Source organism: Saccostrea echinata, unplaced genomic scaffold, assembly GCF_033153115.1.
Source record: "Saccostrea echinata isolate AGI-Se365-2 ecotype Australia unplaced genomic scaffold, CSIRO_AGI_Sech_v1 ptg000010l, whole genome shotgun sequence".
Classification (NCBI taxonomy): domain Eukaryota; kingdom Metazoa; phylum Mollusca; class Bivalvia; order Ostreida; family Ostreidae; genus Saccostrea; species Saccostrea echinata.
In genome coordinates, this window is record NW_026889759.1 from 9,284,176 (window position 1) to 9,406,071 (window position 121,896).

Genomic DNA, 121,896 nt, shown 5'->3' on the forward strand with positions numbered 1-121,896 from the left:
CACAGTTACGTGTTGCTGTTTTCTTTATCGAATGACTAGATTGGGTATGCGCAAGTAGAATTGCACCATACTGCACACTGCTGCAATACAATGCGATACATTGTGAAGCCTGCCAAATTGTCCAATCAAAATTAACTTAGTCAATTTTTTTTCTTAATTGAATTTAAAAACTGATTGAATACACACACTTTTTTTCATTTCATGCTTTGAAAAAAAAAGTTTCAAAAAAAAAGAGCTAGACTTAAGAGAGCATTTCTTTTATTCTCGTATTCTTAAATATTTTGTTTTCTTTGATATGAATCAAAATTAACAATCAGTAATTAAGTCGAAGGACTTTCGTAAAGTTACTTGTTGCTGTTTCTTTTTTTTATCGAATGATTAGATTGGGTATGCGCAAAAGATCCAAAAGAAATGAACACTCCTTTTTGACTGATGAGTGGATTTTTTTTGTTTGCAAGAGAATTTATACTGTTTATCATAATAAGAATTTAACTGCATTTTATTGCACTGCACTGCAATGCAATGTCAATCAATCAAATGAAGTCCATTTTTGTTTTACATTATGGTATTGAAACTAAAGTGTAAATCAACATATTTTCTAATAAATTTTTATTTTGAAAAAAGTTTTGAAAAAAGGACTGGATGGAATATTTTCATTCACATTTTCTTATATGATTCTTCTCTTTCATATGAATCTAAATTAACAATGCAGTAATAATGTCGAAGGATTGTTGGACAAATTTTTTCATTGCTGTTTATTATTTTATGCATGCAACGCCTAGTTTGGGTATATGAAAGATTGAAAATGAGAGAAATCTCATGTTTAACTGATGAGTGTAAATTTTGAGAGTGGTGCAGATAAGCACCAGGAAGGATAAACAGAATATATTCTGATAACAGTACTTAGAGCTAAGTTCTCATCAAAGAACAGTTACTTTTGCTGATTTTTTTTTTGATTGAAAGACTGATATGGATATATGCGAAACATCCCGAGGAAAATTGGTGTGTCGAGTGATGTTCTTTAATTGCAAGCTAATTAATTTTGCTTTTAAATAAAAATATAACTGTCCTACAATACATTGCATTGTAATGCTTGGTGTACTGTCTAATTAAAACATACTTGGTCAATTTTTATTATTAGGCAAAACAGTGGAAAAATATAACCTTTACTGTTTGACTGATGAGTGAATATTTTGAGACTCCAACAAAGCGCCGATGACTTTGTAGAACAATCAAAGACGCTTTTCAATACTGCTTAGCAGTACTTGTTTAGTGAGATAAGCTCACACTAAGTCCTTTACACGCGACATTACCGTTATTACTCAGATTTTAACACATGGTCATTTGTGAATGCCTGCCTAACGTCTTATATATAGTATACAAGCCTGTTACTCGTTAGATTGCTTAAACATTTACATAAGATAAAGCAGAAATCAATGACCGTTTTGTCTACGTTGTTCAAAGGGACATAATTTGAGTTATCGAACTTTGAAACAAAACTTACATTATGCAAATTTCCAAAGAAACATTCAATCACAAGGACAAATTGTATATAAAAGCTGTCTTTGGAGGGTGGATGGTGGGGAATATTTCTAATACATTGACAAGTAAAATAATTGTACTTGTTTAAATACAAGTAGAATTGCACCATACTGCACTCTGCTGCAATGCGGTATATTGTGATGCCTGCCAAATTGTGCAATCAAAATTAACTTAGTCAATTTTTTTTCTTAATTGAATTTAAAAACTGATTGAATACACACACTTTTTTTTAAATTCATTTTATGCTTTGAAAAAAAAAACGGTTTCAAAAATAGACGAGAGAACATTTCTTTTATTCTCACATTCTTAAATATTTGTTTTCTCTGATATGAATCAAAATTTACAATCAGTAATTAAGTGGAAGGACTTTCGCAAAGTTACGTGTTGCTGTTTTCTTTATCGAATGACTAGTTTGGGAATGCGCAAGTAGAATTGCACCATACTGCACACTGCTGCAATACAATGCGATACATTGTGAAGCCTGCCAAATTGTCCAATCAAAATTAACTTAGTCAATTTTTTTTCTTAATTGAATTAGTCAATTTTTTTTCTTAATTGAATTTAAAAACTGATTGAATACACACACTTTTTTTCATTTCATGCTTTGAAAAAAAAAAAAAACGGTTTCAAAAATAGACGAGAGAACATTTCTTATATTCTCACATTCTTAAATATTTGTTTTCTTTGATATGAATCAAAATTAACAATCAGTAATTAAGTCGAAGGACTTTCGCAGTTACGTGTTGCTGTTTTCTGTATCGAATGACTAGATTGGGTATGCGCAAGTAGAATTGCACCATACTGCACACTGCTGCAATACAATGCGATACATTGTGAAGCCTGCCAAATTGTCCAATCAAAATTAACTAAGTCAATTTTTTTTTCTTAATTGAATTTAAAAACTGATTGAATACACACACTTTTTTTTCATTTCATGCTTTGAAAAAAAAAGTTTCAAAAAAAAAGAGCTAGACTTAAGAGAGCATTTCTTTTATTCTCATATTCTTAAATATTTTGTTTTCTTTGATATGAATCAAAATTAACAATCAGTAATTAAGTCGAAGGACTTTCGTAAAGTTACTTGTTGCTGTTTCTTTTTTTTATCGAATGATTAGATTGGGTATGCGCAAAAGATCCAAAAGAAATGAACACTCCTTTTTGACTGATGAGTGGATTTTTTTTGTTTGCAAGAGAATTTATACTGTTTATCATAATAAGAATTTAACTGCATTTTATTGCACTGCACTGCAATGCAATGTCAATCAATCAAATGAAGTCCATTTTTGTTTTACATTATGGTATTGAAACTAAAGTGTAAATCAACATATTTTCTAATAAATTTTTATTTTGAAAAAAGTTTTGAAAAAAGGACTGGATGGAATATTTTCATTCACATTTTCTTATATGATTCTTCTCTTTCATATGAATCTAAATTAACAATGCAGTAATAATGTCGAAGGATTGTTGGACAAATTTTTTCATTGCTGTTTATTATTTTATGCATGCAACGCCTAGTTTGGGTATATGAAAGATTGAAAATGAGAGAAATCTCATGTTTAACTGATGAGTGTAAATTTTGAGAGTGGTGCAGATAAGCACCAGGAAGGATAAACAGAATATATTCTGATAACAGTACTTAGAGCTAAGTTCTCATCAAAGAACAGTTACTTTTGCTGATTTTTTTTTGATTGAAAGACTGATATGGATATATGCGAAACATCCCGAGGAAAATTGGTGTGTCGAGTGATGTTCTTTAACTGCAAGCTAATTAATTTTGCTTTTAAATAAAAATATAACTGTCCTACAATACATTGCATTGTAATGCTTGGTGTACTGTCTAATTAAAACATACTTGGTCAATTTTTATTATTAGGCAAAACAGTGGAAAAATATAACCTTTACTGTTTGACTGATGAGTGAATATTTTGAGACTCCAACAAAGCGCCGATGACTTTGTAGAACAATCAAAGACGCTTTTCAATACTGCTTAGCAGTACTTGTTTAGTGAGATAAGCTCACACTAAGTCCTTTACACGCGACATTACCGTTATTACTCAGACTTTAACACATGGTCATTTGTGAATGCCTGCCTAACGTCTTATATATAGTATACAAGCCTGTTACTCGTTAGATTGCTTAAACATTTACATAAGATAAAGCAGAAATCAATGACCGTTTTGTCTACGTTGTTCAAAGGGACATAATTTGAGTTATCGAACTTTGAAACAAAACTTACATTATGCAAATTTCCAAAGAAACATTCAATCACAAGGACAAATTGTATATAAAAGCTGTCTTTGGAGGGTGGATGGTGGGGAATATTTCTAATACATTGACAAGTAAAATAATTGTACTTGTTTAAATACAAGTAGAATTGCACCATACTGCACTCTGCTGCAATGCGGTATATTGTGATGCCTGCCAAATTGTGCAATCAAAATTAACTTAGTCAATTTTTTTTCTTAATTGAATTTAAAAACTGATTGAATACACACACTTTTTTTTCATTTCATGCTTTGAAAAAAAAAAAACGGTTTCAAAAATAGACGAGAGAACATTTCTTTTATTCTCACATTCTTAAATATTTGTTTTCTTTGATATGAATCAAAATTAACAATCAGTAATTAAGTGGAAGGACTTTCACAGTTACGTGTTGCTGTTTTCTTTATCGAATGACTAGATTGGGTATGCGCAAGTAGAATTGCACCATACTGCACACTGCTGCAATACAATGCAATACATTGTGAAGCCTGCCAAATTGTCCAATCAAAATTAACTTAGTCAATTTTTTTTCTTAATTGAATTTAAAAACTGATTGAATACACACACTTTTTTTTCATTTCATGCTTTGAAAAAAAAAGTTTCAAAAAAAAAGAGCTAGACTTAAGAGAGCATTTCTTTTATTCTCATATTCTTAAATATTTTGTTTTCTTTGATATGAATCAAAATTAACAATCAGTAATTAAGTCGAAGGACTTTCGTAAAGTTACTTGTTGCTGTTTCTTTTTTTTATCGAATGATTAGATTGGGTATGCGCAAAAGATCCAAAAGAAATGAACACTCCTTTTTGACTGATGAGTGGATTTTTTTTGTTTGCAAGAGAATTTATACTGTTTATCATAATAAGAATTTAACTGCATTTTATTGCACTGCACTGCAATGCAATGTCAATCAATCAAATGAAGTCCATTTTTGTTTTACATTATGGTATTGAAACTAAAGTGTAAATCAACATATTTTCTAATAAATTTTTATTTTGAAAAAAGTTTTGAAAAAAGGACTGGATGGAATATTTTCATTCACATTTTCTTATATGATTCTTCTCTTTCATATGAATCTAAATTAACAATGCAGTAATAATGTCGAAGGATTGTTGGACAAATTTTTTCATTGCTGTTTATTATTTTATGCATGCAACGCCTAGTTTGGGTATATGAAAGATTGAAAATGAGAGAAATCTCATGTTTAACTGATGAGTGTAAATTTTGAGAGTGGTGCAGATAAGCACCAGGAAGGATAAACAGAATATATTCTGATAACAGTACTTAGAGCTAAGTTCTCATCAAAGAACAGTTACTTTTGCTGATTTTTTTTTTGATTGAAAGACTGATATGGATATATGCGAAACATCCAGAGGAAAATTGGTGTGTCGAGTGATGTTCTTTAATTGCAAGCTAATTAATTTTGCTTTTAAATAAAAATATAACTGTCCTACAATACATTGCATTGTAATGCTTGGTGTACTGTCTAATTAAAACATACTTGGTCAATTTTTATTATTAGGCAAAACAGTGGAAAAATATAACCTTTACTGTTTGACTGATGAGTGAATATTTTGAGACTCCAACAAAGCGCCGATTACTTTGTAGAACAATCAAAGACGCTTTTCAATACTGCTTAGCAGTACTTGTTTAGTGAGATAAGCTCACACTAAGTCCTTTACACGCGACATTACCGTTATTACTCAGACTTTAACACATGGTCATTTGTGAATGCCTGCCTAACGTCTTATATATAGTATACAAGCCTGTTACTCGTTAGATTGCTTAAACATTTACATAAGATAAAGCAGAAATCAATGACCGTTTTGTCTACGTTGTTCAAAGGGACATAATTTGAGTTATCGAACTTTGAAACAAAACTTACATTATGCAAATTTCCAAAGAAACATTCAATCACAAGGACAAATTGTATATAAAAGCTGTCTTTGGAGGGTGGATGGTGGGGAATATTTCTAATACATTGACAAGTAAAATAATTGTACTTGTTTAAATACAAGTAGAATTGCACCATACTGCACTCTGCTGCAATGCGGTATATTGTGATGCCTGCCAAATTGTGCAATCAAAATTAACTTAGTCAATTTTTTTTCTTAATTGAATTTAAAAACTGATTGAATACACACACTTTTTTTTCATTTCATGCTTTGAAAAAAAAAAAAAACGGTTTCAAAAATAGACGAGAGAACATTTCTTTTATTCTCACATTCTTAAATATTTGTTTTCTTTGATATGAATCAAAATTAACAATCAGTAATTAAGTGGAAGGACTTTCACAGTTACGTGTTGCTGTTTTCTTTATCGAATGACTAGATTGGGTATGCGCAAGTAGAATTGCACCATACTGCACACTGCTGCAATACAATGCAATACATTGTGAAGCCTGCCAAATTGTCCAATCAAAATTAACTTAGTCAATTTTTTTTCTTAATTGAATTTAAAAACTGATTGAATACACACACTTTTTTTTCATTTCATGCTTTGAAAAAAAAAAAAACGGTTTCAAAAATAGACGAGAGAACATTTCTTTTATTCTCACATTCTTAAATATTTGTTTTCTTTGATATGAATCAAAATTAACAATCAGTAATTAAGTGGAAGGACTTTCGCAGTTACGTGTTGCTGTTTTCTGTATCGAATGACTAGATTGGGTATGCGCAAGTAGAATTGCACCATACTGCACACTGCTGCAATACAATGCGATACATTGTGAAGCCTGCCAAATTGTCCAATCAAAATTAACTTAGTCAATTTTTTTTCTTAATTGAATTTAAAAACTGATTGAATACACACACTTTTTTTTCATTTCATGCTTTGAAAAAAAAAAAAAACGGTTTCAAAAATAGACGAGAGAACATTTCTTTTATTCTCACATTCTTAAATATTTGTTTTCTTTGATATGAATCAAAATTAACAATCAGTAATTAAGTGGAAGGACTTTCACAGTTACGTGTTGCTGTTTTCTTTATCGAATGACTAGATTGGGTATGCGCAAGTAGAATTGCACCATACTGCACACTGCTGCAATACAATGCGATACATTGTGAAGCCTGCCAAATTGTCCAATCAAAATTAACTTAGTCAATTTTTTTTCTTAATTGAATTTAAAAACTGATTGAATACACACACTTTTTTTTCATTTCATGCTTTGAAAAAAAAAAAAAACGGTTTCAAAAATAGACGAGAGAACATTTCTTTTATTCTCACATTCTTAAATATTTGTTTTCTTTGATATGAATCAAAATTAACAATCAGTAATTAAGTCGAAGGACTTTCGTAAAGTTACTTGTTGCTGTTTCTTTTTTTTATCGAATGATTAGATTGGGTATGCGCAAAAGATCCAAAAGAAATGAACACTCCTTTTTGACTGATGAGTGGATTTTTTTTGTTTGCAAGAGAATTTATACTGTTTATCATAATAAGAATTTAACTGCATTTTATTGCACTGCACTGCAATGCAATGTCAATCAATCAAATGAAGTCCATTTTTGTTTTACATTATGGTATTGAAACTAAAGTGTAAATCAACATATTTTCTAATAAATTTTTATTTTGAAAAAAGTTTTGAAAAAAGGACTGGATGGAATATTTTCATTCACATTTTCTTATATGATTCTTCTCTTTCATATGAATCTAAATTAACAATGCAGTAATAATGTCGAAGGATTGTTGGACAAATTTTTTCATTGCTGTTTATTATTTTATGCATGCAACGCCTAGTTTGGGTATATGAAAGATTGAAAATGAGAGAAATCTCATGTTTAACTGATGAGTGTAAATTTTGAGAGTGGTGCAGATAAGCACCAGGAAGGATAAACAGAATATATTCTGATAACAGTACTTAGAGCTAAGTTCTCATCAAAGAACAGTTACTTTTGCTGATTTTTTTTTGATTGAAAGACTGATATGGATATATGCGAAACATCCCGAGGAAAATTGGTGTGTCGAGTGATGTTCTTTAACTGCAAGCTAATTAATTTTGCTTTTAAATAAAAATATAACTGTCCTACAATACATTGCATTGTAATGCTTGGTGTACTGTCTAATTAAAACATACTTGGTCAATTTTTATTATTAGGCAAAACAGTGGAAAAATATAACCTTTACTGTTTGACTGATGAGTGAATATTTTGAGACTCCAACAAAGCGCCGATTACTTTGTAGAACAATCAAAGACGCTTTTCAATACTGCTTAGCAGTACTTGTTTAGTGAGATAAGCTCACACTAAGTCCTTTACACGCGACATTACCGTTATTACTCAGACTTTAACACATGGTCATTTGTGAATGCCTGCCTAACGTCTTATATATAGTATACAAGCCTGTTACTCGTTAGATTGCTTAAACATTTACATAAGATAAAGCAGAAATCAATGACCGTTTTGTCTACGTTGTTCAAAGGGACATAATTTGAGTTATCGAACTTTGAAACAAAACTTACATTATGCAAATTTCCAAAGAAACATTCAATCACAAGGACAAATTGTATATAAAAGCTGTCTTTGGAGGGTGGATGGTGGGGAATATTTCTAATACATTGACAAGTAAAATAATTGTACTTGTTTAAATACAAGTAGAATTGCACCATACTGCACTCTGCTGCAATGCGGTATATTGTGATGCCTGCCAAATTGTGCAATCAAAATTAACTTAGTCAATTTTTTTTCTTAATTGAATTTAAAAACTGATTGAATACACACACTTTTTTTTCATTTCATGCTTTGAAAAAAAAAAAAACGGTTTCAAAAATAGACGAGAGAACATTTCTTTTATTCTCACATTCTTAAATATTTGTTTTCTTTGATATGAATCAAAATTAACAATCAGTAATTAAGTGGAAGGACTTTCACAGTTACGTGTTGCTGTTTTCTTTATCGAATGACTAGATTGGGTATGCGCAAGTAGAATTGCACCATACTGCACACTGCTGCAATACAATGCGATACATTGTGAAGCCTGCCAAATTGTCCAATCAAAATTAACTTAGTCAATTTTTTTTCTTAATTGAATTTAAAAACTGATTGAATACACACACTTTTTTTTCATTTCATGCTTTGAAAAAAAAAAAAAAACGGTTTCAAAAATAGACGAGAGAACATTTCTTTTATTCTCACATTCTTAAATATTTGTTTTCTTTGATATGAATCAAAATTAACAATCAGTAATTAAGTGGAAGGACTTTCGCAGTTACGTGTTGCTGTTTTCTGTATCGAATGACTAGATTGGGTATGCGCAAGTAGAATTGCACCATACTGCACACTGCTGCAATACAATGCGATACATTGTGAAGCCTGCCAAATTGTCCAATCAAAATTAACTTAGTCAATTTTTTTTCTTAATTGAATTTAAAAACTGATTGAATACACACACTTTTTTTTCATTTCATGCTTTGAAAAAAAAAAAAACGGTTTCAAAAATAGACGAGAGAACATTTCTTTTATTCTCACATTCTTAAATATTTGTTTTCTTTGATATGAATCAAAATTAACAATCAGTAATTAAGTGGAAGGACTTTCACAGTTACGTGTTGCTGTTTTCTTTATCGAATGACTAGATTGGGTATGCGCAAGTAGAATTGCACCATACTGCACACTGCTGCAATACAATGCGATACATTGTGAAGCCTGCCAAATTGTCCAATCAAAATTAACTTAGTCAATTTTTTTTCTTAATTGAATTTAAAAACTGATTGAATACACACACTTTTTTTTCATTTCATGCTTTGAAAAAAAAAAAAAAACGGTTTCAAAAATAGACGAGAGAACATTTCTTTTATTCTCACATTCTTAAATATTTGTTTTCTTTGATATGAATCAAAATTAACAATCAGTAATTAAGTCGAAGGACTTTCGTAAAGTTACTTGTTGCTGTTTCTTTTTTTTATCGAATGATTAGATTGGGTATGCGCAAAAGATCCAAAAGAAATGAACACTCCTTTTTGACTGATGAGTGGATTTTTTTTGTTTGCAAGAGAATTTATACTGTTTATCATAATAAGAATTTAACTGCATTTTATTGCACTGCACTGCAATGCAATGTCAATCAATCAAATGAAGTCCATTTTTGTTTTACATTATGGTATTGAAACTAAAGTGTAAATCAACATATTTTCTAATAAATTTTTATTTTGAAAAAAGTTTTGAAAAAAGGACTGGATGGAATATTTTCATTCACATTTTCTTATATGATTCTTCTCTTTCATATGAATCTAAATTAACAATGCAGTAATAATGTCGAAGGATTGTTGGACAAATTTTTTCATTGCTGTTTATTATTTTATGCATGCAACGCCTAGTTTGGGTATATGAAAGATTGAAAATGAGAGAAATCTCATGTTTAACTGATGAGTGTAAATTTTGAGAGTGGTGCAGATAAGCACCAGGAAGGATAAACAGAATATATTCTGATAACAGTACTTAGAGCTAAGTTCTCATCAAAGAACAGTTACTTTTGCTGATTTTTTTTTGATTGAAAGACTGATATGGATATATGCGAAACATCCCGAGGAAAATTGGTGTGTCGAGTGATGTTCTTTAACTGCAAGCTAATTAATTTTGCTTTTAAATAAAAATATAACTGTCCTACAATACATTGCATTGTAATGCTTGGTGTACTGTCTAATTAAAACATACTTGGTCAATTTTTATTATTAGGCAAAACAGTGGAAAAATATAACCTTTACTGTTTGACTGATGAGTGAATATTTTGAGACTCCAACAAAGCGCCGATGACTTTGTAGAACAATCAAAGACGCTTTTCAATACTGCTTAGCAGTACTTGTTTAGTGAGATAAGCTCACACTAAGTCCTTTACACGCGACATTACCGTTATTACTCAGACTTTAACACATGGTCATTTGTGAATGCCTGCCTAACGTCTTATATATAGTATACAAGCCTGTTACTCGTTAGATTGCTTAAACATTTACATAAGATAAAGCAGAAATCAATGACCGTTTTGTCTACGTTGTTCAAAGGGACATAATTTGAGTTATCAAACTTTGAAACAAATCTTACATTATGCAAATTTCCAAAGAAACATTCAATCACAAGGACAAATTGTATATAAAAGCTGTCTTTGGAGGGTGGATGGTGGGGAATATTTCTAATACATTGACAAGTAAAATAATTGTACTTGTTTAAATACAAGTAGAATTGCACCATACTGCACTCTGCTGCAATGCGGTATATTGTGATGCCTGCCAAATTGTGCAATCAAAATTAACTTAGTCAATTTTTTTTCTTAATTGAATTTAAAAACTGATTGAATACACACACTTTTTTTTCATTTCATGCTTTGAAAAAAAAAAACGGTTTCAAAAATAGACGAGAGAACATTTCTTTTATTCTCACATTCTTAAATATTTGTTTTCTTTGATATGAATCAAAATTAACAATCAGTAATTAAGTGGAAGGACTTTCACAGTTACGTGTTGCTGTTTTCTTTATCGAATGACTAGATTGGGTATGCGCAAGTAGAATTGCACCATACTGCACACTGCTGCAATACAATGCAATACATTGTGAAGCCTGCCAAATTGTCCAATCAAAATTAACTTAGTCAATTTTTTTTCTTAATTGAATTTAAAAACTGATTGAATACACACACTTTTTTTTCATTTCATGCTTTGAAAAAAAAAAAAACGGTTTCAAAAATAGACGAGAGAACATTTCTTTTATTCTCACATTCTTAAATATTTGTTTTCTTTGATATGAATCAAAATTAACAATCAGTAATTAAGTGGAAGGACTTTCGCAGTTACGTGTTGCTGTTTTCTGTATCGAATGACTAGATTGGGTATGCGCAAGTAGAATTGCACCATACTGCACACTGCTGCAATACAATGCGATACATTGTGAAGCCTGCCAAATTGTCCAATCAAAATTAACTTAGTCAATTTTTTTTCTTAATTGAATTTAAAAACTGATTGAATACACACACTTTTTTTTCATTTCATGCTTTGAAAAAAAAAAAAACGGTTTCAAAAATAGACGAGAGAACATTTCTTTTATTCTCACATTCTTAAATATTTGTTTTCTTTGATATGAATCAAAATTAACAATCAGTAATTAAGTGGAAGGACTTTCACAGTTACGTGTTGCTGTTTTCTTTATCGAATGACTAGATTGGGTATGCGCAAGTAGAATTGCACCATACTGCACACTGCTGCAATACAATGCGATACATTGTGAAGCCTGCCAAATTGTCCAATCAAAATTAACTTAGTCAATTTTTTTTCTTAATTGAATTTAAAAACTGATTGAATACACACACTTTTTTTTCATTTCATGCTTTGAAAAAAAAAAAAAACGGTTTCAAAAATAGACGAGAGAACATTTCTTTTATTCTCACATTCTTAAATATTTGTTTTCTTTGATATGAATCAAAATTAACAATCAGTAATTAAGTCGAAGGACTTTCGTAAAGTTACTTGTTGCTGTTTCTTTTTTTTATCGAATGATTAGATTGGGTATGCGCAAAAGATCCAAAAGAAATGAACACTCCTTTTTGACTGATGAGTGGATTTTTTTTGTTTGCAAGAGAATTTATACTGTTTATCATAATAAGAATTTAACTGCATTTTATTGCACTGCACTGCAATGCAATGTCAATCAATCAAATGAAGTCCATTTTTGTTTTACATTATGGTATTGAAACTAAAGTGTAAATCAACATATTTTCTAATAAATTTTTATTTTGAAAAAAGTTTTGAAAAAAGGACTGGATGGAATATTTTCATTCACATTTTCTTATATGATTCTTCTCTTTCATATGAATCTAAATTAACAATGCAGTAATAATGTCGAAGGATTGTTGGACAAATTTTTTCATTGCTGTTTATTATTTTATGCATGCAACGCCTAGTTTGGGTATATGAAAGATTGAAAATGAGAGAAATCTCATGTTTAACTGATGAGTGTAAATTTTGAGAGTGGTGCAGATAAGCACCAGGAAGGATAAACAGAATATATTCTGATAACAGTACTTAGAGCTAAGTTCTCATCAAAGAACAGTTACTTTTGCTGATTTTTTTTTGATTGAAAGACTGATATGGATATATGCGAAACATCCCGAGGAAAATTGGTGTGTCGAGTGATGTTCTTTAACTGCAAGCTAATTAATTTTGCTTTTAAATAAAAATATAACTGTCCTACAATACATTGCATTGTAATGCTTGGTGTACTGTCTAATTAAAACATACTTGGTCAATTTTTATTATTAGGCAAAACAGTGGAAAAATATAACCTTTACTGTTTGACTGATGAGTGAATATTTTGAGACTCCAACAAAGCGCCGATGACTTTGTAGAACAATCAAAGACGCTTTTCAATACTGCTTAGCAGTACTTGTTTAGTGAGATAAGCTCACACTAAGTCCTTTACACGCGACATTACCGTTATTACTCAGACTTTAACACATGGTCATTTGTGAATGCCTGCCTAACGTCTTATATATAGTATACAAGCCTGTTACTCGTTAGATTGCTTAAACATTTACATAAGATAAAGCAGAAATCAATGACCGTTTTGTCTACGTTGTTCAAAGGGACATAATTTGAGTTATCAAACTTTGAAACAAATCTTACATTATGCAAATTTCCAAAGAAACATTCAATCACAAGGACAAATTGTATATAAAAGCTGTCTTTGGAGGGTGGATGGTGGGGAATATTTCTAATACATTGACAAGTAAAATAATTGTACTTGTTTAAATACAAGTAGAATTGCACCATACTGCACTCTGCTGCAATGCGGTATATTGTGATGCCTGCCAAATTGTGCAATCAAAATTAACTTAGTCAATTTTTTTTCTTAATTGAATTTAAAAACTGATTGAATACACACACTTTTTTTTCATTTCATGCTTTGAAAAAAAAAAAACGGTTTCAAAAATAGACGAGAGAACATTTCTTTTATTCTCACATTCTTAAATATTTGTTTTCTTTGATATGAATCAAAATTAACAATCAGTAATTAAGTGGAAGGACTTTCACAGTTACGTGTTGCTGTTTTCTTTATCGAATGACTAGATTGGGTATGCGCAAGTAGAATTGCACCATACTGCACACTGCTGCAATACAATGCAATACATTGTGAAGCCTGCCAAATTGTCCAATCAAAATTAACTTAGTCAATTTTTTTTCTTAATTGAATTTAAAAACTGATTGAATACACACACTTTTTTTTCATTTCATGCTTTGAAAAAAAAAAAAACGGTTTCAAAAATAGACGAGAGAACATTTCTTTTATTCTCACATTCTTAAATATTTGTTTTCTTTGATATGAATCAAAATTAACAATCAGTAATTAAGTGGAAGGACTTTCGCAGTTACGTGTTGCTGTTTTCTGTATCGAATGACTAGATTGGGTATGCGCAAGTAGAATTGCACCATACTGCACACTGCTGCAATACAATGCGATACATTGTGAAGCCTGCCAAATTGTCCAATCAAAATTAACTTAGTCAATTTTTTTTCTTAATTGAATTTAAAAACTGATTGAATACACACACTTTTTTTTCATTTCATGCTTTGAAAAAAAAAGTTTCAAAAAAAAAGAGCTAGACTTAAGAGAGCATTTCTTTTATTCTCATATTCTTAAATATTTTGTTTTCTTTGATATGAATCAAAATTAACAATCAGTAATTAAGTCGAAGGACTTTCGTAAAGTTACTTGTTGCTGTTTCTTTTTTTTATCGAATGATTAGATTGGGTATGCGCAAAAGATCCAAAAGAAATGAACACTCCTTTTTGACTGATGAGTGGATTTTTTTTGTTTGCAAGAGAATTTATACTGTTTATCATAATAAGAATTTAACTGCATTTTATTGCACTGCACTGCAATGCAATGTCAATCAATCAAATGAAGTCCATTTTTGTTTTACATTATGGTATTGAAACTAAAGTGTAAATCAACATATTTTCTAATAAATTTTTATTTTGAAAAAAGTTTTGAAAAAAGGACTGGATGGAATATTTTCATTCACATTTTCTTATATGATTCTTCTCTTTCATATGAATCTAAATTAACAATGCAGTAATAATGTCGAAGGATTGTTGGACAAATTTTTTCATTGCTGTTTATTATTTTATGCATGCAACGCCTAGTTTGGGTATATGAAAGATTGAAAATGAGAGAAATCTCATGTTTAACTGATGAGTGTAAATTTTGAGAGTGGTGCAGATAAGCACCAGGAAGGATAAACAGAATATATTCTGATAACAGTACTTAGAGCTAAGTTCTCATCAAAGAACAGTTACTTTTGCTGATTTTTTTTTTGATTGAAAGACTGATATGGATATATGCGAAACATCCCGAGGAAAATTGGTGTGTCGAGTGATGTTCTTTAATTGCAAGCTAATTAATTTTGCTTTTAAATAAAAATATAACTGTCCTACAATACATTGCATTGTAATGCTTGGTGTACTGTCTAATTAAAACATACTTGGTCAATGTTTATTATTAGGCAAAACAGTGGAAAAATATAACCTTTACTGTTTGACTGATGAGTGAATATTTTGAGACTCAAACAAAGTGCCGATGACTTTGTAGAACAATCAAAGACGCTTTTCAATACTGCTTAGCAGTACTTGTTTAGTGAGATAAGCTCACACTAAGTCCTTTACAAGCGACATTACCGTTATTACTCAGACTTTAACACATGGTCATTTATGAAGTCTTATATATAGTATACAAGCCTGTTACTCGTTAGATTGCTTAAACATTTACATAAGATAAAGCAGAAATCAATGACCGTTTTGTCTACGTTGTTCAAAGGGACATAATTTGAGTTATCGAACTTTGAAACAAAACTTACATTATGCAAATTTCCAAAGAAACATTCAATCACAAGGACAAATTGTATATAAAAGCTGTCTTTGGAGGGTGGATGGTGGGGAATATTTCTAATACATTGACAAGTAAAATAATTGTACTTGTTTAAATACAAGTAGAATTGCACCATACTGCACTCTGCTGCAATGCGGTATATTGTGATGCCTGCCAAATTGTCCAATCAAAATTAACTTAGTCAATTTTTTTTCTTAATTGAATTTAAAAACTGATTGAATACACACACATTTTTTTAAATTCATTTTATGCTTTGAAAAAAAAAAAACGGTTTCAAAAATAGACGAGAGAACATTTCTTTTATTCTCACATTCTTAAATATTTGTTTTCTCTGATATGAATCAAAATTTACAATCAGTAATTAAGTGGAAGGACTTTCGCAAAGTTACGTGTTACTGTTTTCTTTATCGAATGACTAGTTTGGGAATGCGCAAGTAGAATTGCACCATACTGCACACTGCTGCAATACAATGCGATACATTGTGATGCCTGCCAAGTTGTCCAATCAAAATTAACTTAGTCAAATTTTTTTCTTAATTGAATTTAAAAACTGATTGAATACACACACTTTTTTTCATTTCATGCTTTGAACAAAAAAAAAACGGTTTCAAAAATAGACGAGAGAACATTTCTTTTATTCTCACATTCTTAAATATTTGTTTTCTTTGATATGAATCAAAATTAACAATCAGTAATTAAGTGGAAGGACTTTCGCAGTTACGTGTTGCTGTTTTCTTTATCGAATGACTAGATTGGGTATGCGCAAGTAGAATTGCACCATACTGCACACTGCTGCAATACAATGCGATACATTGTGAAGCCTGCCAAATTGTCCAATCAAAATTAACTTAGTCAATTTTTTTTCTTAATTGAATTTAAAAACTGATTGAATACACACACTTTTTTTTCATTTCATGCTTTGAAAAAAAAAGTTTCAAAAAAAAAGAGCTAGACTTAAGAGAGCATTTCTTTTATTCTCATATTCTTAAATATTTTGTTTTCTTTGATATGAATCAAAATTAACAATCAGTAATTAAGTCGAAGGACTTTCGTAAAGTTACTTGTTGCTGTTTCTTTTTTTTATCGAATGATTAGATTGGGTATGCGCAAAAGATCCAAAAGAAATGAACACTCCTTTTTGACTGATGAGTGGATTTTTTTTGTTTGCAAGAGAATTTATACTGTTTATCATAATAAGAATTTAACTGCATTTTATTGCACTGCACTGCAATGCAATGTCAATCAATCAAATGAAGTCCATTTTTGTTTTACATTATGGTATTGAAACTAAAGTGTAAATCAACATATTTTCTAATAAATTTTTATTTTGAAAAAAGTTTTGAAGAAAGGACTGGATGGAATATTTTCATTCACATTTTCTTATATGATTCTTCTCTTTCATATGAATCTAAATTAACAATGCAGTAATAATGTCGAAGGATTGTTGGACAAATTTTTTCATTGCTGTTTATTATTTTATGCATGCAACGCCTATTTTGGGTATATGAAAGATTGAAAATGAGAGAAATCTCATGTTTAACTGATGAGTGTAAATTTTGAGAGTGGTGCAGATAAGCACCAGGAAGGATAAACAGAATATATTCTGATAACAGTACTTAGAGCTAAGTTCTCATCAAAGAACAGTTACTTTTGCTGATTTTTTTTTGATTGAAAGACTGATATGGATATATGCGAAACATCCCGAGGAAAATTGGTGTGTCGAGTGATGTTCTTTAATTGCAAGCTAATTAATTTTGCTTTTAAATAAAAATATAACTGTCCTACAATACATTGCATTGTAATGCTTGGCGTACTGTCTAATTAAAACATACTTGGTCAATGTTTATTATTAGGCAAAACAGTGGAAAAATATAACCTTTACTGTTTGACTGATGAGTGAATATTTTGAGACTCCAACAAAGCGCCGATGACTTTGTAGAACAATCAAAGACGCTTTTCAATACTGCTTAGCAGTACTTGTTTAGTGAGATAAGCTCACACTAAGTCCTTTACACGCGACATTACCGTTATTACTCAGACTTTAACACATGGTCATTTGTGAATTCCTGCCTAACGTCTTATATATAGTATACAAGCCTGTTACTCGTTAGATTGCTTAAACATTTACATAAGATAAAGCAGAAATCAATGACCGTTTTGTCTACGTTGTTCAAAGGGACATAATTTGAGTTATCAAACTTTGAAACAAATCTTACATTATGCAAATTTCCAAAGAAACATTCAATCACAAGGACAAATTGTATATAAAAGCTGTCTTTGGAGGGTGGATGGTGGGGAATATTTCTAATACATTGACAAGTAAAATAATTGTACTTGTTTAAATACAAGTAGAATTGCACCATACTGCACTCTGCTGCAATGCGGTATATTGTGATGCCTGCCAAATTGTCCAATCAAAATTAACTTAGTCAATTTTTTTTCTTAATTGAATTTAAAAACTGATTGAATACACACACTTTTTTTTCATTTCATGCTTTGAAAAAAAAAAAAAACGGTTTCAAAAATAGACGAGAGAACATTTCTTTTATTCTCACATTCTTAAATATTTGTTTTCTTTGATATGAATCAAAATTAACAATCAGTAATTAAGTGGAAGGACTTTCACAGTTACGTGTTGCTGTTTTCTTTATCGAATGACTAGTTTGGGAATGCGCAAGTAGAATTGCACCATACTGCACACTGCTGCAATACAATGCGATACATTGTGAAGCCTGCCAAGTTGTCCAATCAAAATTAACTTAGTCAATTTTTTTTCTTAATTGAATTTAAAAACTGATTGAATACACACACTTTTTTTCATTTCATGCTTTGAAAAAAAAAACGGTTTCAAAAATAGACGAGAGAACATTTCTTTTATTCTCACATTCTTAAATATTTGTTTTCTTTGATATGAATCAAAATTAACAATCAGTAATTAAGTGGAAGGACTTTCGCAGTTACGTGTTGCTGTTTTCTTTATCGAATGACTAGATTGGGTATGCGCAAGTAGAATTGCACCATACTGCACACTGCTGCAATACAATGCGATACATTGTGAAGCCTGCCAAATTGTCCAATCAAAATTAACTTAGTCAATTTTTTTTCTTAATTGAATTTAAAAACTGATTGAATACACACACTTTTTTTTCATTTCATGCTTTGAAAAAAAAAGTTTCAAAAAAAAAAGAGCTAGACTTAAGAGAGCATTTCTTTTATTCTCATATTCTTAAATATTTTGTTTTCTTTGATATGAATCAAAATTAACAATCAGTAATTAAGTCGAAGGACTTTCGTAAAGTTACTTGTTGCTGTTTCTTTTTTTTATCGAATGATTAGATTGGGTATGCGCAAAAGATCCAAAAGAAATGAACACTCCTTTTTGACTGATGAGTGGATTTTTTTTGTTTGCAAGAGAATTTATACTGTTTATCATAATAAGAATTTAACTGCATTTTATTGCACTGCACTGCAATGCAATGTCAATCAATCAAATGAAGTCCATTTTTGTTTTACATTATGGTATTGAAACTAAAGTGTAAATCAACATATTTTCTAATAAATTTTTATTTTGAAAAAAGTTTTGAAAAAAGGACTGGATGGAATATTTTCATTCACATTTTCTTATATGATTCTTCTCTTTCATATGAATCTAAATTAACAATGCAGTAATAATGTCGAAGGATTGTTGGACAATTTTTTTCATTGCTGTTTATTATTTTATGCATGCAACGCCTAGTTTGGGTATATGAAAGATTGAAAATGAGAGAAATCTCATGTTTAACTGATGAGTGTAAATTTTGAGAGTGGTGCAGATAAGCACCAGGAAGGATAAACAGAATATATTCTGATAACAGTACTTAGAGCTAAGTTCTCATCAAAGAACAGTTACTTTTGCTGATTTTTTTTTTGATTGAAAGACTGATATGGATATATGCGAAACATCCCGAGGAAAATTGGTGTGTCGAGTGATGTTCTTTAATTGCAAGCTAATTAATTTTGCTTTTAAATAAAAATATAACTGTCCTACAATACATTGCATTGTAATGCTTGGTGTACTGTCTAATTAAAACATACTTGGTCAATTTTTATTATTAGGCAAAACAGTGGAAAAATATAACCTTTACTGTTTGACTGATGAGTGAATATTTTGAGACTCCAACAAAGCGCCGATGACTTTGTAGAACAATCAAAGACGCTTTTCAATACTGCTTAGCAGTACTTGTTTAGTGAGATAAGCTCACACTAAGTCCTTTACACGCGACATTACCGTTATTACTCAGACTTTAACACATGGTCATTTGTGAATGCCTGCCTAACGTCTTATATATAGTATACAAGCCTGTTACTCGTTAGATTGCTTAAACATTTACATAAGATAAAGCAGAAATCAATGACCGTTTTGTCTACGTTGTTCAAAGGGACATAATTTGAGTTATCGAACTTTGAAACAAAACTTACATTATGCAAATTTCCAAAGAAACATTCAATCACAAGGACAAATTGTATATAAAAGCTGTCTTTGGAGGGTGGATGGTGGGGAATATTTCTAATACATTGACAAGTAAAATAATTGTACTTGTTTAAATACAAGTAGAATTGCACCATACTGCACTCTGCTGCAATGCGGTATATTGTGATGCCTGCCAAATTGTCCAATCAAAATTAACTTAGTCAATTTTTTTTCTTAATTGAATTTAAAAACTGATTGAATACACACACTTTTTTTTAAATTCATTTTATGCTTTGAAAAAAAAAAAACGGTTTCAAAAATAGACGAGAGAACATTTCTTTTATTCTCACATTCTTAAATATTTGTTTTCTCTGATATGAATCAAAATTTACAATCAGTAATTAAGTGGAAGGACTTTTGCAAAGTTACGTGTTGCTGTTTTCTTTATCGAATGACTAGTTTGGGAATGCGCAAGTAGAATTGCACCATACTGCACACTGCTGCAATACAATGCGATACATTGTGAAGCCTGCCAAATTGTCCAATCAAAATTAACTTAGTCAATTTTTTTTCTTAATTGAATTAGTCAATTTTTTTTCTTAATTGAATTTAAAAACTGATTGAATACACACACTTTTTTTCATTTCATGCTTTGAACAAAAAAAAAACGGTTTCAAAAATAGACGAGAGAACATTTCTTTTATTCTCACATTCTTAAATATTTGTTTTCTTTGATATGAATCAAAATTTACAATCAGTAATTAAGTGGAAGGACTTTCGCAGTTACGTGTTGCTGTTTTCTGTATCGAATGACTAGATTGGGTATGCGCAAGTAGAATTGCACCATACTGCACACTGCTGCAATACAATGCGATACATTGTGAAGCCTGCCAAATTGTCCAATCAAAATTAACTAAGTCAATTTTTTTTTCTTAATTGAATTTAAAAACTGATTGAATACACACACTTTTTTTTCATTTCATGCTTTGAAAAAAAAAGTTTCAAAAAAAAAGAGCTAGACTTAAGAGAGCATTTCTTTTATTCTCATATTCTTAAATATTTTGTTTTCTTTGATATGAACCAAAATTAACAATCAGTAATTAAGTCGAAGGACTTTCGTAAAGTTACTTGTTGCTGTTTCTTTTTTTTATCGAATGATTAGATTGGGTATGCGCAAAAGATCCAAAAGAAATGAACACTCCTTTTTGACTGATGAGTGGATTTTTTTTGTTTGCAAGAGAATTTATACTGTTTATCATAATAAGAATTTAACTGCATTTTATTGCACTGCACTGCAATGCAATGTCAATCAATCAAATGAAGTCCATTTTTGTTTTACATTATGGTATTGAAACTAAAGTGTAAATCAACATATTTTCTAATAAATTTTTATTTTGAAAAAAGTTTTGAAAAAAGGACTGGATGGAATATTTTCATTCACATTTTCTTATATGATTCTTCTCTTTCATATGAATCTAAATTAACAATGCAGTAATAATGTCGAAGGATTGTTGGACAAATTTTTTCATTGCTGTTTATTATTTTATGCATGCAACGCCTAGTTTGGGTATATGAAAGATTGAAAATGAGAGAAATCTCATGTTTAACTGATGAGTGTAAATTTTGAGAGTGGTGCAGATAAGCACCAGGAAGGATAAACAGAATATATTCTGATAACAGTACTTAGAGCTAAGTTCTCATCAAAGAACAGTTACTTTTGCTGATTTTTTTTTTGATTGAAAGACTGATATGGATATATGCGAAACATCCCGAGGAAAATTGGTGTGTCGAGTGATGTTCTTTAATTGCAAGCTAATTAATTTTGCTTTTAAATAAAAATATAACTGTCCTACAATACATTGCATTGTAATGCTTGGTGTACTGTCTAATTAAAACATACTTGGTCAATTTTTATTATTAGGCAAAACAGTGGAAAAATATAACCTTTACTGTTTGACTGATGAGTGAATATTTTGAGACTCAAACAAAGTGCCGATGACTTTGTAGAACAATCAAAGACGCTTTTCAATACTGCTTAGCAGTACTTGGTTAGTGAGATAAGCTCACACTAAGTCCTTTACAAGCGACATTACCGTTATTACTCAGACTTTAACACATTGTCATTTGTGAATGCCTGCCTAACGTCTTATATATAGTATACAAGCCTGTTACTCGTTAGATTGCTTAAACATTTACATAAGATAAAGCAGAAATCAATGACCGTTTTGTCTATGTTGTTCAAAGGGACATAATTTGAGTTATCGAACTTTGAAACAAAACTTACATTATGCAAATTTCCAAAGAAACATTCAATCACAAGGACAAATTGTATATAAAAGCTGTCTTTGGAGGGTGGATGGTGGGGAATATTTCTAATACATTGACAAGTAAAATAATTGTACTTGTTTAAATACAAGTAGAATTGCACCATACTGCATTCTGCTGCAATGCGGTATATTGTGATGCCTGCCAAATTGTGCAATCAAAATTAACTTAGTCAATTTTTTTTCTTAATTGAATTTAAAAACTGATTGAATACACACACTTTTTTTTAAATTCATTTTATGCTTTGAAAAAAAAAACGGTTTCAAAAATAGACGAGAGAACATTTCTTTTATTCTCACATTCTTAAATATTTGTTTTCTCTGATATGAATCAAAATTTACAATCAGTAATTAAGTGGAAGGACTTTTGCAAAGTTACGTGTTGCTGTTTTCTTTATCGAATGACTAGTTTGGGAATGCGCAAGTAGAATTGCACCATACTGCACACTGCTGCAATACAGTGCGATACATTGTGAAGCCTGCCAAATTGTCCAATCAAAATTAACTTAGTCAATTTTTTTTCTTAATTGAATTTAAAAACTGATTGAATACACACACTTTTTTTTCATTTCATGCTTTGAAAAAAAAAGTTTCAAAAAAAAAAGAGCTAGACTTAAGAGAGCATTTCTTTTATTCTCATATTCTTAAATATTTTGTTTTCTTTGATATGAATCAAAATTAACAATCAGTAATTAAGTCGAAGGACTTTCGTAAAGTTACTTGTTGCTGTTTCTTTTTTTTATCGAATGATTAGATTGGGTATGCGCAAAAGATCCAAAAGAAATGAACACTCCTTTTTGACTGATGAGTGGATTTTTTTTGTTTGCAAGAGAATTTATACTGTTTATCATAATAAGAATTTAACTGCATTTTATTGCACTGCACTGCAATGCAATGTCAATCAATCAAATGAAGTCCATTTTTGTTTTACATTATGGTATTGAAACTAAAGTGTAAATCAACATATTTTCTAATAAATTTTTATTTTGAAAAAAGTTTTGAAAAAAGGACTGGATGGAATATTTTCATTCACATTTTCTTATATGATTCTTCTCTTTCATATGAATCTAAATTAACAATGCAGTAATAATGTCGAAGGATTGTTGGACAAATTTTTTCATTGCTGTTTATTATTTTATGCATGCAACGCCTAGTTTGGGTATATGAAAGATTGAAAATGAGAGAAATCTCATGTTTAACTGATGAGTGTAAATTTTGAGAGTGGTGCAGATAAGCACCAGGAAGGATAAACAGAATATATTCTGATAACAGTACTTAGAGCTAAGTTCTCATCAAAGAACAGTTACTTTTGCTGATTTTTTTTTTGATTGAAAGACTGATATGGATATATGCGAAACATCCCGAGGAAAATTGGTGTGTCGAGTGATGTTCTTTAATTGCAAGCTAATTAATTTTGCTTTTAAATAAAAATATAACTGTCCTACAATACATTGCATTGTAATGCTTGGTGTACTGTCTAATTAAAACATACTTGGTCAATTTTTATTATTAGGCAAAACAGTGGAAAAATATAACCTTTACTGTTTGACTGATGAGTGAATATTTTGAGACTCCAACAAAGCGCCGATGACTTTGTAGAACAATCAAAGACGCTTTTCAATACTGCTTAGCAGTACTTGGTTAGTGAGATAAGCTCACACTAAATCCTTTAAACGCGACATTACCTGTAAAGTTCCAATTTTCGCCGTAAATTGTCACAAAAGCGATGATTAATTATTATAAGTAGACTGTGATTTTTTAAATCCCACTCATTTCTGTTTAAAATCTTAAAAAAATTTTCAGAAAATTCTGGAGACACATTTTTATAGGACATTTTTTTTTTTAAAAGAAACAGATTATAGCAATTTCCTGTTTACTGCTAATTTTATTTATAACACTGGTTCTACCCTATTACCTTAGAATGGGACAACCTACACCACATGTCTTGAATTTAAATCACAATAACATTAGTAGGGGTGTTTGAGGAAAAACTTTCAAAAATATGGAGCGAAGCATCGGCGGATACAGGATTTGTGATTTGGGGGAGGGGGGGGGGGCATGGATGACTTCGTTCAGGCAGGGGGTCTGGGTTTTCGTGAATTTTTAGAGTAAAACCAAGCACAAAAGTAGTGGTATTGATTAGTTATGTACATTATGATATTTCACTTTTTAAAAGAAAACACACACACACACACACAAAAACAAACCAAAAAACAACGAACAAACAAGATCAAATTTTTAAAAATAGCATTTTACCTAGATATACACCAAGTCACAAAAATCAGAATGTTTTTCAAAGTACATTTCACTTAAGAGGGTTGGGTGGTTGTGGCCATTTTCAGACTATATTGATCTCCTTTAGAAGAAGAGCTCCATGTAAAGATATACAAAAATGATCAATTTTTAAAACTAAAATGTATAAAATTTTTGTTTGCCAAGTGATAGTTGACAGCTTAAGATATATCTTTAAATGAAGTTATATCTCATGGTTAATTTGTTGACCCCCCCCCCCCAGCCTTCTTAAGGTATCCGCCCATATTAGCCTCAGATTCAATGGAAATGAGTGCATAACAGATATGTATGGGCTGAGTACTCAGTATATTTAAACATAATTTTCATGTTTTAGAATCAGTATGAAAGGGCGGAACGTGCACTAATTTTTGACAACCTGTCCTTGAAGAGTTATCTCCCTTTGATTTTATTCAATAAAATCAATTCTAAAAAATCTATCCAGTGAAAAAATAATTTTTAATTGTTTTTCATTCCTTATGATGAAATACATCTTTCCATCACAGCATTTATTGATATTCTAAGTATTTAATTTTTAAATTTTAAAAATTTGCTTTTTTTTCCATAGAATTCAATGCAATCAAGTATGTCACTGCCTATTACATATATTACGCTCAACTTTTACTGGATCCTTTTTCCTTCGGAATACCTTTTATTGGTCAGATTACATTGTATTATATGTATTATTCGTCTTGATATAAAATAAATGTGTTCGATTTACAAGATATGTGTGTTGGGTAACTTCGACCGCACACGGTGTATTTTCGATCGATGTGCAAATATAAACGAAATTATTCGAGTCATCTCTAATTTAATATATATATATATATTAATTTAAATTATTCTGTTGTAAAACATAAAAGATTGTGAAAAAATGCTCATAAAAAAGTAATTTTCAAAATGTACCTAATTTGAAGACATTAAGTGCACCAGGTGCCTAGAGACTGATTTACCGAGTTGTCAAGGCATACTACAAATGTATATATATGCGCAAGGATCTAAACCGCATGTAAACTAAACAGATGATTTTTTCACTGTAATAGAACTAGTTTCTACGGAGTATTCTTGTACATAATACCTATCCTAATAATTTTTTTTATACGGACGGTGGTCATGATCTTTTTCTGGTAACAAATAGCATTGCGTCATTTTCATTGGTCGAACTGAGTTACCCACTGACGCCGTATTCATGCATGGGTAACTTCGGCCGATTTCTGTTCAGCTGATTTGCATTTTATTTTTAAAAACTAAATACTATAAATTAAAAAGGTATGAATTTAAGTTGCAAAATTAAACATAGTTGATAAATTTCACGCCAGAAATATCCACTGTGTCTTACTATATATACAAGATATTTTCAGAGGTGATAAACTGATAATTCCCCACAATGGTTTAAAAATACTCGTCCGTCATTTTTGGGGCGATAAAGTTTCTTCTTGGATGTAATTTTCCAGTGAAGAAATAAATTTCGCCTATTATTATCGACATTGATTTGTATATGAAAAATGCATTTTCTTTCTGCATAAAATAGATGTGTGTACACTATAATTAAGGAATGTTTTTAAGTTTTGTGTGAGTTATTGGTGTGTAAATCACACAGACTTGTCACGTAGGCATATTTCATGAAGCGCGCTAACGTAGACCGTCTGATTTTAAATTTATTTACTTACCTTCGACCAGCCTTTAAATATTGCAGTATTTTTCCTTGCATCATGATAGGAAATTGACAAGTGCAGTCTACCCTTCAAACGAAATCGGGAGACGTTTTCCGGTTTGAATAATTATGAGATAATATTCATAGCCTAGGGAATGCAAGATTTTTAAGAAAACCGATACTTGGTCATTAAATAAAATTACCATTTTTTAATGGACCATCAATTATAAAACCAAAGTATGGCATTATTAATATTAGTCATGTCATACTTTGAAAATTTTAAGGGGGGGAGTGCGCCCCCCACGCCCCCTTAAATCCGCCAGTGCGAAGACCACTCATATCGAAAATGTGTTTTAAAGTATGAGAAATTGATACGTTTTGCCCTCTTTAGTGTGTGCATGCTATTTCATAAGCAAATAATTTTAAGATTTGTATAGATTTTTGCAAATTGTGGATATTTTACATAAAATGTACTTTAATGTTAGATGAAATGTCAAAGAAAATTTTGCTATAATTGAGATTTAATTTTTACCTTCATGTTTGTCGCACTGTTCACGGTAGCCTAGTGGTAGGGCGCTCGCTTCGTGATCGGGAGGCCCGGGTTCGTAAACATAACGTAAATATAGATAGTGACTGTTCCTTCGCCAAACGCCCCGAACTATAAGTGAAAGTCACAGGTCTTTCGGATGAGACCTTAAAAACCTAGGATCCGTGTCATGGTAGGCGTTGGTACGATAAAGAACCCTCACTACTCAATGGCCCTGAGTGTCGAGTATAGGTCTAAATTTGAAGCTTTTCACCGACATACGGTGACGTCTCTATTTGAGAGAAAAATTCTCGAATGGGACGTAAAACAACATACAATCAATCAATCATGTTTGTCGCACTATGGGCATTGCGCTCGCCTTGTTCGCCCTTCTTCTTATTGTCTGCATATTATGATTGACATTGTCTTTCATCCACGGAGGAGAGAAACTGATTTGGCCTTAATTATCTGTATTCTGTGAACAAAAATGTGTCTGAATGACTGTAGTTTGGCCCTTTTCCCTGTGTTTTTCACGATCATAAATTGAGGTCATATAGGTATATAATGTCTGAAAACTGGTTATAACTTGGGAACATTTGAATGGCATGAAAAGAAATAAGTATATGTGCATTTCTGCCCATAACTATAAGTGTTTTATGATCTTGACTCAAAGTCGAAGGTCTTATTAAAAAAGGTCAATTCCCCTGGCACTGATGTTGACATCATGACAAAACTCACATCCATGTAATTTTGAAACCCTTGGTTTCAATGCATGAAAAGTTTAGGGTATTGCAATCATTCTCAAGGATCAAGGTCACAGTATTAGAAGAGACTGAAATTATGCAACTTAGCTGCAATAATGTAGCCTTTTCCATTTTTAGCTCACCTTGATGAAGTCGAGATGAGCTTATACTTTACCCCCGGCGTTGGCATCCCGGTTAAAGTTTCAGGAGCAAGTCCATTCCACAGTAATTATAAGCCCTACTTGGATCAAACTTGCATGGATGAATTATCTGGGGATGGACACTACCAGACTTGTTTCGGAAGCTGGATCTGACCTACATTTTCAAGACGAGTGACCAAGTTAAAGTTTTTGGAGCAGGTCCATTCCCAAGTTACTATAAGTCCTGCCTAAACCAAACTTGTATGGATGATGCATTTAAGGATGGACACTAGCAGATTTTCTGAAATGATGCTAGATATAAGCGTCGGAACCGGGGGCTGGGGCCCCCTCACTTTTTTTGCAAAGATAGACATAATATAGGCATTGAAAATTAGGATTTAGCCCCCCAAATGTTTTTGTTGGTTTGCCCCCCCCCCTTTCAATTTGCTATCGAAGCCTATGTTTGAACTGACCTACATCTTCTGAATGAGTGAACAGATTAAAGATTATGGAGCCTACATCTTTTGAATGAGTGAACAGGTTAAAGATTATGGGGCAGGTCCATTCCCAAGTAACTGTAAATCCTACTTAAACCAAACTAGCATGGATATTGATCTCAGGATGCACATTAACTACAAAAAAAGTGATGTGAAATTTGCCTTACTTATAGATAACATTCATCGAGGTGTGTTTTGTATTCATTTATTACCTCTGTGTGTGTGTTTTTTTTTTTTTGGGGGGGGGGGGATCAGGTTAAAAATATTGGAGAGGGCTACATGTAACTGTCTTCTAAAGTTGTATTGTCTGCCATTACAATTATTTAACGGAACATGTCTTGGTGAACATTTGATTGATAAATATGGTACCAAAATTTAGGGATATGTAACAGCATGTGTAAAACAATGATTTCTTAAATCTTTATATATCTTCCACACCCAACCCCTTTTGCATTCTTCACAAATCCTATTGTGAGACTCATGTGATCAGCTATATTTTATGTGACCAGTCAACAGAAAGTGAGTAGAACTGTCTACACGCTATTGAAAGGGTGCTCCTCTGGCAGCTTATTGTGCAAGGACAATAATACACAAATTCAGTCATCTGTGTGGTGTTACCAATGACATATGTGTCATAATGCTAAAGGCCATGCATAAGATGAAAGCTAGAGAAGAAGTTACTGGGGAAAGAGAAATATTCCATTTATTACTATGAAAATCCAAAAAACTAAAAAAACTGACCAGTCAGCAAGGGCCCCACTGAGGGGAAGAAATATAAGGGTGCAGCTTACAGGATGAGAATTTTACCTGATTACAAAAAATTAAAAATATATGAAGAAGAATATGCAACAATAACTGTATTTATAAATTTTCAAGACAATTCCTAAATACCCAACAACATGTAAATAGTATCCTTGTATTTACATAAGGCAGTAAAAAAATCACATCTACAATAACTAAATTATTAAATGTATATTTAAACAAGAATAAAACATGCAGTGTTTTATAAAATGTCAGTCTTCAATGAATGCAAATAACACCCAGACTTGACTTTAACTTCAAAACAAACATCAGCTGTAGAAAAAGGTGTTAATTTATCTTAAAGTGACAAATAAAGATAAGTCTCTAAAATTTTCTGCACCAGACAAGATAATTAATCCCAGGGGATTAATTGTACTGCTCTCTCAAACTTTTCTTCTAAGTTTACAATAAGAACTTTTCTAGCAATAATAGAATGAGTTCGAGATTATTATCAGACTACCTGTTAAAATAAATAGTATTCTTGAATTTACGCAAGGCAGCAAAAAAAAAAAAAAAAAAAAAAAAAAAAAAAAAAAAAAAAAAAAAAAAAAAAAAAAAAACAATAAAAAGAAAATAAAGAAGATATCTTTATGTATATCTGGTTTTTTTTAATTCAATAAAATCATAACTCATTGTGTATTCTACCAAAATAAAGTAAGAACATTATTTAAATCCACATTTCAGAGAATGTGAACATCATTCAGAATTGACCTTAACTGAGGTGACAGAAACAGATAATGTTTTGAATTTTCTTCAAGAGGAAAGTTAATTAATCCCATGGGACTAGTTGCAGCTTTCACATAGTTTACAATAGGAACATTCTCAGCAATTATCTCTCTTCGCCCTGGCATTCATTCTAATGTACCCCACCATCAAACTGGATGTCACAGAGAACCAAACTTTAGCATCAAAATATGTCTTACTGCCTATTTAACCAACATACCAAATTTGAAATTAATTGGTCAACTATAAAAAAAAGTTATTAGAAACCCCCCCCCCCCCAGAAAATTTGTGGATGGAAGAATGACAGGCAGACAGACAGTGATTACTATAGGGCACCCGAAAATCCTTGCGGGGCCCTATCAGTAAAATACTGGTATGGGTTGATAAAACAGTGATTCTCTCCCCTAAAAAGATATTTGTTGTTCTGATTATTAGTTTATGCCCATTTGTATTAATTAACATAAATAAGAAAAGAAAGGAAACTTAAAATATATATAATTTATTTATTTTGCATTATAACTGGCAATACATTGTACATGTCAATAGAAAAACTAAAATAAGTAATACATAACAATGAAGGAATTATGAATATTATGCATTCTGAATATATAATTTCTACCATTTATAACTATCAAATTTCACACAAGAACTGAAATGTTTGATTATGAAAATTATATACTTTCAAATTAACACACACCTCATTTCAGTGAGAATTCAAAGATGAAGGACCTTCAGCATCACTAACACATGTGAACATTACTTCTAGAAATTGTGATTTTTTGAAGTCTTTCAGAATTTTTCATGCAGAATTTTGCACATTTCCAACCATCTGATTTTGAGGTTTTCAATTCATACATTAAACTCTGAACATTAACATAATATATTAAATATGTTTTGTTTATGAATTTGATTGAAAACATTGCTTTTGATTAAGATATTGCACAAGAAACAAACTATTGATTGCTATGCTAATTTAAAAAATGCATTTTCAAACGAAAAATGTACATTCTGGTGCACTTGTACAGGCAAGAAATAAGTCATTTTTACTTCATTCAAGAATATTTCATGCACTCATAAAGTACAAAAAGCCCCAGTGGAGTAAAAATCAGAGAAAAATTTCTGTAAAAGGATTGTCTACTTTAAAAACAATCACACATTTAAAACACACACACACGTGTACTATGGAGTAATGATGAAACCATGTTTAGACTTTCAAGAGCAAAATAATAATTGTAAAATTTTGATATATAATGTTTTAACTACTTGATTAATATACAGTTGTAGATGAGAGAATGTTAAAGATCATAATCCCCTTGAGCCTCCTGCCATCGATATGCACTGTTATTATCTTCTTGTGCATACATCCTATTACGAGTATCATAGAAGCTGCCGTCGTCATAGTTAAAGGTTGGGTTCATTCGGGCATATGACATAACTCCTTTTTTGGACCTGTTATCATATAGAGGATCATGGTAATCATAACCATAATCCATTGGATCTTTTGGTGGATATTTGGATTCCTTAGATCTACAATCAGAGCAAAAGGTTTGGTTGATATATAAAAGACAATCTCAAAGGAGAAAGAGTTAGGTTCACTTTATGCTTAAAATGGCCTTGTAGATGTACCATTTTATTGACTACCACTCTATGTTCTACTTCAAACATCAAAATAAAGACTTAGTGTTTTCATTTCCTATTAAAAATTTTCCTCTGTAAGCACAATTTTGGAAAACAGGCCTTTTTGAAATTGCAATGTTATTGAATTTTAAAGAAAACAGGTTTATTTGATTACTTTCAGCGAAGAATAAAAATCAGAGTGCACTCCTCGATCCAAAAAATAAAACATGTTTAATTTGTAATCTTCAGAAACAGTTCTCTCATTAAATAATTGCATATTTTAGATCAGAGCTCTATACAAAATATTGAAAAATAGCTTGGAAAAAATGGCCATTTTATAGAATTTTTCAGGATATGGGGAAAATGAAACAATTCCTGTCATCATAATGCATTGACTAGCCAAAAGATTTCGTCATTTTTGATAGACACACAGTCACAAACAGTCTAAAAGATATTTCATGCAATTGTCAACTAACACAAAGCACTTTTTGCCATTATCATAGCTCAGTTGCTGGAGCGCTTGCTCGGTGATCAGAGGGTCATGTGTTCAAACCACGGCTGCAACTGACCTAAGTCGCTAAAAAAGGTAGCAACTGTTCCTTTGCCAAACACTTGGCACTTTAAAGTGAAAGTTATGGGTCCTTCAGATGAGACCTTAAAAACCAAGGCCCCATGTTATGGTAGGCATTGGCATGATAAAGAACCTTCACTGCTCAATGACCCCGAGTTCCGAGTAAAGGTCTAAATTTGAAGCCCTTCACCAGTATATGGTGACATCTCTATACAAGTGAAAAATTCTCAAGCACGACGTAAAACAACTTACAATCAATCAATCAAAGCAGTTTCATTTTTTCAGGAAATCACAGGGCCAAAAAAGGCCCCAAGTGAACCTTGTTCTTTAAACACTATATCACACTGTCTTACTGCACTACTCGACAACAATGCTGTTACTAGAAAACTAAAAACTTTCAGTTATATAGCCCCTCCCCTTCCCCCACACATCTCAAGTGTGCATAGATAAATATATAAATATTTACATCCACTTAATATTATCGCTTTATTTCCTAAAAAAAAAAAAAACACTCTCAATTATCAAAACTTTGTCGCTCAAGCCACCTGTATAGATTTTTTGAGCAGTGGCTCTTCCATCAATGAAATGTACAAAAATGACATTGTATGGGAATTATAAAGTTGCAGCTATTTAAAAAAAAATTATAACCTACAAGAGTTGATTTTGTACTTTTTCTGTAATAGCTGCAACATCAATTCTCATACTTAGAATGAAGAAGACAATATTTTATTGTTTAAATAATCTTAACTATTCACCTAGAACTTTTAGCAAGTATGAAGACAATCTACTTTGAAATATAATTCTGAAATTTTTATCTGATCAGTTGGACTTCTGACTGAATGCATGATTTCATAATAAATTGTTGTACAACCTAAGTGTTTATTATTTCGCTGAATGGATCTGCTCAACTTCAACTATGTTAAACACACAATCCTGTCCTGAGACACAGAGTCTAATTACGGTTTTCTACCTATGTGAATTAGACATATCAATAATATGGAACTTTGATAAAGTGACATCAAAATTCAAACCACTCTTTATCTGTGTAGTAAAAACAAAGAACAGAGGTTACATTAAAAATTCCCAAGTAACTGCATCAAAATGGTTAGTTATATCATTCACTGGTCTTTGTGACCTTGATCAAGTGACTGTAGTATTAATTGGTGCTTGTCTGGTGAAGCACTCACAGCATGTGTAATATTTAGTTTTCATGAATATCAACCATATTTATAATGAGCTTACCTTCGGAGACACCTAATCAAGCATACAATGACAAGAGCTATAACCATTATTGCAGCTAATCCACCAACAGCTCCTCCTATTATGTATGGTGTGTTTGAAGTGAATTCTAGAAAGAAAACAACATTTTTTGTACAATCAACTGTAAAATCTTCTTAACTACAAACATAATATGACAATATTTTTGATAACTTAAAATATAAATCATGAATGTTATCTCATTTATCAGCAAAGGCCCATGGGCCAAATCACCCACCTGAGCACTCTCTGGCTTGGAAAAACAGTGCTCCAAGTTGCGACTAAAATGGTCGCATTTGCAATCAAAAAATTAACTTTGCGACTAATTATTAAAACTTTCATTTTTGCGAGTGAGAAAATTTGAGCTGGCGATTTTCAATTTTTATGATCTGGACTGAGATTACTTTTTTCCTAGTTTCTCTATCAAGAAAATATTTGAAGCCAATTCTAAAACTTTGTAAAGTGTCACAAAGACTGAGATTACTCAATGTTATGCCAGCATGCTGTGTAGAATGGCTGTCAAATGTCAAAGACTTTTTAAAACCTGACCTTGTTAATGGAAGCATTTGGTCAATATTGCTTGCATTTCATCATGTTTGGCGATATTGACAGCAACTGTTTAATAAGTTAGATTCATAAAGTGAAATTAACAAACAACTGACAAAGTCCTTTCTCAATAGTTTCCACCTTATGCATTCATCAGTCAAACTTGTTGCAATTTCATTGGATTTAATGATAATTCTGGGATAAAACACTAAGTCTTGTGTTCTTCTTTGTACAATCATATGGGTGGTTCTATGTACTAACACTATTACATAAGTTGTTTCTTCAGCCTAGCAAATTGTTTAGTCACAGTAATAAGTAATCTTTGATTTAAACAAGAGGCCCAAGGGCCTTAACAGTCACCTGAGTATAATACAACAATTTAGAGGATCTATAGAGTATAGTGAATCTTTGTTGCTCAAAAGCTAGAAAATAAGATGATCAGGATCAACGAAATAATTACTAAAAGTAGTCTAGCATTCATTAACAGTTCATAGATTAGGTACTAATCTGTTCCCCATTTATCACAATCACCACACAGTCTATTAAAAAACTATCCGTACTTCTGCACTTCAGTTTGCACCAAAATACAACCATACAACAGCAACCTTATTGTTTGGCAAGATTGAAAGCGTTTCTGGCATCTTGAATTTCATATTTTACTTTAGAAATCCCAAGCCTAAGCATTTCATTGATATACCAGTACTCGAAAAACGTATCGCAATACGATATTTTTTGTTAACGAATTGCAGTATACTGGAATATTGATATTAATGCGCAGTCCTAGTGGAAATGCATTATTTTATTATTTTTTTGAAAATCTTCTTCTCTGCCCCTGGGTATTATTACTTATGATGAGCAAGGATGTCTTTTCAAAAATTTTGAAATTCATAATCCAGGGTCAGGGGTTTTGGTTTTAGGGTGAGGCACTCTTGAATATATACTAGTAATGCATCGTTTCTTTGAAAATCTTCTATGCCCATTGTTATTAAGGAAACATACTAAGTGCATTGTTATGATGAGCAAGAGTGCTTCTTCCAAAATTGTGAATATCTTGGTCCTTGGTCATTAGCAAAAAATATCGTATTGCGATACGTTTTTAGAGTACTAGTATTTCGATAAAATGCTTGGGATTTCTAAAGTAAAATATGAAAATCAAGATGCCAGAAACGCTTTCAATCTTGCCAAACAATAAGGTTGCTGTTGTATGGTTGTATTTCCTTGCAAACTTAAGTGAAATCCACAAGAACTTTTTATATATACAACATATTTATAATACACATGTAGTTTTAATCACTTTGATTATAAATAGAGGTTAATAATATAGGAAAAGAGCATTTTAACAGTTATTAAAAATATTGCAATACATATTGCAATACAGTATAAAATATTATACAATTATGGACTCTTTCGGTGGTGAATATGGTTTGTTATTTACCAGAAAAATATCAATATTGACCTCGGCTTCGCCTCGGTCAATATTGATATTTTTCTGGTGAATAACAAACCATATTCACCACCGGAAGAGTCCATAATTGTTTTATTATATAGTCCGGATTTGAATAAATAAGACATTGAAGGCTGCATGATGATATCACTTTCATTTACGAACCTCTGTCATGGAAAAATAAAAATAAAATGTCCAGATTACAAGTTATAGCTTCCGTGTTTTTCTTTTGCTGTTTGTAAGTCATCGAAATGTTTAGAAAATAATCCTGCGATAGGCTTGGCTAATGTTTTTCCTGCTCAGATACACAGCTTGCTCCGGCCGTTGCAACCATTGTTTACAACGTTGTTTGAGATGTTGATTGTGACGTCACAATGCCGCTGCACGCGCACCGACCCTCCGGTGAATATGGCTTCAAAACCAGTGAATATGTAGTGTTATGAACTGTTTGTGTTTATATAGATTATATAGGGACTATAAATAGACTATATAATAATGCAATATATCGCAATACGAAATTCCCAGCCGATACCAGCCCTGGCCTCAAAACCATAAACTGAGAACAGACTTAAGTCAAAATTTCAAATGAAAATAACCTCTGAAATAATTTTGATAATCCAGGGTTTGACACTAAGGCATGTCCGACCGACTCAGTCTAGTAAATGAGTTGTCCGGTTGTATAAAATGTACTTGAACTAGACCAATTGGTCGTGTTAATAAGATAACTGTTAAAACCCATTTCAGTGTTTCAAATAAATATTCAAAAACTTTTAAAGAATTTTTCTTAATTTTTCCGATTGTAAACACCCATCACTCTGTGAAAAAATCCCCGTATGACACAATTGCTATTTTTAGAAATGGTTAAATAGACGAGTCGTTGTAGATCTGTATCAATATGGTATAAATACTGTTTAATTCATGAATACCTCAAAGAAATCATTTATAAACACAATATAAGACACGGACATGTGTAGCGCTAATTCATGATTTCGCCAATAACTCCATACCCAGTAATTGCGCTAAATTTTGAATACGCCAATTTATGTACATGTACAGTAGTTACTGAAAAATATATATATATTCTGCTATTAATTTATTACTACTTAGGACAAAAAAATAAGTTCATTGAATGATCTTTACAGCTTACAATATGTCTTGATGAACCCGACTCAAATGGGTAGTAGGGTCAAATTCTTGACACGCGCGAGAAACGATTTCAAGATTACCTCATTAAAATTAGCGATTATAAGAAATAAATTTGCAGGTTTGGTCAGGGCTTGTGATTTTAAGGTCAGGGCTACTAAAAATTTTGGGAAGTAGCCCGACTGGTCTAGTACTTGAAAAAGTTAATGTCAAACCCTGTAATCAAGCAAAATTTTCATCATGTGTCTGTATTTAAATGTGTTATATGAACATGGAATTTTTTATACACATATGAAAAATAAAACTCAGGATATTCAGAATTAAAAATTTGACTAAAGACTATTCTCAGTTTATGGTCTTGGGCCCTAATTTCCACAATATATTCAATAGCCCCCCCCCCCCTCCCCCCAAGAACACCTGGCTCTGGAGCCACAAATTTCACAATTTCAGAAGAGGCATTCTTGACCATTAAAACCATGCACTTAGTTTATCTGCTAAATACCCAGGAGCAGAGAAGATTTTTAAAGAATTTATGCATTTCACTATATAATCAATAGAACCCCTTCCCTGAGGCCCCCTTGATCATCATAACCATGCAACTAAATCATCGGCTTTATATACAGGGGAAGAGAAGATTTTTAAAGAATTTATGAATTTTCACTATGTGATCAATAGAGCCCCACCCTAGCACAAGAACCCCTGACCCAGGGGCCATGAATTTCTCAATTTTGATACAGTGCTTAATGCTTATTACAATCATGCCAATAGTAAGACTTCTTGTTGTTCAGGAGTAAAGAAGATTTTTAAAGATTGCATTAATTTTTATGGTTTAAGCCCCACCTCATAGGCCCCAGGGGGGCAGGGGCCACGAATTTCACAATATTTGTTTCTGTTCACCCATAGATGCTGTATGCCAAAATTGGTTGAATTGGTAAAGTGGTTCCCGAGTAGAAACTGAAAATGTTAAAAAGTTTACGACTGACGGACGAAATGTGATGAACAACGACAGACAAAAACAGATAGCAATAGGTCACCTGCGTGACTCAGGTGACCTAAATACTTATGTAACTTATCATACCTCTGTTGTTCTTGAGAAAAGATTTTTCTTATGTATTTCTATGTTTAACTTTGGCCCCACCCTACACCGGGGGTCCTGATATGAACTAATTTGAATCTACACTACCTGAGCATGTTTCCACTAAGTTTTATCTTTCCTGGCCCAGTGGTTCTTGAGAAGAAAATTTTTAAAAGATGTCATTTATTTTCACTAATTTGTTTTTTATCTCCCCTTCATTTGAACAAACTTGAATTCCCTTTATCCAAGGATACTTTGTGGCAAGTTTGATAAAATTGGCCCAGTGGTTCTTGAGAAGAAGTCGAAAATGTGAAAAGTTTACAGACAGATGGACGCTGGACAAAATGTGATCAGAAAAGCTCTCTTAAGCATTCGGCTCAGGTGAGCTAATAAGTCTGTAATTATGATGATTATTGATCAAAGTTAAAAAAAACAAAAACATTCTTATTCTAGGAAAAGTATTAATTTTTTTGAGATTGCGACTCCTCACAGACAAATTGTCATGATAGTAATGTGTATATCTAGCTAGCTATCATCCACTAAAAGTGACAGAAACTTGTAAACTGATGAGACTATTAAGTACAACATACCAGCTTTATCTTCACATCTGGGTCCTGTGTATCGCTCCTTACATGTGCACCATATTGTCACATCATTGGAATTACATGTTCCTCCATTCTTACAATAATTTGGATTAGTATTACACTCAGCTGAAATTAAAATCCTTAACTTTATTGTTTTAATATACTCCTTTATTGTTTTAATATTGTCAGACTGAGTTTATGTTTCAATCTACTACATATTCTTATAAACTGTTGATACTTGTAGTTATTCACCAAGTTTTAACGATACATAAAAAGCCTACCAAAATAAAAGTATTCTTATACTAAGTTGTGCATATAACATTTTGTTGCCTGCATTCACTAAAGGATGTTAAAAGTACATGTGGCAACACTTGTATTCCAATGTAAAACTTTTGATACCCTAATATTTGGTCATAACTGTCTTGCTGATTGTTGTGAAAAATTTGAAAAATTAATGAACAGACAGTTGGAAGCATTAGGCTTTGGTGACTTCAAAAGATCCTGACTGGATACTTACACACACACTGACTCTGTGTTATTGAACCCTCTGATAGAGTAAACATTTTCACCGAGCCTGGACATGATTTACAACTTGTCTGTCCAACTTGATCCTGATAAAAATTCCTGGAACAGTTTTTACAGGTGCCCATTGCAGTGTCATGGTATGATCCTGCCACACATATTACTGAAAGACAGCATAAAAAAATTTAATTTTACATTTAAAAATTTCTTTGAAAACAATGAACAACAGGTCCACTGGCCTGAACAGATACTTGAGTATCAATACGTGAAAGTTTTCCTGATCCAGCCACATTCATTGGTTTGTTTTCTCATCTATTTCTTTGTAAAATGGGAGAGCCCTAAGAAGTTTCTTGGTCCAAATGGTAATAATGTAAAAATATTTAAATCTATGCTGCATGGAGAAACTCTCATAATAAACTGAAAATTTGTAGTCTTTCCTTTTTCAATTTTCATTAAAAACAAAACAAGCAAATTCAGAGAATTTTGTGTCCCCTGCTTAAGGAAAAGAGAAGAGCATGTGCAGATCTAGAGGGGATTTGCAGAGTTATTAAATGTACATACATGTACTGAAGCAAATAAAAAAAATGACTTTGGACACCTCCTCCCCCCTCTCTAGAAAACATGGACACCCGTTAAGAAATAGGTTTTTCAGGATTGGGAAAAAGGAGTTTAGGGTTATTATTATTATTATTATTTTGCACTTTTGGCCTTAAGACCACATAAATTTAAAGTTAGATTTTCGTCCTAATTTGCTTAAAAATTGGGGCGGGTGGGGGGATTTTATTTTTTATTTTCTATTACTGTATACATTTACATAATGATCTTCTTATACAAAATTCTCACATGGTAAATATCAATATGGATACATAGATTTGATTCCTTATTCTTTAAAATGTGTACCAAGATTCTTTTTATATAAAATATTTATCACACTGTAATAATGATTTTATGAGAATGTTTGTACACACCACACATCATAACTGCTCATATGAAATTGGGTGCGGATCCAAATACTTTGTGCATATTGGCATGTGTTAGTCACCAATTCTCATTGGCCTTTTTCTAAATAATATATATTTTTTGTTTGACCAACAAATATTATCTTGTGCTTTGTCATCAATAAAAAATCACAGATTTCCACTATTCTTATAACATCCAATTTTTCATTCTTGACAAGTTGGATATTGTCAAAATTTTATCCAACACATTTTGTTTAATTTAGTCTTTACTAAATGAAATATGAAGATAATGAACAGTATTCAATCTCGAAAGTCCAGTGAAACGATACAAATTTGGAGCAAGCAAACATTTAGAGGTGAGATCAGGTGCCATGGAGGAGTGAGCATCCCCTGCCAACCGGTCACACCTGCCGTGTGCTCCTTGTCATGATCGGGAAAAAAAGGAATAATCCATAGACACTTCAGTGTATAAATAATGGCCCAACAGTTAGTATGAAAAACATAAGTCAGCATTTGATTCAATGATAGGTTGTATGTGCTGACAAGGTCATTGTATCAACCGTAAAACTTGCGAAAAGATGACTTCAAATGAGACTGTTGATATCCTTGTTTCATCAACTTGTTTGTCAATAGCTTTTCTTGTTTTAGAAATTGTTCATACGTATAGCATGCTCTTGCGTACTGAATCAACTGAGAGACATAAACCCCATATGCAGGTGATAAGGGTATATTGCTACATAAGTAAGGGAAGTTGACGATTGAAAAGTTGAAGCCATCACGTTTATTATAAAGCTTTGTTGTTAGGTTATCATTAACATCTTTTTCTAGTAAAATATCTAAATATGAAACATGTGTCAGAATCTGTGGTATCCTTTATTTCAAGCTCACTGGGATATATCGAGTTGACATATGAATGAAAGTAACTATTGTTAATTGATAATATGTCATCGATATATCGAAATGTCAAGTTGAAGGCCACAGCAAGTGTTTTCTTCTTCTCATGTAGAAGTTTTTGAATAAATTCTGCTTCATATGAATACAAAAATAGGTCTGCTAATAAGGGGGTACAATTGGTACCCATGGGAATTCCAACAGATTGTTGGAAGACTTGATCTCCAAAAACTACACAGATATTGTCAATCAGAAGCTCAAGCATCTTTTTTAATATCAACTTCAGAGTACTTGTGTGTACAATCAGAATGCTTTTTAACAAAATGATTTTGTAAATGACCAATGGCAAGGTAAGTATATTTACAAGTTCCATTTTTATTGAAAAAAGCAACTGTCTATTATGTTAAAAAGCCTAGACTTCAATTTATCGTGGGGAATGGTTGTATTAAGTGTTGAAAAGTCGTATGTTTTGATGCTACTGATTTTAGTACAATTCTGTGATTTCAAATTTTCCAAAAGTTCTTCAGAGTTTTTAAGTATCCACATCTGATTTACACTACTTCTCAAATATACTGTTGTACAGTACTCCTGAAGTTTCTCCTTCATGACAGTAAATATTTTTGTGAGGAGTAAAGAAAGAGGCTTGGTAGAACATTTACTGGAACCCCCTATGTATCTTTATTTGTTTCTAAACAATTTTTTTTATTATGAAACACACAAATTTTATTCATTTATTATTGTAAATGAGGTGTGAAAAAACCCAGTTCTAATAGATGTAATCATATAAAGTCTTCCAAGAACCAATATTATATGTAATACCTCTCCATATGCTCCTATGCTAAAAATAGTGCCACGCGACTTTTAATACAAATGGGGAGTAACTCTAAAACTTTGAGTGTGATTGATGCCAACAAAATTCCAATTGACATTTGATTAAACAAAAAATTTACCAAATAAAACAAGAGGCCCAAGGGCCTTGAATCGCTCTTCTGATAAACTGTACAACCTATCACTTCTATTTGAAGCCTCTAAGTATCCTGTATATTTAGATAAACCCTTGAAATTCCAATTCACACTCTGAGAACCCAAGATGATTCTAAGCCAATTAGTACCTAGAGTTGGTCATGGTGACCTACTTATCACATGTCATTCTCTGAGGACCCATCAACTAAGTTTGATGATTCTAAGCCAATTAATACCTAGAATATTTTTTAAAATTATAACCATAAAATTTTATAAGTAGGTCAAAGTGACCTACTTTTCAGTTGTTGTACTCCAAGGACCCAAGATGCATCAACTGACAAAGTTTGATGATTCTAAGCCAATTAGTACCTGAAATATTTAATTAAAGCCATAAATTTTCAAAAGTAGGTCACGGTGACCTTCTTTTCAGTTGTTTTACTCCAAGGACCCAAAATACATCGACTAGCTGACAAAGTTTGATGATTCTAAGCCAATTAGTACCAGAAAATATTAAATACAGCCATGAAATTTCAAAAGTAGGTCAAAGTGACCTACTTTCAGTTGTCGTACTCCAAGGACCAAAGATGCATCAACTGAGAAAGTTTGATGATTCTAAGCCTATAAGTACCCAAAATATTTAATTAAAGCCATAAATTTTCAAAAGTAGGTCACAGTGACCTATTTTTTAGTCGACCTACTCCGAAGACCCAAGATGCATCAACTGACAAAGATTGATGATTCTAAGCCAATTAGTACCCGAAATATTTAATTAAAGCCATAAATTTTAAAAGTAGGTCACGTTGACCTACTTTTTAGTTGACCTACTCCGAAGACCCAAGATGCATCAACTGACAAAGTTTGATGATTCTAAGCCAATTATAGTACCTGAAATATTTAATTAAAGCCATAAATTTTCAAAAGTAGGTCACAATGACCTACTTTTCAGTTGACCTACTCCGAAGATCCAAGATGCATCAACTAACAAAGTTTGATGATTCTAAGCAAATTAGTACCTGAAATATTTAATTATAGTCATATAAATTGAAAAGTAGGTCACAGTGACCTACTCTTCAGTTGACCTTTTTAGAGGACCCAAGATGCATCAACTTACAAAGTTTTATGACCATAGGCCTTAAAATGTCCAAATTATGCCTCTAAAACACTTTGAAATCGAATGCCTGCAAAGTTCAAAAAAAAGGTCACTGTGACCTACTTTTTAATAAATATGTTTTATGACCCAAAGATGCATCATCTTACAAGATTTAATGTTTCTAAACCTCTTGGTATTCAAATTTAAGACCTGAATTGTTTTGAAAAAGATTAGCCATAAAGTTCAAAAAGTAGGTCAAGGTGACCTACATTTAGTTGACATACTTTGAGGACCCAAGATACATCAACTGACAAAGTTTGATGATCATAGGCCTTAAATTCTTCAAAATATGCCTCTAAATCATTTTGAAAAAGAATGGCCGCAAAATTTAAAAAGTAGGTCACCGTAACCTACTTTTGAGTCAACATGATATGAGGTCCTTAGATGCATCAACTGACAAGATTTAATGATCCTAGTCCCTATTGTAAGCAAAAAATCAACATTTTAATAAAATGTAATTTTTGGTCAACTTTGAAGTGACCTTGAAACCACTCCCTTTGCCCCAGGGTAAATCCCCATGCAAATTTTAATCTACAACATATCCTCATCCTTTTGTGTAAGTTTGGTGATAATCTGCCCAGTGGTTCTTGTGAAGAAGATTTTTCAGCAACCAGTACTTTTGTTTCTATTTTCCTAATTATCTCCCCTTGTTTAAGGGTCACAACCCTAGTTTTAGTATAAAAGGGAGCCCTTGGGCCAAGGATACCCTGAGACAAATTTGATAATAATTGGCCAAGGGGTTCTTAAGTTATGGGCCATATTCTAAAAAGTTTACGCACACTGCACAAATGGCCATAACATTAGCTCTTTGAGCCTTTGGCTCAGAAGAGCTAAAAAAAAAAAACAATGGGGCAGGACACTTTGAGAGAGGCAGGCAGGACCATAGGGAAATATGGTATAAAATTTCATTGCAAAAGCTCAAAAGCCTCTTGAGATATCACCATGAAACAAATTTTTTTAATTTACATTACATAAGGGAACTTGCATATAATTTTATAATTTGTAGCCTTATAATAGACATTGAATTTTTTGTTATTCTTCTCTCATCTACTTCTTAGTATAAAGATTCCCTTTCCTACTTCTTTGTCCACTCTAATAATATGGCCTCATTGTTCTTGAGATTTTTCTTTTTATTTATATATTCATATATTATGCAAAATATTACCCGAGGTATGTAAAATTTGATTCCTCGTTTTATCCTCACCCTTACCCCCAATTTGTAAAATCTTGAATCCACACAATTTTGGAATGGTTGTAAATTAACAGGCCACCCTTTGATCAAGCCTGTGACTGAGGTGAGATAAAATGGATGTAATCTTAGTTACTCAAGTATGTACAAACAAGTGACCTCATTCATTATATACCAGAAAATCAAGTCCAAACATAAATTGATTAAACTGTTAACACGATAACACAGTAAAACTTGACTTATCAGGACACCATAGAAAATGGCCAGATTAGAAAACAAACTGGACTAAACATTCTAATCAACTGAATTTACTGAAAAGAACTTAAAGTTTATTCATATTAGGCAAGATTTCCAAATACACAACATCTGAATTAGACATGTTTCACTGTAATACAAAATGAAACAATTATGTATTAATTTATATACTTACCACAGGTTTTATTGTTGCTTGCAGGAATGGAACCAACCTCACATGTTACCACTTTGCCTTCAAACTTGGAATTTGATAATACTGCTCCCTGTAAATGGAAACAAGAAGCCTGTAGGCCACAGCGCTCACTTGAGTCACTATGGCCCAGTTGATAGCCTACTGAGGCCCATCCTAAAAAGGGGATCTTGATTTGAACAAACTTGAATCTATACTACCTGAGGATGCTTATATATCATTACCGGTATGATTAATCATAACTTTGCTGTTCTTGAGAAGATTTTTCCTTGCATACTCCTATGTATAAACTTTGATCACCTATCGCAGCCCAATCCTATCCAGGGGTCATAATTTGAACAAATTTGAATCTACACTGCTTGAGGATACTTTCATATCAGTATGATTAATCATGCCTTTACTGTTCTTGAAAAGATTTTTCCCTATATATTACTATTTAAAACTTTGATCATCCATTGTGTTCCCACCCTATCACGGGAGTGGAACAAATTTCAATCTACACCACTTGTGGATGCTTTCATATAATTATGACATGATGCCTTTCCTGTTCTTGAGAAGATTTTCTCCCTTTATATCCCTATGTTTAAACTCTAATCACCTTTGGGTTGTTCAGGGGTCATGTTCTGAACAAACCATTTTACCTGAGAATGCTCCCATATCAATATGACTATTCAAGCCTTTGCTATTCTTGATGAGATTTTTTCCTATATATTCCCATGTACAACTATAATGATTGTCCCTTGTGGCTCCACCATAATTTGAACAAACTTGAATGTACACATCTGAAAATGCTTTCAGGTAAAAATGCTGATCATGCCTTTGCTATTCTTGAAAAGATGATTTTAAAGATTTTTTTCCCCTATATGTTCCCATGTAAAACTTTGCCTATTGTGACCTTACACTATCTCCAGGGGTCATGATTTGAACAAATTACATGTACATAATGTAGCTTTCATATAAGTTTCAACTTTTCTGGCCCAGTGGTTCCTGAGAGAATTTTTTAAAGCTTCTGAAAGATGCCTTTTAATTTTCCCTAATTCTTCATTATCTCCCTTTGGAAGAGGGCATGGTTTCTTCGTATAAATAAACTTAAATCCCCTTCACCCGTGAGTGCTTTGTGGCACTATTTATTTGAATAAACCCAGTGTTTTTTGAGAAGTTGAAAATGTGAAAAGTTTACAGATGGATGGACAGAAGAATGCCAGACAAAATGTGACCAGAAAAGCTTACATAAGCTTTAAGCTCAGATGAGCTTAAACAAAAGGCCATTTTGTCAGGTTATAAACAAACTTAAACAGTAAATAACATTCATTTGTGAGAACATTTACCAGATTTCCCCCTTGTAATACCTAATGTGGCCCTGCCCTACCCCTGGGGTCATGATTTGAACAATTTAGAATCTACACTACTTGAGGATGCTTCCACATAAATTTTAGCTTTTCTGGCCCAGTGGTTCTTGAGAAGAAGATTTTTAAAGATTTTTTCTATATATTTCAATGTAAAACTTGGATTCCCTATTGTGGCCCCGCCCTACCCCTGAGGGTCCTGATTTGAACAATTTAGAATCTACACTACTTGAGGATGCTTCCACATAAGTTTCAGCTTTTCTGGCCCAGTGGTTCTTGAGAAGAAGATTTTTAAATGACCCCATCCTATTTTTGTCATTTCTTAATTATCTCCCCTTTGAAAGGGACTTGGCCCTTTATTTTAACAATTTAAACTCCCCTTCACACAAGGATGCTTTGTACCAAATTTGGTTAAAATTGGCCCAGTGGTTCTGTAGAAGAAGTTGAAAATGTGAAAAGTTTACAGACGGACGACGGACAACAGGTGGTCAGAAAAGCTCACTTGAGCTTTCAGCTCAGGTGAGCTAAAACTGGCTGAAGGCTTTTGGCAAAAGATCTTTCTTGGGTCAAACAAGACAGCTGCTGCCCTTTGGACCCAGTCAATAAGACACAATGATCACTGAGTTACATACATGTATCTCTTTTATTCATATAAGGGCATAAAAAAACATGAATTAATCATGAGAATGCTTGCATATATATTTGAGAATTCCTTGCCTTGCAGTAATAGAGAAAATTATATGTTTTTTGTAATTCTTTTTTCTTAAAGGACTTGTTTTATGTTTTTAAAAAATCGGTAATTTTACGAAAAATATTATCTACAACTGTTTATTAAAATGCTGAATAAAACTAGAACTGTCCAAAATGGAAAAATACCCCCCACTTGGTTTTTCAGAAATGGAGCAAAGTCACTAAATATATTTTATGGATCTAAGAGGCGTTCATAATTTGTTTAAAGAGTGAAAATTTAATTGCTTATTAAATTTTATTAATGAATGATGAATTAAGGCGCAGCCGAATGAAACGTCAATACTAATAATTATATTGGTTTTTATTAGATTAAAGAAATAAACTGCCTGCAACTATCCATCTTCTTTGTGAGACAAGGCACTCTGCAATTTGTTTGTTGAAAAAAAAATAATATTTTACAATATCTAATTAATCTTGATAACTTTATACCAAATTCATTTTAAAAATAAAAGGAAATGAAAAAAAAAAGAACTGTGTAATCTTAATAGCTTGATCCAACATTTTTAAATAAAGTTGCTGCATGACTCTTAGATTTGTAGGGACTATCTACCCAAAAACTTTTTTTAATACTTAGTGATTTTTCGAGTTTTAATGAGTGGTTTTAAGCTGCAATTCACATTTTTGTACAGATGTAACAACTGACAGTTCTAGATTCTATGTCTCAAATATATATGAACCCAAAATGACAGTTAATAAAAATGAAAAAAAAAAACACCTGTAAAATGCAGAAAAATTATCCAATCATCATGAAATTACCAGGTGCACACCTTCATATGGTGAATAATTAGTGTACAAATTTTCAGACAAATCCATATAATAGTCTCCAAGAAAAGGTCTACAGACAGATGGACAGCTAGACAGACAGATGGACATGCTGATTTCAATATACCCCCTCCCAAACTTTGTTTGCGGGGGTATAATAAAGGTCTTTGTAAGCATATTATAAGAGAAACTGTGAAATTCAAATATGGTGCCATACTGCTTGTGACGTCATATGCAACAATTTGGTGATAGAGAGATGAGAAACTGTATACTTTTAAGGAAGTAATCGAGAAATAGGGGATACTAAAAAAATTTTGAGAAAAAATTCTTACATGCTTTTCAATTACTATAGAAGTATGAACTTATTATAACTGAAGTATAAACTTTTATTAAAAGATGAATTTATAATTACATGTATTACAAGAGGCCCAAGGGCCTTGAATCACTCTCATGATAAATTGTATAATCTATCACTTCTATTTGAAGCCTCTAAGTATCCTGTTTATTTAGACAATTCCAAAAGTAGGTCATCATGACCTACATTTTGGTTAAAACACTCTGAGAACCCAAGATACAACAACTGATAAAGTTCAATGATTTGAAGCCCCTTGTTATCTTAAATATTCAGATATAGCCATGAGGTTCCAAAAGTAGTTCATGGTGACCCACTTTTTGGTAAACATACCCCTAGACCCCAAAATGCCTCAACTGACAAAGTTTGAGGATTTTAACTGAAAGTTGACACATTCTGAGGACTCAAAATACATCAACTGACAAAGTTCGAAGAATTTAAACCAATTATTACCTACAATATTTAAATATAGCCATAAAATTTCAAAGTAGGTCACATTGACCTACTTTTCAGTTAATGTACTACGGGGACCCAAGATGCATCAACTGACAAAGTCTGATGATCATAGGTCTTAAAGTGTCCAAAAGAATTTGAAAACAAATGCCTGTAAAATTCAAAAAGTAGGCCACTGTGACCTACTTTTGAGTCAACATGATATGAGGTCCTAAGATGCATCAACTGACAAGATTTGATGACCCTAGTCCCTATAGTATGCAAAATATCAAAGATTTAAGGAAGAGATTGCAAGGGTACATGAAAAAAATCCGCTCTATGAATTTTTCTCATTTTTACATATAATTTGCCTTACGTTAATGGTATCATAATATGAAAATTTCAACCATGGTCATCAGGGTTATAAGGAAGATATGGTTGCCATGGTAACCACCGTTTTTCAATATTTTGATATTTATGTAGTGAAATTTTAAGTATGCCATACAGGTATCAAAACTGAAACAAATTAAATAATTTTCACCAGATATTAAATAATATGCTTTATATTCATCGAAAATAAAAGTTGTATCGGAAACTATTGATAGATGTACTAATGCCACTGTTGCTTTGGGGAGTAGTCATTGTAAATTTGCAATAATATTTTCACCCCAAGAGCAGTTTTCAACGTCTTGACAAAAAATTGCCCAATGAATTTTCCTAAAATTAATATATTTTGTAACAATTATTATAAGTGACGTATGGTTAAAATATGAAGTGGGGTCATCACATTCTTTTTTAAGCTACATGCATTTCAATACCCCCCCCCCCCCCCCTTCCTAAAATATTAAAAGATTTTATAAATTTTAATCTGATGGTTTGTTGCTGAACCTTTAATATGCATAATCTGTTAAAAAACTGTAGAAAATACGTATAGATTAATAAATATTTTTTCCTGAAAATCTTGTGGTGGTTGCTCATTTCATACGTAGAGCAGAATGATAGCAGAATGATAATTATAAGTATCATGTACACAAAAAACAACAATATGCATATTTTTTTTTATTTCCCCATCTCCAAAATATTCATTCCGTTATTATATCAATATAAGTATATACATTCTAAACCAGTGCACAGTGGTCTAAGGGCCAAATTGTTCATGCTCTGAACACTCATCGAGTTCTCTGCACTGTGACTTGGTATCGGAAAGGGGGGGGGGGGGCAGGCACTTGAACACATTGAATGAATAGGTTATTTCAGAGAACTTGTACCTGCAATATATACCGTATATAAAAATCCTAGCTATCATCTTATTTGACAAATTTTAGTGATTTGCTATTTAATATTTACATTTGCAAATATTTTTCCTTCATATTCATTGCAAGTTAGAAAACAATTCATTTTCTCATGAACTAGGTAAGCCTACATATCTCCATTGTGACGTCATAATGCCACAGTTGACGTCAAAACTATAGTGAAAACTGTTTTGTTTAAAAAATAATCGTAGAATGACATATATAAATTTTCGCTTCATGCTCACGCGGTTCATGAAATATGCTGAGGTGAAGCGTCCTTGTTCATGTCCTCGTGAATTTTAAAAAAAATTAATTCATTTTTCAAATATATTCCCGTGAGCATGATGAGTTGAAATGTTTTTTTTTTCTTTTATAAATGTATATGCTCAAAATACTTTTCTCTCTCTGATCATGATATACCTGGTACCTCCGTAGTACCTCGATTGTCAGAAAAAACCTCTCTTAGTTTCGTCTGTCATTCTTACACGCGTATTTTTTGCTAGATTTGTGAAAACTTGCAAAAAGAAACTTTTCTTTTCTGTCAGAAGTAGTGTGTTAAGTTTCAATTTTTTACGCATAAAACATTTTACCACAACAACAGTTTACGCAATAATGTGCCGACGATTCAATGTTTATATGGTCGATGTAAGAGTTGAAAATGCTAGAGAAGATCTTACGGAGGAAAACAATTTCCTCTGCGATATTTTTAAAAATACGTTCATGTCCAGCATGCGACCTCAAACTGGTCAATACACGTATATGTGAAAATCGCATTCGTTTATCTGTCCATCAATATAGGCCTATATTCATTATAATCACTGAGAAAATCACGCCGTCTGAAGCTTATAGGAAATGAATATCTATTCTTAGATGTAGATCCTATAGGAGAGAAACCGATCTCAAATAAAATTCTAATATTTTAAATAAAACTAGAGGACATAAAGATCCAGATATGAATTAAATTTCTCCATGAAATAGATTTCAGTGTTCAGAACTACGACAAAAGGTAGACGTGTCAAAACGGGGAAAAAAAACAGGGATAAAAAATCCGCGTACGCTCACCAACACTCTGGAACATCACATATTTATCTTATTCTTTCTATGTTTTAAAAATATTGCCACGAAGATCTTTTGTCATGGGCGTATATTCCGGAAATGGTTACCGTAAATCTTTTTTTAAAAATCACATGAGTCAATCACGTGACGCCTTGCAATCGCTTCCTTAACAAAACATAAATTTTGGTCAACTTTGAAGTGACCTTGAGACCATGCCCTTTGCCCACGGGTGATGCCTTGAGCAATTTTTAATCTACAACATATCCTACCCTTGTTTGTATGTTTTGTGATAATCTGCTCAGTGGTTCTTGAGAAGATTTTTTTTAGCAACCAGTACTTTTGTTTTTACTTTCCTAATTATCTCCCCTTGTTTAAGGGTCACATCCCTAGTTTTAGTATAACAAGAGCCCTTGGGCCAAGGATACCCCATGACAAATTTGACAAAAACTGGCTTATGGGTTCTTGAGATATAGCCCATATTCTAAAAAGTTTATGCACACCTCACAAATGGCCATAGCATTAGCTCTTTGAGCCTTTGGCTCAGAAGAGCTAAGGAATGGACTATGGTGGGTATACATGGTGTAATGACGTATGTAAGAAAATAAAATAGAAATTTTAAATCACAAAGAAACTTGCTGATTTATAGCAGAGCTTTTTAATTTTAATAACAGTATATGATTATAGAAGAAAGGGTAATTACTAAAGATCCGGTCACCTTTTCAAACTACAGGTATAATCATCAATCATCCCGGTCCCCTTCTGATTTCAATGATGATTCAGTTGCTTATTTACATTATGATTTAAGATTATTAAATAAAATGAATTTACAAAGTTCTGTAATTTTAATTTTGTAAATAATGTTGGTTAAAGAAATACACACTATATAAATGCTGATTTTTTTTTATAGGAAACAAAATTAAATGGTTTGAGAAACATGGTGTGTAATGAAAATATAATACTTTCCACAAAGTTTTACTAAATAAGTCGCTGTAAGTACAAAACAATTTGCAAGATCTGCACTTAAAAATTCAGTCTTTTCATGAATATTGATGAAGGAAGTGCGCTAACAGTATATAGACACGCATGTCTGTAGGAAATCACGTTGCATTTTGACAACGATTATGAATAAAAGGTTAATATCTGTCATAACAGAGTAGATGGTTAATTAATACTGGTTGCTTTAAAAGATAAATATCTTAAAGTGTTAGACGTATGCTATTCATGTCAAAATTTATTTGTATACCAAACGGCCTACCTCGTTTTCTTGACGCCATTTTTGTTTATCAGTCTAAAAGTAGCGAAGCATTAATTTAAAAAGAGGCATTACTTTCCTGGCAGGAAAATAAATAATTATAATTTGATATCTTTATATAACCTGTTCATTTTCAATTGTGTAATTTACAGTATTTTCCAAACTTTAATTGGTAAACAGAATAAATAATTTCCAACTTTACTCTTAACTGACACCAGTTAAAGCATGTATAACTTTAATACATGGTGATAAGATGACAAATTTATAATTATACTGTGCAGGCTAGTTTCTTCATCTCTGCCTCGTCTCCCTCGCTATCATCACTGTTAAGAGGTTAAATTACTATGTTTACAGATTTTTCGGAGTATTTCTTGCTGACAGTTCAAACTTAAAAGCTTGAATATTTAACTTCATACAAAATCAGTGATTTGGTCGTCTATAATCCAGGTAAGCTAATTTGTTACGCATATATTTTAGTAGGATTAACGTATACAGCTGACCAGCCATTGTTGCCTATGACGTATCATGGTCACATGATAGCTATCTAATTAACTTGGATGTAGTGCATGTGATCCCCCCCCCCCCTTTTTTAAATGATGTAATAATAGTAATGTTAGGTTACATGGTGTAACTTTTTATTTTATCCACAACAGTGTATAATCATTCTGAGTCAATGACTGTAATATTTTGCTATATATGTGTGAGCTTGGAGCAGGTTGATTTTTCTATCAAATAGGGTCAATGACTGTAATATGTTATCATGCATTGTGGTGATTTGGAGCGGGTTGATGAAGTTTGTTTATTCACAGTTTTATTTTGTTTTATATGAATGTTCTATTCGCAGAGTTGTACCTAAGTCACTTAATTGTAAATGTATATACTTGTGAAACAAGGGTAGATTGATATATTTTGATAACATAAACATGACTGAGATAATTCGAACTGAGTTAGAGTTTGGTAAAAGATTAATAAAGTATGTCATTTGTAAATCAGCACTTAAGTATACATCCTAAGACTATAACTGTGTCAAATAGTAAGTAATTGTTGTTTGTTTAGTGTTATTTAGTTGATATAATACCTGTGAAATAGTCTAAATTTCTGTTGTCACGTTGTTTGACAGTTTCGCTCTTCATTACGATGTACTTCCGGTTTAGAAACTTGTTAAAGTAATTGATAAATTTATCCTTGCATTTGTAATATAACCGATAAATATATCGAGTTTGAATGGCGGTATCTTATAAATGACTGTATTTTTAGATAGACTGAATATTGTTTTACGTTTAATTTGTTTTGTTTTAATTATTTATTGTGAAATATATTTTTATTTAATTGATAAATATGTAAAAATTCATTATTTCATACTTGTATAGAATATTTGGTGACACTTGTTCACGTGAAAGATCGTGATGTTTTACAATTGACCAATCAGATTGTTCGATATAATTGATCATTAAATGATAATCCAATGAAATTTCATAATTAATAATTCTGTTAATATCCGTTATTTTCCAGCATTTTCCGTTATTTTCTGTCATAGAGTCATATAAAAGTTAGACGCTGAGAATTTTTAGTCACTCTTCTGCTTATTTTGATTTGGTAGGTCCGTTTTACGGAACTCTCAGATTTTTTTTTAAGGATTTTATTTTAACTTTTATTTTGTCTATCTTTTATTTTTATTTATTTATTTATTTTATTTAGGAATTTATTTTATTTTTGATTTATTTAGTTAGGATAGACTTTAACCGACTAGGACATTAAATAGTAAAATACTATTGTCCGCTATTGGTTGTTTTAAAGACTCAACAGTCTATGACTGAGTAGTCTTCTTTAGTAATTAATTTATCTAGGATTATTTTATTTTACATTTTTACTCTATTTTATTTCATTTTTATTTTAATGCAAACTATGTAACTAAAGTTATACGTTTGCTATCTTTCTCTTTTATGATGACTAAAGTTGATTTGTTCAACGAAAGTCAATTATTTATTTTATTTTCTTATAGTAATTTAATTATTCTAGATAGTAAATTTCTCTTCAATTATTTTTTTTTTAATAGAAATTATTTTATTAGAGTACAGGTAACTCTCGAAACCTCGAAGTCCGCAGGACCGAGGAAAAACTTCGAGAGATCAAGAGTTCGAGTTTTCAAGAGTCCGGAATTTTCCGGGTTTGTTGCAGGTTTTAAAATTAGTCTTACCGGATGTAATGATTTTCATGCAGTGCTAACCTTTTACACGTGGTTTTTATAAAACAACGATATTTTTTCGTATTTCAGATGAATATTTCATTAAACTGAGTAAAGCAAAAAATGCATATCGTCATATCATGTATATTTATTTATTCTTTGTAATACGGACATCATACTACGCATTCGTTACATGAAAACGAGATTTTACAGCGTCGTACATAGCATTGACTATTCCAAACATGATCATTGAACGCAGTTCTATAAGTATTTGTCCAATACTAGTCGTCATATTGACATTGAGGCTGTTTCTGCTTTTTTCATATTTCGTTTAACTTTGACACTGACTCGAAATAAAAATTAAATAAGTGTTTTGTCTTTTAATAAATTACCACTTTTCAAAGACACTGCGTCTCTAAATTATCGTAAGACAGTCGATGATAATTATTTTAATAGCATATAGGCAAAATATGATTCATTATAAATCAATTATCACCTTGCAGCATAAGTTTCACCTGAATAAACATTCTGTTCCTCGAGACCTGCGTCTTCTGCCTGAGGCCATTTAAATGTCCAGGTAAAGGTGCTAATTATATAATCTTGTATACACATAGCCACTTCGAGGTATCGAGGGTAAATTCTTATAGAATATGCATAGCGGGACTGCATTTTGACTTCGAGGGATCAAGGGTTTCGAGAGATCAAGAGTTCGAGAAATCAAGAGTAAATTTGCTTAGTTATATAGTGGAAAAATTCGGGACCGGAGACTCACTTCGAGCGATCAAGAACTTTGAGAGATCGAAGTTCGAGCCATCAAGAGTTACCTGTACTTGGGAATTTTTAAACGTTGCTTCTCGATAAACTTACTTATGATAATTAGAGTTATCTTTCTTCGCCCTTAGTGTTTACAAGCTAACCTGTTAAATACAGTAATGCTTGTGTTAGGTTTAACAAGTCAAAGTTATAAATAACCACGACTTGTGTCCTTATTTAATAAAGTATTTTAGGAGTTTAACAAGCTAACCTGTTAAATACAGTAAAGCTTGGTGTTAAGTTTTACAAGTCAAAGTTATAAATAACTACGACTTGTTGTCACATATTTTTATACGCATAGGAATAGATACGTTAGATTTTGGGGGTGGTTTTTCAGTCTGTTTTATTGTACGATTCTAATTATTTATTTTAACTAAACATTTATTATAATTAGCTTGGTATGAATGTGGTGTGAATGTCGTCGTTTAAATAAATTGTTTGTTGATAATGCACTTAATAAATTTAATTGTTTAATGTTTATAATCTTATGTCTTCTTTGCGAATGGTACATTTATTAAAGGAGTTGAGCGAATTATTAATTCCATGAAAATAATTTCTAGCAGAACCGCTAGCGTTACATTGGATTTTTAACTGAGGGGTTTTTATTTTAATCAATGATGTTTAATTACCATGGTATTTCTGCAATAAAAACACCAAAATTGATAAAATATGATCATGAAGAACATAATACACTTTTAAGTAATTGAGAAACATGGGACAAGTCCTTTAAACTTTGGACTCCCTTTGTAGCCCCATCACTGCCCAGAGAGCCATGGATTGAACAATTCAACCATGTTAAACAAGGTACCATCTTGTTTTTATTGAGAGATTTTTATGATATTTTGTTTAGTTACACTTAATTTCTGTTGTGCATCATCTATCATCAAATCAGATGGTGGGCCTTCTTGTTGCAAGAGGAAATATTTCCTTGACTTCTAAGTTACTGGAAGATGTATTTGTATTTTCTTAAGATTTAGCATCAAAATGTCAAATGGAAACACTTCTTTTTACCTCAGGTTGATATTCTGGTTTGTTAGTGTCTAAATCCTCTTTAAGCATGGTTTCTGTTTGCAGAACTTTTGAAGGCTCTTCATTATCTGTTACAGTTGAGCTGGTGACAAGGAAACAATTGAGCAAAACACAGATGATTAATTGTTTATCATAATGCTAAATCAATTCTGTCATCTCATTCAAGGGTATCATTAAAAACATTTGTGAAATACATACATCTACTATGTTATCACTACACAGCATATAATATTTCTTTGAATGTACTATGTGAAATAAAGATTTCCTGGCAATACCCACCTGACATCTGGAATATCCACTTTAACATCTAGATCTGAGGGTTCTGCAGCTCTCTTTTTCCTTCTTGCTCCCCCGCACTGATTAAGTTGTACTCTTAGAGATACAAAGCACTCATTGACATTTGCTTTCCTGCAAAGATTTGCAAAACGGGAGGCTAATGCAATGAGCCTCTGTATTATCCGAACCCTTATGTTTGCCAATGCTGCATTTAAAGCAGCTGGAACATTGCAATCCAAATTCATTCTGTATGTGAGGGTGAATATAAATGTCTGCTGCCTTATAGCTGGAGCCGCAGTTGTTACAGTGGCTGAAACATAAAGATAACAGGATTATCATTCATTCAAATTTCATCCACCAAAGAAATTTTGGGGAGTATAAATTACACAAAATAAATGCATAGAATCCTACAGTGTAATTTATAAATTTGGAAAGTTAGTACAAAGATTTTCTATTACAGTGCTGAGTTAAGGGTCTTCCACACACCTTCATCTTATTTTGACTATTACTGAACATCACTTTTAACCCACACATCCATCATTAAACAAAAGGCCCATTGGCCACAATGCTGACCTGAGTCACTCTGGCCCTGCTGTTCTTCATCTTCAGCACATTTTTTTTTCCTTATATATTCCTACGTAAATCATTGATCAAAAATGACTTAACGTAGGTCGCGGGTTTGCTGACGTCGTTAAAACTGTATACGCAATTTGTATGATTTGGACAGCTTTCTTGTGCACATTGGATTATGACGTCACAATGAAAAAGAAATCTGCGATGATTTTTTTCTTCTTATGAAGTATATCATTATTTAGCTATATTTTTTGTTGGAATTGGTAGTTTAGTGTTCTATCATTTAAGAAGTTTTTGTTGGAATTGGTAGTTTAGTGTTATATCATTTAAGGAGCAAACTTATCATAAACTACTTATAATTGTAACGGGGACCGTTACAGATGTTCCCCAAACGCTCCCCAACTCCCTTTTGGTGACTTTTTTCCTGTAAGCTTCATTAAATAAGGCAATGAAGTATATTGGTCATTTTTTGCATTTCACGCGCGCGCACGTGCATGCATGTGCAGGATGACCATGTCATCCCGTCTATACTATATATGCATCTTTATATTCTCAGTATCAAAACATTTCATCAAAAAATATATAAGTTCCGGCTAAATCAAGCATATTGGTCATCTTAGCATTGCGCGCATGGCACATGCATGCATGTTCATAATGACCATGCCATTTTGTGTACAATTATAATATGTCTGTTAATTCATAGTATCAAAGCTTTTCATCAAAAAATATAAAAGTTACAGCTATATTAAGTATATTGGTCATTTAACACATTGCTTGCGCGCGCATGTGCATGCATGTGCATGATGGCCAAATCATCTTGTCTACACTTTTAATATATCTATATGTTCTTAATATCAAAGCTTTTCATCAAAAAATATAAAAATTACGGCTATATTAATTATATTAGTCATTTAACACATTGCATGCGCGCGCACGTGCATGCATGTGCATGTTGACCATGTCATCTTGTCTACTCTTTCTATATATATAAATGTTTTGAGTATCAAAGCATTTCATCAAAAAGTATAAAAGTTACGATATTATCAAGTAAATTGGTCATTTTACGCTTTTGCGCGTGCACGCACGCGCATGCATGTGCATGTTGACCATGTCATCTTGTTCACACTTTTAATATATCCTTATATTCTGAGTATCAAAGCATTTCACCAAAAAATATAAAAATTACAGCTATATCAAGTATATTGGTCATTTTACCCATTGCACGCGCACGCACGTGCGCGCAAAATGACCTTTGTTCCGCAAATCTACATAACATGCCTATTAACCCTAAAAAGGTTTTAACTCAATTGGATGAGCAGTTTCCGAGAACACTTGCGGACAAAAAAGTACCGGAGAAGAAATAAGAAGAAAAAAGAATAATAATAATAACTAGAAACTCATTGCGAGCAATGAGAGGTCTTCCGTCCAATTCTGAAAATAAAAACGAAAATTCAAGCTTAAAAAGTGATAAAAGAAATTCAGACATCCTGGAGATTTAACCCTGGTCGTCAGCGTGAAAATCCAACGTGCTAACCATTAACCATTCACCTTTTTGCATCACTTCCTGTCACGATCGGAAGTAACGGCGATAGAAGATTTTCTCACGATTCAAATAAACTGATGACTGACTATCAGTCCTGAAAGTTTTAGACTTCAGTCCTTTATTGTGGCCGAGCAATATTGTTAGAACAAATTCTAATTTTGAGGACAGGTAAACACGCGACCGAAAGTGAATTTTATAAAATCTCTGACTTTTCTCTAGACATTTGCAGTATCTTCAACATACATAAAATTATTTCAAGTACTTTATCGATAAGCAATATTTATGAGAATGTTAAATATCAAAATAACGTAGTTTATCTCCTAAAACCAGAAGTTGACGTTTTTATTTCCGGTGGGACCAACATCTTTCGAATCTGAGAAAAAGATGCAATAAAGTGATGCAATTTTTAATTAAAAAAAGAAAAGTTGAAATTTTCTATTTCTTTGATCACTTCCTGTTACGACCGGAAGTGACGGCTGACGCTCTTAACCCAAATGGTTTTGCCTTCATCTTAAGGTCTGTTGTTCAAATAAGTTTGGTGTCTTAATCTCTCACCGTTTCCGAGATCTTGCTCAGACAACTTCTCATTTTGAGGACAGGAAAACACGCGACCGGAAGTGAATTTTACAAAGATATTTGATGTTACTCTAGATATTTGCAGTCTAAATAACATATTTAAAATTCATTTCAAATACTTTATCTACAAAGGATATTGATGGGAAAGAAAAATATTCAAATTATGTAGTTTTTCTCTTATAACCGGAAGTTGTCGTTTTTATTTCCGGTGGGACCAACATCTTTCGAATCTGAGAAAAAGATGCAATAAAGTGATGCAATTTTTAATTAAAAAAAGAAAAGTTGAAATTTTCGATTTCTTTGATCACTTCCTGTTACGACCGGAAGTGACGGCTGACGCTCTGAACCCAAATGGTTTTGCCTACATCTTAAGGTCTGTTGCCCATATAACTTTGGTGTCTTAATCTCTCACCGTTTCCGAGATCTTGCTCAGACAACTTCTCATTTTGAAGACAGGAAAACACGTGACCGGAAGTGAATTTTACAAAGATATTTGACGTTACTCTAGATATATGCAGTCTAAATAACATATTTAAAATTCATTTCAAATACTTTATCTACAAAGGATATTAATGGGAAAGAAAAATACTCAAATTATGTAGTTTTTCTCTTATAACCGGAAGCTGACGTTTTTGTTTCCGGTGGAACCAACATATTTCGAAACTACAAAAGAGATGCAATAATGTGATGTAAGTATTGACTTAAAAAAAGAAAGTTGAAATTTTACGATTTCTTTGATCACTTCCGTAATCGACCGGAAGTGCCGACGACGAACGAAAATGCGATTCTGCAAATTTAGAAGTCACGTTCTATGCTCTCCAATAAGTCTCCAGTTCATATCATTAGCCATTCTTGAGAAAAAGGGGCGACAAAATTTCATTTTAAAATCAGGAAATTGCCCGTAACTTGGAACCAAAATGGAATTTTCCAAATTTTCCTTGTGATGAACAAAGTTCATACAATGACTGATTTTTCCTGAAAGTTTCATTGAAAACGACTGAATACTTTTCGAGAAATCGCGTGCACAAAATTTTGTCAAAAAAAAGAATAATAATAATAATAATAATAATAATAATAATAAGAAACAGTAGAATCACTATAAGGTCTTCCGTGAAGACGGAAGACCTTAACTAGACGAGCTTGTTGCAAAGCAACAAATAAGTCTTCCGTCTAAATTTTAAGGAGATGAGATCGAGTTCGGGAGACATCTACAGTCATATGAGCAAGAATGAGCCATTTACCATTACTTCCGGTGTGACCGGAAGTGACGTCATTTTGACGACTTTTGATGATCTCCTTAGCTGCTACTTGTCGTTTTGACGTGCATGCACGTGCGCGCAAAATGACCTTTGTTCCGCAAATCTACATAACATGCCTATTAACCCTAAAAAGGTTTTAACTCAATTGGATGAGCAGTTTCCGAGAACACTCGCGGACAAAAAAGTACCGGAGAAGAAATAAGAAGAAAAAAGAATAATAATAATAACTAGACGAGCTTGTTGCAAAGCAACAAATAAGTCTTCCGTCTAAATTTTAAGGAGATGAGATCGAGTTCGGGAGACATCTACGGTCATATGAGCAAGAATGAGCCATTTACCATTACTTCCGGTGTGACCGGAAGTGACGTCATTTTGACGACTTTTGATGATCTCCTTAGCTGCTACTTGTCGTTTTGAACAACTTTGCTTCTATGATGCTATACAAATTCTCAATACTTTTTGAGTTATCAGGAAAACACTTTTGGCCCCTCTAGCTCCCTGATTTTAGGGGCCAGCCCCTTATTGTTGGTATCTTTTGAAAGATCGTATCATTCTACACAACTTTTGCTCTATATGTTTTAACAAAATATTTACAGGTAAAAAGATATTGTAGAAAAAGTGTTAGAAATTTTAAAAATCCCGATAGGACTTTTTTCGGGCCATAGCGAACGACGAAGTACGGCACTTTCGGGGAAAAAGAAATGCGTATGTCACATCTACACATAATGCTCTATCATCGCTGAAAAATTTCATGCTTCTACCAGGAAGCCCTTTTGGGGAAACTGCCGGACAAAGTGACCCTCCGAAAATCACTAAATCGCGGAAAGCTCGGAACCGGAAGTGACGTCATCAAAACAAAAAAATATACATCTAGATTTTTTAATCTTCTATCAGACCTGTAAGTTTCATGAAAATCGAGCGAGCCGTTTCCGAGAACTCGCGTGCACAAAATCGGTAAGAAAAAAAACAATAATAATAATAACAAAAAATAGTGGAAAAGAAACCAAAGAAAAACAAGAAGGTCTTCCGCTGAAGACGGAAGACCTTAATAATAACAAAAAATAGTGGAAAAGAAACCTAAGAAAAACAAGAAGGTCTTCCGCTGAAGACGGAAGACCTTAATAAAACAAAAGAGAAATCATTGCTCTTAGACAAATTACTAGTCATTAAACATTTTTCGATGTTTTCGTAAAAGTCTATTTTTAAAAAAAAAAAAAAAAAAAAAAAAAAAAAAAAAAAAAAAAAAATTGCTCCTCTAGCAGGGATCGAACTCAAAACCCTTGGTTTGAAAGGCAGGTGCGCTAACCATTAGGCCACGCATTCCAATAACATTAGTAAGTTAAAATGTTTAGGTCTATAGAATAAATGCAAGCGTATTTTTAGAATCGGTAGGGGAAGAAAGAAGTTCCGTAAAAGGAAATAGTTCCTGAACTTGCAAGCAGTATATAAAATAAGGAGGGACGGGCTGCGTGAGAAAACGTTAACACTGTTCCCTAATGAAAATGTATTAGTGGACTGTAGCCCGATTCATCGATATTGTGAGCATGCTGAATTTTTTGTAAATACATGTAGCTTTTTTGAAAGCTTAAAAGATCGGGTTCGGATTTTAACATTTCTGACTGAATATCCTGAAATAAATATGAAACATTTAAATAAGCATTTCTTTGGGTTAAATTAAATATATGTAGCACAAATTAAACTCCCAACATGCATTTTTAGAAGGGAAACACGACAATGAAAGCGAGAATTGTTTTTAATATACAGAAAATCGCTATTTCAGGAAACTGATTAATTCCAAATAAAAATCAAATAAATTCCACATGTGAAAGAAAGAGAGAATGCTCGTTATTAAAATGTCATATCATATCAGGAGAATCGAATGCTATTAACGACATCTGAAGAAATAGCCGATAAAAGGTTTAGATCATTTCTTCGTTCACCTGCACTTTAATTTCAAACACAACAAAACTTAAAGTTTTTGACGTGAAACTTCGTGACTTTTATCAACTTATAAGACTCACCGTAAAACTCTCCAGAAAGTTTCTCTGAGGTCTATACTACATTTGTATCAAATTTGGTGTCGATCCGAGGTCTGGTTTGAATGTTACAGAAATATTCTACGTTGTTGTTGATGTAATTTTTTTTTTTATTAAGAAGGGGTTGGGTTTAATTATATATTTTATGCCTCTTTTAAACTAAGAATTGTAACTACTTCCACATCCTTAAGCCTGATTGTGACCTTTGGGTCAAGGTCAAAAGTCAAGGTCATTTAAAAAAAATTCTTTACTTTCTATATTTTAACCTGATACTGTAGCTGGATGCATGTCCTTAGTTTCAAATTTAACCTAAGGTCATGTTTGCCGATAATTTTCATTATTCTTTTTTTTTTCTTGGAGAGAGGGAGAGAAGGACAATAAAACGCTTTAGAAAGTTCCTGTAGGTTCTTAGCTACAACTCCGTGAAATCTTATATCTATCTGAAGTGTGACTTAAAATTAAGAGAAAGATTCCACATTGCTCTCGGGGTGAATTTTTTCTTTCAATTTTTTCCCCAAAAAATTTGTAATTTCTACATTTTCAGAGAAAGATGATAAAACTCTGCAGGAAGTTACTTTGGCGTCTTAGCTACAGTTCTCTAAAGTTTTGTGTCGATCCGATGTGTGAATTCAATTTTACAAAGATATTCCATGTTGCAACTGCTGTGATTTTTTTTTTTTCGAAAAAGGGGGGGGGGGGGGCTAATATAATAATCATTAGCCTGTTACAAACTGGGAGTTGTAATTAACTCTCCACTTCCTCAGTAAACATTCTGACCTTCATGTCAAGGTCATAGGTCAAGGTCAAAGTTCAAGGTCAAAGGTCAAGGTCATACAGGCAGGTGGAAAGATCCACTAAACAGAGGTATTTCAAGAGATTTCGCTCAGAAAGGTTAAAGAAGTTAATTATTACTAGACGAGCTTGTTGCAAAGCAACAAATAAGTCTTCCGTCTAAATTTTAAGGAGATGAGATCGAGTTCGGGAGACATCTACGGTCATATGAGCAAGAATGAGCCATTTACCATTACTTCCGGTGTGACCGGAAGTGACGTCATTTTGACGACTTTTGATGATCTCCTTAGCTGCTACTTGTCGTTTTGAACAACTTTGCTTCTATGATGCTATACAAATTCTCAATACTTTTTGAGTTATCAGGAAAACACTTTTGGCCCCTCTAGCTCCCTGATTTTAGGGGCCAGCCCCTTATTGTTGGTATCTTTTGAAAGATCGTATCATTCTACACAACTTTTGCTCTATATGTTTTAACAAAATATTTACAGGTAAAAAGATATTGTAGAAAAAGTGTTAGAAATTTTAAAAATCCCGATAGGACTTTTTTCGGGCCATAGCGAACGACGAAGTACGGCACTTTCGGGGAAAAAGAAATGCGTATGTCACATCTACACATAATGCTCTATCATCGCTGAAAAATTTCATGCTTCTACCAGGAAGCCCTTTTGGGGAAACTGCCGGACAAAGTGACCCTCCGAAAATCACTAAATCGCGGAAAGCTCGGAACCGGAAGTGACGTCATCAAAACAAAAAAATATACATCTAGATTTTTTAATCTTCTATCAGACCTGTAAGTTTCATGAAAATCGAGCGAGCCGTTTCCGAGAACTCGCGTGCACAAAATCGGTAAGAAAAAAAACAATAATAATAATAACAAAAAATAGTGGAAAAGAAACCTAAGAAAAACAAGAAGGTCTTCCGCTGAAGACGAAAGACCTTAATAATAATAAGAATAAGAAACAGAGTAAAAACAATATGTTCCCAAACTCCGTTTGGGGAACATAATAATGAAGGTTTTTTTTTACAATTTGAGTAGTTGATACAATAATTAGATATTACTTTTGTTGGAACTTGTAGTTTAGTGTAATATATTTATGGAACAAACTGAGTTATAACAAATAATGAAAGCTTATTACGATTCGAATGATCGACACCAGAAGTGTTTTTTTTTTTTTATCAAAAGCTGAAATGGATAATAAATGAACGTATTTAAACAGTTTGTTTTATTAATAAAAAAAAATCATTTATTTTTATAAACAATAACAAATACACCTGTTACAGCAAAAGTGTGTATTTAATTTTTAAAAAGGACATTTTTAAAATATACACTGTACCTACAAGATTAACACAAATTAAAACTGCTAAGGTACTATGAAACATAAAGACAATTTTTGAGCAACATTGACCTCCTATAAGTAACAGCTTACAATGTTGTTAACTACATATTGTTTTAGTTTTAAATTTTTATACGTTTACTTCATAAATCAAGATAAGAATTTTTTGAGTATATCTCTTGTCTGTAAGAGAACATTCACATGGGACTTCTTGCAAGAATGATGAAAAATTGGTAGGGAATCCAGTGGAAATGTACATGTAAATAAAATAATATGCTTGCATCGAGAATTAACGTTACAGGTTAAATCTATTATCAAAGAGAGAAAAAGTTCTGCATCGAAGAAATGAATGGTCTAAAATTACAACATATAGGCCATAAGGGGGTAATCGGCACCTGTGTGTTATTTCGTCTAATCAAAAAAAAAAACACAAGGTTTTTTTTAAAGTTTAATTGTGCTAAAAAGTGCATCAGGCCTGTGAGAACTGGGGTATATATGTACTACACACCAGAAAACAAAGCTGGTTGTGTCCGTCAACATCTTCGCTTGCCAATGTCTCCAGTCCACTCCGCACCCCATAAATGCGGAGTGGACTGGAAACCCTTGGCTAGCGAAGAAGCTCCTTAAAAATTGTCTGATGACGATGACTTTTTTTTCATACTTGTCTATAATTATTTGTTTGTCCCCCCCCCCCCAACAAAAATTAAAAAAAAACAAACACTGAAACTATGTACCTGTGTATCTATAAAAACTGTTCACCAACTGTTAAATATGATGTTTTGCAAAAACTTTGACAATGCTGAACAATTCAACGACGAAAAATTGGACGTACAAAAAATTTCAGTAGTCCAATGGAAATTTGTGATATTTTCAGACAAAGCACAAGATATGTAACTATTTTATATTTTTAACTAAAGAAAATAAAAATTAAAAAAAATCACCCATATAGAACTAGCTCCGGATGCGTAAAAAATATATTTTTTTAAAATATATACTGATACTGAAAACATATTGTTTGTAGCCGGGACGATATTTGACGGAAAATCATTTATTAACAATTCAAGTTATCGTAGATTTAAGCACCCTGCTGAATGTTCTAAATAAAAACTTGCCATATATGCCGTTTTTTGCCAGCACGCTAAAAACAATACAAAGCAAAATGTAAGGATACTTTTAATCTAAGAAAAAGAAAAGAACACAAAGCATAAGGAAGAGAAAAGGCATGAAAACAACACATAAAGAAAATAAATGGAAAGAAAGAAACTAAAGGACTGATTGTTATTTTATGTCCCTTGCGAGAATTTTCACTAATATGAGACGTACAAAGAACATACGAATTAAGACAAACATGTCTAAAAATCATTTCATTGGTATTGATTTATTATGATACAATTAATGGGTCATTTGAAAGCAGATAAACATGAATTTCTTCTTTTTTAATTTTTTTATCTTGTTTTTCTGCACTCTAGACCGGATCGATATTTTATGTGTCATTCTTAAAAATGTTACATTTTATGATATAAATGCAATTATCCACAATTAAATTACGAGAAAACTAACCAGAAGTCATATTAATTTTTTTCACATAGATTTATTTCAAATCAATTCTGTGTTAAATTACCAAAGGGAAAACAATTTCGTCTGCACCATTTAAAAGTTATTGATATTTTTTAAAAAAAAGTCTTGCCTCAAAACGAGCCAAAAACCAGTTTTCCCTATATACATGTAATTCAATAGAATAAAGTTGAAAATGTTACGACAAGAATGGCACGTTTGGTAATTATTTAAATTAAAACAACGCAGACGAATTTTATAAAATTTTCAGAGAATGTAAATTGAAGGTAGAGGATTCATATAACTAATTTTCATGGTATGTTTTTGGGCACTTTTAAAAGGTCTGCAAACCTGCGACCTACGTTAAATCATGTCTCTGCTGTTCTTTAGATTTCCCCTATATATTTCTGTGTAAAACTTCTATCACATAAGTCTGTCGAGCAAAAAATTCTCAATATATCTTGAGCAGACTATATCTTCTTGTGCCCAGAATAGTTTGACACTATCTTTGACTGTGTAACATCAAAATCAATTGGGATCATCCATTCTTCTGGGGACAACAGTGTACCAAGTTTTGATGTTTGTCAAGGAAAGAGTTCTCTAAATATGAAGTGGACATCACATGGTCTTAGGACTGACCCACACACACACAAGCAAAGCAACATGCTCCCTTCTTTCAAAAGGTAACAATTTTTTTTTTTAAATGCAATTCATGAAAGCTTAGTTCTTACAACTCACAAGCAAAACTAGAAGTACATTACTGCAATGCAAAATTTTTGGAATGAGCTATGTCTTTACTTTGTTGGTTGTAATACCTTAAGATAAAATGGAATCAACGAATAGTGTGAAATTACCTGGTTGTGGGTAACACCTTGAAGACTTGGATCCGTATGTGATGAACCCTGAAGGACATTTGATGCAATATTGTGAGATAGTTCTGTTTGTGTAGAAATCTTTTGGACATTCCGAACAATTCCCAGAAGTTCTGTCATACTCTGTGCCATCCTCACAAGATACTGTTCAAAAGTGATAAAGATACAAGACTGATCTCTCCATTTACTATTCCAGATTACAACACATACAGAAATATATACATGCAAAACCAAGGGTCTCTATCAAAACTTAAATTAGTTACTAGCAGAATTTAACTTTGGTCTTAGTCGTAAGTTCTTTTGTAAAATGGGCCACTGGTTACTATGCATAAGCAGTCAAAACCTTAGAATAATTTATATTAGTAAAATAAACACAACTGCTCACTACGCTGTGCTTCAAGCATTGCTATAACTGAGTTACCTTTTTACCTAGATTCAAACCTAATGTGATACTTGCAAACCCCAAAATATAGCCTAATGAGCTATCCAGCAAGCCTTTGAAAATTCTGTAATTTGCAGTAATGATATTCAACAACCAGAAGTTTATGCTGAGACAAGCCACACCAGTTTTAACTGATAATTATCTGAAGGAAAAAGTTGTATTTGAGCTTGTAACATTTCTGTTTCAAGTTACACATTGATATATAATTAAGTTTTTTAAAATGTTTTTTTAATAACCAAGCTGAAACGCAAACTGTAGGAGGAGTATTTAGAATGTGAATTTCATGGATTTCTGTTTTTTTAAAACCATGACAACATCACTCATTGAAATCAACCAGAAGTTTATAATGATACTAGCTCTACGTACTGCATTGTTTTGACTTCGCTAATTTCTGGTTGGTTATGGCTCTACCACTGTGACATTATATATAAATGATAGACAGTTCTGTAATATATTACTTTCCCAACTTATTCTTAATAAAAAGCAATACAAAATCAACTCTCTTTTCAATGTCTGAAACTGGGTTTGACAACAAAAATTTTGACCTACATGATAGTCATTTACACAGGTAACTCTGTGACACTGTTACATTCCTGTAATGAGTCTTTATCTCATCTTAGAAAATAACTTTATTTGACTTAGAAAATTGAATGCTACTGAAAAAGACAATAATATTTGCTAGTCTTGTTCAATTATTTACCAATACAGTAGCTCTCTGAAGTTGCTCCTGTTGTTTCTGTGGTGTCTTTATTTGCAGGGCACATTTTACAGGAAGTCTGTGATTTCTGATCCTGGAATGTTCCAACTGGACACTTTTCGCATCCAGCCCCAGATAACCGATATGTTCCCGGCAAACAGTCAGCTGTAAAAAGAAAAAAACGCTTTCATTATAATTATTTAAAGATATCAATTTTAATATCCCCCACTTGAAAAGCAGTGTATAGTGATGGTGTGTGTGTGTGTGTGTGTGTCCGTCCCTCTAGCTGTATGTCCATCCGTTACACTTTGGGGTACCCTTCTCTTATCCACAACTCCTCTTATATCAATGAGACTTTCACAGAATCTTTATTACATAGTGACCTCCTATTTTTCTATTCGATCAGACACTTATGTCAGGTCTCCCTTCGCAAAAGACTGACTTTGCCATTATAAACATATGGGGGGTTGGGGGGTAATCATTTTGTGAGCTCAGTGCTCACAGTTTCTTTAGTTAAAAATAAATTTCTTCATGTCAAAGACTTTTTCCACATTCAGCTGTAAAAACCCCCCACTTTTTTTGGAATGAATTTAATAGCTACCCAAGTTATACTGTATAACCTGGGCTGGGACAGTTATGCTTTAAAAACCAAGAAGTCGAAAAGAAAAATATGTTAAATTGAATTTATACTTACTTAAATTGCATGCTCCACTGGAGACAGAGCCTAAGACAAGTGTAGTTTTACCATCAGGGCACTTGGTACATGGTTCACTGTTGCCAATTGCAGACTTGTAATACCCTAGAGCACACTTTCCACAAGTTTTATCAGTAGAATTAAATTCCTCTCCTTGTTGGCAAATGGCTAAAAAAAAGAAAAAAAAAGAAAAAAAAGGAGATATTACAAATTTCAATCTCAAAATCACATAGCTACAATGTCACACATTATCATTACAGCCTTTGCCAATGCATTACTAATTAACAGACAGGTGACAGACAATAGGGGAATAAAAAAAATAACCAAAGAAAATGTTATGAACAGTTTAATTCAGGATATTTTGTCCCCAACTTAAAGAAAAAAAGAAAAGGTTGGAAGATCTTAAAGAAGTGTTGAGGAGAAAAACAAGAGGCCCAGGGGCCGCTCACCTGAGCACTGTGGCTAGGAAAAAAGGAAAAATCAGTTTAGTATTGTAAAGCTTAAATGCACAAGTGGTCCCAACCTACCCCTAAAAGGGAGTTGGGAGGGAGGAATGTTTTGAACAAAATTAAATCTACACTAATTAAGGATGCTTACGTAATTTTTTGACTGTGACTTTTTTCTCTACAAGTTTGAACTTTCATTGTGGCCCCACTCTACCCCTGGAGATCATGATTTGAACAAATTTGAATCTACACTATCTGAGGATGCTTCCATATAAATTTGACCAATCATGGCTTTGCTGATCATGAGAAGAAGATTTTTAAAGATTTTTACTATATATTCCTACGTAAAACTTTGATCGTTCATTGTGGCCCCACCCTACCCCTGGGGGTCATGATTTGAACAAACTTGAATCTACACCACCTGAGGATGCTTCCAAATAAATATGACCAATCATAGCTTTGCTGTTCTTGAGAAGATTTTTGAAGATTTGTCCCATATACTCTATGAAAACTTTGATCGTTCATTATGGCCCCACCCTACCCCCGGGGTCATGATTTGAACAAATTTGAATCTACACCACCTGCAGATGCTTCCATATAAATTTGACCAATCATGGCTTTGCTGATCATGAGAAGAAGATGTTTGAAGATTTTTCCTATATACTCCTATGTTAAACTTTGATCGTCCATTGTGGCCCCACCCTACCCCCGGGGGTCATGATTTGAACAAAATTGAATCTACACCACCTGAGGATGCTTCCAAATAAATATGACCAATCATAGCTTTGCTGTTCTTGAGAAGATTTTTGAAGATTTTTCCTATATACTCTATGAAAACTTTGATCGTTCATTATGGCCCCACCCTACCCCCGGGGTCATGATTTGAACAAATTTGAATCTACACCACCTGCAGATGCTTCCATATAAATTTGACCAATCATGGCTTTGCTGATCATGAGAAGAAGATGTTTGAAGATTTTTCCTATATACTCCTATGTTAAACTTTGATTGTCCATTGTGGCCCCACCCTACCCCCGGGGGTCATGATTTGAACAAAATTGAATCTACACCACCTGAGGATGCTTCCAAATAAATATGACCAATCATAGCTTTGCTGTTCTTGAGAAGATTTTTGAAGATTTTTCCTATATACTCTATGAAAACTTTGATCATTCATTGTGGCCCCACCCTACCCCCGGGGGTCATGATTTGAACAAATTTGAATCTACACCACCTGCAGATGCTTCCATATAAATATGACCAATCATGGCTTTGCTGATCATGAGAAGAAGATGTTTGAAGATTTTTCCTATATACTCCTATGTTAAACTTTGATAGTCCATTGTGGCCCCACCCTACCCCCGGGGGTCATGATTTGAACAAAATCGAATCTACACCACCTGAGGATGCTTCCAAATAAATATAACCAATCATTGCTTTGCTATTTTTGAGAAGAAGATTTTTGAAGATTTTTCCTATATATTCCTATGTAAAACTTTGATCGTCCATTGTGACCCCACCCTACCCCCGGGGGTCATGATTTGAATCTACACTACTTGACAATAATTCCACATGAGTTTCATCTTTCCTGGCCTATTGGTTCTTGACAAGAAGATTTTTCAATAATGCCATTAATTTTTTGCTATTTCGTAATTATCTCCCCTTGGAGGAGGACGTGGCCCTTCATTTGAACAAACTTGAATCCCCTTTATCCAAGGATACTTTGTGCCAAGTTTGATTGAAATTGGCCCAGTAGTTCTGGAGAAGAAGATGAAAATGTGAAAAGTTTACGACAACAACGACGCCGACAGACAATGGACAAATTTTGATCAGAAAAGCTCACTTGAGCCTTTGGCTCAGGTGAGCTAAAAAAGGTCCACCAAGACCTTTCAGCTTTTGGCCTTAAAGCCAATAGGGGCTTTTTTTTTAATTTAAAGAAATTCATGACCTTAAGTTTCACTGTAAAAACTAATTAGGAACTAAAGTTTTCATCTGAAAATTATGTTTGCTATATATGAATTTCTGACCTTGGTCCTTCACCTCTTGACCTCAAAATCTAACTTATATCAACCAATAGTATCCACTGCAAAACCACAAAGAGAACCAGAGTTATCACCAAGAAATCACTTAACATATTTTCTTTTTTTTTTTTACCAAAAACTTTTGACCTCAAAATGAAAATGATCTTCTTTTAGAAAGAAGGATATATAATATAAAACTTCATTGAAAAAAATATTAAGTGATCACTTGGAACCATTTTTTCTATGTAAAATTTCTGACCTTGACCTAAAAATCAATAGGGGTCTTCTTTTGGCCATAGGGAGTTGTGATGTAAAATTTCAATGGAAAGGCTTGAAGGCTTTTTGTAGATAACATCTGGTAATGAAAGTTCCACACTGACAGATCAAGAATGTCTGAATTTCAGACCTTGACCTATTAACCTCAAAATCAATAGGTGTCTTTTCTATGCATAGGGAGTTGTAATATAACATTTCATTTCAAATGCTCAAAGGATTTTTGAGATGTCATCTGGAAATGAAAGTGTTAAAGATGGACAGGCAGACAGACAGACCCATAATATATATCCTCCATATTCAGTGAAGCGGGGGGGGGGGGGGGGGGCAACAAAATTTAATTTTTGCAGTTGGATATGCATATGCATATTATCAAAGGACTATATTCAGTAATGACCAATATCTGCCCCCAAAATCAAATCTATAATAATGTTCTCAACCAGGAGGTATCTGCGGACTTAAGAGCATTACCTGTTTTCATCAGCCATGATGTCATGTTAGATCTGACGTCAAAAAGATGATGTAAATTCAAATTTTGAATAATTTTGAGAGAAAAGGGTTATTTTATGTTGGTATTTCGATTAAAAATCATCAAGCACAGGTCTGCTCCAGCTCACCTTTTGATATAATGTGTAGAATTTTATTATCAATCAAACTTGTGAGTATTGTTCTGGGGCAAGCTTTTGCCAAGTTGATTCTTTACTCAAAATTGAACAAATTTTGTCCATTTTGTCCTTTATCTTAAAAATATCCGAAAATTCTAATAGTTAGTGACGTCACAGAAACAAACATTGACAATAATCTAACTTTCAAACTATAATAATTTTATCAATTAATAATTTTCATACAATATAAATACAATTTCGGACATTTCTAGAGATTTTTAAAATTTCCCTTTTATGGGGGCAAAAATATGCTTTTACTGCATATACTCCTTTTGTTGCTTTTGGAGCTAAATTAATGCTTCTCTTTCAATACCAATGTAATAAGTATCACTCTACAACAATCTGACTTTATTTTCTAAGGAAGAGCTATTGAAGCAAGAAGCCAAAATTTGTAGCAGCTTATACAAGAGTGTACGTACGGACACAGTCTGCCTGATTTACAGTCCCCTCTTGTTCTGTTGTCTGCATTGCTGAACACTGCTTACAGTCACTTTGTCCTCTATCTGGCTGGTAGTATCCAACGGGACACTTCATGCAGGTGTTAGTACTACTGTTTCTTTTTTCTCCTGCTTCACATACAACTACAAAATATAATGAACAATCTACCTCCATCAGTATGTATTCAAACTGTTTCAATTATCCACATAGACTTTTTATGATTAAAAGCAAATTATAAAAAACAAAAACAAAAAGCACACAAATTTAAAAATTGGCTACTTTTGTTTAAGAAATATAAAATACAACATATTGTTTAAAAAAAAATCCTATTAAATTTTTTTTTAAAGTTAAGAGTACCTATGATGTTGGTTGGGTCTTTCTGTGCTAATTACCTGCCAGTGGGCAAACTAAACTTTCTACAACTTTTTCTCTAAGTGTCATAGACTCAGGCATAGACTATTCCAACCAAGTTTATAGGAGTATAACTTGGGTTACTATTAAATTCATCCCTAACAATTTAATCTTTTTATCATTAAGTGAAGAAAAACAGCAAGTCATATTGTGACATAGGCATCACAAGTTATATTATATAATCTAAACTCTTCATCCAATCAATCTTACCTATGGAACAGTTTGATGCTAATGTGGATCCCCTAGAGGGAGTGGTGGAATTGCGACTACAGGCTGTACAGTTGTCATTTCCTGTAGCACTCTTATAGTAACCTATCATACAATCATCACATTGTCCAGTAGAATTTATGTATTTCCCAGGAATGCAGTATGCTGTGAAAAAAAATCAGTTTATTATTAAATGCAAGGGGTGTCAAATTAAGTTTAATTATCTAACCTCTAATTACTCTAGTATTACTATAATAACTCTAGTACATAAAATGAATGTCTATTCTCCTTGAAGGGAAAGTGTGATCTTACCATTACAAAATAATGCTATTGAGAAACATTTACTTGACCAAATAACCATGGCTGCTTCATACCCTTTGTGCACATTTTAATCTTCTAACATTTTTTATCATTTTAAACTTATGGCAAAGACAAGAATCTAAAACCTTTGACCTTGACATTGTAAACACCTTGTAATGCAAGGTCTTGTCCAAATTACCCTGGGTCAGGTCAGGACAAATCCTTGCGTTACGGGGTATCTTTGTCTCAAGTATTACTTTTAAATATTTAACAATTTCACAAATGCTAGGAAAACAATTTCATGCTTCTCCAGCCTGTGACTTTGTCCAGGGTCAAGATATACCTTTGGTCACAGATAACCTTTGTATCAAGTACATGTATGAACCTCTTTTGTCTATCAGTTTTTGAGTTATGCACAGACAAGAATATTTCACTTTCTTGTTTCTGTCACAGGGGTTTCTTACTATGAAATATTTAACAAGAGGTCCATGGGTCACAATGTTCATACCTGAGTCACTTTAACTCTGTTCTTATTTATTGGCAGATTTTCCCCATATATTCCTATGTAAACTTTGACAACATAGTATGGCCCCACCCTATAAAAGGGAACTTGAGTTGAACAAACTTGAATCTACACTAACTGATGATGCTTCAATACAAATGTAACTAATCATGGCTTTGCTTATCTTGAGATTTTTAAATACTTTTCTTCTGTATTCCTATGTAAAACTTTGATGTTCATAGTGGCCTAACCCTACATCCTACACCAAGGGGTCATTAATTTAACGAACTTTAATTTATGCTACCTGATGATGCTTCCATATAAATATGACTAATCATAGCTTTGCTGTTCATGAGAAGAAAATCATGATCAGATTTTTTTTCTTTGTATCCCTATGCAAACATTCATTCGATCATCCATTGTGGCCCACCCTATCCCTGGGTCTCAAAGGGTTGAACAAAGGATGATGTGCCAAAACTACTATCTGGGGCCCCTTTTTCTACAATGAATAATATTTATTCTACCGGTACAACGATTTTGATAGTTTTCAAACATGAGTGAATAAATATGACGTCTTTTGAATAGTTTCAATACTTGTGGCATATTATAATTATGAAAATTATAGCATTATCTATGATTTTTTAGACCCTATGACAGCAAAATTCGATCTGGTTTGTGACAATGTACGTGTTCTATTATCAATAGAGAACAGGCGTGTCTTAGTACAATAGAGGGATATGCAAGTCCAAGAAATATACCTTATATGGCTATTGTTATTATTTCGCCCACAGTCGCTTACCGAGAACAATTGTCCTATCTGATGACTGTACGACGCGAAACGTGCTGGTTTACTACTGTTTACATTTTATCACAGACACTTGGTTTATGTCAATTTACACATTATCTCTACTACTTTCAAAAATTCGTGTCTAATCTGTAACTGAAATGTATAACAAGAGGCCCATGGGCCACATCTCTCACCTGAGTAACTTTGGCCATACTGTTCATTACCAGACTTCCCCCCTTGTAATACCTATTGTGGCCCCGCCCTACCCCCATGGGCCATGATTTGAACAATTTAGAATCTACACTACCCCAGGATGCTTCCACATAAGTTTAAGTTTTTCTGGTTCAGTGGTTCTTGAGAAGATTTTTCAAGATTTTTCCTATATATTTCAATGTAAAACTTGGATTCCCTATTGTGCCCCCCCCATCCCCGGGGTCATGATTTGAACAATTTAGAGTATACACTACTTGAGGATGCTTCCACATAAGTTTCAGCTATTCTGGCTCAGTGGTTCTTGAAAAGAAGATTTTTTAAAGATTTTTCCTATATATTTCAATGTAAAACTTGTATTCCCTATTGTGGCCCCGCCCTACCCCGGGGGTCATGATTTGAACAATTTAGAATCTACCCTACACCAGGATGCTTCCACATAAGTTTCAGCTTTTCTGGTTCAGTGGTTCTTGAGAAGAAGATTTTTAAAGATTTTTCCTACATATTTCAATGTAAAACTTGTATTCCCTATTGTGGCCCCGCCCTACCCCCGGGGGTCATGATTTGAACAATTTAGAATCTACCCTACCCCAGAATGCTTCCACATAAGTTTCAGCTTTTCTGGCTCAGTGGTTCTTGAGAAGAAGATTTTTAAAGATTTTTCCTATATATTTCAATGTAAAACTTGGATTCCCTATTGTGGCCCCGCCCTACCCCCGGGGGTCATGATTTGAACAATTTAGAATCTACACTACCCCAGAATGCTTCCACATAAGTTTCAGCTTTTCTGGCTCAGTGGTTCTTGAGAAGAAGATTTTTAAAGATTTTTCCTATATATTTCAATGTAAAACTTGGATTCCCTATTGTGGCCCCGCCCTACCCCCGGGGGTCATGATTTGAACAATTTAGAATCTACACTACCCCAGGATGCTTCCACATAAGTTTCAGCTTTTCTGGCTCAGTGGTTCTTGAGAAGAAGATTTTTAAAGATTTTTCCTATATATTTCAATGTAAAACTTGGATTCCCTATTGTAGCCCCGCCCTACCCCCGGGGGTCATGATTTTAACAATTTAGAATCTACTCTATCCCAGGATGCTTTCATATAAGTTTCAGCTTTTCTGGCCCAGTGGTTCTTGAGAAGAAGATTTTTTTATGACCCCACCCTATTTTTGTCTTTTCTTGATTATCTCCCCTTGTAAGGGGACATGGCCCTTTATTTTAACAATTTAAACTCCCCTTCCCCCAAGGATACTTTGTACCAAGTTTGGTTAAAATTGGCCCAGTGGTTCTTGAGAAGAAGTTGAAAATGTGGAAAGTTTACAGACGGACGGACAGACGGACGGACGACGGACAACGGGTGATCAGAAAAGCTCACTTGAGCTTTCAGCTCAGGTGAGCTAAAAAGTGTCAATCGGAAAACAAGTAAAAAAAAAAAATTTCAAGCATAAAATTGTGGTACTCACTCGTAATGCAACTCATTTAGCTGATTGGTTGGTTAGAAAGTCACGCCAGTGCCTCAATTAGCATATGAATTTATTCTTAAAAAATAGTTTCATCGATCTGTTCATAATGGGAAAGGCCAGCTAGATTTTACAATTTTTTAAACACATGTGAGCGCATTTAGGTACATTTTTCTCCTTTCGCATAAAGGTAGATTTCAATAAAATACAGTGACTAGCCAAAGGAGAAAAATGTACCTACTTGTGCTCATATATTTTAAGGGCTTCAAAGAGTGGGGCGGGGCCAAAATTCAATGGATGAAAACATGGTACCCCTACTCAAAATAAAGACATATATCTTCCAAATAATGTTTCTATTTTCGGTAAAAGTAGTATTCCATGAGGGTACTTAGGGTACACATATCAATAAAGTGCATGCAAAAATAAGAGTAAAATTTAGTTATTTAATTTTTGTCAATTTACCGGGGGCCGTCTGGCACATCATCCTTTAATAACTTTACCTGAGGATGTTTCCATATAAATGTGACAAACTATGGCCTTGCTGTTGTTGAGAGGGTTTTCAAACATTTTTCATATGTATTCCTATGCAAACCTTTGACCACCCATTGTTGCCCCACACTACCCCTGGGTCTCATGAGTAGAACAAACTTTAATCTACACTTCCTGAGAATGATTCTATATACTGTATACAGGGAAATTTTTGCCCCCCGTTTTTCTTTCGCCCCTTTCGCCCTACTCACAAGTGGGCGAATTTAAAATGGGGCAAGTTCAAAGAACACAGTATAATTTCTTAAAAAGAACTGTGACTGGGCGAATTTAAAATGGGCAAAATTGTTTGCAAGAGTTAAAGGGTGAAAATAACCCTGTATACAGTAAATATAATAAAGAATGGTTTTGCTGTTCTTAAGCAGAGGATTTTAAACATTTTTTCCTATGTATTACTATGCAAAGCTTTGATCAGACATTCTTGCCCCACCCTAGCTCTGGGGCTCATGAGTTGAACAAACTTTATAATGTTCACTTCTTGAGAATGCATCAATAAATGATAAAGCATGGCTTTGCTGTTTGAGAAGAAGACTTTTTAAAAGTTTTTCTATATATTTCTATGTAATACTTTGATTTCCCATAATGGCCCATCCCTACCCCCAGGGGTTATGATCTGAGCAAATTTGAATGTACATTACCTGAGGATGCCTCCATATAAATAAGATTAACCATGACCTTACTGTTCTTGAGAAAAAGACATTTTTTCAGATTTTTCCTATGTATTCCTATGTTAAACTTAGATTGCCCATCATGGCCCCACCCTACCTCCAGGGGTAATGATTTGAACAAATCTGAAGGATGATTCTATATAAATATGACTGATCATGGCTTTGCTGTTCTAGAGAAAAAAAATGTATAGAGTTTTCCAATATAAAACTTTGCCTGCCCATTGTGGCCCCATCCTACCTTGGGGGGGGGGGGGGGGGGGGGGGGGGGAGGGTGTCATGAACTAACTTGAATACAGATATGTAAAGATTTTATATAAGTTTCATAATTTCTGGTCCAGAGAAATTGAAAGAGGACATGGCCCTTCATTTGAACAAACTTGAATCCCCTTCACCTAAGGATTCTTTGAGGCAAGTTTGGATGAAATTGGCACAGTCATTTTTGCAAAGAAGTCGAAAATGTGAAAAGTTTACGACAATGCCAACAAAGACAATGGACATTTTGATTAGAAAATCTCACACAAAGTTGAAAAGTTTGAGATTAAAAAATGATCTACACACAACACATGAGGATGAAGAGATTGTGATATGTGTCTTTTGAGTGGCTAAGTAATCACAGAAAAACAGACATACGATCACTACAGTCATTTGGACTAACTGAAGCTTCATTGGTTGTAAGAAATCCATCAGGACATCTGGTACAGATCATGTTTCCTCTGTCTGCCTTGTAATATCCCTTACTGCATGGAATACAGCTGTTTTGATGAAAGTAGAAGCCCATGTCACAGAACACTGAAATTGTATGTTGGAAAGATGCTTATAATTATATTTAATCAAAAGATCAATTGGCTGATTTTCAAGATTATATCACATCAAATCATCAAAACTTGAATGCCATGTTTTCATATTAATTTAAAACAACTACAACGTTAAATGCTTTTATAAGTACTGGATAGGGAAAAACTATAAGATTTTGGAAGTATATATGTAGACCATGTTGGTAGACAGGTTCAATATACATAATATAAAGTCAATTGTATAGGTGTTAACAAATATTTCAATTTTTATGTTGTATATATATAAGAAAACCTGAAATAAAGTCGTAATAATTTATAAACATTTACAAATATTTAGTAACTTTACATTTTAATACAAATATAATAGGAAGTATATATATATATATAATAAATATATTTACAAAGAACCACTATATATAAAAATCAGCTATTCAATATACGTCTATTCCCATTAAGAGTGCATGAAAATAATTTAGTAGTGTAAAAGTTAGTTAAATGTTATGTAAAGAAATACATGCAGAACTGGTCAAAATGGAAATGATCAAATACAACAGCCCTAGTTAACATAAACACTCACACATGGACCTTCATGCATGGACAACACAGACGTTACAAACACACACAACAGATATAAAACATGAAACTGAAACATTTCACTACATACACTGCATGGTTACATATATTTGGCTAAAATTTTGTTTTTTGTTTTTGTTTTTTAAGAAAGCATATACATTTTGTACAAAGAAGGACTTTTCATTCATCCTAATCTTAAAATATGAATTGAAATTCAGGTAATAAACTTCTCATAATAAATATTCTAGGGAAAAAAACCCCACATACATTTGTCACAGGCAGTGTGTTGGTCATTGGATGTATAATTGCCAGTACATTCAGTACATGTGCTGATTCCTGCTGAGCTTTTGGCATATCCCTCCTTACATGGATTACATTCTGTTTGTCCCTCTTTCCCAGCAGGACAGAAAACTGTCAAGAACATAAATGTATAATAATGTATGAAACAAGAGTATATTGTACAACTTCAACTTTAATGTTTCCTCAATGAATAAAATAATATAAAGAATACATGTATTATGATTTGCCCTGACTCACTCTGACAATCCTTTTCACTAGTTGCTCCTGTTGCACTAGTATTCAGGTCTGGTCCACACGCATTACAGATAGCTTGGTGACGGTTTGGCTGGTATGTTCCAAAATCACAAGGGAGACAATTACTACCACTAATGTATGATCCAGGACTACAATCCACTGAAGATAAACAAGTCAATACATAGTATATCAGTCATTTAATTCCTATCTTTTTGCAATTTAGTCCAATTATTTAATATGCTATTCAATTAATTCAATACATACAAAGAGTGCAGTTATCTTCAGATATCATTCCAGGACCAGTGGTGGTATAATTAACTCGACACACAGTGCATCCCTCAAATTTCATGGTGAAATTCCCATTGTTCCAGGTTCCTTTGGGACAAGCTTCACAGGCACTTGATGTTGAATTATAAAACTGTCCTCGGGAACACACAGCTGTAAAAATTTATGCGAACTTTTACACACATTATTGGTTTGAATACAAAAAAGACTAACAAACTCATGCATTTTATCTACAATACATGCATATCTTAAAAAATTAAATTTTTTTATTGATTAACACTATCATTAACTAGCTGCAAAGAACACAATCCCAGCTGTAAAATTTATGACTTACGAAGGCAATCTGAGGAGCTGTTGGACATTTTCTGTTTTGTGCCAGTAGAAGATGGGCATGTTTTACACTTGTCTTTTGATGTTGGTACATCTACGGACTGGTAGTAATCTATTTCACAGTCAACACAACCACCACTACTTCCTATCTCTTGGCCACTGCTACAAATATCTGTCAATGAAAAACATTTAGTATGTTATACAGCAAAATCACAATAATATCAACTAAAAATAATATGCACAATCTAAAGAAAAGAAATATCATGGATCCTTAAATCCTGAGATTTGAAAAAAATAGTCTCTATGGAACATATATAACAACAACATTCCAAAGATTGTTGATATAAATATCTTTCAAGACTTGCATTAATTATAAATGCATGTACTCACTAATAGAACAGTCATTGATGCTGGTGGTTTTCATGCTTTCTGTTGTGTTACCAGATGGACAAGCAGAACATTTACTGAACACATTTGTATTGTTCTTATATTGGCCTCGTGGACATGATCGACAGGTTTCATTTGCTGCAGCCAAGACTTCATATCCCGCAGGACAATAAACTAAAAGTACATAACAGTTCAACTATTTTTAACAAGGAATCCTGAAAGATGAACATAACTTGATGACAAAGAAAAGACAAGTCAAAGAAATAACATCTTCATTATTGTGATCAGACCTATCAACATTACCTCAGTGCATTAAAAGAATAACTGAACAGAAGCAAACACTTGTAACCCATTTACCAATTCAATCACATACATATTAGAATTAATATTTCATTGTATACACGCATACTTGAAATTAAAGTAGGTCGAAGTAGGACTTTCTAACTTTGAAATGGCCTTGCTTTCAAGACTTTAACCAGAAACGATACTAGTAGTTTATGTTAGTTTAGGTTACCCACAACAGGGGATAATGCCCATCTTTTCCTAATTTCACATCAAAGATCAAGGACTTCCATCATCCCCAATAAAAGTATAATATATTCAATATCTTACTGATTTACTTTAATTAAATGAAATAAGTGAAAAGATAATGAACAATGACCGATCTAAAAAAAAAACCCCAAAAAACTACAAACAATACAATTCTGTGAACAGGACAAAAAATGTTGACACCAGGAAACTCCAGAGGTGGGATCAGGTGCTTGGGCATAGTAAGCATCCCCTATCAACAGATCACTCCTGCTGCGAGTCCTTTGTATTGTTCAGGTAGACAGAGTAGTTCGTAGTCAAATTTAGTATTTTAAAGGGCCTAACAATTAGCATGAAATATGTCAGTCAAAATAAGACCCAGTGATAGGTTATATTTGCTAACAAGGTCATTATAAGGACTATCGAATTTTCAAAATGCTCATTTCAAATGAGAGATTTTTAAATTTCCTGTAACATCAACTTACTTGTCAGTAGCATGCTTTGGTTTAAAAAATGTTCATCCTCTCTTGAGTATTTAATAAGTTGTGAGACAAGAACATCATTTGTAGGTGATAGTGGAATATTACTACATAAATAAAGAAAGTTGACTAAGGAAAATTGAAAGTCATATCTTTGTCGTACAGTTCTCTAGTAGTTGTTAGCTGGCTCTTATCATCTATAGTCAGGAAAACATTCAAACATGAAATGATGTGGCAGACTCTGCGGTGTCTTTTATTTCTAGTTCACTGGGTTATATCAAGTCGACATATGAATGGAAGTAACTATTGTTAATTCATAAAACGTCGTTGGTATCTGAATATTGAGGTTTTTCTTTTTTTCTCATTTTAATAAATTTTACTTCATACCTGAGCACTTCAGGTAGGAGTTCAGTATTGAAAAGTTCATAAAAATTTATAAGTGGTCCCAACCTATCCTATTTTGAACAAATGTGTATCTATATTAACTGAGGTTGCTTCCATTTTTCTTTGACTAATCATGGCTTAAGAAGATTTTTAAAGATTTTTTTTCTATAAGTTTTATCTTCTATTGTGGCCCCACCCTATCTCTGTGGGTCATAATTTAAACAATCTTGAATCTCTACTATCTTAGGATGATTCCTGATCATTTTCATCTTCCTGGGCCCAGTGGTTCTTGAGAAGATTTTTAAAATATACCATTAATTTTTCACTAATTTGTAATTATCTCCCCTTGGAAGAAAGCATGGCCCTTCACTTGAACCCCCCCCCCCCCCCCCCCCCCCGAATCCTCTTCACCCAAGGATACATTGTCGCAAGTTTGGTTGAAATTGGCCCAGTAGTTCTTGAGAAGAAGTTGAAAATGTGGAAAGTTTACAGACAGACGGACACCGGACAAAATGTGATCAGAAAAGCTCACTTGAGCCCTCGGCTCAGGTGAGCTAAAAAAGGTCTGCTAATAAAGGAGCACAATAAGTGTCCATAGGTATTCCAACAGATTGTTGACCTAGACACTTTTCTGTCACTGACCTTGACTTGCCAAAATGACCTTTGGTCAAGTTCATGAGTCATACGCAATATTTGTGTCAAACATCAGCTTCCACTTATTCAAGTTATGGACCGGAGACATGAATAATAAACTTTTTCTGCCATAGGCAGACCCTAAGGCCATGAGCAATTTTTGTGACAAGTATAAGCTTCTAATGTTCTCCATTTTAAAATATGGTAGGGACAAGGAATTAAGCATTTTTCTAAAGGTAACTTGAATTTAATCAAATGACCCTGGGTCAAGGTCATGACACACCTTCATATCCTAAGCAATATTTGTATGAGGTAAGAACTTCCACTGTTTCTTCATTAGGAAGTTACAGACCCAGCACAAAATTTGTACTTTATCTATCAGTGACCTTGAACTTATCAAATTACATAAACGTCAAGAATTTTTAAAAGTTGGTACCCAAAACGACTTGTCCCAAAGAATACACAAAGTCATGTGAAATATAAAAGCCCTAGCACCAACCATTCAGGAAAATATGGTACCCAAACAAAGATCTGGTCTCATGGAATATACTTGTAAAATCAAAAGACCTAGCACAAACTATTTAAAAGTTATGACCAAAGTTAAAATTTGGTAAAATTTTGCAAAAGTGGGTCAAACTCCAAGGTCAAGGTCAAATAAGCAGGTACCCAAAGAAAAGTCTTGTCACAAGAAAAACACCTGTGAAATATGAAACTCCTAGCATGAACCATTCAAAAGATATGGGCAAGGTTAAAAGTTTTTGCAGACAAACAGATTAACAGACATACAGACAGACCAAAAACTATATGCTCTGAATCTTCGATTACAAAGACATAAAAAGGAGGGTAATCCTGATTTAACTACATGTCATTTTACATGATAAAAATTAAACAACTAATAGGTACTTTAAGTTTATAGATATTTACTTATCCCAAGGTCAAAGAGTCAACCCTGACTCATGACTGTAGTAAATTTAAGAAGAATGCCATTCAATTCTTTTTTAAAAGTCCATGTATCTTTTTTTGAAACATGATTTCATCATTAGAAGACCAATATAAGCTCCTAATTACATGATTTATTTGTTTTGTATTCTTACAGAGAAAATGAAAAAATTGTTTAGGATGCCAGTGGAAATTCGACACTGTAAAGCTTAAAATTTGCTGTAAATTAATGCATAATATAAATCTAGAATAAAACATAAGTAATCAGAGATTACAGAGCTCACCTCAATGAATGCTGTCTTTAAGCAAGCCAAAGTCCCACACTAAACTAATAATCTAGTAGTGTGCATCCCTAGATGCAACATTTATGCGATTTGGGTCTGATAGGGCTTGCAGTTACTTGGGAATGGACTTATCTAAAAACCTTAAACTAGTCATTCATTCAGAAAATTAAATCAAATCCAGCATCTGAAGTAAGTTTGAGAGTGTCATCCCTTGATGCACCATCCATGCAAGTTTGGTTCAGATAGGCCACGAAGTTTCTTGGTAATACACCTACTCCAAACCTGTTCACTGTAGAATGTAGGTCACATCCAGCATCTGAAGCAACTCTGGTAGTGTACATCCCTTTTTGTATCACCCATGCAATTTTGATTCAGATAGGCCTTATAATTTCTTGGTCACAGATCTGCTTGCAAAACTTTAACCTGTTACTCAACTGGAAAATGTAGGTCAAATCCTGCATCCAAATCAACCCTGGTAATGTGCATCAATAAATGTATCTTCAGTGCAATGTTGGTTAGCAGAGGACCTATAGTCACTTTAAACTGCTCAAAAAGCTTTAACATGGTCACTTATCTGGAAAATGTAGGTAAATTCAGCATCCAAAGCAAGCCTGGAAGTGTGCATCCTTACATGTATCATCCATGCAAGTCTGGTCAACACAGGGCTTACATTTATTTGGAAATGAGACCTGCTCCAAAAACTTTAATTTGGTCCCTCATTTATAGAATGTAGGTCATATCTAGCATCTGAAGCAACTCTGGTAGTGTGCATCCCTTTTTGCATCACCCATGCCATTTTGATTCCGATAGGCCTTTTAGTTAGTTGGTAATGAGATCTGCTCCATAAACTTTAATCTGTTCACTCATCCGTAAAATGTAGGTCAAATCCAGCTAGCATCTGAAGCAAACCTAGCAATGTGCATCCCTAGATGTATCATCCATGCAAGTTGGTCAATATAGGGCTTATAGTAACTTGGAAATGCTCCAAAAACTTTAATCTGGTCAATCATCCATAAAATGTAGGTCAGATACAGCATCTGAAGCAAGCCTGGTAGTGTGCATCCTTAGATGTATCATTCATGCAAAGAATCTGGGGGGATAAGACGAGCCATGTGCCCATGCCCATTTTTCGGCTATGCAAGAAAATTTATTGGAAAAAATCTCTCAATTGTTCGAGTTTACTTAAGCATTTTAATGTTTACCGTAGTTTTCAAAATGATATTTATATTCTAAACAAGCTAAACAGTTGACTTTCATTTACTGTCACAAATGTCTAACATGGGTAAGGACTTCTATTAATTAATCTGCATATTGAGTGTTTACACTTATTGTGGAGATATTATAAAAATGTTAACATCGTATGTAATGATAATGGTGATCTAGAAGCGCTTTTATTTAAAATAAATAAAAACGGGAATAAAAGTATTCAAATATCTATTATAATTTTTATCCGGCATTTTAAATAATTTACTATAAATAAGTTCATTACTACATGTATATATTTTATTTCCAGTGAAAAATTTGTTATTCCTATAGACATTTTTTATAAAGTAAAACAAAATTAAAACCAAAGAAAACAAAACAAGAAAAAAAAAAAACAAAAAACAAAATCAAAAAAACAGAGCATGACTCGAACACTTTCCTCAATAAACGTCCCTTTAAAGAGCTCCTCGCTAACCACTGTACCACGGAGTCACACATACATACCCATTTAAATAGCATACAGTTCTCTATATTTAGCAAGCGTATTTGGACTTAGAATTTTTTAAGACCACGGTGAAAATTTAAGTAAGTTAACTTTATTTTTTATGTAGAGTGGGTCTTCGTACCAAATATTTGCAAGTGTAAAATGCAACATCTTTCCATTGCCTTTCATTAATCGTTCTCAAAAAAATGGTACGATGACCCACTCTATTTAAAAAATGTAGTTATATCATCCAATTTATGTCAGTTTTTGTGAAAATTGAGCGTGATGCCATTTTCTTGTGTTAATCAGAATCATTTTCGCTGTTACAGTATTCAGGTTTTGTCAAATTTGTATGCAAATGGTAATAAGCATTACATTAATTCAACAAAAAGTGAAATTTTTGTAAAATGAATTTATTGATTTTTTATCGATCGTTATGTAGGCATATGGCTCAGCTTATCCCCCCAGTTTCTTTGGTCAACATAGGGCTTAAACACTGTATTTACTTGGAAATGAGGCCTGCTCCAAAAACTTTAACCTGGTCATTCTTTAGCTGAAATTTGAAACCTTGACTGGTACAATGAAACATGAAGCATCTTCCATGCATCTCTGATTAAAATAGGGCATAGAAGTACTCTATGAAGAAATCTGCTCCAAAAACTTTAACCTAGGATGCCGATGCTGAGGGTATTACATAGGCTCCCCCAACTTCGTTGAGGTGAGCTTAAAAGTCAAAAATGTGGTATTATCACACAACTTTCTAAAAACTCTATAAAATTAGTAACAGTAATTAAAATAATAACTAATAAGTGTTTTACTTACATATACAATCAGTTTTGTTATTTTTTCCATCTGATTCTGTTGTATAGTTTACTGGACATTTCATACATTTCTCCTGAAGATTCATTGGCTGATATTCTCCAACAGGGCAAGGAACGCAGACATTTGAAGAATTACGGAATGTTCCATTGTAACAGATTTCTGTTATTCAAACCAATACAGTGTAATTATCAAATTTATTTTATGTACATCTGCGTATTAACTTGCAACCTCTTAAGTACTGTTCTATTAAAAATGTAGTCTTGAATGCATTTACAAGATTATTTGCACAGAATGATGGGGAAAAAATAAATAAAGAGGCATCAAGAGTTATAACTAATCATTAAAGAAATGATCAATTTAGGTTAAAAAAGCAATTTCCTATTAAATACATACTTATCATCAAATGAGGAAAATCATATTAATATTAACATTTTAGTTTGAAGATGATGAAATGTGTATTCTTAAAATGTATTGTGTGTATCAGTATAAATTTCTTATAATTAAGCTCAATATTTTTTTTTATATGATCAAGATCCCATTTTTATAAATTGAGAACCCAAGAAAGATAACTCTTGAATTGTGGCAAAAGGTGGTACTCCATGTACACACAAGGAGAATGATTTCACTTGCAGTTTATAAATGTGTAATAGAAACAAGAAGTCTATGAGCTAATGCTCACTAATAATACCCCCGCTCTGATGTGAATACACAAATTCATTTATGGAGAGACAAAGGGATAAACAACAAGTTGACATCGGATTTGCACAAAAATGAATCCCACCATATGACATGCCTAAACAAAGAGTGTGCTAAACTTTCAAGCATCAGTGATGAATAATTGCTGAGGTAACAGCAACCAAAATTTGTAATGTATTGTACGGACAGATGCATGCATAAATAGGAAGTTGATATTGGATTTGTACAAAAATGAATCCCATCATATGGCATGACGAAACAAAGAGTGTGATAAATTTTCAAGCATCTGCAATGAGTAATTGCTGAGAAAACTGCAACCAATATTTGTTATGTTGGTACAGACAGATGCACGGATAAACAGGAAGTCAACATCCGATTCGACAAAAATGAATTCCACCATATTGCATGCCTAATCAAAGAGTGTGCTAAAATTTCAAGCATCTGGGATGAGTAATTGCTGAGAAAACTGCGACCAAAATTTGTTATGTATGGTACGGACAGATGCACGATAAACAGGAAGTCAACATCCGATTCACAGAAAAATGAATCCCACCATATGGCATGCCTAAACAAAGAGTGTGCTAAAATTTCAAGCATCTGCGATGAGTAATTGCTGAGAAAACTGCGACCAAAATGTGTTACGGACAGACACACGAGGGTAACACAGTATATCCCCCTCTCCTTTGGAGCGGGTGTATAATAAATGTATTTTAAGTAACACAGAACATATGAATACATATCATATAGAAAGATTTCTACTTTATAGTTTAAAATTCATGAAATACTATGCCTTACATCTACACATGCTTAGTTCAAGGGAAAATTATTAATTGTGCTCCTAAACACATTAACAATTTCTTATATTAAATCAAGTATAGATAAGGTATCCTTACCCTTGAAACTTGATTTTGTCATCTTTAATATAGTTTGCATGTATGAGGGGTGGGAAGTTGGTGTGGGGTTAGAATACTCAATATCATTATGCACACTGATTAATTCCTAGTAAAGAATACGATTTTTTTGATTGCATTTTTTCTAATGTTCTGACTCTTTCGTCATTGCTTCCATGAGGAAGAGATCTAAAAACTCATTTTCTTACTGTACAATATAAATCTACTTAGCATACATAAATCTGATTTAAAATTAAAGATTGAATGATTTTCATCTTTTATAAAAATGGCAATCAAATATACTCACTAATAGAACATTCATCAATGTTTACAGTTTTCATTCCCTTTGTTGTAAATCCAGAGGGACAAACAGAACACATACTGAACACATCTGTGTTGTTTTTATATTGGCCTCGTGGACATGATCGACAGGTTTCATTTGCTGCAGCCAAGACTTCATATCCCACAGGACAATAAACTAAAAGAAATATAATTCTTGTAGCATTTAAAATTAAATTATTGACACAAAGTTGACACAACTTAACCCTTGGTAGATATTCAGCCCAAATTATACTATATTGCATATATGACTGATTCTTCTATAGAGCATTCTTAACACTTAAGATGTGCCAAGGAACTAGAAACTCCTTAATTTTAAGCATAATATACATGTATAAACACATACAAGGTCACTTGGATTCCAACATCTAAAATCAAAATGCTTCTTCCTCAAATAATAATATACATAAAATATACCTGCATATAAAGTTAACAATTTTCTCTATTCTATGTTCAAAACATTTCTTTTTTAAAAGGTATGTACTTATCACAAGTGGTTCACTTACATTTACAATCAGATCTGTAACTTGTTCCATCTGATTCTGTTGTATAGTTTACTGGACATTTCATACATTTCTCCTGAAGATCCATTGGCTGATATTCTCCAACGGGGCAAGGAACGCAGACATTTGAGGAATTACGGAATGTTCCATTGTAACAGATTTCTTATATTGAAAACAATTAAAATAACATTAAGAAATCTTTCCTAATTAAATATCAAACAATATAAAAATAGCCATATTTTATAACAAGAGACCCAAGGGCCTAGAATAGCTTTTCTGAAAATTGTACAACCTATAATCCCATCTGTTTTTAGCTTCTTGGTAACCTATATATAAGGATAAAGCCTTGAAATTCCAAAAATAAGTTAGCATGGCAACAACTGACGAAGTTTTATAATTCAAAGCCTATTAGTATCTGAAATATTTAAACTTAGCCATGAAGTTGTAAAAGTAGGTCCAATGACCTATTTTTTGGTTGATACACTCCAAGTACTCAAGATGCATCAACTGACAAAATTTGATGATTCTAAGCCAATTAGTATCTGAAAAAAACATCATTTCCAAAAGTAGGTCAAGGTGACCTATTTTTGTTTGACACACTTTGAGGACCCAAAATGCATCAACTGACAAAGTTTGATGATTCTAAGCCAATTAGTAACTGAAAAAGCCATCAAATTCCAAAAGTAGGTAATGGTGACCTATTTTTGGTTGACTCACTTTAAGGACCCAAGATGCATCAACTGGCAAAGTTTGATGACTTTAAGCCAATAAGCAACTGAAAAAGCCATCAAATTTCAAAATATTTTGGTTGACACACTCCAGGTACCCAAGATGCATCAACTGACAAAGTTTGATGATTCTAAGCCAATTAGTATCTGAAATATTTAAATTAAGCCATAAAATTGCAAAAGTAGGTCTTTTTGATTGACACACTCTGAGGACTCAAGATGTGTCAACTGACAAAGTTTGATGATGTTCCTATGCTTCAAAGTGTCCAAAAAAAAAAAATATGCCTATAAAACAATGAAAATGAATACCTGTAAAATTCCAAAAATAGGTCACTGTGACCTACTTTTTGATAAATCTGTTTTAAAGCCCCTAGGTGCATCAACTTACAAGGTTTGATGATTTTAAACCTCTTAGTATCTGAAATGATGACCTTTAATGTTTAGAAAATGATTAGCCTTACAATTCAGAAAGTAGGTCACCTACTGTTTGATTGACACACTTCAAGGTCCTATGATGCATAAACTGACAAGTTTTGATGATCATAGGCTTCAAAGTATCCAAGTTATGCATCAAAATTAAAATGAAAATGAATACCTGCAAAATTCAAAACGTAGGTCATCGTGACCTACTTTTGAGTCAACATGATATGAGGTCCAAAGATGCATCAACTGACAAGATTTGATGATCCTAGGCCTTCTAGTTAACAAAATATCAACTTTTTAATAAAATGTAATTTTTGATCAACTTTGAAGTGACCTTGAGACCACACCCTTTGCCCCAGGGTGATGCCTTGAACAATTTTTAATCTACAACATATCCTAATCCTTGTATGTAAGTTTGGTGATAATCTGCCCAGAGGTTCTTGAGAAGATTTTTTAGCTACCAGTACATTTTTTCCCTAATTATCTCCCCTTGTTTAAGGACCTTATCCCTGTTTTTAGTATAAATGAGAGTCCTTGGGCCAAGGATACTCTGTGACAAATTTGACAAAAATTGGTCAAGGGGTTCTTGAGTTATGGCCCATATTCCAAAAAGTTGACCCACAACGCACAAATAACCATAGCATTAGCTCTATGAGCCTTTGGCTCAGAAGAGGTAAAAAGAGGCATGGGTAGACAGACATCTCGGCCCAACGACACCTTGACCCATCACGCTTGACATCTCGGCCCTGACAGGTCGGCCCAATATTGTTGACACGTCGGCCCATATAAAAGACACCTCGGCCCAAGTAAAATTTTATGATGGAAAAAAATTAACAGCGTTTGAATTGGTATTATTGGTGTAATTATTTTTCTGACGATTAAAGGATTATTTTGAATTGAAAAATAGGGGTCTTAATCTTGTTTTTTTTAAAAAAATAAACATTTTATTGTTTATATAGATCGATCTATATGACTTCATTGTATATATTAATGTTTCTTTTTTTTCTTTTTTGGGAAAGCACACATACTTGCTTTGCATGATACAAGGAGCTTGGAAAAAAAGAAGAAAAAAAAACCGGACTCGAACTAGGTATAAGCGACGATAATAAATTCATGAATGGAAGTGTTTTTCTTAAAAGAAATAAATGAGAAAATATTCAATACATGTAAATATCTTTAATTACTATCTCCCAATTAACTCTGCTCGTAATCAGGTAATTAACCCCCTGTTGTCACCAATACCAAAGGATGCGACGCGGCATATTACTTGTTTATCATTTAGCACTTTAATTAATAGCATTAACAAAGTGCTCGTGGAAGTTCTTTTGAAAAAAAATAAATCTTGATAGTTTATTCATGTACTTTTTCAATTCAAGTCTCAAAATTGGAAATATATATTTCATGGCAAGTCTCAAAATTGGAAATATATATTTCATGGTAAAATTTTGCTTGGGCCGAGGTGTCTTATGAATGGGCCGACCTGTCTTCAATCTTGGGCCGACCCGTCTGAGCCGAGGTGTCATTGGGCCGAAATGTCAATGGGCAGAGGTGTCGTTGGGCCGAGATGTCTGACATTCGAGGCATGCAATCAACTATTTTCTGTTGATTATATATCAGTATGTATATTTTTGCCAAAATTCTTTTGAGGTTGTCTTAAAAAGCTTGCTCCAATGTCAATAACGCAGTGGGAAGACTGGGCTGAAAGGTCAAGAAAAACTGAGTTGTATCATTTGCTGCTTTTACATCTTTATGATTAAAACAACCTCAATGCTTAAAGTGTATAACTGCAATAAAGTACATATTTTCCCTATGAGCTGAAGCCTTATGCCAATCAAATGATTGAAAATACAATTTCCTTTACTTTGTAAAACATGTATGATCTACCATTTGATCTTCTAATCTGCATGTTTGACATACTTATCACACATCCCAAGACACTTGCAGTGGCATTCCCAGCAGTCGTCATTCCAGGTGCACATGGGGTGCAGACATCCTCTGAAAAACTGCGGTAGTACCCACGAGGGCATTCCACACATTTTCCATCTGATTTAAGTTCTGTTCCCTCCTTACAATCATCTGAAAATGACCTCAATATGTTACATACATTTATTTCTTCAGGCTTGTAGCAACAATTAACAATTTTAAAATTGGAGGACAACTTCAATAAAAAAAAAACATAAATTAAAAAAAAAATTACATGGGAAAGGAAAACATATACTGTCCAATCTTGAAAATCTTACTGTGTGTAGGGGGTGGTGGATTTGGACCTATTTTCTAACCTTTTGATACATTTTTTTCTTCAAATATTGGAATTTGCCAAAGTTTTAACTTACAGCAACAAAAATGGGTGGAGGGGGTATTTAGATTCTAAATTAAAATAGCCATATTAAAAATACAGCAAAAGACTATACTCAGAAACAAGATGCCCCAAAATAGACTGATACATGAAGCTATGTTGCCCTAAAGCAAGAGAAATAGGATAATCAGGGATCATCAAAATAATTAGTTTAGTATCTGTAACAAATGTTACATAGATCTACTTGTGTGTACATGCCCCCATTTGTCACTATCACCATGTTATCTTATTTGTGCTTGATCTTTTTTGGTATACCCCCCATCTTATTATCTCTCTCTCATTGACCTCTCTTGCTCTTTGAAGAGAATTTAATTTACAAAGATATTCTTGTATAAATCTCTTTGTTCAATTCACCTTTCAATAACATTATTTATAGCGATTAATTTTCATTGGTGAATAGCAAAGGTGGATAACATCTCCCAGTAGAATATAAATACAGCCCTGCCCAGCACCAGTACACTTGACCAAATGGTCAAGAATTTCACAAATCTGGTAAAAATACCCTTGCCTTATTACATCTTTGTACTATGTCTCCTACAAGCACAGGAGCAGTCTGAGAGCAAAGCAATAATACATTTTCACTTTAATAACCTTGTATGTTTGAACAAATAACCTTGACCATGTTAACTTATTTGTGCTTGACCTTTTTTGGTATACCCCCCATCTTATTATCTCTCTCTCATTGACCTCTCTTGGTCTTTGAAGAAACTAGGATAATAGTAGATCTATGTAACATTTGTTACAGATACTAAACTAATTATTTTGATGATCCCTGATTATCCTATTTCTATTGCTTTAGGGCAACATAGCTTCATGTATCAGTCTATTTTGGGGCATCTTGTTTCTGAGTAATTTTTTTTTAATTTTTTTTGTAACCTTGTATGTTAGATCAAGCACAAATAAGTTAACATGGTCAACACAGCCCAACCCTTAAGTATCCTTGCTCATCATAACTAATATTCACTTAATTTATCTGATAAATACCCAGGAGCAGAGGAGAAGATTCTCAAAGAAATAATGCATTTTCACCATATATTCAACTGAGAAATAATGCATTTTCACCGTCTATTCACCAGAGCCCCACCATACACCTAAACTCCTGACCCTGGGGACACAAATTTTGCAATTTTGGAAAAGACACCCTTGCTAAGCATAACCATGCACATTAAATCATTTGCTTAATACCCAGGAGCTGAGAAGGTTTTTAAAGATATAATGCATTTGCACTATATAATCAATAGAGTCCCACCCTAACACTAGAACCACTGAAGGGGGGGGGGTGCACAGGGACAATTAAATTTCACAATTTTTGTTCCCCTTCACCCATAGATGCCATATGCAAAATTAGTTGATTTTGGTTCATTGGTTCCAGAGAAAAAACTTATTAAAATGCTTAAAAAATATTTATTACCCAAAAACAACAAAGAGACTTACTGACTTACTGAGTTTTATCCTTTAATAATCTAATACTTAAAACGTGCCTATAGGGCTCATGCAGCTAGGTTATCTAACACACAGTGATCAAAGTATTTATCAGCAGCACCGAAAAAATAGACTCAAGTTATGACTTATACCAGATAGAACTTACTCTGTGGAATTGGATAAACTACAGGCTGAAAACAAGTGAAACTTACCTGATACATGAAGGCTGAGGGCAAGGGATTCTTTCCTTTATGAGCTATGTCCATTAGCATGAAACATACTCACTAGCACCTGATACATTAAGGCTGAGGGTAAAGAAAGTTTGCCTATATGAGCTATATTGTTCACTAGTACCTGTGTAAGGAACAGAGTAATCCTACTTGAGTAGAGCAATGCTTGCCCAGGATGCAATAATTGATAGTTGTCATAACAAGAGTACTCTACAAGGATGCTAAATGATAAAAATGGTAAACATACCATGAAGTAATATGCCAAATTATGTAGGTGAGTAGCAGCTGCATAAGCCCCAAGTATGGGGAAAATAATAACACGTGAAAACAGATAGCAACAGGTCACATAAGTGACTCATGTGACCTAAAAATGGAAAAATTCATCTGCTATCATCTGCATATTCATTTGCTATCCTTAAAGTGAAAATTGCAAAACATTTTAACCATGCACAGAAAATACCTCTTTTATGGTAAAAATGTGCAAGGTTTATCCCATATTTAGTGTATATTGGCCTACCTGGAAATTTCTCTGTTTACTGTACATATCACATATTACACATACCATGTTTTCCTCAAACTAAATGTCAATCACAAGAACATAGTGTAAAAGCATATTTTAAAATGAAATAAAGATACCAACCAAAACACTGTGACGAGCTGTTGGATCCTACTCCACTTGTCTTTTTGCCTAGAGGACAGGGTAAACAGTAATCCTGCCCAGCCATGTCTTGGTAAAAGTGTTTCTGGCAGAGGGAACATACTGAACCATTCAGAAACTGTCCAACAGGGCACTCAGCTGGAAGAAATAAATTATACAGTTTGTTTGTAAAGCAGAAAAAATAAAAACTGATATAGACTAGACTTTTGTCAATGTACATGTACAGATAATGTGTACTAAAGGTATTTTCAAGCTATCTGCTTATTAAACAACATTCTTTCCTCATAGGTACAGTAAAACACTTATAACAAAGTACCAGGGACTGACAATTTTGCTTCATATTAAATGTTAATTTGAAGCAAATTTCTCACTTTGGAAAAAATTATCAGATTAAAATTTGCAACAATTAGCAGTAATTAAATACATATATCAACAGAGCAACAGTCATCGTAATGTATTCCAAGTACCAAACAGTTTCAATTTATATCAGACCAAACTGACATAAGAATAGCATATTGAAAGAAATTAACAGATTATTATTAATAATATAACCACAGTAACATCATTCATTGAATCAAAAACCAATTAACAAAATCTGTATTTGAAGATTATAAATTTGTGTACCAAATTTAATTAAATCCAATCAGAACTTTAGAAAAGAAACTATTTTGAAAGAATTCAATAGAGTATCCTATTTCTAGTATCATGACAACTCAGCTCTCCAAACCACATATAAAGCATTATTAATTAAAAAAAAATCTATTTACTCATACACCAAGTTTGATAAAAATCAGGCCTAAACTGTAAAAGGGGAAATTGTTTTGAAAAAAAAGTTTTTATTTACTGTATAGATAAACAGAAAGACAGATGGACACCATGAATGTGTATTAAGCCCATTCAGTTTATAATTTCATAGCAAGTTTATGAATGAAAAGTATTTGAAGCTGTAATTTACTCATGTAGTCACATTCATGGGAACAACTGCAAAGTTAATTGCTACATAAAATTTATTTACTTTTCTAGAGTACAATATCAAAGAACATATGCAACAGTAAAAACGTACCAACACAAGCACTAATTTCATAATTCCCGACTCCCAGTGTTGTTTTTCCAGTTCCACAGGATTCACATGAAGTCAGTTCTTCTTCATCTCCATAAGTTCCCACAGGACAGTACTCACAATTCTGACTTGTGCTGTTGTAAAATGTTCCCCGACTACATACAACTACAAAATTATTATAATAATGATGAAAAACAAAATTATTCACATACATTAATCAATTCTGAAGGTGTGACAGGCACACAACAACCTATGTATAATTCTAATGGAACAGATAATTCCCCAGTATTAAAAGGTAAATTAATTATGCACACCCCATTTGAACTTTCCTCAGCAATTTTTGAAGCCTTTCCAAAAGTAATCATTGATAGTCTTTATTTAAAATGAGAGGCCCATGGGCCAAAATGTTCACCTGAATCACCAATTCTTTTCCTTATAAAATCTTTCATTGCTGTCTCAAAATTAAAGTGTGCGACATCAACATCTTTAAAGCAATATGAGCTGCATTTTTGTGAATTTATTTTGTTGTTAAAATGTGCAGATATGATAAATCTGTATGTAATTTAAACCTTTATGATCAATTAGACTGATGTTAAGTATTAAATTTTTTTCAGAAGAGAGATTTCTATACAATGGAAAGTATGGTTTTATATAAGAAATCAATATTGTACAGGACACCATTAATGTACTTTTGCTTCAATCAAAGCATATAAATAGTTCTTCCATCGCAAATATAAACAATAGAAGTTCATAAACCTTCTTTTTTTCTGTCACTTAAGTAGTTAATTACAATATTGCAACAAAAATTTCCATCATCAAAGTTGCAGCTCATACTGCTTTAAGGTATTCAATGTATAAAGACCATATTTTGTACCTAATAAATGAAAGGTCCGATATTTTTCATCGTGATAGCATTTTGAAGATGTTAATTATCAAATAAAAATACTGCATCACAGGAATTACAAAATTTTGATTTATGTCTAATTAATTGCACCTTGAATTTTACATTGAAGTCTATGGGTAGCATGTGTTATTAAGATATTGTAAAAAGTAATTTGAACTTCATACAAATCTCTTGGTGAAAATATGCATAAACTCTCTCTTTATTAAAATAAGAAATAAAATGAATCATTTACCACAGATATTGTGACAAAATTCAAATTTTCTTCTTTTCATCAAGAGCATGTAACTGTTCAAAAACATTTAAGGTGCAAAATGGCTGGCTTCTTATATGTTATTTGTCATGTGAATTTGGTTCATTTCACTTTTATTGTTATCTAGCAATACATCTTAACTATTTTAAAATAATTCAAAATTGTTCAATATCCCTTCATTACACATTGAATACCTTAACGTAAAGTATATTGAGGTTTGATGTCAACTTTATACAAATTATCTGATGTCTAAAACTTTGTTTTCAAATTGTTCTCCCAATCTAGTCCCTATGGCTTTGCTTTGAAAAAAACACACATCTCCATTACATGGTGATGAATGAACATAAAGCCAGGAAACTTGTTTTTGCTTAGGTGCAGATCAAGTTAATTCAGTGTTTTTGAGGTGCATGTGATAAAGGTAAAGGATTCATTAAATTTGAAAAAAAAATTGTTATATTTTTTTTCAGGAGAGGGTTTTTCAATGGGGCAGGAGGCAATTCCAAACAAAAAACTTGAATATACACTCATATAGGAAGGTTTCACAATTTTTTTTTTTTAACCCATTGGTTCTTGAGAAGATTTCTAAATGTATATTCAAAGAATTGTGGTACCTCACTTTGGGGGTTTCTTTGAAAAGTACATATTGTACCGGTATATCAAACTTCAAGGTCATGAGGTCAAAAACATTCTAAAAGGTCCTGTCACAGAAAATGTACATATCAAAATTGAAAGCCTTAGTATAAATATCATATCTTACCATTTACAATGTAAGAGGAATTCCCATAAAAAGTTAAATTAATTTGTCATTATACTTACCACAATTACCCTCTATAACCATGTTTCCCTCTGGACATGATACAATATCTGTAATGACTACTTGGTCATTCAGTAGCTTTGCACCAGCAACATCCTTTCAAAAACAAAAAAACAAAAAAAAACAACTACAGCTCTAGTTATCAAAGGGTACATGACCCCAAGCCAGACATAGCATTTTGGAGCAGGGTCAAAATTCAAACTAAGTTGCATTTCATCAAATAGCATTACTTTAAATTAACAGGAACCAAGTCAAGGGTAGGTGTAAACATGCATGGACATGAAACAATTACTAGAGTGCTCTAAGGAATGCATGTGTCACCTGCTAGTAGCATAATTAAAAATACAATATTTACATCCACTGAAGATATTTTCCCAGTTATTTCTTATGAAAAACACTTCTTTCATCAATCAATATACTTGTTAGAACTGCTTTTTCAAGCCACCTGTAGATTTCTTATGCAGTGTGCTTTTCAATTAATGAAACATATTACAATGATGTATATCAATTGTGCAATATAAGTATTTAAACCTACTTTATATAATTATTTACACAAACATAAATACCAAAAAAGTATTTTTCTTTGTTTAAAATAAGACTGCTGTGGAACAAGCATTCCAAGAGTACTGCATAAACAATACTAGTCCCCTGATGGTAAGTGTAATCTGGTTCATTCCCCTTAAAATTTAAAAGGCCACAATTCCATTTTTATTAAATCATTGAAGTAGAATGAAATGCAGACTTGATCTGTTATTCATCAAGGTACACTCACAAACCAAAAATCAGCTCAATATCTACGTTAAGAAAAAAAGTGCAGAAAACCAAGTGGGACAGACAGCCAGCCAAACAAGGAGGAAAACTATACTCCCTCCGGTTTCACCAGTAGGGGACCAATGGAGTTGAAATATATTAAGATAACATGGCTAATATGACAAGAATCAAAACAAGGCTGGTATTTAAGTGATTACCAGATGGTATATAGTTACTACTCTTTTACATTAAAATTAAAATATGGCAACACAGTGTAAATTATCACGATATAAGGTATAATGTCTTAAATACTTGATACGACTAAAATACTTACATTTACATCAAATACAGTATCCTCAAATATTAAAACTCTGAAAACTTCTCTTGCTGTGTAGGTGTTGGAACCAGACTTTTTAGTAATACCATTTCTAAAAAAATGCAAGATTTTTTTTTTAAAATCAAACAAATACAACTTAATCTTTATCTAATCTTTAAGATCACAACAGATGGGAACTCGGAGGTAGATGTACTAGCTCGATTTTCTGAAGCCAACGATGTATGACAAAACATATAGTTTTAGATGGTATTTTCTTTAAATTTGTTTTGGAAGATATGTGCAGCATCATAAGAGACACAGAGAGGGCCTTTGCTTATTGTAGCACTTCAATTACAAGTTATTTCAGAAAATAAAGTTCAAAACAATTACGCACAGGTGTGGATGTCTAAAGAAAAATGTTTTTTTTTTTAAAAGTGTTTAATTGTTACTCTGACATCATTTTACCTTAAATTCTTTATTTTCATGGAAACTGTTATCTGTTGTTTGCCAGAAACACACTTTGAGTTGATTTCCACATTTGAGCAGTCAGAGTTTGAACAAACATTATCCCAGTTCTGAAAAACCTTGTCTTTAAAATCAGTCATTAGATTTCTCTTTAATGGTGCTTCAAAAGATTCATCACAGACCACCGCCAATGAAAACATTAAGGAAACTTCTATCTGAATTTGTGTCTCAGTTTTGTCTGAAAAAAAAGTTATGAAGTAAGATGAAACATATGCCTTTACCACAAAGAAGATGGGTGAACATGACGAGCGATAAGCCTATAGTGTGACAAACATGAAGATGAAAAATTAAATTTCAATTATATCAAAATTTTCCTTGATATTTCGTCTAACATAAAAATATACTTTATGTAAAATCTCTACAATTTGCAAAAATCCCGCAAAGATTGAAATTATTTGCCTGTGAAATATTAGACACACACAAAAGCGGGCTAAAAGAGTCATTTTCTCAATCTATAATACTATTTTTCGATATGAGTGGGTCTTCACTCCACCTTTTTGAAAGTTAATCCTCAAAGTTTGCATAAAAATATACATTTTTTGGTTACCAAAAATATGGAGCAATGACCCACTATACATTAAAAATATACTTTTATGACATAACATTCGCAGCTTTTTGAGAAATACTTGAAGTCCATAAAGTCAAGGGTCATATCACAAACATGATTTAAATGCCACACTTCATCAGGACTTGTGTAGTCTAGTGGTTAGCGTGCTAGTCTCGAAAGAAAATGATACTCAGGATTTTTATTGCTAGGGTTCGAACCACACGAATACCACATTAATTTTTTTTAATAAAAGAATAAATTTTGCCGAGAAAATTTTCCTCAGAAAAGTTTTGTTTATCATAATTTCATAAATTTCATTATTGAGAACTTTACTCTAAATACTATAAATTCACAAACTGAACATGATTTTTATAAATCTGAAGCTATAGGCTTTCTGCATGCTATGTTTGGCCATCTCCTTTGTTATTTATATCTATTCCAAGGAAAAAGGATATCTCATGAAACAGTGAAAATTGGTCCATTTAAGAGAGAGAGAGAGAGAGAGAGATAGAGAGAGAGAGAGAGAGTAATGATAAAGTACAGTCAATTTCATCTAAGACTATGTTTTAGCAATTTTTCATTTCAGTAGTACATTTACTATGATTTGGAACTGGGCTGACAAACAATCCTGAAAATTTGTGAAAAAAATTGTAGAAAAACTTACTTCCACATGAAGGCAATGCAAACTTCTGCCGTGGTTTGAGAGGAGTATACACGCCAAGCTTAGAACACATTTTATATTTTGGAGCAGGGATGGATAAAACTTGGTTACCAGGACATCTCAGATTACAGATATCTCTACTGCCTGAACAGTAACCAATGGTTAGAGAGGGTGGGGATCTTGGTTTAGGGCAGTCAGCATTATCTGAAATGAACAATAATTCCTTTGGAATTAAGTATGCATGCACATCATCAAAAATATTCAAGTTTCTCAATTGCAATATACCAATTGTTATTACATCTGTTGATGTAATATAAGCAATATATAAGAGGCCAATGGACCAAAACACACTAGCTTCTAGTAACCTTACTGCAATGCTGCAGTATGCAGCCATTGTGTTTTAAATAATTTCTTCAACACTTTTGGGCCAATTTTAATAATACTGTATTACATTATCCAGGGCCTTGTTTTACAAAAGAACTTAAGATGAAGTTAAAATTTTACATAGTTCAAAAATATCACCTACTCAATAGTTCAGTGAGATTATAATTACATTAATTTACTAACATGTAATTGAATTCTTTTTCAAATCATAACCACAGTTAAACAAGAGGCCCATGGGCCACATTGCTCACCTGTGCACTTTGGCTAGGAAAAAAAGCAGAAATCAGTTTATTATTGAAAAAGTTTAATAAATATAAGTGCTCCCAACCTTCCCCTATATGTATATGGGGGTGGGGGAGGGCTTGATTTGAACAAATTTGAATCTACACTGCCTGAGGATGCTTCCATATAAATATAACCAATCATGGCTTTGCTGTTCTTGAGAACAAGATTTTTAAAAGATTTTTCCTATGTAAAACTTTGATCCTCCATTGTGGCCTCACCCTACCCCCAGGGGTCATGATTTGAATAAATTTGAATCTACACTGCCTGAGGCTGCTTCCACATAAATACAGTCCCTGAAACGTTCTACTTTCCCATTTTTCCGTTCAAACACCGTTCGTTCACCGTTCGTTCAGCGTGCGTTCACCGTTCGTTCACCGTGCGTTCACCGTTCGCTCTCCGTTCACAGTTTTGCGTTCACCGTTCACTGTGCGCTCGCGTTCACCGTTCACAAAGCGTTCAGCGTTCGCTCTTCGTTCCGTTCACTTTGCGTTCAGCGTTCACCTATCGTTCAGTTTTGATTGTCATTCGGAACTCCGAAGTGAAAGGACTTATCTTTTTGTAGGTAAGGAGTTACAGGTTTTTTTAATTTAATAACTAACATATCGTGTTTGAAGAATCATTATTTCATGGGGAAAAATATCTACGATATATATATTTATTATTCTAACTTAGCTGTTGGGTTATTTATTAAATTACTCTGGAAAATAAATGTTATTATAAGCACATTCTGTACCTATGTAGACCGATGCTGAAATATTAAATTTAACTAAGGGCAATGTGCAAATACTTCAAGCACTGCAACAATTTGTTGTTTTGTTAAAGACGACAAATCGTTAATGGTGATATAATTATCCAAGTAAAATAATTACGCAGCAAAACTACGAAAATATTTATTTCTAACACCTTTTTTTTCAATTACTACAGAAAATATGATAGAACTAGTTCTGAGAGTTATACATAGTACTGCGGATATCCTGTTAATTTATTATCTTTGGAGCGAATTAAATTGATAGTGTGGTTAAAGGAAATATTTATTAAAAATGTAATACACTACAGAATTTTCTCTACTATAATATGTTAAGTTTATATATAGTTATAGAGAAAAAAAATTCTTTCTTCACCGTAACATTATATGTTTGCCATTCAATATGATTAATACCCCCCCTCCCCTTTCCCCCAAATTGGTTACTTAGTCAGTACTGTATTTCCAGAATATTTTAATTAACATTTAAAAAAAAATGTTAAGGTCTTTTTTAGAACAAAAATTTCAGTCTCAAAACAAGCATGCATCTAAAAAAGTCACAAAACAATAGTAGTTCAAAATGTACACGTGTCGGCGGTGGTATTTGAAATTGGCAGAGAGTATGTTTCAAAGTCAAATGCTAATGCCCAATGTATTTTATTCATTTATTATTCAAATGTTGGAATCAAATCTAGAAATGATAAAAATAAATGTTATAACTTGTTGGAAGTACTCGCACTTCGCCTTCGACGTGACGAAACTTTCACACCTGCACAGTGTCGAATGATTTTGATTGACAGGACAAGCATGTGGAGTTCGTGTGAACTTGAAGCAGGAAAATAAAAACGAGTATGACTGTCAAACAAATGGATATGATTTGTTGATAAAAAAAAAAAGTTACTTTCACTGCCTGATATATTTAGAAAAAAAATTCAGAGTTTTTGTTTGATATAGGTACAAACATTTAGTGAAGCCTGAAAGGAAGGGAGGGGGTCTAAAACGGAATATTTCTCTCTCTCTCATTTGTCTGTTTAATGAAAACTATAACAGCATATTACTTAAATATCAAGTTCTGAAAATTGAATTTATAACAAATAATATGAATATGCATCTTTGTATTATCTTGTCCGAGTATAATCACGGCCATCTTCAGATACATGTAGAAGTCTGCTCAATAAATCATCATGAAAAAGTAGAAATGACACACAATATATTATTGTATTAAACATTTAAATACGAGCGTATAAATGCAAAACGTCCACTGACCTTTGTAATTATTTTTTTTTTTCATTATTTTACACGAAATCGCCTTGACACGGAGATATTTGAATGGATGTTACAACCGCTTTAATTCATTCTGTAAGTCAGAAGTTTTCTCTGATTTGTTATCAAATAAGAATAAACATTCTTTTTTTCCAACTAAAAAAACATCTTTTATACTTCAGCGTTCGGCAACAATTACAATGTTATAATGCGATAAAAATCGTGTGATTAAAAACTTATTGTGCATGCATCGTCTTTCTTAGGACAATTTTGGAGAATTTATTTTATTGACTTATTTATTCATTCACTTATTGGTTTACTTATTTATTATTTATTTATTTATTTATTTATTGGCACCTGACATTATAATACAATAAAATAGTTTCAATGCAAGGAAAAGATCAGAGGCATTCCGAATATATCGTTCATCTTGCGTTCATCGTTCGTTCACCGTTCACTTTGCGTTCGCGTTTGCGCTCCATTCGCGTTCTGCGTTCGCTCACCGTTCACACATCGTTCACCAAGTTGCGTTCAGCGTTCACACATCGTTCACTCACCGTTCGCTCTGCGTTCGTTCAGCGTTCGTTCACCATTCGTTCACCGTTCGCTCACCGTTCAAGTGGGAAAGTAGAACGTTTCAGGGACTGTATGACCTACCGTGGCTTTGCTGTTCTTGACAAGAAGATTTTTAAAGATTTTTCCTATATATTCCAGTGTAAAACTTTTTTCGTCCATTGAGGCCCCACCCTACCCCCGGGGATCATGATTTGATCAAATTTGAATCTACACTACCTGAGGATGCTTCCATATAAGTTTCATTTTTTCCTGGCCCAGTGGTTCTTAAGAAGATTTTTAAAACATACCATTAATTTTTCAATAATTTGTATTACAGTTGAACTTGGATATCTCAAACAGGGATATCTCAAATACCATGATATGCCAAAGTGATTGGGAAGTCCTTACCATGTATTTCTTCAGTATTTTACCCTTGATATCTCGAACCTCATTTATCTTGAAGTTTTTCTCCGTCCCATCGAGTTCGAGATAACAAGATTTGACTGTATCTCCCCTTGGAAGAAAGCTTGGCTCTTCATTTGAATGAACTTGAATCCATTTTACCCAAGGATACTTTGTGGCATGTTTGGTTGAAATTGGCCCAGTGGTTCTTGAGAAGAAGTCAAAAATGTAGAAATTTTACAGACAGATGGACGGATAGACAGATGGATGCCAGACAAAATGTGATCAGAAAAGCTTACCTGAGCTGAAGGCTAAAAATGTAAACAATTGAATAAATTGCAGAAATAGACTTTGGTCTCATAGTCATGAGCTCTTTTGTAAAACACAAGCCCAGATAGTATTGCTCATTTTTTCTGACAAGTTACCCACTCCACACAGTTTAAACAAGGTTTCAATAATACATTAAATTGCTTTAATTTATAATACTCAAGTTTAGCCATAGATATGCAGACAAACATACATGAAAACAATCTGCTTTCTCTAATGCTGAAATAATATAGGGCATACATACATGCACATTAATTTTCAAATATTCCCTATAATGTCAGTAAAATATTAAATGCATGGCAATGGCATATGATAGGCCAATAAGGAAATGGATCATGATCATAAGTACCTGTAATTTTCAGGCTATTATACAACAACATACCTCAAGATACTTTGATGACTCCAGGTTTCATGCTGATCAAAAAATGATTCTGTCAAGACTTCACTTTGTGTAAAGCTTTATTTTTTTTGTAAAACTTCGATTCCCTTTTGTGGCCCCAACCCATCCCAGGAGGTCATGATTTGAACAAATTTAAATCTACACTACTATAAATCACTTTTATTTGCAAGAACTTTATTTTTGCGCAATTACATGAGTCTGTCTGCTCGCAAAAAATACTATTCTCAAATATATTTGTATTGTTAAGGATTATATACAACAGAAACCACAGCTTGCGAAATTTTGTCTTGCCAATAAATATCAAATAGTTATCTTGTGAAAATAAGGTGTGGTGAAAATATAGTGATCTATAGTACATGTATGTAATAAAGCTTTCACATAAGTTTCATCTTGCTAAGTGATTCTTGAGAAGAAGATTTTATACAAGAAGGCATGGCTCTTCAGATGAACAAACTTGAATCCCTTCAACCAAAGGATACTATGTGGCAATATTGATTGAATCGTGAAAAAATTGCAGGCAACACAGGACAGACAGATGCCTGACACTTTTTGATCAGAAAAGCTCACTTGATCTTTCAGCTCAGGTGCACTAAAAATCATTAAAAATAATTTGAAAAGCTCTCATCACAAGTAATTTACAGGTTAAATATGAAAGCCCTATCTTTTATTTATTCATGAAGTTATGACCAATGTTCAAAGTTTTGTGACAGACAGACAATTGAGACTTAATGTCCTGTGTCTTAATCATGTCAAGTTTGCCCGGGTTATTTTGCTAATTGTACAAGGGCAACTCAAATGGGTTTTAGACAATGGCATTTTTGTCATTTTAAGAGGTCCTAAATATACATAATTAGAGTGTTCAATCAAGGGCAGGTAGGTGTAAAATTCTCTATATTTGGAAAGCAGTAAGGACAAAAAACATTGAATCATTTTATTGTATCACAGTTTAAAATCATTTTAACACTTAAATTTGGTTCCAAATTGACAGAATTCTTTCATAAATATACAAAAGTGAAATAAGGTTAAGATTTAAAAGCAACAGAAGCAACTGAAAAAGACCCAAAACTCTGCGTTAAGTGCAGTCATCATTTATTCTCTTAAGCATTTACCACAAGGATACCCCCATCCTCAACAAAACATTGTTAAATATATATATTGTCATGAACTTCTGTATTCTCTATTGAGAAGTTGAGAGAGGAGAGAGTAACAACGAGCCATTAACTTCTCCATAGAGAATATAACTTCTGCAATCTTGGCAGTGCCTTGTGGATATCCCCTTAAGTCATAACAATATATGCAATATTACCTTTGGGAGAGGTTAAGAAGAAGAAATTCAGGAATTTGACGTGAATGCTTTAATGAGTCATCTTAATTATTTTCATCTTATATCTACCTGTAATCTTGACAATATTTTTAATATATAAGCAGATAAAATAAGCCGCTTTATATGCTTTGTATTTTTTTACTTTTGGGTTTTAAAAAACAATCTATATAACTTCACATTTTATTGCCTGTTTATCATATCATTGTATTTAAATTTTGTTTTAATAAAATAATAATTAACCCTAAATTTGTGTTTCACCTTGCATAGCCCTTCCAGTTGTCAATAAATAGTTTAATCCCCTAACTGCTCCAAATTAAGTTACCTGTACCTGAACAGCTGTGTGTGTTCAAGTGAAAAGTGATTTCATGTGCTTAATTTATACCTGCATGCATTAAACAAACAAGGAGACTAATCTGTATTGAACAAACAAACCTATAATATTCTTATCTTGATTGACAAAATATGGCAGTCGTGAAACTCAGAAGAATCTGAAATTTTAAGCTGAAAATTTTCAAATCAAAATTATAGGGCAATTTTGTTTTCCCAATTGAGAAAGCAGGATAGAAGGGTAAAATCGTGAGGATCCTGCCTAAATTGGGAAAGTTAGCATGTATGCATAAATTGAAGTTTATTTCATCAAGTTCTGCATAAATACATATGTAACATTTAATAAGCTCTGAACACATTAAAAACACTGCAAGTAAATAAAGAACTTTTGTTAAGATGAAATTAAAAGAAATAGATTGCTTAAAGGACTTATCATATAATTTTCAAAAAATCATAATATTATGAACAAAAAGTCTGTGAGCCAGTGCTCACTAATAATACCCTAGCTCTGATGTGAATACACAAGTTCAGTTAGGGACAGTCACAATGATAATCAGGAAATTGACATCGGATTTGTACAAAAATGAATCCCACCATATTGCATGCCTAAACAAGGAATGTGCTAAAATTTCAAGCATCTGCAATGAGTAGTTGCTGAGAAAACTGTGACCAAAAATTTGTCATGTATGGTATGGACAGACACATGGATAAACAGGAAGTTGATGTCGGATTTGTACAAAAATGTCTCCCACCATATGGCATACCTAAACAAAGTGTGCTAAAAATTCAAGCATCTGCAATGAATAGTTGCTGAGAAAACTGCGACCAAAATTTGTTACGGACAGACACACAGCTGGATGGACAGACAGACACACAAGGGTAAAACAGTATACCCCCCTCTCCTTCGGAGCGGGGGTATAAAAATATTTATAACCTTGTCTATTAAAATACTGCGAAACTTCTATTAAGATTAAATTAAAAGAAATAGATTGCTTAAAGGACTTGTCACATAATTTTCAAAAAATCATAATATTATGAAAAATATTTATAACCTTGTCTATTAAAATACTGCGAATATAAAACGTTGTTGTGAACATGCATATTTTAAGCGATATTGAGAGTTGAAACTCAAATGAGCCAATATGCATATTTCAATTGGATTTCTGCAAAATACTGCTCTGACATCATAGGCGACAATACGTTCTATTTCCACTATGGAAGAGTTATACTTCTTAGTGCGCTCTTTTGTGAAAAAGTCGGAAAATGTACAAATCTCCATGATTTCAGGGACAAACTAACGTAAACATGTAAACAATATGTTGAATGTCGATGAACAAATCCTAAGAAAATGCAAATGAAATATTTTATTGTTGTGGACTTTATATACATCAAGAGTAGGAATGACAACGATATCAATTTATATCTATTGTTGATCGTATGTATCTATTTATCGTATGGTACATCTAAATACAATACACATGCCTCGGAAATGTCGTATTTTTTATTAATGGATGATAAATTTAAGGTTCTCGCTCTCTTACATATGTCTTTTAGTTCTTCTATTCTTTAATTGGAATGACAAATACATTTGACATTAAAAATTGGATTGGGATTGGCATGTTTTGTATTATCCGCAACGCCATGTTGTCCCTGTCAGACGAACAAACGCGCCTCTAATTTTGAAGAGTTCACTAATGGAAATAGAACATATTCAGTGATAGTCACATGCTATCTAATTAACTTTGATTTTTAATTCAGGGGTTTTCATATGAGTCAATAATTGTTTAATTACTGCAATATATCCACAGTAAAAACACAAAATTTATAAACTGTGATTATAAGGAACATAATACACTTTTAATTTCAAATAATAGAGAAATTAAAGTTTATAAGTAGTATAAACTGAGTTTATACCAGGGAAACAAACAAACACATTCACTTCCTTAATGAGGACCCTTAGTGGAAGATTTCCCCTTCGGGGGCCCCATAGATAGCCAATATTACGGAGGGAAAATACCCAGCCTCTTTCTGAAACCAACGCCATGGCTGGCAGCATCGTGATTCTGTAAATTTACAACAGCTATCCACCACCATCCCCGCCACTCTCCTAGAACTGTTTGCCATGCGGTTAACAATTTTGATTTGGATTATTCTTTTGGAAATTAAAGTGGACTATTCATAAGACTATTCATAAAACAAGATGTGTTTGTGAAACACTGATGCCCCCGTATGGTAGCTTTTGTTGAAGGTTAAAGTTTCTCAAATGCAAGTCAAAATCCAGGCCAAAAGATAAAAAATGTTGATACCCAAAGAAAGATCTTGTCTCGAGGAAAACACTTGTGAAATTTGAAAGACCTAGATACAACTGTTCAAAAGTTATGGCGAAGGTTAAAGTTTTTTAAATAAAAGTCAAATGTCAAGGTCAAGGTCAAAGTGGTTGGTATCCAAAGGAAGATCTTGTCACAAGGATTACATATGTGAAGTATGAAAGCCCTAGCACCAACCATTCAAAAGTTATGGCCAAGGTTAAAGTTTTTCAAAAGTAGGTCAAACTCCTAGGTCAAGGTCAAAGGGTCAAAGTGGTTGGTATCCAAAGGAAGGTCTTGTCACAAGGATTACATATGTGAAGTATGAAAGCCCTAGCATCAACCATTCAAAAGTTATGGCCAAGGTTAAAGTTTTTCAAAAGTAGGTCAAACTCCTAGGTCAAGGTCAAAAGGTCAAAGTCGTTGGTATTCAAAGGGAGGTCTTGTCACAAGGATTACATATGTGAAGTATGAAAGCCCTAGCTCCAACCATTCAAAAGTTATGGCCAAGGTTAAAGTTTTTCAAAAGTAGGTCAAACTCCTACGTCAAGGTCAAAAGGGTCAAAGTGGTTGATATCCAGAGGAAGGTCTTGTCACAAGAAATACACATGTGAAGTTTGAAGCCCTAAGCACCAACTGTTCAAAAGTTATGGCCAAGGTTAAAGTTTTTCAAAAGTAGGTCAAAGTCCAAGGTCAAGGTCAAAAGGTCAAACTTGTTGGTATCCAAAAGAAGGCCTTGTCACAAAGAATACACATGTGAAGTTTGAAACCCCAAGCTCCAACTGTTCAGAAGTTATGGCCAAGGTTAAAGTCTCATAAAATTTTGCAAAAGTGGGCCAAACTCCAAGGTCAAGGTCAAAAGGTCAAATATGATGGTACCCAAAGAAAGGTCTTGTCACAAGGAATACACATGTGAAATATGAAAGTCATAGCTCCAACCAATCAAAAGTTATGGGCAAGGTTAAAGTTGACAACAGACAGACAAACAAACAGACAAACAAACAGATAAACAGACAAACAGACAGACAGGACAAAAACAATATACCCCCGGGATCTTTCGATCCGGGGGCATAAAAATTATAGTAACATTTTTATTTCTTATCCCCAAGATTTAAGAGGACTATTCATAAAACTAATCATAAAAAATTATAGTAACATTTTTATTTCTTATCCCCAAGATTTAAGGGAATTTTAGTTTGCATATGTATTAAGTAGTTGCTTATATGTATTAAGTAGCAAATTTGTGTTTTCTGTGTATCATGATATACCAGCATAATATATACCATAATATTTGTTATAAAAATCCAATTCAGTTTGGTTTTAATTGTTTGAACTTAAATTTATTTAAAACCACCCTTTTTAAAGTGTATTTTAACCTCAATATCTCAAATCATGCCATTGAATTTGAGATAATAAAAGTTGACTGTCATACAATTATGGTCTGTCAAGAGACAGGCAAATAAAAATTGGTAAGGATATAATAGGATGCAATAAAATATAACTTACATTTAACATACAGCTTGCTAAGACACATGGCTGTATTTCCATTATCATCAGCAGCCACAAACAATAGGCTGTAATCACCCCAAGTGAAGGAGCTGTCTGAAATATGAAGTTTGATTCTTTAAGGAAACTACAATTCCTCCTCTAAAAAAAATTGAATATCTAAATTCTAAAGTTTGTCTTTACTGAAGGTGGCACTGATCATATTTAGAGGTGGAACAAGCAGAAATACAACATAGTTATGTAAAGGCACATAAATCATATATAAAAATATTTATGATTAATTTGAAACCACCTTGTTTAAAGTTAATCTAGAAGGTAAGAGCTATACCAAAGTAGCTTCAGTAGGTTACCAGTACTTCATAATAAAACAATGGGCTCAATTTCAGTTTTAAACAAGTTAAATTGATGCAAAGGCAAATCTGTCACAAAAAGCTTTAATGTTGAACACTTTAAAGTATTTCAACAATATTAAAAGTAGAAAATGTGTGCGATACATTTTTATTGCAAAACTGAGATGCAGCTTCTTTCCTGTGAATTTTTTAAATATTTCAAATTTTCAGTGAATTGTTAAACATTAATCAAAATAAATTAATTCATGGATATAAAAATTTGAGATAATATACAGAAGGGAAAAAAAATGCAGGGCAAACATAACATGCAAAACATTTTTGACTGCATGACTGAAAATTATGATTCTTCAGAAGATTCTTAAAGATTCCCATATCAAATTATGATCTTTTGGGACCTTAACCCAACTCTGGGGTCCATAAAGTTATGAAACTTGAATCTCTATTATGTCAGGAAGCTTTCATATGTTTCATGTTTTTTGGTCCAGTGATTCTTGAGAAGATTTTTAAAAGTTTTCACTTAATTTTCACTAATTCTAAATTAACTCCTTTTGAAAGATGATGTGGCCATACATTTGAACAAAATTGAATCCTGTTTACTCAAAGATGCTTCCTGACAAGTTTGAGAGAAATTGGTAGAGTGGTTCTGCAGAGGAGCAAAAATGTTAAAAGTTACAGACAGAGGCATTGACAGACAGAAGGTCATACAAAATGTGATCAGAAAAACTTAGTTAAGCTTTTAGCTCAGGTGAGTTAAAAAGAATGAGGCTTCAAGGGAAACTAACCTCTCACATGCGAGATCATGGACTGACTTTCATTGAAATCCTGAAACATAGAGCTAATAGCTGGCAGTTGATAGCTAAAGACTCTACTGCTAGAGACTTGCTCATGGTCGACAGGGCAGGCTTTTATCTTTGGTTTTATCTTATCTGCAAAAATATTGCAAATAATTGTCAAAAAAAAAATCTATCAAAGTGTAATCAATAAGTACTGATATACATAAATTTGAAATGAGGAACAGCAAAGCCATCATTATAATAATTCAATGTAAAGAAAAATGTTACATAGAATTGGTTCAGAAAAACAACTTTGGGCCAAACACATTATACATACCTAATGGTGAGCAAGCAGGAACATCACAGACTGCATCATTTTTAATCTGTGTCATGACCTTCTTCATAGCTCCCTTGTTCATCTTGTAATTGTACCAACCATGAATGAGAGTAGCTCCTGCAGGTTTATGATTCCTGTTACTTGAAAGCTGTAACATGTCGAGGTTCGTTATACTGCTATTCCAGAACTTTACCTGTGATAGCCTCCCTCCAAATCTCTTCCCAATTTCCACTTCAAACCTTATTTAAAAGAACAAGAAGGCAATGAGCCGCAGTGCTCATCCACAGGTACTTGACATTTTAAATCTTTTCTTTATAATTAAAAAAAATTCTATACTATAATAAAAGGTTCATCACAGTCACCATCTTGAATTTTTCAGTTCAACCCCTACTTCGCCTCAATTTTTTTTTTGTCTGGAGTGTGTTCAAAATTAATGGGCATAGCAATATGCGTCAAGTGTTTACTCTAAATAATGTCTCAATTATCATAGAATTTAACTGGAATCACATAACATTCATTCTATTTATTAAATATTGCTCCAAACTTGGTCTACTGCTGTAAATCTTGAAAATTGAGGCCAGGAGTACTAGTTTATGTAATTTTGTCACAATCTGGGATATAGCCTTCTTCTGATTGGTCTACATATTAATATTATGAATATTAAAACTGGTCTATAATGCTGCATGATATGGGTGAAACTGTTTCACTATTACATTACAACACTAATAATTATTGAACATATTGACACACGTATATTTACTAATTGTTGATCTCCAACTGTATACAAATAAATAGATTGATTTTTTTCCCCTATATATACTAGAAATTAAATTTTGGCATCCTAGCTACTGTTGCCCTATTCACATAAAGAGTTCAATTCGAATAAACGTAGGTCACTGCAAATAAAAAAAATTTGAACCATGTTCACACAGAGAACATAATGCAAATTTTAATTTGAATTAATTTACTGCGAATCAAATTACTTCCTAGTTATAGGCAAGATTAAAGTTTTTGCAGACAAGCAGACAGACAGACAGGGCAAAAACTATATGCCCCTGAATCTTTATCATATGGGAGCATAAAAATAAGAAAGAAAAGAATATGTCTAAAATTACAGGGATGCATGCACACTTATCAAATAATGCATCCTGAGCAAAATTAATGCCCAATTTACACGGGATGCAGGCCAAAATGAATCAATGACTCATAAAGGCAGCTTTTATTATCTCCCTTTCAAGAGCGCTTTGTCATTCATTTGAATTAACTTTAAGAAGTCAAAAAGGAGAAAAGTTAACAGAGATACAGATGAGAGGTGATTAAAAAGAAAGAAAGTGAATGACAAATTTTTTTTTTGTCAGCTAAAAGCTTTTTATCCCCTTAAGCTCAATTTTTATCGGAGTTTGAAACCACAGGCACTTGGGGTATGGACCACCCCCCTTCCAATTTTTTTTTTTAAATCTGGGGTCGAGTCACCTTTTACCTATTTTTGTATTCTAATATGCGCTATATGTTATCAATAATGTAACTCTTTTGTCTCTATAAGCTGGTTTTTAAATATATCCTTTTCAACTGATACATAAAAAGAGAGAAGGCTTTCAACTCTTTTCTCGTCGTCTGCCTCACCTCGCTTAAACTGATTATTTATCTTAAGCATAAGAACACATGGAATATGCATATGTCAATAAATTTGCTACACATTCTTCTTCCTTTTCATATTTCCATTTATTTTTATGTGCCTCCAATTTGTAAATATTTTGATTAAATCACCACATCTAGGGTAAATTTTGTTGATGTGCACCAGCTGATTTAAACCCCCAGATTTAAAAAGAAAAAAAAATGGAAAGGGGGGGGGGTTCCATACCCCAAGTGCCTGTGTTTGAAACATATCATACAAAGTAAATACACTTAATCTTATTATTAAACAGCAATTTCTTGAACTGACAAGAAACTCACAAAGAAAATCTTACACTTTTGGCAGTTTGAAGGCAACAGAGCTGTCGTGAGGAAGAAGTAGCCCTTTCACAGTGATTTCTGTCTTTCCATTTCTATTCCATGACACAGCAATAAAATTCCAATCACCATCATCTATTCTTTCAGGATTTCCATAGTACTCAAATCTTACAGAATGAGAGCTTGTTTTGTTCATGAAGGTGATGGTGTTATTCTTGATTTCTATGAAATCTCTGAAAATTAATTATGTCACAAAAATTAAGCAGTCAAATACTGTACATGTCAACCAAAATTTAGAGCATACAATATATTAAAAAAAATCAACCCCTTTACTTAAGCATGTGCTTGTTGTGAAATAAAGTCATAATAGGTATTATCAGAAGTCTCTGACAAACTGTAGCTCTTCAGGTCTGTACTTATTAAAAGCATATATATCCCCTCATTATGGCAAATCTAGAATATGTTATTTTGGGATCAATTGTCTGATTAACCCTGACTATATTGGGTCATTGATGATTAAAAAATGTTACTTTAGCTTTTCTTGCACTGTAGCACATACATGTATCACATTTCAGTTACCCTATTATTTGTATTTGGCTGAATATAATAGCACTCCTAGAAAATGTTTTTGTGAGAAAGGGGTTACACCACAATAGGATTTTGATAGTTTTTTCTTTCAGGTGAAACAGGGCTATCATACAAACATACCGTAGTATTACCTAGAGATATGGGCAATTTCTTGTAGTTTATTGCTGTATTTATTAATGTTGGAACGTAGGCTTGTTGAAAATGTTATATTTATAATCTGTTGATAATGATAATCTGTTGTTAAATGATATTAAAAAGAAGTTACAATTAATTTGAGCTGCATATTCATCATCTTCATGTAGGGCACATTGACGATGTTATTTATAGACGTTCACGCATTCCTTTGCCACGTGCTTGCGTAATCATAGTACATATGTACCTAATCAGATACTCAGTTAGAAAAAAATAATAATTGAGCAATTTTATAATGAAATACGATAAATCAACATTTATTCTGGGTTTTAAATAAAGCGGTGAAAATTCAACATAAACACTCCACTATACCACTGCATACTATATGTCCCAATCGAAGCCAATGTTGTGAACATGTGCACTTGTCACTTGATCTCAACACCCCTCCATGCAAATAGTCTTCTAAGCATTGTTTTTTTTACAGTTAGAGCACTGGTTATCTACTTCCCTTATTAATGGCTTTGATCGTTTTTCTTTGTTAAAATTCAGGGGTCAATATTTAGCCTTCATACATTATCTTTCGTATGAACTTGTGTTAATTACGACACATTAAACAGTTAAACGCTCGTTAAATGCAATTTTACTTTAATTATCTTATATTTATCGACCTCTTGTTAAATTAATTAAGTCAAGAGTTTAAAAAGGAAATATGAAGTCTGTTAAAACTCCATTGTTATAATTACTTGTGCGCTGTAGAAAATAAGATATCTGCGAAGATTAATTACCTCGATGTATAAAGACATGATTTATACCGTGTCAATCTGTTCAAACTAAAATTCAATTACACCAAATATATATACGCTTAATATATTATATTCAAATTTTACCACTCTTTTTAAAGACAACATTGCCGTTAGCTTGAAAAATGATTTATAATGCAAAATTTAATTATTTCTATGAATAATACCACCATGCTTAAAATCAGGAGTACCGTAAGCTTAAAAAATAAAGTCCACATATGAAAAAATACCGTTCTTAAATTTTCAATACATTATTTCCACAAAGATTATAAGTTAAAATTACCGCGATGTAAAAAAGACAACATTACTGCCTGGTCAATTTTTTGACAGTGTATAATACAACCGAACTGCGTTTCCCCCCAAATTTTCAAGCCAAAAAAGGGGGGGGTGTATTTTACACCAATGCGTATTATATTCAGCCAAATACGGTAATTGTAATAATTAATACTGGGGTATTTTCAGAAACATTATGCAGAATTTGATGATTCTTTGACCAAGCTAGAATTCTCTTTCAATCTTGCCTCATCACACACTAAAAAATTGACCTGCCAACCCCTTTTAACATACAAGTGACTAGTAAACCCAGGGGTAAGGGGCCTAGCAGCAGGCCCAGATCATGCTGATGAGAAGACTTCAATCACCAAAGATAAATAGTAGTTCAATTCTAGGTGGATCGATCTGCTTAATAAACGGGACACCATAACAGTATATCTATCGACGAGGTGCATAAATTCATCAGTGGTGCTTATAACAATACAAAAAGTCTAAAGAGAAGATATCCCACAAGATTGACATTAATGTACAAGCACTATGAGAACACATTTCTCTGCCATTGTATGAAACAAAAATTGTAATCTTTCAAACGAGTTAAAAAAATTAAAACATCAGTATATATAATAGGGTGGGATGGTATACCTATATCCTGATACATATCTATAATCTCTCCAAGATACTCTTCACAGTACAAATGATGCAATAATAAATACAAAATAAAACATGCTCCCACAGAATAGGCAACATGGATCCCTTCTGTACCAAAACTAAAACTAAAGCTAGGTTTTAAGAAGAAAAAGAAGCATTTTGTAAATAAAAAAAAAATTACAGACAAATACATAGATTAACTCCTTACCATTCAATGAACTCTTTTGATTAGTACAGCTGATAATCACACAGAAAATACAAAAAAAAGGTTTACTACACCTGATTCTTAACAATACAGCATCTTCAGTTTCATCTTGTCCTTTGTTGAACTTCACCCACATCATAAAGGACAAATCAGAATTTTCTGGGTCACCAGGTATCACAGCTGTGGTAGAGGCCCCCTCCTCTCCGATTAGAGTATCAAAATAGATATCAAAATCATCTGAGGGAACTAAAATACATGTAATAAGAAATAATTAAAATATAAATCAGTAATATATTTACCATATAAGTAAATAATAAAACAAATAAAATGAAAGTACTTATTGTATTATATATTCTAAAAAAAAAATTCTTAAATAATTCTCTTATTCACTTGACCTTTAAAATACATTATTTACAGGGATTAATAACCATAGGTGAATAGCAGAGGGAAATAACTTCTCTTAGTATAATAAAAAAAAAGCCCTGTCCAACATCAGAACACTTGAACAAGTGGTCCAGAATTTCAAAAATTTGGTAAAAATGCCCTAAGACTTGCTTATTTCAACTTTGTACTCTGTTTACCCCCTAGATTCCAGAAGAGAAGATTTTCAAATAAATAATGCATTTAGAAAATTTTCAAAGAAATAATGCATTTTCACTTTATAATCAATACAGCCCCACCCTAAAACCAGAACCCCTGACCCAGGGGCCATGAAATTCACAATTTTAGAAGAGGCACCATTGCTTATCATAATTTTGAACTTGTTTATTTGCTTAATACCCAGGAGAAGAGAAGGTTTTCAAAGAAATAATGCATTTTCACTATATAATTGATACAGCCCCCTCCCCCAAACACCACAGCCTCTGATCCTGGGCCACAAATTGTGCAAGTTTTAAAGAAGCACCCTTGCTCATCACAACTTTGCACTTAGTTTATCTATGAAATCCCTAGGATCAGAGAAAAAAATCAAGAGAATTAATGCATTTTTACTATTTAATCATTAGAGCCCTGCTCTAACACCAGAAATGACCCAGGGGCGATGAAATTCACAAATTGGAAGAGACACCCTTGCTCATAATAACATGACTGTCAATACTCAGTGAGGATGGAGCATTTGAATTTGTAAGATGTAAACTACACAATGTATTACTGTAGATTCCTTATTTTACGCGAGTACTTATTATCGCGAAATGACCCAAGGGCGTCAAATCGCGAGAATAATAATTCGCGAATGGCTGATTTATCTAGAGATTTTACATACATTAAAGCACCATTAAAGCGAGTAATTTTATTTCGCGAGCAGTGCTTCTCGTGTAATTACGCGATAATTTATTCCTCGCGTATATTTAGGAATCTACAGTATTCATACATAACATACTTTTACAAACTTTATTTTCTGTGAGAACCTTTCCCTCTGGACAGTAACAACCAATCTCCTCATTGCACATTGCAACAGATCCGCAACTCAACGTTGAACATCGGGTCAACTTTGTTTGACAAGTCCCTCCAGAGAAACCTATAAATAAAAAAGAAAGAACACAAGAGAAATGTTTTACATGTATTTTCAATTTTTTTCCCTTAAGATATTTAGAAACAACAACTTCGTAGAAAAATCTCCTTGCATTTGCAATGAAGCATAATGCATGTAACTTATTATTTCAACAAAATAAAAATTAAATTAAAAAAAATCTTAAGTAGACTTTATATGAGAATTTAACTTAGTACCGTAAGTTTTGGAAGATAAGACGATACTTTTTTTCTCACAACCGCTGGGGTCGTCCTATTTAACGAATCGACCTATCTAAGGCTCAAGTTTATGAAAAATGCCTCAAATCAGTAAAATTTACGTCAATTTTAAAGCAAATCTGTGCCATTTTCGTATTTTTTAAAATTATTTTACCGAGAAAAAATAATAAACAATAAAGAATTAAATATTTATTCTATTGATTTCTTACAAAATAAGTTCCATTAAATATCCGTCGATGTACAAAAAAAACTTATTACCGGTATATCATCTAGTAATTAATGTCTCAAAGTATATTTACAACATGCTGCGTCCATCTTGTGAAGTTGGAAGTCGCAATCGTTTACTAAAAAGAAAACTGCCGCCGTATCAAAATTTAAAATATGGAAGAGTTTTCACAATCGCAACTGTAATCTTTTTTTACCATTTATTTGTAACGATTAATTGAAATAGTATGCCTAAATATTTGTTCATTGTCTTGTGATATTTATTTAAATGTAAAATGCGTGAAGTAAATTGTTGCCAGTAAATTCCTAAATTTATTTACCAAATATACCGCTAGTAATAACTACTTTGTTTTATATCTTAATTAATTATAATAAAATGAACTTATCTTGAATATACTATAAATAATTATACGTTTTTGGAAGTTATAAATTCATTTATTCACGATACGTTATTTTTTATTCACAATTTTTTTTTTGTTTTGTTTTACAAAATAAATAAATATTTTTTAAATGATAAAAAAGCTTCCTCGTACCCAAGGGGTACACTGAATTATACAAAGATTGGCTTCTAATAGAGTTTTAATTGTCTGACAGATAAAGGGATATACACTGTGTACACAAAGGTGTTAACACCTGTGTTGGTTAAAACACCTGCGTGGCATGATTAACAGATCCACGTGCCGTTACAGGGGTATTAGTACTATAAATCATTGAACAAACAAAACTGTGAAATTCCTGATGACTGTTAAATTGCGAATGTACTCTCATTTAAATTAATTTTTTTACAACAATATCTAATGCAAAATTATAGCATGTTAATATGATTAATTTCATTTGTGCACTGTTACACGTAATAATCATTTGCGTGTTTTAGCAAATCCCTGGACAAGAAAATATAAAAATGGCGGTCATCGAAGTTAATTTTTTACCCCGGTAAATAATGTCGAAATAAAAGAATGTGTCCACGATGTTCTAAAATGGAAATGATTATTGTTTGATTTCGGGTATTTCCCTAATTATAGCTGTTTTATACTACCGTATTTATGTGTTTAACGACAGAGTCAAACTACGACGGCACTGAACAGGCAAGTTGGAGAAAATACGTTATATCACAATTCAAGGAAGTTTTAACTACGTTTGTATAAAACACTATTAAAATACTGTACTCATAAAAATACTAGTTTATTTTCTCAATACATTAATATCACGGGTTAAGTTAAAGAGGTTTAAATGTTCCGATACGTAGTATCTACGTAAGAATCTCTAGAAATCGATAAACAAAGCCTCGTCCTATCTTCTGAATTCGTCCTATCTAAGGATTTTTTAAAAATTACGGCTGAAAATGAGCCTTTCGACCTATACACCCCATCGACATATACCCCAAAACTTACGGTATTCTTTTGCAAAAATCAATAAGGGTGTTGATTAGAGCTGGGTATCGCCTGGGAATTTCGAATTGCGATATTTTTTACTGTATTGCAATACTTTAAATGACAGTTAAAATGCTCTTTTTCTTAGTTTATTAACCTTCATCTATAAGCAGAGTGTGTTACAAAAAAGTTCTTGTTGATTTCACTACAGTTTTGGAACGAAATGCAACCATACAACAGCAACATTACTGTTTGGTACTGTTTGGCACAATTGAAAATGTTACCGACATATTTTAAAAATTTCATATTTTACTTCAGAAATCTAAAGCCCAAGCAGTTTGCCGGTATATTGGTACTGGAAAACGTATCACAATACGATATTTTTTGTTAACGAATCGCAATATACCGGAATATTGATATTATTGCGCAGCCCTAGTGTTGATGATAGTTGGAATTAAGCATCACTGCATATAGAGAAATATTGCCCGTTATTTTATTTTTGTCCCTTTTAGCCTCTTCTGTGTGTATGTATGTTTCAAGTAAATAAAACTATCAAACATTTTTTACTGTTTGAATAGAACAATTTGCCATAATAATACTACGCAAAAAGTTCTCTAGTTTTTTATTAATATCTTAGAAGACTTTATGATAATGTTTTACAAGTTTTACAAAGAATGCATTGTAGGAAAAACATTGAAAGTATTTTTCTACAAAAATGGTTACAATTTGTTCAGTAAGCATGCAAGCATTTGGGGGTGGGGGTGGTAATTGTCAACATACCCGAGGGTGGGGGTGGGGGTGGTAATTGTCAACATACCTGAAAGTACTTTGTCAAGATAAAATGGGGGATGGTCTGGGGTGGATTGGTTTGGGGTGTTAGGTTGATAATATTATATAAATGTATTTACCATAGGGTACCAAATAGTGTGCATGCATGCTGCGCGTGTGTGTGTGCTGGAGCAGAGGTACAAGCCTCTCATAAAAATTTCCATACTAAATCAAGAGCAAAACATTACATCTCATCAACAAAAATACATAGTTTCTTACCAGTTTGACATGCACAATTAAAGCCTCCAGCTGGTAGATTTGTACAAGTTCCTCCTGTATTGGGCATGCCCTGATACAAACAATTTGTTGTTCCTGTGCAAAAGTCTTTCAGCAACTGACAGGAATCTCCAGAATAGTCTAAAACAATGAAATATGCAATATATCATAAAACACTTTGACATCGTTAAAATATTTTTGATTACTGACATACCATATATACTCACCTACAAGTCGGATTTTTGGGAATTGAATATTGGTCCCAAATTCTATATCCGACTTACAGGCAAGTCATTGAAAAAAACTAGCATTTTTCTGGACAACCAAATGTAGTATAATATAAACATTTCCAACGATTATCGTTGAATAAATTCTGGATATAGTATATCATTTATGTATGCTAAGATTATACATAAAGTACAAGTATTTATATATTTTAGTTTATTGTATTGTAGTTTATTTTTACCTTAAGTGTGAATTCCTTATTTGTATAATGACTTAGAATTAAATAGTTGCGTCATTTCTAAAAATATTAATTAAAACTAGGTTAACACATCAGAGCATTGATTTGAAATTGTCAACCAAATCCAGCAAAAATTTGTACCGACTTATAAGCCGGTCAATAGCAAATCCTCTACCAAAATTACCTCAAAAAATACAACCGACTTATAGGTGGACCGACTTACAGGCGAGTATATACGGTACATAAACTCTTCAACGATGCTCATGAAACAATATGTATCAACTCTGTTTTGATCTTATTACAATTTGTATTCCTACTTACTATTCTGACATGAACATTTTGCTGTTCCATTGGCATTTTGACACGTGCCCATTGTTGTACATGGGGAAATAACATTACACACATCTGGAATATTTTCACATGTATCACCTCTTGTACCAGCACTGCATCTGTAACCCAAAAATAGGACACTTTTAATTTTTGTATGCACAAGACGATCAAACTTAAGGTATTATTTTTTTTAATGCAGCAGCACTCTAGATCAAGACATATATTCTGGGTCTTAAATTCATTAATTTCTTTATATACTATTATTTTCACTTGTAAATTTTTTAGCTTCCAATCTTAGCCACACATGGATATCTTAAATGCATACTACATGTAGATGAGGATGTTTCAACATTATTGTGACAAATGTAATGCTGCTTTTCTTGACAATACAACATTATACATTCCTCTGTCAAAATTTGAACCTAACTGTTCTACCACAATTTTCATCTCAGTGGACAAAAGTTTTGTCAATTCTTGACTAGTGAAAAGGGACAAGAATTCTAAATGAAAACGGATTTCTCGAATACCATGGATATGTCAAAGTCATTTTGAAGTCCCAACTACTTATTCCTTAAAGCTGAACACGGCATACACCATTTTCGATATTATTATCTACGATATCAGCACCGGGGTATACTCTTTGCATTCGTTACACCTGACTGCTTTATTGTCATGGGTATCGGCGTGGAATGGCGACCCGTGTTCATGCTGGTTATCTTGCATTATCTTGTTAACAATTTATTGCAGTTATGTATATTTGTGTTTGTTTATATACTGCACTGACCTGTGCAACTGTTGTACGTCTCTTTGGTACCTTACTCTCCTGCATCAGAAGTACACAGTTATTTTTGTCGCTACTGAGTGCTGTATAGCATATAGACCAGTGACAATTGATTACACTGAACAGTGACTAAGTGAGCGGCTCCATATATAGGAGCCCTCAGATAAAGCAAGAGTCCAGTCTAATATGGCGGACAGATTCTTTTTACGAAGCGTGTTCAGCTTTAAGTATTTTACCCTGGATATCTCAAATCCTTGGTTATTTCGAAGTATTTTCGAAGTATTTTCTCGGTCCCTTCGAGTTT

General features: G+C 32.8%; 1 protein-coding gene across 1 annotated transcript; it reads right to left on the reverse strand.

Moving 5' to 3' along the window:
• Positions 1-30,300: 30,300 nt before the first annotated feature.
• On the reverse strand, positions 30,301-120,930 carry LOC133184338 (neurogenic locus notch homolog protein 1-like). The gene is made up of 36 exons (XM_061319371.1): positions 120,803-120,930; positions 120,022-120,159; positions 117,012-117,149; positions 115,708-115,879; positions 113,005-113,220; positions 111,038-111,276; positions 110,710-110,853; positions 109,578-109,673; positions 99,760-99,960; positions 98,489-98,726; positions 98,042-98,135; positions 96,960-97,053; positions 94,993-95,154; positions 93,912-94,067; positions 91,181-91,339; positions 88,116-88,274; positions 87,578-87,748; positions 85,685-85,843; positions 79,932-80,102; positions 79,546-79,713; positions 79,191-79,364; positions 78,930-79,085; positions 78,660-78,803; positions 77,656-77,814; positions 72,555-72,716; positions 71,915-72,076; positions 68,091-68,258; positions 67,400-67,561; positions 66,240-66,401; positions 55,722-56,028; positions 55,425-55,524; positions 44,159-44,246; positions 38,572-38,739; positions 38,061-38,180; positions 33,248-33,353; positions 30,301-31,344 (listed from the first exon to the last, which is right to left on the reverse strand). The coding sequence occupies exons 1-36, from the start codon at positions 120,852-120,854 to the stop codon at positions 31,113-31,115; spliced, it is 5,697 nt and encodes a 1,898-aa protein (XP_061175355.1). The 5' UTR covers positions 120,855-120,930; the 3' UTR covers positions 30,301-31,112.
• Between the last annotated feature and the right edge of the window lie 966 nt (positions 120,931-121,896).

What these genes read in the sequence shown, in the direction of transcription:
- LOC133184338 (XM_061319371.1), bottom strand. Translation starts at nt 120,854, where the DNA reads ATGGGCACGTGTCAAAATGCCAATGGAACAGCAAAATGTTCATGTCAG. An exon ending in CAGCTCCTCAGATTGCCTTC is followed by an intron (nt 79,365 to 79,545) that starts GTAAGTCATAAA and finishes AAATTTTTACAG; the next exon opens with CTGTGTGTTCCCGAGGACAG. An exon ending in AAATCAGGCAGACTGTGTCC is followed by an intron (nt 68,259 to 71,914) that starts GTACGTACACTC and finishes TCTTTTTTTTAG; the next exon opens with CCATTTGCCAACAAGGAGAG.